At 44.4% G+C, this 135134-nt stretch overlaps 6 protein-coding genes and 3 long non-coding RNA genes across 32 annotated transcripts in view; 4 read left to right on the forward strand and 5 right to left on the reverse strand.

The window, feature by feature from the left end:
* Positions 1-1230, forward strand: part of ufm1 (ubiquitin-fold modifier 1) — an 8127-nt gene extending 6897 nt beyond the window's left edge. The window contains exons 6-7 of one of the 3 annotated variants that reach the window (XR_003410028.3): positions 190-379; positions 773-1230. Coding sequence is in view for 1 of the 3 variants with exons in the window: in XM_027000917.3 (XP_026856718.1) it covers positions 190-275 (86 nt within the window). In the remaining 2 variants the exon portion in view is untranslated. Of the gene's footprint in view, positions 1-189 lie in introns of all 3 variants that reach the window. The other 2 variants (XR_014118703.1, XM_027000917.3) reach the window with 2 other exon arrangements.
* Positions 1231-8453: 7223 nt separating this feature from the next.
* Positions 8454-60896, forward strand: frem2a (FRAS1 related extracellular matrix 2a). Of its 3 annotated transcripts, XM_081702874.1 has the most exons (25): positions 8454-10040; positions 14583-14650; positions 17455-17544; positions 25385-25531; positions 30676-30906; positions 38258-38383; positions 40186-40437; positions 45996-46145; positions 46866-47075; positions 47413-47610; positions 47899-48063; positions 48243-48425; positions 48641-48771; positions 49645-49803; positions 50719-51022; positions 51770-51901; positions 52527-52858; positions 54451-54643; positions 54813-54917; positions 55237-55364; positions 56042-56176; positions 56408-56534; positions 57134-57321; positions 58111-58257; positions 58551-60896. In XM_081702874.1, exons 1-25 carry the CDS (start codon positions 9670-9672, stop codon positions 59064-59066), a joined length of 4788 nt encoding a protein of 1595 aa, XP_081559000.1. In that variant the 5' UTR covers positions 8454-9669; the 3' UTR covers positions 59067-60896. The 3 variants fall into 3 exon arrangements, 2 of the variants coding, with proteins under 2 accessions (XP_081559000.1, XP_081558999.1); XM_081702873.1 differs by having other exon boundaries at positions 8454-14650; XR_014118756.1 differs by lacking the exons at positions 52527-52858; positions 54451-54643; positions 54813-54917; ... (4 more) ...; positions 58111-58257; positions 58551-60896 and having other exon boundaries at positions 8454-14650; positions 50719-51247; positions 51770-51884.
* LOC118242823 (uncharacterized) lies at positions 17681-20310 on the reverse strand. 3 transcript variants are annotated; one of them, XR_014118698.1, is made up of 4 exons: positions 19847-20310; positions 18700-18973; positions 18507-18620; positions 17681-17914 (listed from the first exon to the last, which is right to left on the reverse strand). It is a non-coding gene; the product is annotated as an uncharacterized LOC118242823 (long non-coding RNA). The 3 variants fall into 3 exon arrangements; XR_004777068.2 differs by lacking the exon at positions 18700-18973; XR_014118697.1 differs by having other exon boundaries at positions 18507-18973.
* Positions 58141-62741, reverse strand: LOC145652434 (uncharacterized). 2 transcript variants are annotated; one of them, XR_014118758.1, is made up of 3 exons: positions 62660-62741; positions 62420-62500; positions 58141-58280 (listed from the first exon to the last, which is right to left on the reverse strand). It is a non-coding gene; the product is annotated as an uncharacterized LOC145652434 (long non-coding RNA). The 2 variants fall into 2 exon arrangements; XR_014118757.1 differs by lacking the exon at positions 58141-58280 and adding an exon at positions 60998-62227.
* Positions 62338-67332, forward strand: trim47 (tripartite motif containing 47). The gene is made up of 8 exons (XM_027000923.3): positions 62338-62929; positions 63572-63789; positions 63942-63987; positions 64223-64318; positions 64433-64657; positions 64808-64830; positions 64944-65059; positions 65249-67332. Exons 1-8 carry the CDS (start codon positions 62744-62746, stop codon positions 65776-65778), a joined length of 1440 nt encoding a protein of 479 aa, XP_026856724.1. The 5' UTR covers positions 62338-62743; the 3' UTR covers positions 65779-67332.
* Positions 67333-68059: 727 nt separating this feature from the next.
* On the reverse strand, positions 68060-93323 carry trim3b (tripartite motif containing 3b). 8 transcript variants are annotated; one of them, XM_035535434.2, is made up of 14 exons: positions 92879-93323; positions 92150-92225; positions 79476-79657; positions 78074-78314; positions 77361-77512; positions 76837-77017; positions 73924-74656; positions 73545-73648; positions 73203-73370; positions 72756-72924; positions 71327-71386; positions 70374-70444; positions 70116-70256; positions 68060-69715 (listed from the first exon to the last, which is right to left on the reverse strand). In XM_035535434.2, the coding sequence occupies exons 3-14, from the start codon at positions 79619-79621 to the stop codon at positions 69563-69565; spliced, it is 2319 nt and encodes a 772-aa protein (XP_035391327.1). In that variant the 5' UTR covers positions 79622-79657; positions 92150-92225; positions 92879-93323; the 3' UTR covers positions 68060-69562. The 8 variants fall into 8 exon arrangements, with proteins under 8 accessions (XP_035391327.1, XP_081559001.1, XP_035391325.1 ...); XM_081702875.1 differs by lacking the exons at positions 92150-92225; positions 92879-93323 and adding exons at positions 80065-80145; positions 82644-82853; XM_035535432.2 differs by lacking the exons at positions 92150-92225; positions 92879-93323 and adding an exon at positions 89127-89355.
* An 824-nt stretch (positions 93324-94147) lies between these two features.
* On the reverse strand, positions 94148-102400 carry fhdc3 (FH2 domain containing 3). 2 transcript variants are annotated; one of them, XM_035535763.2, is made up of 12 exons: positions 102315-102400; positions 100999-101497; positions 99841-99902; positions 98597-98696; positions 98317-98402; positions 97976-98076; positions 97604-97674; positions 97306-97413; positions 97106-97176; positions 96885-97002; positions 96641-96805; positions 94148-95809 (listed from the first exon to the last, which is right to left on the reverse strand). In XM_035535763.2, exons 2-12 carry the CDS (start codon positions 101422-101424, stop codon positions 94466-94468), a joined length of 2652 nt encoding a protein of 883 aa, XP_035391656.2. In that variant the 5' UTR covers positions 101425-101497; positions 102315-102400; the 3' UTR covers positions 94148-94465. The 2 variants fall into 2 exon arrangements, with proteins under 2 accessions (XP_035391656.2, XP_081557889.1); XM_081701763.1 differs by lacking the exons at positions 100999-101497; positions 102315-102400 and adding an exon at positions 100126-100674.
* Positions 102401-104517: 2117 nt separating this feature from the next.
* Positions 104518-119094, reverse strand: arfip2b (ADP-ribosylation factor interacting protein 2b). 9 transcript variants are annotated; one of them, XM_035535467.2, is made up of 13 exons: positions 118878-119094; positions 118033-118194; positions 117399-117716; positions 116818-116928; positions 114969-115022; positions 113841-113949; positions 112846-112908; positions 111894-111989; positions 110922-111031; positions 108623-108844; positions 108256-108413; positions 107916-108090; positions 104518-107698 (listed from the first exon to the last, which is right to left on the reverse strand). In XM_035535467.2, exons 3-13 carry the CDS (start codon positions 117423-117425, stop codon positions 107543-107545), a joined length of 1281 nt encoding a protein of 426 aa, XP_035391360.1. In that variant the 5' UTR covers positions 117426-117716; positions 118033-118194; positions 118878-119094; the 3' UTR covers positions 104518-107542. The 9 variants fall into 9 exon arrangements, with proteins under 9 accessions (XP_035391360.1, XP_035391361.1, XP_035391362.1 ...); XM_035535468.2 differs by lacking the exons at positions 117399-117716; positions 118033-118194 and having other exon boundaries at positions 118878-119093; XM_035535469.2 differs by lacking the exon at positions 114969-115022 and having other exon boundaries at positions 117399-118194; positions 118878-119093.
* LOC145652393 (uncharacterized) lies at positions 118529-119118 on the forward strand. The gene is made up of 2 exons (XR_014118641.1): positions 118529-118769; positions 119081-119118. It is a non-coding gene; the product is annotated as an uncharacterized LOC145652393 (long non-coding RNA).
* Positions 119119-135134: the final 16016 nt, after the last annotated feature.

Raw genomic sequence — 135134 nt, forward strand, 5'->3', positions numbered from 1 at the left:
GAGTCCTAAAGGTTTGGTCTGATCAAGACCTTCACTTCTCATCTGTAGCTGGGGTATTAAGATGGCGCTAGCACTGCGTGAATTTCTGGCGCCATTTCCGTCTTGTATGAGTAAGTGTTTTTAAAATGGGTTGCAAATGTTGGTGGTTCTTTTTTTCTGTTCCCCCCCTCTGTCTCTCCAACTTTGCAGGAAATGTGTTTCTAAAACACGGCTCCGAGCTCCGCATCATACCACGGGACCGTGTGGGTACAGGACGTCCCCCCGTGGCCCTCTGACTGCCCTGGCCTTACCCTTCACCTTGGCTACACAACCGGCCTGTGTATTTATTGTCCTGCCCCAAGACACCAAGCCTTGCCTCCCGTACCAGCCACAGTGGCAGGTACTAATATCCATCTCCAGGACCTGGGGCCATGACCCATAACCTCCTGCGTTGATTCATGGTTTCTGGGCACTTGGCTTTCAATAAATTTCAGTTCACCCACTAATTCCAACGACCACCAGTCATTGATGTAGTGGTTTTAACTCTGGCTATGTCACATTGTTTCTTCAGTTGTGAAATGCTATATATACAGCATGCTGTGTAATTTTTATACTATATTCTTTATGTGAAATGTACTGTGTCAGCATTTTTTAACTGGTTATGAGTTACCTCATGTCTAGAGTTTGTGCCATTAGCCAGTTTAAAGGAAAATTTGAAACTTGCTTTGCAGTTCTTGAACAAGTGATCCTCTTATCACTTTAGAACTGAATGAATATGGCCTCTGTCTTGCAGGAATAACATATCTTTGAAATAAAAGCCTTTCAGGAAAAGAGGAAACAAAAATACATAGGACTTACACTGTACTTCACAGAGATTTGGCTTCACGAAAATCGCCCAAAGTTTCCAGTGTCTTGAAGCTTCATCCCCTATTTCTTTGAAGCTCAACCACATATTGCTTAGAAGAAATAAAATATATTGGCCTAAAATGAAGGTGGGAGGTTTCTCAGAGCCGTGACGCATCAGCTCCCGCTGTTTTTAGGATGGATCTGCTCGGATGGCTGGTTACTGTAGATCGGAGGTCTAGCCGATGCGAATGCCACTGTGATGGACTGAATGCGTCTACTGCAACAATGTTTCCGGTGGTACCACTTATGGACGTTTGAGCTGTATGACCAGTATAGTATGGAGAGCAAATAAAATTCTATTTCACTAATTCATTCCCTTACTATTAAATCCAAAGCACATACACACTTCTGGTCTCTGTCTCCTTTCTAGTACAGTATTATTTATCTCCACTTTCTCTCCTTAATCCAGTCCCTTTCGCTCCTCGGATATTTTCCGGTGTCGCCGCTCAGAGCAGAGAGGGAGACCGTGGGCTGCTGAGTCACAGTCTCCCACCGTTTCTCTCCATCCTCCATTAGGGCCGGGCGCCGTGGGAGGGTCCGGGTATTCAATCGCCCATCATAATGGAGCTTTCATTTGTTTTAATCAGACAGCACGCAGGGCCCATTGCCTGCCAGTCATTATAGAGGAAGGGGGAGGGGGCGAGGCCATTATAGATTCAGCGGTGCGGTTATTATTCTAATGTAGAGGGCCTACTTTCTGTTGCGTTTAAGAAGCTGTCACTTTTCTCCAGGTTCGTTTGCTGAAGCTCGCACCCTTTTATTAGCCGTGAAGCAGACGCTGCATTTGTGAAGGCGTTCGAACGCTGCACTCAGTTCAAGGAGTTTTTCATTTATTTGGTTGTTTGTTTATTTTAGTCTTTGATGTATTCTGGTGCATTAATGTGAATAATGCATATACCGGTGATGTCAGCTGCTTACTCTATGCAGTTCTTTGTTGTGTACTTTATTTGTGCAAACGCTGGTCCTGTTTCTCACTTGTTTTGTTTCAAGTGTGTGAGTAAGCATGTGGCCATACCCGGGCGTACTGTTGGCCTCCTAAAGCTAAAGGATACACAAAATTACACAAATGTCTTGCATGATGAGAGGAGGCATACAGCCATATTATGATTTACATAAATTCAGGTCTACACTAAGAGTGCAATCATGCAAATTAATAGCATGAAACTGTTGAATATTTATGAAAGATGGTACATTGATTTAGTACTGTGCAGTATGATAGTGGTGTGTGTGTGAGAGAGAGAGAAAGAGCGAGTGTATTCTGTTTATATTCTGTTATGTGAGGTTTATACACTTCATTGTCTGAAAACTGGATACTGTAACCAAGACTGAGCTCTCAAAGCACAGCTTTCCACACATTTATTCTTATCAAGACACATTTAGTTAAAGACATTTAACAATGTCAGTGCCATGACTTTGCAATGCATTCGAAAGAAAAGTAACACAAGAAAAGTAACACAGGTATCTAGCAGTTCAACACATTCCTTCATATTGCAAGGAAAAATCAAACGCTCGTGTCATAAGACGTTTTAAAGATGAAAATGCCCCTTTCTGTGTCTTTTGACCTAGCAGCATGCACTTGTTTTTATATATATAATGTATAAAAACCCTCTTGCGGGGGCTTGGTGGAGTGAATGCACTAAAGATAAGCTGTCACCCTCTGCCAGCTCTGTGCCTCTTACCGTACAGCTGAGAGAAGGGGAAATGAAGACAGTTGCGTGATTATGACTTGTCTTTCTGCTTTGTGCTCCACCGGCATAATTGTTTTTCTCCTTTCAAACTGGTAATTAATTTGCTGCTTTTGGAAGCGGCCCAAACAAATGCCGCCTGAGCGGGTACGCAGAAGCGGACTGTCTCGCTCTTAAAGGAGACGAGCTCATGAACGGCTGTCTTCTCCCATCATGAGTGGACATCTACAGGAGCCTAAGTAGATATGAAATATGCAATACAATTGGAGTATCAAGCAACTCAGAGGTCACGTAAACTGATGCTCAAGCTTAAAGAGAAAGATTGTTTTAGAACATTTTTTTTGCCTAGCTACCTGTTCTTGCCTTTAAAAAATGACTCATCTTTTATGAGTCCTTTTTAAAAAAAACAAAAAACAAAAAAAAAACTAGATTGTCGGTCTTTCTGATTGCCACGTTACCTGTCTGGGGCCTTAATGTGAGTCAGTCATCTGAGCAGATCAAAGTGCAAAACTTTTACTTTTCTATTTATGGATTCCTGAGATGCTCTGACCTGCTTTACATTCTGTTAGATGGAAGTGTCACGGTGGCAAGACCAGGTGCCAGTCCTGCAGCTTCCGATTAATTCCGCACTTGATCCCGCAGAAGCGAGGCAGCTGAATCTTGGCCACGGTGGGTGGAAACTTCTGGGAGCCGGAATGTTGGTGCAGGATCTCCATAATAGAAACTGTTCTTAGACCAGCTGTGGGCTTTCGCATCGTAATGCTTAAGGCTGGAGAAAGAGGCAGAGAAGCCGGTCGCCCGTCAGCAGTGAAGCAGGGCGAGATCTTCGTCTATGTGTGCCCGCCGGGACTGAAGGACCTGTGAGAGTGTGGGTGATAATAAGACACTTGGGTGAAGGGACTGGTGCATGGTGTGTGTGTGTGTGTGTGTGAGAGAGAGAGAGAGAGAGTGAGACAGTAACACCTGCTCTGCAGAGCAATGTGAAAATAAAACAAAAGGCAGAAAGATTCCTCAGCAGGATGTCAGTGGCGCTCTGGCAGCTGGTCGGGTGAGGTGACACTGGGAATGTAAATTTAGAGGCGACGTCACCTTGTCGCGGCTGAGTTGACTGAGGAAACGGAGCCCTTTCGTAGCATGGCACAGCTGTGAACGATTGATGAAAGGTGCTCAAACACGTTGCTACCGGACGTCTTCATTTGACGGCGTAAAAACCCTCCACCAAGCACGCATCGTTAGAAACCCCGATCTGCGCTCTGAACGGAATCAGGTTGCACGGCACCAACAGAAATACGACTGCTCGAAACTTGGCCCAAAATCGTGAGCTCCGCGAATAGATTGTGATGTCGTTATGTACTACGATTCTGGGTTTTGCGAGGTAGCCAGCAGGCGCTAGTGTCTACAGCACATCAGGCCCAGCACCAGTGTGTGTAAATCTCCTCGGGAGACTGCTTACTGTTATTGTTACTGTTATTGTTGTCGGGACGTGTTCTACATCCCGAATGGCCTGTAGTCACAAAGGTGCAGATGAACAAGCATTTTCCTCCGTCGAGGTCTCAAGGTTTTATGCAGATCCACAGAAGCATATGTAAGATCAACTGTATTTGCGAAAAGCCAGAAGACAGATTGCAGCGCTAGACGGTGAGAGTTGGATTCTGTCTTTCTGTGCAACCAGTAATTACGCCCTCTCACAATCTCTCTCTCCCTCACTCCTCTATCTCATCCTCACCCCCCCCCCCCTTTCTCTCACTCTCTCGCTCATATCTCACATGAAAAAACCACGATGCAGTCATTCATAATGGCTTATTATACTCGAGTCTGCTGTAAGAGGCTTGAGACGGCGGTTGCCTTTTCAAAGCCGTGCGTCTGCTCTCTGGGGAGCGAGGTCAGCATGTAGAAAGGGATGTTCCTGAGACCCGACACCTCCATCCCCTTTAATGACGACCATACCATCCAGACAGCGACGGTGCTAGTTAAGGTATCAAAATACAGGCAATGGGACGGCCGTGCAATCACCAGAGCATAGTGTATTAGAAAAGTCTTGTTTCAGTTCACAGAATTGTTCTGGGCGCAAGCATGTTTATTTGCAGACCAGCAGACTACCGAATAGCCCTTGAGTTGACTTCACGCCTATGCGTACTTATTAAAAAAAAAATAAAATTAAAAAAAAAATAAAAAAAAGACCTTTTTCCCAACTGCCAGTCCTACTTGATCTTGCATAGGCGCAAATGTTCCGCCGGTCTGATCGGCGCCAGCTTCCCGTCTAATCTGTCGCGGTTCGGACAGCGCTCCGGGCGCGTCTCCGTCACGGGCTCTATGGGTGAACGAGGCCAGATCGCTTTGCCTCCCACCGCTTGCATTATCGGAGAGCTCGCGGGTACAACTGCACCGTGGCCCGTGAGACGTGCTATCTGCCCACCCTCCGTGGAGGCCCCGTTAGATTTCATTTTAGATAGCCACTTCTAACAGAAATCCAGGATTTCTCACTTCGCCGGACTGCGATTGTGACAACCAGGAAGAGCTATTATTTAATTTCGTCTTTGTGTGTGTGTGTGTGTGTGTGTGTGTGTGTGTGTGTGTGTGTGTGTGTGTGTGTGTGTGTGTGTGTGTGCTGGGGAGGGGGGTTGGGCTCTGTAATCTTACCTGTGGAGGTCATTTCTGAAGTTGTTATAAAAGGCAGCATGATTACGTCGTTACGTTTTCTATTTCCAAGTAATTAAGGTTACACAATAGTGCAATATCGCCATCTTCTGGATATCTTGGTTTATTGTCATATAGGCTGTGTATTTATAGTAATGCAGCCTTTGAGGCAGCTTGCTTAATGACATCTTGCCTTTTTGATCAAGAGAAAAGGAGCTGGCACGGGACTAAGAGCTGCTATAGTTGCCCCAGCACTAGCTCAGAATGTATGAACCAAAAGCCTGGAAAACATACACACTGCACATTTCTGTGTTCCTTTTGTCTAACGCCATCATTTAAATGCCTTTGTTGCAACAGCTCTAAATCCCAGCCTGCTAGTTGGTTGAATTCCTGGATGGTGCTTTAACACACCAAGGACTTTTGTTTTGTTAAATATCCACCTTTTTCTCGTGAGTTCCATTAGAATCATTTATACTGCTGTGATTTAATAATGCTAAGCAACACTGGATTCTTTGTGCAAAACCTACTTGCACAGCCTACCTGAAATACCACTGTGCTGCTTTTAATGAGTAGCTTTAGCTCTGTCTAGGAGTGTGTGCTTGTCTGAATTGAAGCATTTGTAATGTCCGGCTGTATATAAATGGTATGCGAAGTAGAGGGGCACCTCTGGACAGTATTAATTTGTAGCTGTTGGCTGCTACAGAGACACACATAGGTAATAGTATAGGAGACACTTTCCCAGTAGAGGGCTAATGAGCACCAGTGGGATAGCTTCAGCCTCTCTGTGGGTGCTGAGGAAGAAGTTAATGCAAAGGTTGACATTTGGACTCAGTTGAATACACATTTGAACATCTCAGTTCAGATTAATTGATCAGATTTGTGCCGCTGGAGAGATACAGACCTAAAATAATCATTTTATTTTATAAAAGCAGAGTGGAATTATTTTAGTCCATATACTTATATATTATTAATACCAATTTGAACTTCCTCTAACAGTATTATGTAAGTTCTTATGTGGCTCGGTAGTTATACTCTTTAATAGTGTTGTGTTTGTTTGTTCTTTACCTTTGTTCTATCATGGCGTGTTCTCAGACGCCATCTGTAAATTCTTCAAAGGCTTTGTCATCCGGAGTTAGTCCTGTGGGGAGAAAGAAAAGAACGCCAAGTGCCATGCCCCCGTCCTGTCTTTAATAACGTAGGGAGGAGAAGGAAGAGAAGATGGTTGAACTTCGCAGCTCAGGGTATGCCTTAGCCTGCATGGAGCAGGTACAGCTCACTGTTTGCCATTTCTCTGGCAACTATCATGATTACAAACTACAGTGCTCATGGTCAGTAATGGGTTCTCACACTCTACTTATGTACAGCTCTTTTAATAGAAAGGACTATTTTGTTCAAAGAAAAATGGTACTTTTCCACATTATTTCTCTCTTTCTTCCTGCATGTCTTTCCTTTCCCTCTTAGGGGAAGAATATTAGTGATGTCCATTGGGTAGAAAGTGTGATTACAGATAAGACAGTGTATGGTTGTGAGACACACTTCAGAACTTTTATGATGTGATACTATCTGAACACGTTTTTAACATCGCGAATACTCATTAGAATATATGTGTATATATCTGTGCATTTTACATATATATAGGGAGAACTCCACTGTACTATCACAACAGATGCTGAGAGAGTAAAAACGTATACACAATAGTACACACAATTTGCAAAAAATAAGATGTTTCTGACAGAGGTCCTTCATGAGCTTCACATTTGTGTTATACTGGTAAGTGTTTCATTTGTACTGACATTCAGTGGGAGGTAAAAAGGTACGGTAATGACTTGGGTTTAGACACAGCTACACGATTCATACTATCAAATTCCATTTTATGTTTTTGTTTCCACCACTAAATAAGAGCTATTAATCAATGCTAGCTTCATTTGATTTATTCTATTAAAAAAAAAAACAGCTTCTTGACAACTCTTCCTACTGCAGGTATATTTACAAATGCCATATATGCACCAATGACCAAGGCTGATCTTGCCCGCTCTTGTAGTGCCTTATAAACAAAACGGCTAGAGCGTTGATAGTGCCATTACCCATCTTCCATGCAGCACTATTAATCTTATAGATAGCTCTATTAGGTTGCCATAAGTAGGCCTTCTGCACTGCTGGAAGACTTTCGTTTTTTTAGGCTTGGTGCCCTTGGGAACTGTCTAGCCTGGCTAAAAAAAAAAAAAAAAACACAAACACATCCTAAAAATAGGTATATGAGTAAGCAAAATGAAGGACAAGTAAAATGAAAGTGCTCTGGTGATGAATAGACATTGTGTGGTGTGTTATCTTTCCACTTCAGTAAAATGTGATTCACACAACCTTGTGAAGTTCAGAATCAAAAGCTCTCTTCAGTTTAAACAAATCTGCATATGCAAATTAGCTCTCAATGCCTGATTCCCCTGTTCAACAAAGGACTAATGACATGGCCACTTGCAATACATCTTCACCTGCAAGGTCATTAACTTTGTTTTAGGAGGGGGGAATCGCCCACATACAGATCATGCCTTTGCCCCAATAATTACAGAGAGTTCCAGAAAGAGCCAAATTTAAGAGCAAAGTGCATGTCACAACATGGAGAAAGACACCCAACTGTAGACAGCTTTTACGTGCTGCGTTCTCGTGCGTTTCAGCTTTTACATGCTACTAAGAAAGTCTGTATCATTCTACCCATGCGGGTCAGTCACTCTGTGGTGTACTGAAAGGCAATAAAGCCATCAAAGCACCTGCTGATCAAGGGGAAAACGGAATCCTGCTGTTCTTTTGCTATAATTCACAGTCTAGCGATTGTTTCAAGCCATAGATCTCAATGTCGATTCCGCACTACTGTCAACTTCTTTGCGTTTTAACTTTGATTTGCCCTCTAAACCCAATTACTCCTCGCCGACCTATTCAGGAAGCGCCTGGATGAACCTATGTGTGTCCTGAGCGGGCTGCCGTTTGATCTCTAGATCTGTTATTGCCAATCTGACTCGCCCCCTCCAAGAACGGCCGGCTGTGGCTGCTTATCCCAAAATGTTATTTAAAGCTCTGGCGGTTTCTTTTCCAAATCCACCAGAACAGCCAAGCCTTGCTTCATGTCTGCAAGCTGATATACTTTGTCTAAACACATGTCAATTTTCTGGGTAGCCAGTAATATTTATCTGCTGTGTGTCCTTAAAACATAAGATTTAAACAGATGGCACATTCCACTGAAGAGAATCGGTTTTATTTGCCAGGTTTATTATGCATATGAAGAATTTGTCTTAGTGAGTGTACATGTAACATTCCAAACAGACTAATTGGACACACTGGATTTGTTACAAATGTACAGAGAAATGCAAAAATATATTTTTAAAGGGTATGTAAATAACACATATGCAAAAAAGAAAACAGGTATGAGAGTGATATAAAAGGGTAATGCTGAATAAGTACACATAAGCAAAGTCGGAGAAGAACTTATAGTATAATATACAGACTGTGCAGGGTTCCCAGACTGTTCTCTTCCCTTGACTCTCCAAATGGCTTTTTAGTGCAGAGATTTGAAGTTCTATGGAAAAGTCCTAGAAGATACAGGAAACAAGGCACTGGTAATGGCCTCACATTCACTAATGAGCTAGTTCACGGGGAAAAGGCAAAGAGAATGGCCTTTTGAAAAATCCGACAGCTGGAGTAGAAGCCTTGAAATAACAAAGCAGAGATCAGACGAATCTTCTGAACCTGACGCACACGTAGAGGGGACGGGTATGCGGTCATATGTTGTAATTTCAAGCACTTCGTCTGGAACATTGCTGCAGACCGTTTACCACGGAGGAAATGTTTATTATGTCACGTTTTTACAGACTTCTTGCTGAGAGGTTGTTTTAAATAACTCAATTTTGTATCAGCAGGTGGCGCTAAAAGACTCGTAGCAATGATGTTGACTATCGCCGCTTTAATACCCAGATTTTTTTTTTTCACAGATTCATTTTTCACAATGTATTTATATATGGCGGTTTACAGAATCTTTTATATATTTGTCTTATATGTATTTAAAAAACATCACACTGAATATTTGGTTCAGTGGAATTCTCTTCTGACTGTTCTAAAAGAGAACTCAGTACGCATATATTTTAAACGGACCGTTTCGTCCAATAGGAAAGGCGGGTGGGCGAGCGCGTCCCTCTCCTCCAATAGGAAAGGCGGGTGGGCGAGCGCGTCCCTCTCCTCCAATAGGAAAGGCGGGTGGGCGAGCGCGTCCCTCTCCTGCTGCTTACACATACAGAAGTTAAATCCGAGTGCGCGCGCCGCTGGTGCGAGAATGCCGCCTGAGCATCCTTGTTCGCGCGTGGGGTGTTGCAACTTTCTGCGCCCATTTCTTTCCGGATTTTACGATAAGAGTCGCTTGTCTCTGTCTGAGCATTTTCGTTTGAATGGACACTAGGTCCTGTTAGCAGGATAAGAGATGATGGAATTCTGCACGCGTTTTATTCTCCTGCTCTCAGTGACAGGTAGTTCTGCACAAGGAGTTCGCAGTTTTGGACTGTCGTACGCATACAGACCAGAACTGTCGGAGGACGCAATACTTGTAGCAAACAACGGGATACGCGTGCCTTTTGGGAGATCGGTTTTCATTGATCCGATCAACGATTTGGTTATTGAAGTTCGGCCGGGTGATAGGTGCATCTTATCAGTGCTTGATAACGACCCGTTGTCTCAAAGACCAGGGCATCTTTCTCCCAAAAAGTTCCCGTGTGAATTCGGTCCCAACGATGTGAAATATTCGCATTTCGGCTCCAGGAGCCCCGCTGAGGACAGAGTGAGACTGCAACTCAGGTACGACACTCAAACTGAGACTATAATCATCCCCTTCATGCTGGAGGTTCAAGTCCTTTTCACGCAGCTGGAGATTGTTACAAAAAATATGCCTCTGACTGTTGATAAACTACACGGCACAAGTAATCCAATTAGCAGAAAAATACTTGAATTTGCATATGACCGAAAATCTGAGCAGTGTGAAGTCGCATCGTTGGCTGCCCGCAGCGAACTACCTAGATACGGTAAAGTTACTGATGAGAGAAAATTAGAGAACACGATGGATTGCGAGGCGTTCCTCGTAGCAGATATTCGCTACAAGCACACTTCTCTTCACAAGTCCCCAAACAGGGACTACATTCCAATGACAGTGGAGCTACGAAACCAAGAGAATATTGTACTGAAGCAAGAATTCTTTCATGTTATGATCCGCATAAAAGAAGGGCTAGCAAACACTCCTCCCAAACCAAGCCTTGTGGCAATGATGATGTTGGAAGGGGATCAGTTTGTTATGACAGCTTTGACTCCAGACATGTTAGCTGCCGAGGACACTGAATCTCATCCCGATGATCTAATTTTCAATATCACTTCCCCCCTTTCATATGAGGAAGGTTATATTGTGAGTACAGATGATAGAAATTTACCAATAACGACTTTTTATCAGCGAGACCTAAAGGACCTGAAGATAGCTTACAAACCTCCATCCCTGGACTCAGATACAGAAAGGATATTTCAAATTGAGATTGAAGTACTGGATACAGATGGTGGCATCTCAGATCCTTTTGCCTTTATGATTGTTGTAAAGCCAAGGAACACACTTGCTCCAGTGGTAACTAAAAACACAGGACAGCTCCTGTATGAGGGTCAGTCCAGGCCTCTGTTCACTCAGAACAATTTGGAAATCAGTGATGAAGACAACCTGGATGCCGTGAGGATAACTGCTGTAAATGGTCTCCGTCACGGAATGCTCACTGTTCTTGGATCCAGCGAGAAGCATTTCACTCCAGCCGAACTGCAGACTGGCACCGTTGTCTACCAGCATGATGGTAGTGATACATACAGTGACAACATCATTTTCAGAATGTCAGATGGCAAGAATGAAGTGGAGTTTTTGTTCCCTATTACAGTCGTACCCACTGATGATGAGCCCCCCATTATAAATGCTAACATAGGATTGGTGTTGTTTAAAAACCAAACATTACCTGTTTCTCCCCTAATGCTCAGTGCAGCTGATATTGACTCAGAGGATTCTATTATTAAGTTCAGCATTGAACCTCCATTCTCTACTATTGGTGAAGTGCTGCTGAGGCAGTCGGAGGCTCCAGAAGATCCGTCCTCGTGGAAATTCAATATTGAAGATGGTGTGTATGAGAAGGCTGTGATCGAATGGCTACAGAAGGACATCGCTGATGGAAAGCTTTTCTACAGACATACAGGGCCCCATATCACTGAGGCAGTATCTGATCAGTTTATCTTTAAAGCCCAGGATGATGCTGACCCTCCAAACCAATCAGATGAGAACATATTCTTTATTAGGGTTCTTCCTATTGATGATATTCCACCTGTACTTTTTCCCGGCACGGCGTTGCAGATGACAGTCTATGAGTATAAGTTGACTCAATTTAAAAAAGATTTCCTTCGTTATACTGATCTGAATTCTGAGGACAGAGACCTGAAGTATATCATAACTCAGCCACCAACTGACACAGATGAAAAGCATCCAGTTGAATTTGGATCAATAGTTTTAACAGAACACCCTAACACTGAGGTAAGAGAATTCACTCAAGCACAAGTGGACCATCATAAGATTTCCTACAGCCCACCAGACACTGATCTGGGCATCACAGCACATATTGTGCAGTTCCATTTCACAGTTGAAGACACTGCAGGAAATAGTGTAGAAGGAATCTTTACCATATTTCTGCAGCCTGTCAATAACAAACCCCCAAAGATAACTAACACTGGTTTTACAGTCTTTGAACGGGGCACACATATAATCACAAAAGCTGAGCTTGATACTACTGACTTTGACACAGATAGTAAACAGTTTTTTTTTTCTTTGAGCCAGACTCCACAGCATGGTCAAATCCAGCTTAGCTTTATTGATTTGGTCAAAGGAAATGCTTTCACCTTAGCAGATATCTCCGATGAAAGAATTTCTTATGTTCAGAATGGAGACGAGACAATGAGTGACTTCTTTAAACTGGATGTCAGTGATGGGGTTCATGTGGTTACAATTACAATAAGAATAGTAGTGAAACCCACTGATGATGAGATTCCAAATCTGAGTTTCCCACCTGGTACCATTGGTTCACACCTGGATGTGCTTGAAAATGGAGCAACTGAGATTACCACCAGTGTAATCCAGGGCAAAGATAAAGACACAGATGACCTCAGGTTGACCTTCATTGTTGAAGACGCCCCTGCATTTGGAGAGATCCTGGTGAATGGAATGCTTTCCAACAGGTTCACCCAAGCTGATATAATCAGCGGTTTGGTGGTGTATGCCCACACCAGTGGTGAGATTGGTCTTTTCTCCAAGCAGGACAATTTCAACCTGACCCTCACTGACATGTCTGATGACTGGGCATTAGGAGGAGGTAAAGTAAGTGGAGTCTGTGTTCTTGTCACCATTCTCCCAGTAGATAGCCAGGTGCCAGTGCTAACTGTTGTTCCAACATTTACTGTTCTTGAGGGTGACAAAAATACAATTGGAGGTCATCAAATAAGGGTTGAAGATGCAGACACAGTAACCGAAGACATTTTGTGTACTATCATTGTGCAGCCAACATCAGGTTATGTGGAAAACATCTCCCCAGCACCAGGTTCTGAGAAGTCCAGATCTGGCATAGCTGTCAGTGCTTTCACTATTAGAGAAGTAAATGATGGCCATATCCTTTATGTCCAAAGCATCCATAAAGGAGTTGAACCAGTAGAGGACCGGTTCTCATTTAGGTGCTCAGATGGTGTAAATTTCTCAGAGAGGCAGTTCTTTCCCATTGTAATTATCCCCACGAATGATGAGAAGCCAGAGGTTTTTATAAGACAATTTGTGGTGATGGAGGGCATGAATTTCATCATCAAAACCGCTATCCTGAATGGTGCTGATGCTGATATTCCTGCGGAAGAACTGACTTTCATCATTTCAGAACCACCCAAACATGGCTTCATCTTCAACCAGCTGACCACTGGCTCCATACCAGTCACCAACTTTACTCTGGAGCAAATCAAGGAAGCTTCTAGTATTATTTATGAGCATGATGATTCTGAGACCACAGAGGACAAACTGAGTGTTATTCTGACGGATGGAAAACATAATGTGGAAGGCACTGTCATGATCGTGATTACTGCAGTGGATGATGAGACTCCAAGATTGGCCGTTAACGATGGTTTGGACATTGAAGCTGGTGAGACAAAAGAGATAAACAGTAAGATTCTGAAGGCTACTGATTTGGACTCAGATGATGACACACTTGCATTTATAATTCGTTATGGTCCAAGCCACGGTGTTCTGCAACGCAAAACAGAACTTGGTTCTTTTGAGAACATCACAGTTGGCATGAACTTCACACAGAGTGAAGTAGATCAGGGTCATATACTCTACATTCACAATGGGCAGGAAGGCATCCGTGACCTATTAAAGTTTGATGTAACAGATGGCACAAATCCACTAATTGACAAATATTTTTACATCACTGTGAGTGGTATTGACATGGTGTTCCCTGAAGTTGTTAGCAAAGGGGTGTCTTTGAAAGAAGGTGGAAAGGTGACACTTACTACTGACCTGCTCAGTACCAGTGACCTCAACAGCCCAGATGAAAATCTAGATTTTACCATCACCAGAGCCCCTGTGCGAGGACATTTGGAGAACAACGACACACCAGGAATGCCCATTATGTCCTTCACTCAGCTTCAGCTGGCTGGAAGTAAGATCTACTACATCCACACATCAGATGATGAAATCAAGATGGACAGCTTTGAGTTTGAGGTCACAGACGGCTACAACCGTGTGTTCCGCACCTTCCGTGTGTCAATAGTTGACGTTGACAACAAGAAGCCTGTCCTTACAGTACATGAGCTCCTGGTGACAGAAGGTCAGAGCAAACTTATCACACCTTTTGAGTTGACTGTAGAAGATCAGGACACAGCTGAGCACCTTTTGAAGTTCACTGTCATCCAACCGCCTATCCATGGCCAGCTGTTCTTCAATGACAGCCATCCAGTTACCACTTTCACAAAGCAGGACCTGAATGAAAACCTCATCAGTTATAAGCATGATGGCACAGAGTTGAATCAAGACAGGTTCTCTTTTACTGTTACTGATGGAACACACGCACATTTCTACGTCTTCCCTGACACAGTGTTTGAGACTCGTAGACCACAAACCATGCAAATCTCTATTGTACCTGTAGACAATGGTGTCCCACAAATTGTGGTAAACAAAGGTGTTACCACTTTGAAAACCTTGCCTTCTGGTCACCTGGGTTACCTTATCACCAATATGGTACTAAAGGCAGAAGACAGGGACAGCAGCCCAGAGACCCTGTTTTTTTACATTACCAGGCAACCAGAGCATGGCTACCTAATCAACGTTGGGAAGGGAAATGATTCCATCAGTACCTTTACTCAAGGTAAAGTGACATTTCCAATATATCATTATCCTACCTATAGTTATATACCTCTGAGTTTTATGCTATGAAATGATATGGATGATGTGGAAATAATGTGTTGACAGGGATGCTCAAGTATTTGACAATAATAGAAAAAATAGTAGAATATCATAGAATATGTTGAATATTGTTTATCATTTTTCAGCTTCAGTTTTACTAATGTTTATAATGTTAGGCTGTTATCTCAGCAAAAACTGCAAAATGAACCTGAAAACATGACAACATGAGCCGTTCTTTTCACATGAATACACACACACACACACACACACACACACACACACACACGCACACACACATAAAATGTTTGATGCATTTAACATAAACTATGCATAAAACTAGTTTATATACTATGTATAGAAGAGGTGCTAAAATATAGAAACTGTATACATAAATAAAACAAAGAAATGCGCATATAAAGATAAACAGTCTTATATAGCCTACATCTGACTTACTTCATTGAGATCAAAACACGAATAAACACACCTTATTTTTCTCTGAATTGCATGTATAAGTTAAAAGATGTAGAGATCTGTGTGCTCAGTAGTGCATATAATGCAGTGCCTGTGACCACTGGCATCTGCTACACCTTTCATTCTCTTAGAAATACTCTATATGTATAATTTTGACTCTGGTCAGTAAATGGTTATTTAGGACAAATGCCAATGGATACTGACATGGGAACCCACATAGAAGAGTAAGTTAAATACAGCACTGTGTCATATTGGGTGCTCATTATATAACTTATTCAGTTTTTACATTTCCACAATATATATAAATATATATATATATATATATATATATATATATATATATACACACACATATATATACATATATATTTCATGGAAGTACCTATGTATGGAAGTACCTGTTATGATCTTTGACAATTTCTGTACTTATGGTTTAAATCTTTTGTTCATTTAATGAACAAAAATTAACTTTCACCTTTACTGAAATCCCACACTAATAGATGTGTCAGATATATCTGGTGAAGTCCCACACTAAAAGATGTGTTTAGCCTGGAGCCTTATACTCGGTCAGGAAACTAAAGCCTTCACATATGCGCCTTGTTATGATTCATGATTCATTAAGCACACTTTGCCTTAGAACACCGCTCTGCAAGACGATTTTTTACGTTAATTTGTTCTTTTATCCCAGTTAGCTCATCAGATAAATTAACCGTGAACAAGAGGGAAGTGTTTAATGCTGCCTTAATCGACTAGAAAAATGGTTAAAAGTCCGTTACCCTCAATGAGCTATTTTGGCACTTATCATTTATTACTTTAGTTTGTTATTGCTTAATTTTACTTTAAGGAGCAGTCAGTAAACCACTAACGAAGATGCTCACGTCGTGATGTCAATGTAAAAACACAAAAGTCTGCGTGGCAGTGACGGTGGGCCTTCATTTCCCAGTTAGAATAAGAAAACGTAATTACAAAAGAAAAAGATAAATCAAACATAGAATTATAGATCAATACACATGGAGTGTGCGTCTTCACTCCGTTCACTTAAAAGGAAAAAAGTTACCATACGTTTAATGTTAATTTCCTGCCAGAAAAACCATTTAGAAATTCACATAAAGGTTAAACTTGATGTTGAAAACTATGTTGTGTTTGCCTCCACGCTTATATCCCGGGCTTTTACCTTCTTGAATGAAGGGTAAGCACACCCGCTGTCGTGGAACGTCCCCCCCCCCCCCAAGTGCAGGGGTTTATTTGTTTGTAGCCACACCCCCGTGATGGCGCACACTTGTACGGGGTTTATCGTTAAGTGTTTGTCAGTCTATTTAAACCCCCGTCAGGACGTGCTTCACTGTTGGTCATTGTTTGTTAGCGTCTGAGTGCAATGTTAATATTCATATGTGTCTAGCCTGTGTTAAGTGTGCTGGTGTTGTGTGTGTGTGTGAGTGCCACCATTGTCTTTTACGTTCAATGTTATTAAATGTTTCACAAAGTCGGGGGAGTCTGTGCGTCGTGTTCCGCGCCGTGCGGCACTCGGGTGGGCTCTTGCTCAGCCGCTGGGACGCAGAAGTGGGGGAGGCCCAGTTAACAAGCTCGTCAGACAAACGGTGCAGCTTTTTTATTTACCAAGTCCTCGTCCCGATGGGCCCCTGTCACGTCCTCGGTGGCTTCCGATAAATATTTGACGACGAGTGGCCATGCTGGTGCAATGAGAATGGACGTGTTTCTCAATATAAAGAGAAGCTGTCTGTGTGCATAGGGAAGCGTAGATTTACAATTTCCTGAAGCTTCCTGCCCGTATCAATAATGTAGCGCCTGTGCTGGGGATGGGCAGCAGCTGTGAGGGTGATGGCATCTCCAGTTTTTCTTTCACATGCCGTTCACTTTTATAATTTCAGAATGAGATGTCAATGAGATTGGTGCTGGGAAACAGTCTTTAAAGACCTCTGCCTTGTCTGTCATTAGAAGAACCATGTCTGTTCTGATGGTTCTGAGACAGCTTTTTTGGCGAAGCATCAGCCTACACTTGTGTGAAAATTACTTGCTTGTTTCACTGTGAGGAGCAAATAATTGGAAGAAATCCCCAATGCAATGGCTACATGAGTCATGCATCATGATAGCCAAGACTCCACTGAAGCGATAAGACAGTGTAGCGAACTGAGCTCATCACAGATGCTCAATTCATTGAGCCTTTCTGAGACTGTTGGCATACTTACTATGTAGACTAGGTTCATGGATCTTCAGCAAAGACCAACATGAAATTTTAAGGCTTGCTTATTTACTTATTTATCTATTCATTTTCAGCTGACATTGATGACCTGAAGATCTGCTATGTCCTTAAAGATAAGGACATTGCTACCAGTGACATCTTCCAGTTCTCAGTGGAAGACCTTGGTAAGACACCTGTCACGTTCTCCTAAAACTGGTGATCTGAAGTGTGAACAATATTCACATGTATGTTTTCTTGTTGTTTTTGAAATCTCAGATCAAGTGTATTTTAAAAAATCTATTTCACATTGTGTGATGGAGATACTCATTTCATTCACTTGTGGCATAAATACAGGAAATGTTTTCAATGAGAAACCATGGAATTTGTTATGCAAGTACTTGCATAAACTGTTTAAAATACATAATATTTAATGTTAATATTGAAATAATAGTTGATATTGGGATAACTGGGGTTATATTGGGTTTAAGATTAAGGCAATCAGTTCCTCTTTGGCACACATAATCGGGGTGTGTGTTTGAATTTTCTTCTTCCTTTCTAAGAGGGAACAAACAGAACAGAAGTCCCAGTTAGGCCTTATAGTGGGGGGGTCTTTCGCTCACCAGCCCCGACCCCCTACTATTGGAATTAGATACTCTCCATCAGAGCCACAGAAAGTCAAACTGAGGAGCTGATGCTTAGTAAGACCTTCAGTACAAAAGAGTGTTTGATATTTAAGACCCGAGGCAAGATGGTAAATAATTGCAGCTTGGGGGTGGGCAAATAGACTGCACTCCTGTCCAGACTAACAATTACCCAGAGTATTAGAGGACTCTTATTAGTGGCTTGTCAGCATGGGGGGATGGGCAAACATAAGCTTTCACCCTACAAAAAAAGAAGGTTCAAACACTCTGGGTTTTTCTGTAAAAGGATGCCATAGCTGTCCTTTTCTCTCATGCTTGCGCTTAGCCCCTTTTCACATGGCTCTGATGGGAGAATTTGCCGTGTTTACCAGTTTGACAAAATTACTAAATTCCCTCCAGCACATTTAGGTCCAGAGTAATCTAGCCTCATGCAGGATTTTATCACCATATGCGAGGTAATTTATTCGCATGTGGCTTCACTGTTTCACTCCCACACTTCCGTTTACCCTGTGCCATCGCTGTAGTCCCGGGGGGGTTCTTCCTCTGTCTGCTTGTCACTCATCCCAGCCTGAGGGAAATATATCCATCCTGTTGTCCTCTTCTCCATCCAGACAGGCATACTGGAATAGAAATAAAGGGGCTTTAACTTTCGGAATGTGGTGGCAGAGGTTGGCACACCAGCCTGGTCTGATCTCAGACCTGTGGAGTTTACTTCTTCGAATTCTTGGCGGTCGCTTCGGTCCACCAGGGCCCGTGGCGATTCTTTTTCGTGAGAAAGACTCCGGCTGAGGAGGAATTTCTCATCTTTTCCTTCCTTTTTATGGCAGTGGACCAAGACAGAAGGGTGCTGCTGACTTGGCCTGGCTCGTTCTGCTGCTGTCTAAAGAATCCTCTTCCGTTCCAGACTTTGTGCTGTAATCTGCAGGTCCCACTGGCTGCTGCTCAGAGATTACGAACACTCCGCCATCTTTCGCTGTGTGCGAGAACAGGGCTAATTAGACAGTTTTGCAGAGATTCTGCTGCTTTTGGAGAAACTGGGCTCAGTGGTGCTTGAAAATTCTTTGATGACTCGGAATTCAATTTTACAGCCAGTCAAGCGCAGAAAGTGGCAGTGAGTTGCATTTTGTAGTATTGAAGCAGAATGCTGCCTTTTGCATCTCTTCTATGTGCATGTGAGCATGTGCAGGCTCTGTGCAGTCACAAATAGCCACCCATGGCTGGAAATGGACTTGTGTCGTTTCCATATCTGTCTGCAGCCAATATCTTGTCAGCCACCGTTTAGCCTAGACACCCCTTGCTTTCTTCCTGTCAGGACCTTATCTCCTTTTGCTTCAGGCTATGCCCTCTACACTCCGTCACACACCTATGCCCCTCTAACTGTTTTTGCAGGTACAGACAGATGCTTTGAGCAGAACCCCCCGGTTGTCTCTTAAAGGTCAAAACAAATACTGCTTTTCCTGGCTTGCAGGGTAAAGAAGTTGTTGTCATTCAAAAGCTACTTTCTCTATAAAGAGGGGTTTATTTATATCCTTTTATAACAAAGGGAACCATACATGCATGGTTTCTTGGTTGTGCACAGCCAATGTGTTTTTTAAACTGGTAAAGATTACGGCATGGAAATAATAACATAAAAACATAAATATGCATATTTACCTTTGTTGAGTGAGCACACAAAATGTTGTTTTTTTTCCTGACAATGTAATGAACTAGAACCAAAGCTTTTGAAAAGCAATATAATACACTTATAGGAAACATTAAAGCCCTGGCATCATGCAGAGTGCCGATGAGACAGCGGGAGAGCAAAGAGGCCCGTATGACTCAGCAGCACGGGGTGAGTTTTTTTTACCTCGCACTGCAGGACCGAGAGGTTCTGTTTCGTTTTTCGTCAACTCCCACTTCTGCCATTGTAGATTTGTCACCGCCTCCCCAGCGACAGCCAGAACGTCTCCCTCTGTACTTGGAGGATGATGGCATGCGCCTGAAAAGAACCCCCAACCTTTTAGCCCGAGGTTGAACCCTGGCGCCCTCAGGACACAAAAAGCCCCCAGGGCAGTGCTGCATGAAAAGCGAAGTCAATCCGAGAGGCGTTTCGCGGGAGCACAGCAGTCGGGTCGCATCAAATATTCACAAGTTGCTTTCATACGCCAGACGTGGGACCTGGAAAACCTCGGGTCACCGCCCCCCTTTCTTTAGTTGACGACCTGCCTCTTGTAGACGAGGATTCCGAACAGCATTTTTGGGGCACCGAATCTTTCCTGGACTGTATAGAACTGTATAGAGACTTGTGGTCTGGTGCTCAGGACTATAGAGGAGAGGGTGGAGCTGTGTCCTGCTGACCATGGGTGGAGCTGTGGAGCCATATGCCTGACCCAGTTCCTGGGCTGCATGCTGTAGCACCCTTGCTTAGCTGTGTGAGTCACCGGCTGACAGGAATGGTAACACCAGCTCAGTCTCCAGTCAAGTGTTTCCTTTAGCCTCCTGAAGCATTGGAGACATTTTATGCCACTTCCACATGTCTGTTGCTCTGCCCTGTTCAATCACTGAACCTACTAGGAAATGAAATTGCACGTTTAACTGGTTGGCATTGGAACAGCTTGCATTTTATTGATGCTAACTGAGGCATTTAGACTCTAAGATTATTGTAATGTACATACTCCCAGTTCTTTTGTCTTTCATATTTTACTGAATACTTTATGTTAACTGGGTTGGGTGGAGGAACTGATCTTAGCCTGCGATATTTGACACACATAAGCCCATACCCACAAAAGTCAGGAGAAATCTCATATATTTAGGAGAATTAAACATTCATAGATGCCATTTATTTTTATGGTGCCTCAATTTAGTTGTCAGTGAGAAACTATTTAACAGAATATTGGTGTAGCCTTTGAAATTGCACCTAGGTGTGATATCCAGGTACCTGTCAATCCTAAATGCCAAGTCAGCTAGTTTTAAAGTTAAACACAAATAGAAAATAAAGATTCAGACTTCAGAATTAGTAGAAGAGAATTACTGGTCCTGTCCTTTATTGCAAGTTAATATTAACAAACATGATTGTTAGACATTCTCCGGAGGGTACCTCAAGCAAAGAACCCACATTTCTAGACATTTGTCAGACGTGATTATGTATTCACCCCACCCCACCACGAATGCAAAGACTAATATGTAAAAGATTACATATTAGTCTTTGCATTCGCCACCATTACATCCAAACCACACATTAGGCAATATATGCAAACCGATATTCAATACCCACACCAGTTGGAACCTGTTGCCACTACAGTCCAAAAGAAGGCTTCTCTTGAGCTTATCCTAAAGAAGATTGTTTTTCTATACAGTCCTGATGCTGGTGGAGAGGTAATATATCTTACACTGAGGTCCAAAGAAGCCTACCCAGGATCCTTTTCAGAAGCCTGCAGAGGCCTCTTCACTATACGCAGATCATTCTGAAAGGACACAGAATCTCTATACCCCCTTATGCTATATGTCATTAATATGTCTAATGCAATGTTAAACCTCTTTTCCCTGTAAACACTCTTTTTATTACCTCATACTGCATCCTCATTGTTTTTTTGTTTTGTTTTGGGTTTTTTTTGTCTTTGCATGTGGTCCATGCAGGCATCATGCATGCACCATACATCTTATTTATGTACAATTCCTTATTTTTCCCAAGAGCCACATTCCTATTCAACTGGTCTCTTGGTTTAAAGCTTTCACTTTTATTTTGTTGCTATTAAAGATTCAGATCTGGGACTGAAATTGCCAGGGATGACAGTTGGTGCTTTTTGTCAGTGGTAATGGTATGTTTGTTGGGCCTCTAAAATTGTAAGCAATAATTAGTTTATCAGCTTGATAGCTTCATTGTCAGAAACCTCAGTGATTTTCTCCCACCCAGTAGCAGCCAGTCTTAAAAACCGGGCCTCAGTCCAGAAGACCTGAGATTTAAATCTCAGGACAGATTGGTTATGGAATTGAGCTGGCAAATGGGCAGGTTCTTGGTGGTGTTTTATGGGTGGTGGTGGACGACTGTCCAGGGATGGTGTCTTGGAGGCAACCTGGCTCTCTCCCAACCTGTGTCTCTCAGTCCATATTAGTTTGGGGAGAGGATAGACAGTGAGAGAATTTCTTTTTGGATTGCACAAATGAGGCCACATGCTGTTCTAAGCAGAAGTGGAGATTCCTTCCATTTTGGCAGAACAGCCAGTCTCTGACATGCTTGTAAATCAGCATGGAGATGTTTAAGGTCCCCCTGAGGTTCCGTCATCTGACAGTCTGTTGGAGGTTATCTGCTCACGCTGGCATTGAGGCTGCTCCTCTGCAGAACAGAGGAATCACATTAGATAAATAATTTCTTGGATGTTTTTCTTTTCCCTCTGCATGGCGAAGTTCTGTCAGTGGGCGGTGTGGGTGTGTGAACGGTGGGAAGTTGTGTACGTGTTTTCAAAACTCTTAATGAAGAAAACACTTTATTAAATTGTTGTTTCCCATCATTTATAATTCTGCATAGCCTCACTGCTGGAGTTTGTACTTTTTGAAATTTGAGCCATGCATGATTGTAACTAATTGTAAACAGTAAATTAAACAAGGTATGAGGCTGAAAAATACTGAATGTATTAACTCTGTTGTAGTCATACAAGGGCTTGGGAAAAAACATGTTGGTACATTTGTTGGGTGGTGTCTACATTAGCCTACATTATATAGTCTTAATTGCTGTTAATCAAAGTTAGTAGCCAAGTGGCTGCATAAAGTCTGTTTTGTTTTGTTTTTCTCTTTGTTGTGTTGGAACAAATTTTTCCTAGAGTCAGAGAAACAGTGTTTCTGCTTTATTTTTTCCAAGGAGAGGGAGTTCAGGTAGCACTTATTCTGCTCCTTCCCGCTCACTCACTGTGACAACCTGATGGCCTCTCATTGGCTGCTGAAGCCCTCGGAACTCTCCGCGTCCAGAGGACCGAAATGTACCCAGCTTCTGGCTCCATGTCCATCCATTTCTAATGGCTCTGCTGCCTTACTTCACACTCACACATCACATCTGAAGCTATAAATACAAAATCTTGACACTTCTCCCAGCATAGAGATGGCTGTAGGAATAATAACATATAGTATAGTAAACTTTATTTATATAATACTTTATTATAGAAAAGTTCCTAAAATGCTTTGTAATGCTTTACATTTCAAAGACAAAATGAATTAAAATAAAATGAATAATTAAAACTTAAGTATTGCAAAAGAATGATCATTTTTAAACAGAATCATTATTGAAAAACAACTTTAAAGAAGTCATTAAAAAAAATGTGTTAACATAATTTTCACAAGTGCTAAGTGTGACAGTAGCTCTCAGACTGTCAAGGAAAGAATTTCAGATTTTGTTGTTGTATCTGAGAGCGATTTCGCAAGCCTGAGTAGAGGCACAAGGACAGCAGGGGTGGTGTTAGTCTGCATCATGGAGCTTCTCTGCTGCTGAGTCAGGCTTCCCTGGCAGTCCTGGGCCAAATTAGGCTGCTTATCAAATTATTTCAAGTTTAGTCAGAATCTTTGAGCATGTCAGTCGATTTTGCGTTGATGCATAATGCATACCCAACACTTACGATGTGAGTGGGAGGATGTGGTAAGGTGGATTGGGATTGGTTCTCCTGTAGCGCTCACTCTCGGGAGGGAGGAGACTTCAAGCCCCCATGAGTCACACTGAGATCTGAGATAATTAAATAGCTAGAGGCAGCTGGGCACCGCACACATTTTTTTTTGATGCCTGGGAAAATCACATTTGTTGATTCCAGCCAGCCAGTTAAATCTCTAGAGAGATCCGCTGACCGGTTCCATGAATCCTGGATTTGACTAGTGGATTCAAGCTGGAGAAATTTCCCCAACGCTTAGGCAATTTTCAGATAGAAAAGCGTTTATTAGTGAAGAGAGAACCACCCCTTCTCCCTGTCAATTTGAGATGACACAGTGGCCTTGTGCTTCTCCTGCATATTTTGCTAAACAAAGCCAGCCGTGTGTGAGCCGCAGTGCAGCTCACATCTTTAATTCAGACGTCATGTTTGGAAGGCTGAGCTGTACGGCACACTAAGTAGTTGTGTGTGGTCGGCCACTTAGTGACCTCTGTGACACACTTGGCTGGCTTCTTGGCCAGCTCTGATGCACTTGCCAAAGCTCTCTGCTGCCTGATCTGGCCACTAATTTTGCAATTCCCCTTTTTCATGGTCATGAAATGCCCAAAATCTGCAGTATCTTTAGACATATTGTCTTAATGGATGGCAGCAAAAATTGGGAAAGAGTGGTGAGAGGTGATAGAGGTTAATTATTTTATGACAGTACAATATGTCTCCAGTTCTATTGCATTACATAGCAAATGCATAATAAAAAATGTACAGATGTAATACAAATGTAATACATAAATGATTTATCAACAAAGCAATGTCCTTGTTGGTAATAAATGTGTCATCGTTTTGGCTTACCCTTATTTCTAGTTGTGCCTATTTTCGTTCAGACCTTCAGTAAGCGCTGACACATTTCTTGCAGTCAGCATACCCTTGTACTGAGCCGCATCTAGAGGGCTGGAAGTACCATGGTGTTGGAGATGTTCTTGGAGATGTGGGGATGTTTGATGTCAGCCGGGAACCCTGAAGCAATGCGCTAGCCGAGGCTTGAGAGTATACAAGGCGAGGCTGCAGCTAGGCCCAGCAAGCTGGCAAAGAGAGCATGGTGGCTGATGATTATGCACTAAATTTAATGCTTACTTGAATCACTGTGACCGAAATCCCAGTCGGCTCTGCAATAGCGCGGAGCTTGGCATGCATGAGGAGTAGACAGAGCTAGAACTTTTATGTTTATGCACATATGGATTTTTGAGCCATGACGTGAGTGTGTGTGTGTTTCTGTGTGCGTGTGTATGTTTTATCTGTCTAGTCTTAGGGTAGAACGCATATGTGAGATGAGCTGAGACTCTGAGGGTCTTTAATTGAAACCGCCATTGCTGAACTTTGTATTTGCTTTGAAAAGGTCCTGCTTGTCTTTCCTTTTCTGACCTTTGTATTCTGGGAAATCTGTGCTTGGTGTTCCTGGTATTCCTCTGAATCCATGGTGACCTGCAATGGGATCTGCCTCTGAATGTAACCAGATGCCTACTGTCAAAACCTCACACACAATGCTTCATAATGTGCAGGTTTGTTCACAGAGCAAATGACCAACTTGCCAATTTGACAGAAAGAACACGTCCCTGTTTATCAGCCGTTTTGTCATACATGTATCATACATTCCTGATTTTGCGCCAAGACAACTTAGGCCTAATGATTCATTTTCTGACATCACATTTAGAAATGCCATGGGAATGGAGAAGGGAGCTGACGCAGTGTGTATAAAGTGTTTGTGGGCTACTGTGGTTCTCCAGGAGGGAACAAGCTGAAGGGACAGAGCTTGCGTGTGGACTGGGCTTGGATCTCCCTGCAGAGGCCCAGCTACGTAGTGGACGAGCAGGCCGGGATGCTGCAGGTGGAGCTCCGGCGGCGAGGCTACCTCGGCGAGACCTCCTTCGTAGGTGAGTGCATGATGGACGAGTCCTAGTTCCACGCTCTTCCTTGTCTCTCCTGTCCATTCCCTCGCAATGCCTGGCCAGCGGGCAGCGCCATAGCAGGAGACGCCCGTTATATTTGTTGTGGATGATTTTTGTGTGTGTTCGTGATTTTTGCTGAATGTTTCAGACTGTGCGGATTCAGAGAGTTGACATGAACCCAAATGAAAAACAGTGCTAGTTTCAATCACCAGACTACGCAGGATATAACAGAATTTCAACTGCAAATCCTCATCACTCAGTTGAGTCTGTGCTCTCAGCATGAGCTGTTATTGCATTGGCTTTCTTGTGGTGGTTTTTAATCCACTGTTTGAGATGTTTTTGTAAGTCTCAGGGACTGAGATGAAAGCTTGCATTCTCTAGTAGTTGTAGAATAGGCAGAACGACTGCACACGTGTGTGCACCTCCTTATCGCTCCTTGCCATGAAGCACGGACTCTGCAAGGTCCACATTCACATCACTGAGGGGCTTGATTCATACACTGTGGGTGTGAGTCTTCAAACACACAAGACTGTTTAATCAGAAAATAGAAGGCAGTAGAATTCAAAAACTGCAGCAGGCTCCCAGTACTGCACATTGTCTTACTGTACAATGACAAAACTCATGAACAGTTTGACAAATTTAGGCCCATCAGTCAGCTTGTTAGATACCCCGATGTTTTCATCCAATTCAATAACCTGTGTACTTGGCCTGATGGCATTAAAGCTGTTTTTAGATCTACTACAGGCAACTGAAGACTTGCTGTAAATATCTTTAACTCATCACGCAACTTGGGCCATATCCCAGTGCATTTTAAGCTTATTGTCATTAAGCCACAATTAACAAACGATGTTTTTGTCAAAGATTTTAGAGAAGGTCTATGCTTAACAGCTTGGCTTCTATTTAAGTAGCAGTTATAAATGTGATGTCTTCCAGGCAGGGCTCAGGAAACACCACGGTACAGAACTAGCACCAACCAAAATGGTTTATTGCTGGCTTCAGATCATGTTTCTGTTGAATGTAACTGCAGCACAAAATCAATCAAAAGACAAAAAAAAAAAAAAGTTAGATGGCCAAGTTCTAATTTGGTTTAGATCCCATTTGCCAGGCTGTTATCAGTTTGTTGGTGTACATGCAGAACTTTCAGAGTCTAAAAAAAGTGCATCATGATGTTCCACAAGGTTCTGTTTTAGGCCCCCCGCTGTTCTCACTACCCCCCCGGGATATGTAATTCATAAACAATGTTTGTCTTCACGTCTGTGTCAACAATACAGATTTAATTTTCCAGTAAACCCCAGAGTCTGCAGCTTTATTTGGATGAGCATAAACTTTCCTTCTTCCAAACTGTCACAAGTGAAGTAATATTGATGGGTAGTAAATCTGCATGTGATTAAACTTTGATTTCACATCCGATTCTGAAAGATTCCTCAGCGAAACCAGAAATGACAGTTAAGGATTGTAGATGCAGTGTTAGCATTTGATTCGCACAAAAATCTCAAACATTTTTACCTGAAAAACATCCAAAATGATGCACATGCTGTCCCTTCATGTTGCTGAGAAGCTCGCACACGATTTTATAACATCTAAGCAAGATTATTATAATTGATTGTTAGGCTGGTTGTCCCACTGTTTCACTGCAAAGGCTTCAGATGGTCCAGAATGCTGTTATCCGTATCCTTACCAGGAAGGGAAAGTGATCATATTATCTCTGTCATATCCTTCGCATTGCTTGTCCAGTCTCACAGGGACTACGAGGTTTTGCTAATAACAAAGTTTATAATCATACCGACCTCCTTGAGCAGTATAGACAGTCTTGAGCACTTCGGTCATCTTAGGCGGGTTAGCAGTTAGTCCCGAGGCTCAGTCGCTGGCAGATAATTTTCTCACATTGCCCCTAAACTCTGTCCCAGAGGAGATCAGGAATGCTAGCTTTATAAACGGTTTTAAATTGAAACATTCATTCAGTTTTTCGTATTCATAGTCCATCGGTTCTATGTAATTGAAAAAGTCATCTGTGGATTGTTTCACAAATTGTTTTTATTATCGTAATACTATTTCAAAGTTGTATTAATAACTGTCTTATTTTATCATCTCTTTGGAGATTTTATGTATGTGACTTGTTCTCTTGTGCTAATTATATAATTAGGATTACCAAGTTATAACAGTAAGATTAAATAATCTTATATTGTTGACCTTTGACACTGTGCCGGCCCGAATGCCGCGGGGCAAGGATTAGGACGCACAAATATCTCTGAATGACGAGAAACATTTATTAACACAAGGCGAGAGATACGGAGAAACAGTAAACAGTGTGGCACTCACATAAAGCAGACGCTGTAGCGTGATACAGACGATGAGCCATAAACAGCTCACCAGACAGAATCGATACGCGCACACAAGCATATAAACGAACAACGACCGACAAACAGGACGCCAACCACAAGGGTTTAAGTACACACATCAATGCCCTGATTAACAAGGTGCAGGTGTAAGAAGAGGGGGCGTGGCCACAGAACTCACAACAAACATCTCCCACGGCGAGTGGCGGGCCGTACCACGTGATGTGTGGGATGGGGGCGCGTACCATCACAGATGCGTGATTCATGCTAATTTATTTTATTTTATTTATCTCTCTGATTTTATGACCGCTAACTTTTATTACTGTAATTATGTAAACCACTGACCTTTTGGACTCAAGATGAAAAGTGCTATATATAAATAAAGATGATGATGATGATGATGATGATGATGATGATGATGATTATTCAATGTAGAAAAAAGGGATTTTATGATAACCACTCATGAAAACCAAAGCACAAAAATATGATGAAAGGAAACAGAGATTAAAAGAAAACAGAGAGAATGAGACAGGTAAGGAGCTCGTGGTCAGACTAACAGGGATGTGGAAAAAGAAAAGAAGATTTTCTCTATCTAGGGAGCAGAAGACTCTCTTACCCATTTTCATGATGGCTTTAATCAATCAAATCATTATGCAAACGATCTATTCAGTCATACAGCACTCACACTCTCTACCAGTCAAAGAGAGGTGTTCATCAGGGAATCATTTCAAAGCTTATAAAACAGGAAGTGCAAGATGTTGTTGCAGGTAACCCTCTACTCACCGCAGTTCAATTAAAAATAAAGACTGACTTTAAGACATCAAAAAGACAAGCGGGTTCACGCTTGCAATTCCTTGCGGCCAGTCTGCCCACACCAACGCACGCATCTCCACTCCAGATCTCATGTAGAGAGGAGGCCGCATCACTCGGACAGGAGCTGCCTGGCGGGTCCTCTCTCTGGGCCCACGCCTCCATCTTTCCACCCTCCATCCATCCTCCTGCCCTCCAGACTGCCCCCTTCACCCGTCCACCTCTCCTGTCCTGTGCACCACGGTTTTGTTATGGCAGTGGACTCTGCTGTTGCAGAGATGGCACCGAAAGCGAAGCTGTTCCTTCACTGCACTTTTCTTCGTTGCCTTTGCTCACCACATCTCAAGGCTTTTTATCTTTGATGATTCTTTCCCTGCACGTTTCATATATTTTTCACGTCGTTAAGAGCAGGCTAAAGCCGTATCGTATATATCAAATGTGAAATTGTTATTTTTCTTCCATGCACTCCCCACAGACTGTAATCAAATGAAGGCAGAACTCTGATCAATAGGCAGAAACGTGTTTATTAAGCTTAGGGTGAGAATGCTGAAATTGGAACGGCTTTTGCCATTTGGGTCTTTACTGTAACCATATGGCTGGTGCAGGCTGATCCTAGAACTGCAGTCATATTAGTCATTACTGCAGTCATACCCACAATACTGGCAGATTGAGGTCTTTTCCTCTTAGTGTCTGTTTAACTTCGAAACATTAAGAAACTTCAGAGAAAAACATTAATATTTTTCTCACATTCTTAAATGTTATTTCCACTGGGCTGATTTCATGTTAATTAGCGCACTTTATAGTGCCTCAATAGGATGTCTGTGCTTCCTTGTCAGTGTGTAGTTGTCAGATAATAGCTGTCTAATTTTGATGGAGCACAGTGTGACTTGTACAGGCAAGATTACTGGGCTACAGGCCTGCACTAATCCTGAAGCCTGAAGCGATTTAATTACACCCAGCTGTTTGGGTGCTGGGGCAGAAGGGACCCTGCCAGTCCCTGTGCTGTGATGTGACTGATCAAACGCCTTCAGGTTGGTTCTCTGCAGGCCTCCACTGTGAGAGGACCCACCATGGCCAGTGAAGCGCTAAGCAACCGCAGGTGATCCCCTGACACGGGAGAGCCATTCTAGATCCTACATAGCTAATCTCAGATTTACCATTCTTCAGTAATTACTCTTAAGTGTACCGATAAAAAGCAATTTTATTAATTCTGTGTTGTTAGTTTGCCATCTAGTGTCAACCAGAGGAGGATGGGTTCTCCTCTCAAGGTTTCTTCTTGTAATGTTGTCACAAGTGGCTTGCTCATTAGGGGACCCAGAATTTCTGTAAAGTTGTTTTGTTGTAGCACCTTTCAGAATAGCAGGTTTTAACTGAATTGAAATACTGTACAGGTCCCAGTCAGGATATACAACCAGTGCATACACTCAAACACAGCCAGAATGTTCTAGAATGGCATCCATTCATCCATTCAGTGGAGTAGTAACATCCCCACAGATGTTACACTGGTCTTCCCCATATCCCCATACACTCCTAGAACAACTGTATATACAAGCGCCCAATCTTCTGAGAAATTGCTGGAGAAATCTTACACAGTAAAAGAGCAATGTGATTGGCATCGTGTATGCTGAGTGTTGTGCCATTATACCTCCTCCAGACATCCTTGAGTTGTAGGTGTGCCCCTCTCGATGCACTGTTTCTGTTCTGAAGCCTTGTGTAGGCGTCTGTAATGCTTAGATATTTCGGAGCAACAGTTATTTTCTCTTATAAATAACCATTTTACCAAAGGGAAATATAGCTCTAATTCTTTATCCTAAAATGAGTAATATGCCTGCTTCTGCAGTCCACTGATGTTCAGATTCCCTTGGCTTGGTAACTGCTAAGCAAGAAAAATCAATGTTATCTTTCCCAGTATACCGTCTAAGCTGAAGTATGTTTTATCTTTGAAAGCTAATTCACTTCCTCCATATCCATGTTCTTTTGAAGGAATCAGCACTCTGGACGGCACCGCGGAAAAGGAGAAGGACTTCCGGGGCAAGTTCCAGAAGCAGGTACAGTTTAATCCGGGCCAAACCACCGCCAAGTGGCAGGTCAAGATCCTGTCCGATGAGAAGTACGAGCATTCCAAGACCTTCCACATCGTCCTGTCCGAGCCAGTCATGGGGGCTTTGGAGACACCAGCAGTCTCCACAGTTGAAATCGTGGACCCAGAGGATGGTGAGAATACTTACTGAAGCCTGTCTGTACACTTTTCTCTGGGGCTGTATTTTTTGTGGAGATTTTTACTTCCCTACTTCATTAAAAACTTGAAACAACCAATGTAATAGGTACTTTTTACACATCTAACAGAAATCTTCTTGTTAATTTGGCAGGAGATAAAATTGGACAATCTAAAACAAGCTCATTCTGACAGGCAAAGTAAGGCAAAGTCCAAACCCAGAAATTGCAGCCTGTCTGACAAAACTCACTCAGCCGTAATTGGCCTCAGACTATTGTGGTGTGCTTAAAAGAAATTTATTTTCCTTTTCAGCTTTCTCTGGCCACAAATTTTCGAATCATCTGTGTAAGATGTCGGTTACATAAAGAACAGCGGGCTTAGCATGTTACTCCATTTTGATCAAAATGTCAGATCAGGCTATATTCGTCAGTTCACAATGTGTTACTGTGCAAAATATCAAGGGGCAAGCTGGATTCCTTCTGAGAGTCACAGCGTGGGGTCTGTTCCTCTCCCTGCTGCTCTTAAAAGCACAAAGACTAATATTAAGCTTCATATTGAAGATGTGTTTTGCTCTTTCTCTGGCTAGACCCCAGTTACATTAGCACTTCATCACTCCGGGCATTTATGGATATCCATTCCCTCCCCCACACCTCTCTTTTGTTCTTCTGTCCACCATACAACGTTTAGGACTTACAAGACGTCTTGTCAATAGCAATTTTCACTACCTGGAAGATGGGTTTACAATGAACGGCAATGCAGTGTGTGAAGACAAAGTTGTCTCTAAAACAAACCAGTTTCTTCTCAAACAGTGCCAATTCAAAAACTGTAGAGGGGATCTTCTAGAAAGATCACACTGCTTTAAAGTCAGGCACAAAACTGTAGAACTCGATATAGACAGAGCACTGATTTCTAATTAGGTCACATATAACATTGATACATTTAACGTTCATAAAATAAAAAGGAAACTACATTTAAAAGAAGTTAAGAGATGTGAAGTGGGATGTAATAGTCTTACAGTATCTTATAAAGGAACTGGCTGATAGTTATCAATTAGTTTAAAGTTCTGTCTTCTTTTTTCAAGTCTAGTAATGTATATAGAGGGGCTGGGATGGGATGTGAAATCACAGTCATTTTGGAGGCAGTGTACATCCCTTTCACTAACTGCTCCCTCTCATATGCTGTTATCATGGCACACAGATATGGAAAAGGTCAACACTTTGTACACAACAGCTTTATAAATGTGCACCATACAAAGTATTCCCAGCAAATTTATTATTAAGTATTATTATGAAGAAATGCCTCTATGGGCTCTTTCCCCAATAAGACAACAGTATCATCTTCCTACTTAAGAGACGTGCTCACGGTCATCCCCATGAACTGAAGTGTTGATTATCTCCACACCCTGGTCCTCAGTGGGGAGAGGTGGCATGTCGATCGTTCTTCTCCCAAAGTCAGTCACCAGCTCTTTTACGTTTTTTAATATTGAGGTTTCGAATATTTACCCTGCTCCTCTCCACTAAGGTGCCCACCACTGCTCCGCATGCTGGTTCATAGTCATAAGAGACCAGACCCCCTGCATATTTTGAGCACATTATTCATTTTAACTTCCTTCCTATTTGAAAAAGATTCAAGGATCTCATGGCACAAAACCAAACCTCTGAAGCTTGTCCAAATGTCTTGAGGGTAAACCTGTGTTAAATGTAAATCACTAATTGGTGACCCAGGCTCCTGGTGCACAGGTTGCTGGTGCATGCAAGAGCGACACTGCATCCTTAGGTCTATCCCACAGCTGAATACATGATGACAAATCCGTCCAAAATATTAAATAACAATGTAACATTGAGTGGTAAGGAGGCGGATGCACGTGCGGTGAAGAGCGAGATTTATTATGGGCAAATCCAGAGTTGTGGTCGATGTAACAGGGTCATAGAGTGAACACGCAGAGTCTGGGAATACATGATTAACAAAAGCACTCAATGACAAAGGCTAGATTTAATACACGGAGGCTAGGATTAGCAATAACCAGCAGACACACAGGCAACAAGGCAGGGTTTAAATACATGAACTAGTAAGAGTTAACTAGACACAAGTAGACGTTAAAACAGTCACACTAGATTTCTTTGGGACAGGGACAATGATGGCAGATTTAGAAAATGCTGGAAGTCTTTGTGATTTGAGAGAATTATTCAAATTTAAGTGAAAATAGAGGAGAGTGAATCAGCAATGAACTTGTCTAGAGAGACTGCGTGAGGTCCAACACTCTTCTCAGTTCTGTTTCAGGAACAGATATTTGACCTCCAGTTCCTTACTAAAGAAGCAGGAACTGACACTGATTTTACATTCATTGTACTTGGTGCTTGTAAATCAAATCTATAGTAGAAGTTATTAAAATGGTCATGGGGTCTGAGATTAATATGCTGGACACTGTTTTTGATCTTGAAGTCAGTAATATACTGAAGATATTTCCATATGCCCTTACCATCCTTCATATGCAGTTTATTTTCTAATCTTTTTAATTTTATTCTAGTCCTCTTCACAGCCATATGAAATTCATATTTCTATGAATATATAGCCGTTTATTGGCACATTTCACGTCAGGTTTTATATAAGATTTTAATCTCTTTGGTGAATCAAGCTAAATTCATGTTAAAAACAGTTCTAATTCAGGCGAGCACATACGTGAAAGCTCAACTTTGTCAGTGCACTACCTTTGATACATGAAAAGACAATCTGCCACCACTTTGTTTCAACGAGGCGTCTGACCGATCACCTCAATGAAGCCCTGCTGGTGACGTGAAGAACTAAGAATATGCTTGTCCAGCCAGGTCTCCATGGATGTCTCGCTTTGAATTGATGAGAGCAACTCAAGTCGCCTTTCGTCTTTGCCAGGGACAGCACATTGGAAAGGATGGCAGTGGACAGTGCTGAGCCGGGCTTGCATGTTCTCAGTTTAACTAAATCCCTGTCTTTCCATGGCTCCTAAGCTTGGTTCACAGAGCATTCTGACCGTGGGACCGTTTTGAGCCAGTCCTTCAAAACTCTGAGGAGGCTGTGGAGAGAAAACTGGGGCTGCCATATACTGAGAAATACTGTCCCAAATACGCAAGTTTAAATCGCTCGAATGGAAACAAATAGTTAACAAGAAAAACATTCTCACTCGAGAAGACCAAACACACCGACATGAAAAAGAGTAGCACTTTATCACCATAACCAGCACCGTGTAAGAAGCCATGTATTCCAGTAGCGAAGGTTTCTCAAAGTATTGAGGGAATTAGAGAATAAGCCGTTAATCAAAAATTTTCATCTTTACAAGATAAGCCAGCAACACATCTTACATTTGGCTGGCTCTTTTAAATTGCTTTTCTCTGTCATATTTTAGCCGTGAGTTGTGGACTTTAGTTTCATTGTTTGCTTAGCCACCAGGGGAATGTTGCGTTCTCATTTTTATAAGCAAACATTGACTTGTAGGGTATGAATTAACAGAGACTTATTTTTTATGTTCGCCGCAGCTGCGTTCTTTTACTGGCTTTTGCCAAGATCCCTTGGCGCTTATCATCGCGCCGTTTCGTGCCCAGCTACGATGCTAGTGTTATCTCACAGAAAACGTATCCCTCTATGTAAAACCTCCTCTGCTTCCCCTGTGAGCTAATTACCAGCCTTATGGCAGGGGTTTGTTTTGCTGAGACCACGTCCCCAAGGGACGCTTGCTGTGTCAGAGAGCTATAGCTCTGTGAGTGGTGCCCGTGCTCCAGACCTACTGCTCTGCCCCTCCCTCCCTGCCTGGGATTAATTACCGTTTTAGCCCTTATATTTGTGTAGCATCTCCTCCCAGTAGGTATTTGGTCTGTGTGCATTTATAGCTTAATGAAAGCCAAGGCTCTTTTTTTTTTATTTTGCATGGCAGATCCTGGGAGACCTGTCTGACCTACTAGTCATGACATTCACCCACCATGCCTGCAGACATTCCGCCGGCATCGGAGAGGCCGTTGCTCAGGCTCAGAGGTTTTCAGCGAAACAAGCACGCAACATTAGCGGCAGTTTCATTAGCTTAGGCGCAGGTCCCAGAACTGTTGTACGAAGAGGGAGAGGTCATGCCGTAAGGGCTGGAGGTTAACGTCTTGGGCTTCCGGACCTTTCTGGTGGACTTAATGTCGCTATGTAATTTCAAGGTGAACTGAACTTGTAGACCATGTTTAGGGTCCTTGAAAAGAGGTGTGATTACATGCACTGGTTGGTCTGGGCAGGACTGCAAGTGGATTACAACTGTGTGGGCCACAGATGTGAATAAGAAGGGAGCTGAAAACGGTTATCCTCGTTATGGTCTTTTCTTTCTTTTTTCCTGATCATGATGCTAGCGGTCATAATTGCAGGACTGATACAAGATAACTAACAACAAATGTGTCGTCCTCTGAGGTAGCTGCTACGGCTGAGACATCCTGAATTAGTTCTCAAGGATCAGAATACACGCAACCTATTTACATTTACAACAATTAGCAGACACCCTCGACCCTCGAACATACATCAGTACTTAATAGTTGTTTACAGAATAAATATTTATTCTATTACATTAGGTATACCAACAGTTGAAACTTATGATTTGTACTGTTGGTGAATTATTGTGCTACCTTGTGCTGTCCCCGTGGTCAGTTCTAAAATAAAATCTTATTTCGCAGTGAAAATGCAGCCATATGTGAATTGGCTGTCTATGTAAGATGTGCTCCCTAAGCTGACCTTCCTGTGGGGACACAATAAAGATCGCCTCATGACCTTCTGACCACAGTGGAGCTTTAAAAGAGCTGACATTTCAAAAACAGCTGACACCGGGATCTTTTGAAGAGTCCCATGGATGCAATTCCTGTCAGTGCCGCCATATTCCGCAGGGTCTGCAGTAGTCTCTGGCTCCCTCATCTCTGGAGCCTGGCTGGGAATGCACCGTCTGATGGCTTGGATGGAGGAGACCGTGGTGAGCGGGGCAGGGGCAATGAGAAGACGGCGAAAAAGTGCCTGCCTGCACGTTCGCACACACACACCCCCTACATGTCACTGGCTTTGGATGCAACCAGCTGGAGATCCAAAGCTCCACCTCTCACTTTTCTCCTGACCTTTCCTCTTCTGGGATACTGGTTTCTCTCTCGTGAGTCAAGAGAGGTGTTGCGACTATATCCAAGTATACAGTGAAATGAAATAGCGTTACTCCGGGACCATAGTGCAACACAAAAGACCACAAGTGCAAACAACAATAAATACGAAATGGTCACAATAGCATAGAGTGCAACAGCAGCCAATAAACAGCACTGAGTAAGAGGATGTGCAAAAAGATGTTAAGTCGAATTTGATCTTTATTAAATACAGTATTGCAATATTATAGCAGCAGACATTAAGAAATGTGAAAAAGTGCAAAAGAGTGTGAGATTCAGTATTATGATAAATATAGTATTCTGACAACCTTAGTTAGGAGATGTACTGAAAAAGGAAGTGAGTAAGATGGTGTCAAATCTGTGTGTGTGTGTGTGTGTGTGTGTGTGTGTGTGTGTGTGTGTGTGTGTGTGTGAGGGTAAGATAGTGTCAGGTAAATGTGCGTGGGGGGTGGGGGGGGTATGTGTGTGTGTGTGTGTGTGTGTGTGTGTGTGTGTGTGTGTGTGTATGTGTGTGTGTGTGTGTGTGTGTGTGTGTGTGTGTGTGTATGTGAGGGTAAGATAGTGTCAGTTAAATGTGCATGGGGGAGTGTATGGGTGTGTGTGTGTGTGTGTGTGTGTGTGTGTGTGTGTGTGTGTGTGAGGGTAAGATAGTGTCAGTTAAGTGTGCGTGGGGGGTGGGGGGGGGTATGTGTGTGTGTATGTGTGAGGGAGCATCAAGTCAGTCTCTGGGAATCGAGGAGTCTGATGGCTTGCGGAAAGCCTGGGGAAAGAAACTGTTGTTGTCTGGTGGTGAGGGCCTGAATGCTTCCGTACTTTTCCCCGGATGACAGGTGAAAGAAGAGTTCATGTCTGGGCTGTGCGGGAACATCCACAGTGCTGGTGGCTTTGCGGATGCAGTGTGTGGTGTAAATGTCCGAGGTGGAGGGCAGAGAGATCCCGATGATCTTCTCAGCTGTCCGCACTATTAGCTGCAGGGTCTTGAGATCCGACACTGAGCAGTTCCCAAACCAGGCAGTGATGCAGCTGAGGGTGTTCTCTATAGTGCCTCTGTAGGACATGCTGAGGACAGGGGTGAGCTTTCCTCAGTCTCCTTAGGAAGTAGAGGAGGTGGAGGAGGTGCCCATATATGAGGATTGTATGAAAAAAGTCAGGCTGAGGAAAGAGCTAACTCGCACCTGTGTGTTTGGAGAAGCCCCTGCGTGCTAGTGGTCGCTTTCTTTTGTCCCCTGTAGTCCACTTCGTTGAGTAAGAATAGGTTGTAGATCCTTCAAATTGCTGCAGATGCAGCAATTTTCTTTCTCGTAATCTCTCGCTCTTGCTTTCTTTCTCTCTTACTTTCTTTCTCTTTCTCTTGCTCTCTCACTCTCTCACTCTTTCATGCTCTTAGCTCTCTCTGTCTTTCGCTCTCGCGCTGTCTTTCTCTCTCTCTCTCTCTCTCTCTCTTTCTCTGTGTGTGTGTGCCTTACCTTTAGAGGAGGGTGGGCCAGCTCTGGCATGAGGAGCAGAACTGAACCGTGAGGGATGGAATATGAGCACACACATGGGGGATCTGGGACGAGAGTCGAAACAGAGTCTGAGTTGGTTTGTTTTTCTTTTTCTTTTTGCCTTTTTTCATTTTCTTATTGGTCCCACCGTGACTGTTGGAAATGGCCCCCGCATCCCCTGTCGATTTCCCAACGTCGGCAGATTCATGCCACTTCTGCCTTTTTGATCGATGGTTCCGTCACCGGCCCTGGCTGCCTCCCTCAGTCACTTCATTGCACTACAAAAATCTGTTTAGATCTTGACTTCACTCCTTCATTTGAAAACAGAAGCGCAGGCGTGTTCCCGCCCAGCCAGGACATTTCATCTGCCGCGGTCAATAGACGCGTCTGCTTGCCGAATGCCGAGCAACTTCCCAGAGGGACAGAGGGTTGCCATAAAGGGCAGTAAAAAATTGAATACAAAAAAATCTGGGGCAGGCAGACTTTTACATCAGGAAGCTTTATTTTCTTTCGTTGTTTGTTTGTGCTGAAAACAATGCTTCATTTTTGGCGAGGCGCAGAAGATCCCCCCGCCCACGCAAGATAAGGATGATTTGAAGAGTAGCCCCACCCTCAGCAGCCAACCCCCCCCACCCCCCCCCACCCCCCACCCCGTGAACGTACTGCCTCAGGGTCCTGCACGGCCAGGCGAGATGAGGCAGTGGCCGTCTTGTCTTCTGCCCCGACAGAGACCACCGTCTTCCTTCCCCAGACGTGCCTGGCCGTGGAGGAGGACGCCGGGGAGGTGCTGGTGCCCGTGCGAAGGAGCGGAGACATAAGTGAGGAGCTGCTAGTCCTCTGCTACACACTGTCAGGTACGCGCTCGGCCAGCGGCCCCAGGAGACGTGTTCACTCCTCCACAGTTCCAGTACAAACTCCTTCCTTCTGTCTACACTCTCTGGCCTCTCTATTAGGGGCAGCTGTCTTTCAGGTGGATGGTGGGTGTATACAGCCACACTTACAGATGCGTGCAGGTCTGCTACCTTCCCCGCTGTCCATCACTTATCAGTTTCTGACCACAGGGCCACCACCCTGATATATCATTAAGTGGTGGATCGTTCCCAAACCAGCAGTGACATTGGCAGGGTACTGGTATGGTACTGACATGGTAGTGGGTGGTGGGTTGTTTCTGAGGTACTGCAGTAGGGCTGGCCTGTTTATATAGGATGAGCCCCAGCAGGGTTGAGAGTGATGTGCCAGCCCACAGTGGCCCTGTGAAACTGTCCACTAGTGAAGGACTGGGGGATGTCTGTCACAGCCTGTGGATGACTAACACAGCCTATAGATGGCTAACACAGGCTGAGGATGACTAACACAGCCTATAGATGGCTAACACAGGCTGAGGATGACTAACACAGCCTGTAGATGGCGAACACAGGCTGAGGATGGCTAACACAGGCTGAGGATGACTACCACAGCCTGTAGAGGGCTAACACAGGCTGAGGATGGCTAACACAGGCTTAGGATGACTACCAAAGCCTGTAGATGGCTAACACAGGCTGAGGATGCCTAACACAGCCTGTAGATGGCTAACACAGGCTGAGGATGGCTAACACAGCCTGTAGATGGCTAACACAGGCTGAGGATGGCTAACACAGCCTGTGGATGGCTACCACAGCCTGTAGATGGCTAACACAGGCTGAGGATGCCTAACACAGCCTGTAGATGGCTAACACAGGCTGAGGATGGCTACCACAGCCTGTAGATGGCTAACACAGGCTGAGGATGGCTACCACAGCCTGTAGATGGCTAACACAGGCTGAGGATGGCTAACACAGCCTGTAGACGGCTGAGGATGGCTAACACAGCCTGTAGACGGCTGAGGATGGCTAACACAGCCTGTAGATGGCCACCGCTAGCCAGTTTAGTGGCAGGACTGTTAAATCTGGTTTTTATTTTATTTTGCAGCAGTTTATGTATTTGACAAGATATGATGTATAGTGGCACCTTTAGAATCCAGACATGGTTGCTTACAATAGCCTATTCATGCATTTTGTTTAGTGTGTATTAAAGGGGGAAGCTCACAGGAGTATCTCCCTTCCTAGTCACTGCATACAGCATACAGCTGTGGAGGAAGCATATAGCACACAGTGTTTTTATTCCCCTTAGCATACAATAGATTCTTTTAAGCAATCATAAAAAAATTAATGTATTTTTGGCAATTCCTGAAAAATGTAAATTTTGAGTTTTGACCAATATAGTTGTTTGTATGAATAATCGTCCTAGATTTTAGCTTCTATCATTATGCAAATAGTTTGATACATAGTCACAGTGAGACAGATTAATTGGTGTTTGGATGTGGTCCTTGGCAACTTTGACTGAAGAAATGCCTTGGATCTCTGAACATTCTGTTCAGTGTAGCTTAATTCCTTCTCTCTGTTCTTTCCTCTTCTCTCTTCCTGTGTGTCTCTCTCTCCCTCTCTCTCCTGCTCTCTAACTCCTTCTCTCTCCACCCTTTCTCTTTCCTCATCTTTCTCTCTCTCTCTCTTCTCTGTCTGTCTCTTCTCCCCTCTCTCATTGTCTCTTTCTCACCCTCTCCCTCACCCTCTCTCTCTCTCTCTCTCTCTCTCTCTCTCTCTCTCTCTGACCTCCACATCCCACCCTGCCCCCCCCCCAGGCTCTGCTACTGGTACGGCCCCCGGCGCAGTGCTCTCGTACTCTGACTACATCTCGCGGCCGGAGGAGCAGGCCAGTCTGCTGCGCTTCGACAAAGGCGAGGTGGAGAAACTGTGCCGGGTCACCATCATCGACGATTCACTGTACGAGGACGAGGAGAGCTTCAGTGTCTCCCTTCGCGTGGTCCTGGGCGGCCGCCTGGGACTGGAGCGTGCCACTGCTCACGTCAGCATCCTGCCTGACCTGGACGACGGTAAGATGGCTGTCTCTCAGACGGAGGGAGCACGCATACTGAAAGTGTAAGTTACATGTGTTACCAGACAAATAAGATCTATACACAAAAGTAGAATAATGACCATTTCATATTAACATGCTTAGATATTCACACTCAGTTATTAGTTCAGCTTAGTACATTTATGGCATTTAGCTGATCCTTTTGTCCAAAGCAACTTACAATTACAACTGAATACAATTTGAGCAAATGAAGGTTAAGGGCCTTGCTTAAGTGGTGGGACTTGAAGTGATAACCTTTTGATTACTAGTCAGGTACTTTAACCACTGAGCTACCACTGCCCTATTTAGTATCTTATTTCAAATGTTTTTTAGCAAAATAAGAAAGTTTAGTAATCTTTTAAGACATTGTCAGTACTGAGAACATTTGATTTTATGTTGTACATCAGAAGTGAAAGAACCATTTCCACCAGATGAAAGGCCATGATTAGACTGAGTAGTCTAGTTTCCTTTATCATATTTTAGAGTAAACAATATACAGTATATAAACTCGGTCATTATGTTCCAGGTGTAAGTCTGGGAGTCTGGGAGCTTTTGTTTCTATTTCTGGCTTGCCGTGCTCCTCCGAGAGTCACGGGTAGAATGCGAGCACACGGCTTAACCAGGGTTGGCTTCACGGTAGGGAGGCAATCTCAGGAGACTTTGGCTGCGAGAGTGTCCAGTGCAGTCAATGAAGTTCTCAGAATAATGTGTGTTTGTTCAGCATGCCTAGGGATAGCACTGTGTGTGTGTGTGTGTGTGTGTGTGTGAGTGAGTGCGTGCATGTGTGTGTGTTTGTGTGTGTGCGTGCACTTTTATAGACTGGACGTGGATTAAGAAGAAATCCAGCATGGTTTAGACTCGTGTGGGTGGATTAAGGTATAAAAGTTTGATTGATTTTTTTATTTTCCTTCCCACGTGACACAGCCTGAGGTGGGGCAGAGCCCTGCACGGGGGGGCAGAGCCCTGCACAGGGGGAGCACAGATCAGCTGTAGGAGGAGGGCACTACCTGATGAGAGATTTGCTCAGGGTGGCTTGTTTTGACATGCTTCAGAATGTAAGCCACATCCTTGTGGATGCGCTCATACTCACATATGCACACGCACACACACACTCACTTCGGGCTCTTAGGTATTAGAGGTTTTCCGAAAGATATTCTCTTATGTCGGTGCTTCTCCATCCTGATGGCCTTAGATCTTATCTCTCCCGTATCTGAATCTGTCTTTGAATCTGAAGGAAAATCCCTGAAACCTCAGGCAGGTGTATTTGAAAAGGGTTATGGGAGATCTGATATTTGGTGAGTATCTATAGCAGAAGATGCCAACGAAGCTCATTTTACTTTAATATTTTTTAAATAGGTTATATATTGGAATTTTCTTTCTTTATTGATCATACACTTATTCAATTTCAGCTTATTGTACAAAAATTTACTTTATAACAGAGGTTTAGAGTTTATGCAGTTAGAAAGGTATGCCGAGATTAGATCAAGTAGCTTGAAAAAAAAAAAACAGCTTTCTGAACACAGCACTTATTTTAGACAGTACAATTATTTTAGACAGTACACTTATTTTAGAGAGTACACTTTATTTTAGAGTGTACACTTTATTTTAGAGTGTACACTTATTTTTATAGTGTAGCCAATGGATATGACATTAGTTGTAGAATGAGCCTGATTCTCCTTCCTCTCACACACATGCCTGTCTTGCCCTTATGTTTCTCACATGGTGTGTAAGTAGGGCATGTATTAGTCTTTCTTGAGAGAGTTTTTACTTCTCTGTGCTCTCTGGTGAAAGAGGTACACATAGGGGGTGAGTGAGGTGCTGAAGTTTAGTTTTGGCCACATATTTAAGTGACTACTTAAGTGACTACTTTAGAAATTAGTTACTTTGATTGGGGGGGACAAATAGCTTTATCTTACATTTCTGGCAAATAAGAAACTTAGTTTGACCAGCCCTGCTAGTCTTTTTGATTTTAGAAGTGAAGAGTGTGACTGAAGAGATGGATGGTGTAGCGGATGGAGAGATAGCCATCAGCAGGGGAGAATTAAGAGTGGTGCTTCCACTCAAAAAACAGCCTTTGTGTGTGTGTGTGTGTGTGTGTGTGTAGCAGTAGAGGTGGGAGGAGTTAGACAGGGGTGGTATTTGCCCATAGGTCTGCAGGTAAACAGAGCAGACTGAGGATGGCCATGCCGTAGACAGCTCTGGGAGGAGTGTTTGTGAGGTGTGGGTGGGTGGCTGGGTGCTTGTGTGTTTCTTTGTTTGTCTGTAGGTGTGTGTATATTACTAGACCAACAAAAAAAGCGGAGCACACTGATGTGAAGGTCAGGAGTTCAATTCAATGTGAACTGAACCTGCTCTTCTCCCCAAAACTCAATTTCCCTTCTCATCTTTTGTGTGGGTTTATGACATTCCTGTAAGTGTGTGTGTTTATCTGTGCATGTCTGTGTGCATTCATGTGTGTATGTGTGTGGTTTCAGGTTTTATTTTGTTGATAAAAAAGCAAATAAAACAGTAAGAACAACACACCTGGGGTCTGTCTGAAAGCGTGTCTAAGGGAATCAAAGATTTAACACAGCTGCTTCTCTTTTTTCTACTCATCTCTCTTTCTCTCTCTCTCTCTCTCTCTCTCTCTCTGTGTGTGTCTCTCTCTGTCACTCCTTCTCTCTCTGTGAGGGCTAATGGACTGTGTCAAAACAAGTCTGGCATACCGTTGTTAGCTGCAGGCCACTACTGAGATTAAAAGCTAAGTGAACTGGTGGCCAGTTTCTGCACAGATGACACTCTCACTGCAGGCACGCAGACACAGAGCTTCACAGGTTCCTCACTGGTTCTTCATATGTTCTTCTCTGCCGTGTGCCGAGTTTGTGGTCATCCACAAGACCACGTGCAAATTCACCCGCAAAGCGTGTCTCAGACGGTGGGAAGCTCAGTGGATATCAACAGAGAACATGGCATTCACCTGCAGATGCACACAAAACATACATTCACCACACACACACAAGAACCACACACATGCACACACAATAACACACACAATAACACACAGAATAACGCGCACGCGCACACACGCACACACACACACACACACACACACACACACACACATACACACAAGATGTTTCCTTTACTGAGATCAGATGAAATCATCATCACCATGGAACCATAAACACAGCTGCTTGAAAAAGAGACTGTGCTCCCTTCCCTGCACCATACAGAAACACCTTTTATGTGAACGTATATCAGTCGATAATAAGTCTGCCAAGCACTGTTTCATCTTCCGTGTCTAATTGCTACCTCGGGGTGGACTAAAATGCTATTACTGCAATGCAAAAGTAAATTATTGGTTTTGGTAAATGTGTTGACACAAGTATTCTGTAAGAATCAAAGAACAAGATCCAAACTGAAGTACACAAAGAAGCTTGAAAAGAAGTGTGACATGGTACATTTTGAAAAGACAATTTGGAAATATGGTTTTGATTTTTAATTTTGGCCTATTTTACAAAGGCCGTTAGGTGACGTCTGGTGTCCTTGTCAGCTGCCTTTCTTCTGAGTCAATAACTGCTTTTTCATCACTGTGTTTTGCACTGAGTAAAAATAGCGAACATTGACAAATCACTGAAAATAACAGAACTTGGAACGTTTCTTCTATTTTGTCTAGTGGGTTTATTCCTTCCTTGTAAAGACACTCTGTCAAAATAACATCAACCTCCCTCCGTTATCTGCCACAGACAAACACTTCAACAAGCTCTATCAAAAGACCCCCCCCACCCACCCACCTCAGCATCGGAGACACAGACTTTTATCTCCAGCCCCAGACGTGAAGGAGCGCGACTAGCTCCTGTCTGGGAGAAGGTTCTGTTAAACCAGGCCTGAGTTCTTCTCCTCTCCTCTGGCACTTTTCTGACTATGATGTGTTGTTATGGGGGGTCTGTCGCCCCAGCCGCTGCTCCCAATGCCTCAATCAAATACAGGCTGGGTTGTGTGGGGGAGACTGTGGATAATTGTTCCTTCTGACCGCCAGAGCCAGTGAGTGATTGGAATGCGAATTTACTGATAGAATGTGTTTCTAGAATGTGCCGGAGAGAAAGGGAGCAACAAGCAGGTCGAGGCTGAAGCGGGCTGCAGGTGAAGGGGCTGACCGTGGCCGCCTGGGCGTCCACCTGTTACAATTGCACACACACACACACACACACACACACACACTCACACGAGGGAACGGATCCTATTGCAAGAAGTTTTATTTTTGAAATGAAACAGATTGGAGAGCTCAGGCAGGTATTCGTAGTCAGGTTGGTCTGAAGTGGGGCAGAGTCCGGGGTGGGAGACGAGGTCTGAAACACAGGCAGGCGTCGAAAGTCAGGAAGACAAACACAAATCTGGAGAGCTCAGTATACAACAGGGTTGGCAATACTTCATGACATGAATGTGAGAATGGGGAGTTTAAGTAGGGGAATAGTAATGGGGAGACTGGTGATCGGGTGCGTGCTAGTCTTCTGGCGAACCAGATTGGAGGCGCGTGCGAGAAGAGGTAGGCGTGGCAGTGCAGGTCTGAGCGTAGCTCCTGGTGTTCGTATCACCACCCCATACCCTGGTTGTTCCTCCACCAAACCTGGCTCTTCCTCCTCCGGCCCCGGCTCTTCCTCCGCTGTAGCTGAGGGCATTGAAGCCTTGTTAGGCACTCTCCCAGACAGGAGGAAGACTCCCAGTGCGTCCCCCCATGGGAACTCTCTTTCACAAGAGGCTGTGGAAAAGCCTTCAGCAAGGCTGCTTCATAAATCAGCTCCACTTCGTTTCTCCTCTCATCTCCCAGGCCGTCAGGTACGACATCCCCGAGGGCTGGCCGGGATCTCTGCTCTCTCCTGTCATGAGAGATGCTTTGAGTCAAGAACTGCTGGTCTGCAGGAAGGCACAGTTTTGCGCAGAAAGGCATCGTTCTGCCATGGCCTACCTCCGCTTATCAATCACACTCACCACTTCTTGCCGACAGTCAGGGAGCTGTTTCTGTACTCTTAAGTGAGTACAGTTTGGGTGAAACTGGTTGGGTGAAGATGGTAATAGGTGACAATCTGTTGATGATACTGGGTTGTTTTTTTTTTTGGTGCGTGTGAAAATGTGTGTGGGTGTAAGTGAGAGAGAGAGACAGCTCTGTCTTTACGTGGCTGTTCAGTCCCCTCAATTCACCCTTAGTGTCAAAACCCCACCACCCTCCAACACGCGCACACACACACGTCAAGGTGTTGTCATGGAAACCCATGGCCAGGGTTCAGTCCGGAAACTCAGAGTTGGCTGATGTGGGATTACTGGCACTTTTAGTTAGGGGATGACTTTAGCGGGGGACAGGTTTTGGCATGAAGTGATTTCCTTTCCTGCTTAAAGAAGATGTCAGCAAATTAGAGGGATAAGAGGAAAAAAAAAAACAGTAACTCTCCTTATACTTGTTAATGTTGTACTGATAAAGTTAATAGCTGAAATGAACATTTCCAGCTCTGGTCCCACTGCGCCACTCACTCTGCTACATGCATGTTTGCTCTGCTGTCTCAGCCCCGTTGTTCTACTTTGGCGATCGGCAGTACCATGTGGACGAGAGCGACGGCCATGTCGACGTGCACGTGTGGCGGATGGGAACGGACCTCTCCAGAGCTGCCGCAGTCACCATCGGGTCACGTGGGACAGAGCCACCGTCCGCTGAAGGTAGGGGCTCGTGCATGCGTGACCTTCTGCAGACGCGACACGGGCTCAGGTGTGTGTGCTGCTGGTGAGTCTCTGGTCAATGAAGACATTGCTCCACCATTTCTCCTGATGCTGCCATTCTGTTCACCTGTTTTGAGTTCCAGCATGGTCTCGCCCTGTGAACTTTGGCAGCAATGTAACACATCACTATTTATTTGTTTATTATTTACCTAGCGTTTATTTCTCCGGGCTAGCACATGCTACAGTGATCGTTAACTGTAATGTTCAAATTGGCAAATTGAATTAGTGTCAGTGGATGAGGTGGGAACATGAAGTAATTTGCTGAAATTACTGTGTCAGGAGCATTTCATCCTCCAGTTTTTCCTTTTTGGTATTTAGACTTCATCGTTGGTAGAGTCTCTTGAGGAAGGAGGCTGTGAGTCAGGGAGGGGAGGGTGGGGTGGGGTATGGATTTTAAAGCACTATAAGTGTTGTCGCTGAGAAGCAAAAAAACAAAACTTTACCAGCTGAACAAAATGTCCTGTAGTCTTCCCACACATCTTAGCCACTGGCATACTGGGGAGAGCTGAGAGCTTTACAAAGCGCCCTTAATAAAGCAGCTCCAGCACTTTTCTAAAAGAGATCCTACTATGAGAAAATGATTCTGGGCTTTTAAATGTTATATAGCCTGTACTCTCTCCCTCGTTCACGTCGCTCCGGGGCCTTGCGCTTGCTTCCTAGTTGGAGTGGACTACGTAGGGATCAGCAAGAGCTTGGATTTCGCCCCAGGTATGACCATGCAGACTGTCCGGGTCACCATCCTGGACGATCTGGGCCGGCCGCTGCTGGAGGGCACGGAGAGGTTTGAGCTCGTCCTCCGCATGCCTTCCAGTGGCATTCTGGGAGAGCCAGGAAGAGCCACCGTGTTCATCAGCGACTCTGTATCCGACCGTTAGTATGCTATTGCATTACTGGAATTCGTGGTCATTTGCAGGCAGAACACAGAGTTCCTGTCAGTAGCCATTTTTATATCAATGGCTTTTTTATAAAAATGTCCCAGTGTCCTATTTTTTCTATGCTTAGACTTCAAAACACATCTGCTTTTCAAACAGGTTAGAAAACATCAGAAATTCTAAGGTTTTAAAAAGGATGTGCTCAGACTTAAAAAAAAAAAAAAAAAAGGGCATGGAATTTGCAATCATGTCCCTGTGCACCATAATTGGGGTAATTCCATAGCAGTTCCCAGTTTTCCCATTTGCATTTTTTCTGGTTTTCCTTTGATCTGCAGTACCACAGGTGCAGTTCAAACAGGCTGTTGTGGTAGGAGAGGAGAGCGAAGGCCACATCAATGCCTTGGTCCAGCGCAGTGGTGACCTCAGCCACGGGTCTACTGTGCGCTGCTACACCCGCCAGGGATCCGCCCAAGTGGACAGAGACTTCCATGAGAGGCCCAACACCGATGCCTCCATCATCACCTTCTTACCGGGTAAAGTTTGTGGTCAGAGCACAGGAGTGGCGCTCAAACCGCACTGCCATTAGCGAGGCAAAGCTTCTACCCAACGCCCCAGTAGCAGTCTCCCAGGGCTGCCAGCAGGGGGCACTACCTAGCCTACACTACACACACGAATGCACACATAACACAGTGCCTCGATGTTTTATACAAAACATATTCAGCAGACCAAGCCAATAAATGAATGAATAAATATAAGGTTTGTAATAAATATAAGGTCTGTCAACCGTGAACACGTGAAGGAGGTCCACCCTCTCTCTCCAGGGGAGGTGGAGAAGCCATGCGTATTGACTCTCGTGAACGACTTGCTGTTTGAAGAGGAGGAAGAGATGAGGCTTGTTCTCGGAAGCGCCAGAAGCGACTCCACGTATGGAGCATCCGTAGGCAGGCGGAACGAAAGCCTCATCAAGATTACAGACACTGCAGACAGTAAGAGTGGACAAGCGGCAAACGCTTTTCTGTCACTGCCGTTATTTCCATTTTGTTCTTCTAACTTACGGACCTGCAGCGGACGTTATACTGACACGGGCTTCCAGGAATCTAAGGAAAACCAAATGCATACATCACGAGTAAGGAATTTTCTACTCTTACTCTGCCCTTCTTTTCAGAGCCGGTTATCCAGTTTTCCGAGACAAAGTTCAGCGTGACCAAGCCGAGGGAGCCGAGTCGGGTGACCGTGGTGAGAGTTCCTGTGCGGCGGGCAGGGGACTCGTCCGCGACGTCTGTGGTGAGGGTCCACACCAAGGACGGCTCAGCTGTGTCGGGACACGACTACCACCCCGTCTCTCAGGGTGAGGAGACACAAGGAGCGGCCAACGGAAGCCCACGCTCCCACCGTTGTTTTGGGAATGCTCCAGAGAAGAACAGGCCCCACAGCTGCACGCCTTTCCGGATCCTGTGGATCCCAGAATAACTTCTGTATGTGTGATCTAGGTTGGGCGTTTCTGGCTCAGGCACTGAGGAAGGTGCAATCTGTGTCTGTGTGTTGTTGTGTATGTGCAAACAGATGTTGAATTTAAAGAGGGTGAAACAGAGCACGTCGTGGAGGTGGAGGTGCTGTTCGATGGGCTCAGAGAGACGAGAGAAGCCTTTACTGTCCACCTCAAGCCCGATGAGAACATGGTGGCAGAGACCCAGGTGATGTGGACTGCCCTTTCACAGGAGTGACGCCTTAACATGGTCATGGATGAACCCTTAACATGGTTATGTGTAACATGGTCTTAGTACAGCATGGTCATGTGTAACATGGTCTTAGTATACAGCATGGTCATGTGTAACATGGTCTTAGTACAGCATGGTCATGTGTAACATGGTCTTAGTATACAGCATGGTCATGTGTAACATGGTCTTAGTACAGCATGGTCATGTGTAACATGGTCTTAGTATAGCATGGTCATGTGTAACATGGTCTTAGTATACAGCATGGTCATGTGTAACATGGTCTTAGTACAGCATGGTCATGTGTAACATGGTCTTAGTATAGCATGGTCATGTGTAACATGGTCTTAGTATACAGCATGGTCATGTGTAACATGGTCTTAGTACAGCATGGTCATGTGTAACATGGTCTTAGTATAGCATGGTCATGTGTAACATGGTCTTAGTATACAGCATGGTCATGTGTAACATGGTCTTAGTATAGCATGGTCATGTGTAACATGGTCTTAGTATACAGCATGGTCATGTGTAACATGGTCTTAGTACAGCATGGTCATGTGTAACATGGTCTTAGTACAGCATGGTCATGTGTAACATGGTCTTAGTATACAGCATGGTCATGTGTAACATGGTCTTAGTACAGCATGGTCATGTGTAACATGGTCTTAGTATACAGCATGGTCATGTGTAACGTGGTCTTTCATCAATTCCACAGTAAATGTCGTACATTTCTATTGTAATATGTAATGTTATGAAATGCAGGGGTAATTCATCAAATCCGCACGGCCATACAGTCACCTCTATATAAAACGAATTTTCAACAATCTTATGGGTCCTTCCATTTATTTTCAGGCAACCAAGGCCATAGTGTACATTGAGGAGACCAACAGTATGGCTGACGTCACTTTCCCCTCGCTGCCACGCGTTGTGTCTCTGCTGCACTATGATGATGTCATTAGGAGCGATCTCAGTGCCCACCCACCTGCTGGCTACCCAGTAGTCTGTGTCACGGTACGTTTGTCACCACCAGCTCCCGCTTACCACAATTAATGTGTTGCAGTGTACCTAATTGCTACTTTTGCTTTTTGCACAGTCTAAGTAAATGAATTACTTCATAAACTTTTTGTTATTCAAACTTTTTAATATTTAACATGGTAATTATGCATTATTCATTAAAAGTCCTGTTTAGTCCAAGGCCGGCTTTAACACTTAGAAAACCTGTCCAAATATTACCAACTGGACATCGTAATAGTGAGTAAAGGTACATTGTGATTGCATTCAAAATTCAGTGACCTGCCAAAGCTTTTAGTAAAGCAGCATCCATAAGTGTAATGAAATGCAAAGACAAATTTTGGACCAATTGGCAACCATAAAATGCTTCAGAATAAAAGCCCTTGTGTAAAAGTCTCCGAGTTCTTATAGAGACCGTGCATTCTTTTGGGAGCAAAATGAAATCAAGCTGTTCATTATTTGGGGCACTTTGCAGGCTGTACTAATATTTAGAGTAGCTTCTTTTGTGCGGCGATAAGGATGTTCATTATTAGTCAGGTTTTATAGGGCTTCAGCGTGGACAAAAATCAGGAGCTGAAAGGTTGGTACTTAAGTGCTCTGTCTCAGTCCAGTGGGTGCAAGAAGACTAATGGCTGCATGTCGGGGACAGGGGAATTGATTTCCACCTGCAAACCCACAAGGCCCCACAGGGGAAATGCAATAAACCAAATCACTTTGTGCAAGTGCATTATTGGGAATCAGTATTTATAACTCTCCCGGTAACCTTCATGTGTGTGATGTGTTCTTATGTGTTTGCGTGGGTGTGTGGGTGTGTGTGGGTGTGTGTGTGTGTGGTGTTTTTTCCTCGTAGCTCAAGCATTGTTCCTTAGCTCTGTCTTGAAAAATGATCTCTGGCTTCTTCTTGCTCTGCCCCAGGCTTGCAACCCCAAGTACCCAGAGTATGGCAAGATGGCCTCCATCTGCGCCAGCGAGCACATCAACGACACTTTGACGCGCTACCGCTGGCTCATCGGCGCCCCCGGTGGGCCAGACGCTGTCGCTGGCCCCATGAGAGAGGTGGATTTCGACACCTTCTTCACCTCCACCAAGATGATCACCCTGGACTCCATCTATTTCCAGGCCGGCTCGCGGGTGCAGTGCTCCGCCCGCGCCGTCGGCAAGGATGGCACCGAGGGCCTGGAACTCAGCAGTCCCGTCGTGTCAGTCAGCGTGGACGAGGGTGAGGCCTCTGAAAGTGACATTTGCCCTAGCACGTACCAGGGCTGGTGGTCGAGTCCGAGCTTTGGTACCAAGCACAGAATAACATGACTTGCCAAGCTCGTCTCACCATTGATCAAAGTAACTGACATTGTAAAAATTTTGCTGCATGCAGCGATTTTGATGTCCTGGGATATAATGACACTGCTCAACAGTTACAGTGAAATGAGTAAAGCTATGGGCAAAGGTCAGTATTGGGTTGAAGGTTTCTTGCATCTGCTGGGTCTGATAAATGTTGTGATGCATCAGTACACTGATCTTTCCATCAAAACACCCACCACTGCAGTTTGGTAACCCTCATTTACATACAGTGGCCTTATGTAATCTAGCATGACAGAGACCAGTACTGCTGTAATTCCTAACAAAACACCTAGTGTGCAAATGTTGCTTCCATTATTTATTTCAGAATTTAGTCAGTCCATGGAAAAACGTTGTCCCACAGCTTTTTGTGTGACCATCATCCTCTACCACACCACTCCCCAAAGATTACAAAGCATAACTCATCTAAACTTTTCTAATGCAACTATGGCGATTCACTGTAGAGAGTGAACCCCGAGTTGTTTGTTGGGGTGTTGGAAGCATCATGCTGTCCTCCAGCTGTAGCTCTCACCGTTCCCTCACCGAGAGCGACACACTGTGCCTTCAGGATGGCTCAGTGTACCACAGCTGAAGTAGCTGGCTAATGACTTCTTTGACAATTCCTTGGCAGGAATGTGCCAGCCTCGGACGGCGGGCGCAGCGGGCGCCGAGCCTTTCTCTGCCAAGCTCCACTACACAGGCGCCGAGGAGCCGGGACATACCAACCTCATCAAGCTAAGTGTCACCATGCCCCACCTCGACGGTGAGAAACCAGCACAGTCCTCTTCTCCAGGCTGGCCTCTGCTAACATGGTCGGTGCATATCCCGCAGGCTGAGGCAGGTGTTAGCGTCGGATTCATGTTGTGACGGCTGTCAAAGCAAATATAAGCTTTCGTCGTCATTTTAAAGATAATTTGAGAGATAGCTGAGACGTTTGGGGGGGGGGGGGGGGGGGGGTTGGAGTCACCTTGTCATGGCTGGGAAGCATCAGTGCAGTATCTTGTTACTTTTCCACGCACTTCAGATCTTAAATGTAGGCCACAAAGACAACCGGACCTAAGAATAGCTCCGATAATTCCACTTTGCTCCACCTCTCTACTTTACTTTACAGCTGTTCATTACCTTGTAACTCCATGGCAACCAGCAACACCTCTAACTTGCATGCAAGCTATAGGCATTCAAATGACAGTGTCAGTGTGCCTGGGGAGAGAGCTTTTAAGGCACCGGTGAAGCATTGTTCTCTACAAAGCCCAGTGCCTATACATCAGCCGCCTTCTCACATCTCTAAGCTGTATGGATCGTGCAGGGGAAAATGCATTAGCTTCAAGTGTGATGTGTTGGAACTTCATAATGAAATATTATTTTCGCTCTGGTTGTGTGTGTGTCAGGTTTGCTCCCTGTGGTCTCCACACGTGCCCTCTCCAACTTCAAGCTGACCCTCAGCCGGGACGGTGGCCGTGCCAGCCACCACCGCTGCTCCAACCTGCTGGACGCGGCCGAGGTACCCACGCGCCACGGCTTCCTGACCGGGGCCACGGGCCACTCGGCCGGCGTCGGCGAGAGCGCGCCCTACCAGCACAGCGCCCCCCTGAGGGGCCAGGCTACACTGCGCTTCTACCGGAACCTAGACCTGGAGGCGTGTCTGTGGGAGTTCGTCACCTACTATGACATGTCCGAGCTGCTGACGGACTGCGGTGGGAGGATAGGAACGGAAGGGCAGGTGGGCCGCAGACGCATGCACTTCCAAGTGTGCGCGCGCATAAAAACCCAGTGCATTTAAATAACACTGATTTTATGCAAATTGCAGGGTCTACACATCGTATGCCTGGAGATTTACAGGCAAATTATTCATTTGAAGATCAGTAAACTTGCCGCTGCCATTATTCAAATAGATCCCGATGCTTCTGGCTTTAATGCTAAAAACTGTCATAGAAAGTTGAACTTGAAAGACGCTTTGATGTGTTGAAATAGTCCAGCTGCAGCGGTAAAGAGCAGAAGCAGGCCGGAGCGAAATTTGTGCTTTTTCCGCCAGCTTGCTTAATCCAGGACTCCAGGAGAGATCATTGTTCTCTGGTTTCTGGTCTCCTTTTCTTCCTCGCGACGATCGATGCCGAGGACGTTCATTATCGCGCGTTCGAGGCTCAGTTAGTCCGGTTCTTTGTGCTCGTCATCGCAGCAGCTTGACTCTGATACCACTTTACGGGCTTCCGGCCTCATCAAAAGCTCCTCCACATGGCAGGAGCACAAAGGGAGGCTTCGGCAGTTAGTCACCCGCTGGCCGGTAGCGGACGACTACGCGGGCAGAATGCGGGAACGCGTGGCGCACTCGTTTCCGCGCCGGCCCGGTAGACCTCTTGAAATCCACCGCGACCGTCTTCTCCACGTGCGCTCGCTCGCTCGCTCCGCGTCCACGCGAACTCCGCTCCTTCACGGTATCGGCGTCGATTCCAGCGTTTTATTTGACGCTCTCGTAACCAAGCAACTGCGTCGCCTCTGAGTGGGACCTCCCCCCTGCAGTCCCGCCAGCCTTTTGTTTTGGGGTTTATGTTTCAAGTGCTTGAACATCCTTCCTGAGTTAGATCCTTAGCTGTGGGAACCTCTCCTTGAGAAGTCTAGCTTCAGGTTATTAGCAGATTGGGGACGGGAAGGAGAGGGTGGTCTGTTCCCGTGTTTCTGATCGGTGCTAGTGTTCCCCGTCACCCCTCACTCAGCTACGGGTCATGTGCCGTGTCCCTTGTATACGACAAGCGCTAGACCACGTTCTCTTGGGACAGGAGGTGCAGGACTTATTTCATGGGGATTTTCTTTCCTCCCTTGAGTAATTCCAGGCTAGCAGGTGTCTGGGCAATCCTCATTAGTAGTAGGCCGATTTTCACTGCATGGTGCTTTGATTATAATTGACTATGTAAATGAGAAAATGTTTCTTTCAATCAACCCTAGATTATACGCTGAGACACATAATCCTTTTCTGTGACAAAGTGGATGCTCTTTAATTCATACGTTTTTGCTTTGGCAAGAAGGCAAAACTAATAGGCGTCTTTTGGTAGCAAAATGCTGAATACTAGAGCCCCCTAGTGGAGGAATAGAATAATTGCGAGGACTTTTTAGTTTAGGATACAAACCCTCTTATTCCAGTCTGCATTAGAAAAAAGTTTTCACCAGCACAGGAATCGTAATTACCCCATTTATTTATATTACATATTTTATGCTGCCATGTAATTTTCTGATTCTGTTAATTATGCTTAACAACACACGCCCCCTTTGGCCTGCTTTCCGGCTGCAGCGTGTTGATGGCTGTGGGTTCGTGCATAGGTGCTGAACCTGGTGCAGTCGTACATCACCCTGCGTATCCCACTGCACGTCTCCTATGTGTTCCACTCCCCCGTGGGTGCTGGCGGCTGGCAGCACTTCGACCTGCAGTCCGAGCTGCGACTCACCTTCGTGTACGACACCGCCATTCTGTGGAGAGACGGGATCAGCAGCCCGCCGCAAGCCGAGCTGCAAGGTGAGACATGTAGAATGTAGATGTGTGTGTGCGTATCTGTGTGTGGTGTCTGTTACTTTATTATGTTTTGTGTGTGTCTGTCTGTGTGTGTGTGCGCGGTGTCAGTGTTACTTTAATATGTTGTCCATGTTGTGTGTGTGTGTGTGTGTGTGTGTGTGTGTGTGTGTAGGAGCTCTGTACCCAACCAGTATGAGGATTAATGACCAGGGCCGTCTGGTGGTGAGCTTCCGCACTGAGGCTCGTTTCAGGGGGCTGTTTGTAACCTCACATCCTGGTGAGAATCACACTGCCTTTATATTTCCATGTTCAGCATTTGGCAGATGCTCTTATCCAGAGCATTTATCAGTATTGCTCTAATTGCTCTACCAGATGAGCTACAGTAGCACCCCTGTAGAGGTTCAGGCGTTTTGGAAAGCCTCTAGCCCAGTTAGAAGCATGTCTATGAAAGTAATATTTTAAAATATTTTGATATTTTGAGTATATTGTTCCACTGTGACCTTTTACATAAAAAGATAATCTGTTTCCAAATGGCACCTCCAAACCTTCTTTTCCCTGTCCAAGATGGTGACTGTATCTGTCTTCCTTTCACCCAGCATCTTCTCTGACCTCGATGGTCATGAGTAAAGATCACCCTGGGTTGACCTTCAACCTCTCCTTGGTCAGAAACGAGGCTGTGTCTAACCCTCTCCGACAGCAGTGGACGTTCAGCTCCGACTTCGCTGTGAGTGTGCCGGAGTGGCCGGGCTTCCTGCTCTCGTGTGTCAGCAGTACTGAGAGCGCCCGTCGTCTGTATAATCCAATATTCCTCCATTCCGCCCCTGGGCCTTCTTATAGCGGCATTATTTGTTTATTTTCATGTCGCTTTGAGTAATAGTTTTCACTGTATGACTACAGATTTGTCATGAATAGACCACTTTCATGGCCGGCATCATGAAACCTCATATATTCAGTTTGATTTGATTCAATATTCCGAAGAACTATGACCCTGATGTCTAACGTTAGCTGTGATGAGTGTGCTTCTCCGCTCCTCTGCATAGAGCTGTGTCCCTCTGCCTTACACTGATCTGTCGGCCAGTCGGACCCCAGGGTGTTGTGTGGCGTGTGGTTTATTAAATGCCGCTAACATTCTAATACTGATACAGCTGAACTGATATTTACTTGCATTTCTCCCCCACTGCATATTATATGTCTTTTAGGAAAGATTTTTTCTGTGAGTTTAAAAATGTCCTTGTGCGTATGCTGTTGGAATTGTACTGAATATGGGTGACACATGTTCATCGCTACACAGCTATCTCTACATGGCTCTGTGCATACGTGTGTGTGTGTGTGTGTGTGTGTGTGTGTGTGTGTGTGTGTGTGTGTGTGTGTGTGCGCGCAATGGCTGTGTGTGCTGCGTAGGTACGTGATTACTCAGGCACATACAGGGTAAAGCTGATACCCTGCATTATAGCACTGAACATCCGGTCCTCACTCACAGCTGTGTGCAGCCCCACAGAACCCATCGCATTTGATCTGGACATTCGATTCCAGCAGGTAGAATTAAACTCCACAGTCCAACTTTCCTAGTCATCAATGTACGGTTGTGGGAATAGTGAATTCAACAGTATCATCTTATTTCCAGGATCTGGTTTAGCGATTTTATCACTAGTGCACAGGACGCATTTATAAAACTAATTATCTTAAATTGGAATAAAATAATATTAACAGTAATACAATTAAGAATTCTACTTCTTACCTTCTGTTTCTTCCTTCTGCTCTCTGTAGGTGAGTGATCCTGTTGCCATGGAGTTTAGTCTGAACACACAGATGTTCCTTCTGTCTAAGCGATCTGTGTGGCTCTCTGACGGAGCCGTGGACTTTGTGCAGGACGACGGCGCAGCTTTCTCTAAGGGTACGTCCGCAAAAACCCACTCACTCTTTGAACTGAACAGCTCCAGCCTGCTCTCGTCTCAATTTATTCTTCTTTTTCTCATTAATTGGAATTGTCACTTGTGGCGGTAGATACACTAAAGACAACTAAGAACAAAGACAAAGTTAATCCTTTAATCCTGTATTAGGACCGTCATCTTGGAAAAAAAAACACAACAAAACTGACAGCTGGCGGCTGGCGGCTGAATGCTATGAGTAATCTGTGCTGCAAAAATAAACAGCAAGAATTTGCATGATTCAGACTTTAAATTATGTTCTGATTATGTGGTTTATTGCCACAGCAGGGGTATTTGGGCTTCTGGCAACAACAGACAGTTTTGGTGGTTTATCATTCCTGTTAAATCCCAGCAGCCAAACCTCCTGCAGCTCAGTTTCCAGGACATTTCTAGGCTTTTGCACATTGCTGCTGATCACAGTGAGATGAGTTTTCAAGTCTGTAAAGTAGTGAGTGACCTTGTGGAAAACTTGCGTGTAGTTAAGTTTCTCAGTCTGAACATAAGTGTGGTCCTAACTCATTTAGATGGTGTTTGCTGACTCACTGGTCATTTTCTTCTCCTCCAGGAGATGTAATCTATGTGCGGGTGATGGTGGACCCCGTACAGAATCTGGGAGATTCCTTTTCCTGCAACGTAGAGCAGGTGTACTTGTGCGCTGGGGCTGATGGATATGTTCCCAAATACAACCCTCCTGAGTTCCAGTTTGGCTGCCTGGCTGACTCCCCTGCCTTACTCTACAGATTCAAAATTATTGTAAATATCTCACTCTGCACTCTAACATTTTGGGCTATTTATTATGATTGATTTATATGCTGTTATTTGTTTTGAACCTCCCAGTGTTATTTGGGTATTCTAGATGATGCATGCTTTCATGACAAAATGTTTTCTAAACCTGATTCATGCATGAATGTATCCTAATGTGATCCAATTTTCATCTAAATCACAATAAAAAATAAAGTCTTATTTAACAAATAGCACACAAAAATGATATAGTTCTTAACTGAACAAATGGTTTAAATAATCAGATTTATTTATTAGGATTATCTTTTTATGCAGTGCTGGTTCCTTTGAAATACTTTTGATTGGACCATATAGCATCATATTTCACATATTGCAACAGAATTGCTGTGAATGGCAGGTAACCAAAATTGTGTGCGTTTTATGTGTCAGCTGAGGTCAAACTAACACCTGACCTCAATAATCCTCCTTCCAAGAAGTCATTATCCTACAGGCTCTCACACTCATGAGCGTGATTGTGTAATCTTATTTGTTCAGTTATTACTGTCAAACATTGTATGATGTATGTTTATTTACTATAATGAATTAAATGAAGAGATATCACATTTTAGGAACCATACATGAAGAAATTCACATCATTCCAGAGGCTTCACAAACTTTTTTTTTGCACACCATAAATGCAATTAATAATGTAATACAGTTTGTCAAAACAGTTACCAAAATGATCTAATAAGCACTGTTGAAGTGTCTTATAATGTGTTACAATGCAGCATTTTTTTCTCAACACTCATCTTTGTGTTGCAGGACAAGGCCAAGCCGGAGACTCAGGCCCAGGCCTTCGGCAACGTGGGCTTCAATGCTGTGCTGGCCATGGATGACCCAGAAGCCCTTGCTCTGGTGAAGCAGCCAGGCTCAGATGGATTCAGACTGGACTCAGCTCCTCTGTTCCAGGTTGGCATCTCTGTGACCCCTAACTGTGCAGGATGTTCAGAACAAGCCCAACAACAAAAACAGAATATGAAAATCGCTAATTGTCACACAGACGATTGTATTTGTTTAGAACAGGGTATAGAACCTTGCTGCTCAAGTGCAGTCCTAGAGAACCCTACAGAGTTTAGTTCCAGTCTAACACATCTAATCCACTTAATAAAGTCTTCCAATAGCATCTTAATATTATTGCCAGTGTTGAATTAGATTTAGAACTGGACAGTGATGGCAGTATGATATTTGTGTCAACTCTTTAGGTGGCAGTAGGCAGAGAGTGGTACATCCATACAATCTACACGGTGCGCTCCAGAGACAACGCCAACCGCCGCGTTGGCAAGAGAAGCGTGGAGTACCACTCCTTCACAGCAGCGAACAGCACCAGGCGTGCAAGGCGTTCGGCCCGAGGTGTACCCACTGCTGCGGCGGACATCGGCACAGAGAGCAGCCGGGGCAACAACATCGTGCACATCTCTCTGGACCGGAGCCAGCAGCGGGCCGGCTCGGTGGGGGAGCTGTTCGCCGACACCCTGCCTCCGCGCGAGGCGGGCGCTCATACTGGCCAGGGCCGAGCGCTGACGCTGGCCGGGTCCTCCGTGGGGCTGCTGCTCGCCCTGCTGCTTGTGGCCATGCTGGTGACAGCAAGGCGCTCGTGGCAGGCGGAGGCGAAGAAGGCCTCTTCTTCCTCTTCCTCCTCCCCCAGCACCGCCGCCAAAGCCGCACGGCCCGTCCTGGTGAGGAGCGGCTTCGGTTGCCCCAATGGCGCCGAGGTCTAAGGGCCGGAGGTTCGGCCCACCCCCTCCTGCTCCACTGTCAACCCCCGCCGCTCATGTCGTGGTTCAACAAGTGCCTCGGACAGATCCAGCCCTGTGGCGAGCTTATGGACCAAATCACGCCCAGCCCAAAGGAATATACATCCACATTCCGACTGAATCAAGCCCTAAGTGGAATGGGTTTAACTTGATACCCAATGCTTTACTGTTCCAAAGTGAGCCAAGACTTGTGTTCTACTGCTGAAACTTTAGAAGGTACTTCAGGGTAGGCTACAACTATTTGCTCTCTAGGAAAATAGTATATTTTCAATAAATGGATTATTAAAATGTTACTGTGACTGTAGTTCAAAAGTATATGCTGATTTTAATGGTCCCATGATTATGGTGTTTTCTGCTTTTATATCATGAGTGTTAAATATTTGCATATTTTACTGAAGTTTGGGTAATGGGATTACATATTTAATGTAAAAAAAAAAAATATTCTATTAAATACTTTGAAGAATACAGATGCTTTTAAAAATGAAAATAATTCAAGATTACATTGTCTTGAGAAAATAATCCTGCCTCTGCTGTATGGAATAAAAAATAAAATGGATAGGAAAAATAATTACAGGATTGATAATAAAGCTGAAATATTTAAAAAGCATTCATGTTGAAAATCAAAATGTTAAAGGCAAGGAATACCAGAATATAAATATCAGAATACCAAAATATGTCTGCGCATTACATTTCTCATTGTCGTGTTAATCAGATGATCAGTAAGCAGTAAGAAAATGCATTTTAAGATCAAGTTACATAATGTCCACATCAGTGATGTCCACAATGTTACGTTAATGTTTGTGTTCTGTCGTTGTTCTGACTGGCCATTGTGCACAGATGACAAACTCTGGGTAGAGAAACACTGGAGCTGTATTATTTACCTTGCTTGTTGTCACAAGCCATACACGTGTGTCATCACAAGTTTTCACTCTTTAAAAACTACCACATTCCATGTCTGCTGTTCATTTTTTCAACTACTGTGTTCAATGTCTTCACTTCTTGTCATGCATTGTTGCACATGCTCTTCTTGAACTGCTCTGCATGTGTGAGGGTATCCGAGAGTCAGACTGAAGGCCACAGAAAAAGGATGTGACTCAGGTACTCAGACTATTGAAGAAACTCCTCTGTATGCTTCAGATTGCTTGGACCTTGAATATAGCCACTATAATGTTTAATTGTTCAATGTAAACATGCACATACATGCACTGCTACTCCTTGCACCCTTTCTGCAGAACTGTGGAATCTGGTCTCTCTTTTCTCCTTTATCTGTCTGATCACAATCTGCAGTGTTTTTCTGGAACTGTACTATCCAGTTATTTATTCTTTTTTGCCACTGCAGGCTGTACCTGATTATTAAAAAACAAATGCCCATGGTGATGTCTGTGTATGCCATAAATGTTTTAATGTTTAGACTTTTGTTTAGCATGTGCCAAAAATAGAATACAACTGACAAGTGATGCTTGTCTTCTTGGCATATGACAGTTTCCTCCTTGAAAATGCATTCCTTGTATTACAAATATATGTTCTATGCAATGCAGTTAGAAGACAAAATGTTTATCCACTTTTTTGTAATTTCATATTTGTTTAATACTTTATTTCTGTGATGCAAGAGGGCACAGCAAATTTGCATAACAAAAATGACCACAAATTTAAGAATATTTGAAACATGCCCTTTTTATCTATGAAATGTGTTCATGGTACAATGTTGTGTTTAGAAATGTTCACTGTGAGCCTAGATGTTTGTTTTAATATTTTTTTCAGAAAAAGGAAAATAAATTATTGCATTGTCCAGTCCACATTTTTTGGCATGTTTTAGAGGACATCTTTACTTGTTGGCGTAAGCAAGTTATCAATTATGTAAACGATACGCTTACAATATTAAATATATTCTCGGACTGTTTATCAAAGAGGTTTAGCATGAAGAATGTTGAATTTGTACTCAGTGAATTTGTGTTTTTCACATAATCAAAGACACTTGCAGTCAGTGCTCACTGCACTAGGTACACCTCTAATATGTACATCTTAAAGAAACACAATCATATAAACTTTAACCCTTCTGTTGCCATGTAGAGGTTAATACACCCCCTCCAGTCCATTCAGCATTGGTCATTGACTAACCAATAGGATATTATTTGGGGGGTTTCTTTAGCATTGATACAGGCATGTTGCCACCCAACAAGGTTCCAGTAATGGCCGCTGACCATTGAACATAGTCCCTATGTGTAATCCTAAAAGCCGTTTTTAGTAAATGCATTGAGTGAGTGTGGAGGCTACATAGACCTATGTATTAATTATATTGTTAAACATTAGTGTACACACATTTTGTTAACTAAGGCTTATCCCCTTTTGCCACTGATCTTGTGGTCAACGTGTTTGTGAGACCAGGGCTCATCGTGACCTTGTCCCTGATATGACCCAAAGGAGTTTTAAAGGAGAGACCTGCCAGTATACATAGATGATTTAGCCTGCTTCATTTCCGATGTTATGCTTGGTTGTCTTGTGGGTTTTTTTTTTTTGTTTTTTTAAAAAATGCCTGTGGTGCCTAAAATATTTGGATTTTTTCAGCCTCCAGTTTGAAAATCCACTACTGGTCATATTTTTTGTTTATTTCTATAGTGGGTAGCATGCGCCGTCATTCAAGTGTGCTATTAAAACATCTTACACAAACAGTAGAGAAAACATGTCACTCCATTAAAGTAAACAAAGGTTTAACAAAGGCTTATTTTTTAGACAATATTGACAAAGGCAAATATGCATTCCCCCTACACTGTTCTTCAAACAAGACCATCCTCAAGAAAATGACAAAAAAATAAAAATAGCAAAACTCTCTACAGTCTTTACATTTTACCAGACCTGAGCATTGCTAGCCATACAACCCTCCTTCATTGACTCTAGAATACATGCCGTCTCGGTTTACAAGGGATTACCGATCTAAAGAATACCGTCCTTTTAACTTCATATTTATGAGTTTAGACAAGTTCTCCAATGGTCTCCACATTTTCATAAATGTCCTGTCATTACCATTCGTAATCGTCATTATCATTCACAATTTGGAAATCTTCCTGGACAGGTCAGAGAAACAATATAAATAGAGAAACAATTGCAGCAGTTGCTGTGCTATGAATCTGCAAGGGTAAAAAAGGAAAATCAAGTTTATTCAAAGACTCAGCCTGAGGACGTCTCCGTTACACGCACAAGCCACTGTAAGCTACAGGCGCTTGGTGTGTGTGTAAGGGAGGGGGCGACCTCTCTCCCCTTTCTCAGCCCACCTTTATACCGTTCATCAAAAGAAGCGAGAAACAGGAACAGCTCCCTACCAGGAGTTGTTCTGCCATGCTGCTACCATCTTCCCAGCACCAGCGTGAAGAACCTGGGGTGGGTCAGGTAGTGGTCAAGGTCTGGGTCAGAAAGACGAGACGAAGCGCCTGTAACAACTTACTGCACAAACGGTTCAGGACATTGATTAACTACAAATTTTCCATCACACATAATCGTTCAGAAACGTCTCCGTGATGTATATACATATATAAAATGGAAATATCAGAAAGGACATAGACCCTTGCTGCGGTGGTCCAGCTTCGAGCTGCGTGGTGCGTCCGGTGTCATTTCCGTTTTTCTCCCGCACTGAGCACTTGGTGATCATGGCCACCGCCGGGGATACGAGGGGAGAGCTGCAGAAGGAACTGGTTTGTGCGATTTGCCTGGATTACTTCGACGATCCCGTGATTTTGAAATGCGGTCACAATTTTTGCCGTATGTGCATTTTAATGCACTGGGAAGAAAACGGAGGCGACGACATCGGTTACCAATGTCCGGAGTGTCGGATGGTATGTTGTTTTGTTTTCATCGTTTGCTAGCTGGTGATGGCTAGGCTAGCTAGCGTTTGCTATCGCTAACAAGATGGACAAGTTAACGTCAGCTGGCTGGACCAGCTGCAATAGTCCCACATTATAACTTTTTTTTTTATTTTTTACCTTATTTCCTTTGCCATTAGTTAAGGTATACAGATATGGCTAGCTGGAAATAACTGTCTTGTTTTTCGTTAGTGAGCATTTGTGAGACGTTCATACATGCTAGCTTGATGCACTTAATGCGGTTAGTCATATAACGAGTTAGCTAACCAGCTGAATCTAGACGAAGTAGCGTTATATCACTACGTTTAATACCTAACCAGCCAAGATATGAGTCTAGACAAGCAGTAAGTAGCTATTATATCACTAAGTGTCACTAGCTAAGCGATGAGCGGCAGAGCTTTTAACAGCAGTAGGTTATACTAGCTGGTTAACTTCTCAATGCGGCGTATTTTAAATATGTATCTAACTGTATTTACTATCTCTTTGTATACATTATATCTTTGGAATCGATTTCTTAAGAAATTGTTTACTTGCTCTGTGCACCAGTCAGGTCTATGAGTTCTGTTTCTAGCAAAATTGGGTTTCATAAATCATGTTGACTATATCATTTTGCAGGTGTTTGGCAAAATGAGTTTCACGAAGAACTACTTGGTGAAGAATTTGGTGGACAAACTGAGTGAGTTTGACTGTTTAAAGACGTGTAGGCCACATGCGCCTGTGAAACCAGTTAAAATGGATGGGAAGTGTGAAAGACACCACGAGGAGTTGAAACTGTACTGCCATACAGACAGAAAACCCATCTGCGTTGTGTGCAGAGAATCCAGAGCTCATCGGTACGTTTCATTGTGAGCGATTTTATGCTTGCTGCCGTTCGTTACTTAGTCCTGTTTTCTGGACAAGCCAAATTGAGCAGTTTACTTAATTTAGTTTCTCAATGAATTTATTTTACCTGTTTGTGTCATGGACATTGTGCATGTGTTTTCAGACACCATGATGTTGCACCAGTACCGGAGGTTGTTGAGGATATGAAGGTGAGGTGCAGTGATTCATGCTACCAGATTTTGCACTAAATTAGCAACCGATGTGCACGTTTTTAGTGCTTCACTAATAGTGCAATTTTTCTTAGTTCACAGAGGTCTGTGGCAGTACCTATTTAGTGTAAGGCACCATTAAGGTGACGCTGATTGCTAATCGCTGCTTCTTAAGGCTCATGTAGGTAACTAGGGTGCCACCTGGTTGGGCCGGTCCTGCTTTGTTTGTCTCCAGGGAGAGCTGAAGTTGAGGCTCATCAAACTGAATTGGCAAAAGTCCATGTGTGCCAGAGTCAAAGCCATAGATGAGCAAGCCAAATCTGACGTCAAAGTAGGTAGCGGTTCGAGTCCTCTCAACTGTAACAAAAATCAGGCTTTAGATCAGTTAGTCTGCCACCTTGCCCAAACCCTGTTGACAACAGTTCTCCATTCGACCTCCTCACAGCTGAAGAAGCAAGCTTTGAAAGAAAAGATTGAAGATGATGTCGGCGCTTTGGTCCAGTTCTTGCTGGACGAGAAGGATGGGCTCCTGGAGAGGCTGGAGGAGGAGGAGGTGGCAACGACCGCACTAATAGACGAAAACCTCAAACTGGTGGAAAGTGAGGCAGCTAAAGTGGACAAGGCCATCACTGACATCCAGAACCAGCTCAGCGAGGGGGCTAATTTTGAGGTAATTTTGAGGCTGTCATTTCTCTAGCCCCACCCCCCCCACCCCGACACACACACACGCGCACACACACAATTAAAGAAAAAAAAGCACATTTTTAATTTGTCTTTAGAAATGTATTGTAACCTTTTACATTATGGCTGTTATTCACAGAGTATCAGTAAAGCATACTCAAGGTAAGTCATTTCATTTTACAGTTATATAAAATGCGTTTTTTGTTTGGTTTTTTTCCTTTCTGATTTTGTTGTTTGCACAAATGGTTATATTGTTGGTGTGTTCTGTCCTTCAGCCCGAGTCACGTGAACCTCACTGTCCAGGCGGTGAACTGCCCTCCCGATTTCACAGAGTTCACCGGCCCCTTTCAGCTCATCCTGTGGAAAAAGATGATGCATGTCTTGCATACAAGTGCGTAAGAGTGTCCCCCTCGCGTGTCCCCCTCGCGTGTCCCCCTCGCGTGTCCCCCTCGCGTGTCCCCCTCGCGTGTCCCCCTCGCGTGTCCCCCTCGCGTGTCCCCCTCGCGTGTCCCCCTCGCGTGTCCCCCTCGCGTGTCCCCCTCGCGCCCCATAACCTAACCCTTGTGTTTTGTTCCACCAGTGCCCCAGAACCTCACGCTGGACCTAGACACCGCGCACCCCTCGCTGGCCATCAGTGACTTTGACACGAAGGTGGAGGAGGGTCGTGTACGCTCGCAGGAGCCCGACCTCCCGCAGCGCTTCACGCGCTTCTTCGGCGTGCTGGCCACGGCGCGCTACGCCAGTGGCCAGCACTACTGGGAGGTGGACGTGCGCGACAAGGGCGTGTGGTACCTGGGCGTCACCACCGAGTGCAGCAACCGCAAGGGCTTCGTCAACCTCTCGCCCTCCGCCGGCTACTGGAGCCTGTGTCTGCAGGACCGGCTGTATGCCAACGAGGAGGACTCGCGCGTGCCCGTAGCCGACTACTGGAACTCGCCGCGCGTCGGCGTCTTCCTCGACTACGACCGCGGCCACGTCACGTTCTTCGACGCCGTCACCATGAAGCGCATCTACAACTTCATCGCCTACTTTGACGAGCCCGTCTCACCCTTCTTCAGCCCGGGCAAGAACGACCCGGGCAGCAGGCTACAGATCTGCCATTTTTACTGAAGGGAGCAGGCAGGCTGATGGGGAAAACAGAACAAAACCTTAGCATTTCCGCGATCACAAGTTTCCGTTCCTGGGCATTGTGCTCCCGGGAGGCGGGAGCGCTGTCACAGGTGCCTCAGACTGTTGAGGTCCTTTTGAGTTGGGATTGAAATTTGGGAGCACGGTGCTCTGCTCCAGCCATTCTGTAAGAACCGGTGTCGGTTATCCTCATTACTGATGGATTACGATGTAGCCCTACTGAACTTCAGGTAGAGACGACTTGCAGGTTTTAAGCAAATATCAAGTCATGCTGCTCATTACGTCTCCTTTCACCTCAGTGTTGTCTTGTGTCTGTCATGTTTCAGGTAAAAGTAACAAGACTTTTAAAGTCATTTAAAAAAAATCTGATTCTGCTCAATAGCAATGGAATTTAGGTCACTATGTTTAGAAAACTAATAAGGTTTTCATTTTGTCAAATAGTCCTAGAGGTGTTTTAACTTTTGAAACCTCTAATTTAAATGCTATGTATTCCAGCATATGGTAAGCTTTACATCAACATATCCAATGCATTTTTTTTTCCCTTTGATAATGTTTTCACATTTGGACTGTACTTTTTGCGTTGAATATATTTGTACTTTAATGTAACTGAGTAACTAGTATATAACACCTTATACTTTAAAAAGCACACTTCATAGTACTCACAAATTCTGAATTTTTGCACTGGCTGCAGACAGGCAGGCTGCTATGCAACAGTAAAATGTTTGCACAGTTTCATCATAGTGATGTGTAAAGTAGGACACATTAGGACTTTCTTGTTATTACCTTTCTTGGAGCTCTGAGCAGGGCCTCGCTGAGCCGGTTCCCTGCCTGCCTAGGCCTAGCTCAGAGCTTCGTACGTGTGCACACTGCTGCACTGAGCTGGGGGCGGTCCTGCAGTGGCCCGCTCTGAAAACCGTTGTTATGGCTACACCAGAAACTGGCCTGCCACATACAGACATTCACAACTTTTTTTTTTTTTTTTTCTTTTCATATAAATAACTTTGTTCCAAGCTAAAAGCCTCTAGTTTTGTGTTTTGTTTTTTAATGATTGTGTGCCATCTCTTGGAAAAACCTCTTTTTTGTGCCTCATGAAAGACCTTGTGTTGTCTTTGTATTTTAATAATGAAAGCTTTTATTTCAGGTAATTTGGTATTTGTTGTCTTTTTGACTGAGGCAAAGCAGTCTTATAAACTGAAAGGTTGGAATGAAGAATGTTGACTTTATTTAACGAGAGTAGGTTTTCTGTGTCTGCCTCACTGACTTTAACTCGAACCCTTTGGTTCACACCTATTGACGCTATTACGATGAGCTGGAGAGTGGGTTTTGACTGGGGTTAAGATCAGACTCATTTACTGGCAAACTTTGTCCTCATCATTTGTTTTTTTTCCCCCTGCCCTTTGGCTTTGAGATTGTGAACTGGTTAACATGTGTGGTCTATTTCTGTAATAACTACTGCAGAATGTCAAGATTTTTATTTTCTGCAGTAATGCATACATTTGGAAAATAAAGTTTGACTCATGTTCTTTTCGTCTGGTACAGCTGGACTTCTAACGGTTTCCTTTTTACCGGGTTACTTTTAAATGATGCCAAATGTCACTTTTTAAACAAATTTGGGACACATGGTTTCAAGATTTTCAGAATTCACAGCTTTTGGGATATTGGGTGAAAAACATTTTAAATCTATTAAATTATAAACTTCATATTTTTAAACCACTTATGGTTGATAAGTAAAATCAATACACTAATGAGGTCATGCATCTTCTTAGAGTTCCTCATTGCCAAATGATTTTAATTTCAGGCCAAGCGTCAAGTCCTCCGTTATTCCAAGCACTAGTTCACACCCTGGTAAAAGTGTGACGCTAACCATTGTGCAGGGCTGTGTGTATGAACCATCTATGAGAGGAGTACTGACAAAGCAGTGTCAAAGTAGAAACATTTTTTATACAATTGTTCCCAGTTCTAAGACCATTTTTAAAATAGTTTTCCTTAAACGTGATCCGTCAGCTAATTGGGATGACCGTCCTAATTCCCTTCGCATCTTGATGTGCTAGGTACCACAACTAGTCCATATGCATCTGCATAGCTATGCTCTTTGTTTTGTTTCGGCTCCATGGGTGACGTGGGTAACCAAAGATGGCCTGGTTGTGTTTGGAATTAGAAAAGCACAAGCCTGCAGACAGCAGGTAAACATGTGCAGGATAAACAGGATCGTGATGGGACTAGTAATAAACACCCATTTCCACTTACGAGGCTCCACCAATCGGAGAGTTAGAAACGGCTTTAATCACTGGCCGAAGATGACAGCATTACAAGTATTTCAGTGCTGCAGGAAATATGCCAGGACTGCTGGTAAATCCTCGTCAACATGCAGAACTATTCTCGGACGGATGTGATGTATTCCCAAACTTTTCAGCTATGACCCACCATTCATGAACCGCTTGCAGTGTAACAAAATAGGTCAACAGGCATCAGATATAATGACGACTGTGCCACAATGGGGCTTGCAAAAGGAAATGGACAGTTCTCAAAAATCAAAGTTGAAACTGGCCAGCGGGGATCGCAGGGGGCACTTCAGTAAACAAATCAGAGAATAAAGACTGTACAAAACATAAATAAATTAAAACGAGGAATACTGCTAAAAAGCACCACCTCTGCCATACTGATGTCACAACAATGCACTGGTAGTACAAATGAAAATGATTATATACAGGAAAAGATATAATACTTTATATAGGAATCAGTAAAAGGGCTATATGTTAAAAGCCATTGTGATACTTTAGCGAAGTGAGCACAATATACATATCCAAGTCATTGTTTTTCTCTCTCTAGTTCTATTTTTAAGAGTTCCACACAGAAAATATCCTGACAAATTATAAAAACATTTTAAAAATTTGGAAAAACAACGGAAAAATAAAATCAAGTCCTTTTGGCTCTTCGTTTTGTTCTTTTTAAAAGGGCACAGCTGGGCAGAATTCCGTCGAAGCTTGCCCAAAAAATACAGAAACACGTTTGAGGTGCCCAGACTGTGGTAAGCTACTCTATACACTAGCTGAGGACAGCGGAAGCCTTATGCCAGACCAGCAATAAACGGACATTAAACATATGCGAAAAAAGAAAAGCCAAAGTGCTAATTTTACAGGATTATATAATATATATACACACATATGCATATTTACAAGTGCGCATATACACACACACACACACACACACACACACACACACACACATGCATACATACATACACAGATATAACAATATCCACATTGTGTTGCAGTCAAATGATAGACAGTATGACTTTGTTCTGCAAAATAGTGAAAGAATAGAAGCTGGTATTAAGATTTAGCCCATACTTGCTTAAGAAACTGGTGACTCCTTGATAAGGTTAAGACACTGGTTTTAAAAGAAAGAAGCCAGCAAACAAAAGTGTTGCTCCGTGAAACACAAATTGTATGCAGTTTTCTTTTACCAACTGAGTGAGAGATAAATGATTACTGGAGAGCATCTGTGCTTATTGATAGGACTATCCCCAACCCCCTTTACAAAATCATATGGTCTGGATCAATTGTTTCAATTAAAAAGAGTTCACCATCTTTTTTCCTTTTCTTTTTTGGGGCACATGAAAGGAAAGCGCTCTCACACTTTCCGTTCGTCCAATATGGTTCGGTTGCGGCTCAGAGCTGAACCGCGTGTGCAAATGCGACATCCGGAGTGTGGGAAAGCAGGAAAGCAGGCAGCCAGCCGGGGCGGCTCTAGGGCGCCACCACTGCTACTGCAGGTAGCGGTACACTTTGAAGCAGTGGTTCCCAGAGTCAGCCACCACCACATGGCCGTCAGAGGTGAGGGCCAGGCCCTGGGGCCCATACAGTGGGTCTGCAGAAGTGTTGATGTAGGACAGGAAGGATCCTGAGCTGTCGAACACCTTGATGAACGAAAGAAATCCAGGCATTGATGTGGAGTACTGAAAATAATGTGCTTTACACGATTATGAGCAGTAAAAACGTTTTTTTTTGCTGTTGGAACAGATAGAAGGCTTTGACGCCACTATGTGTGGGCTGTAACCTGGGCACATATCAGTGAAAGCAACTATTTAATTAATCAAATAAAGGATTTTCAATTGTTTGAAAAGTAGAGTGGCTTTGAGCACCTGCAGTTTGTATAACGATGTGCAATGACAGTGCATTTCTGCTTTTCTAACATACTTTTAACCCTGCATTTTTTCCACAACACATCATGGCCTTTGCCATGACGATCATTTTACAATTGTTCTGGAGTCCTACTTCTTTCTATTGCTTTGAGGCTGTATGCGAGGTGCGCGTCACCTGTATCCTGCTGTTGCCCCAGTCTGCGACAATAACATTGCCGTTAGCATCCACAGCCACGCCCGTGGGGGCATTGAACTGTCCGTTGCCTTCGCCATGGGAACCAAATTTGAAAAGGAACTCCCCATCTGCGCTGAACACCTGAGTGAAGAACAGAGGTTTCACCATCACACTCTGCATCAGAGCACGGGGACCGACACATCTGGCTCAGCCAACATGTTCTGCACATTTGACTGTCTAAAACAGATGCAGGCTTACTTTAACAGAGTGGTTATGGAAGTCTGTCACTATGATTTCATTCTTGTTGTTGACAGCCACAAAGTGTGGACCTGTAGAGACATATGGCGGATACAAATCAGGAATCAGCACGTATGTCATTTGACTGGAGCAGGATCCTTTGAGTAATCAATAATCTCAAAATATATAGCAAATCAGTAAAAAAAATAAAATAAAATAATTGTCCTAAAATTTTCAGTGCAGGCATTCGACACTTCCTGACAAATCAGAAGTTTCAATAATCACTGTAAATCTTAGGAACAAAATCAATCATTCTATGTTAAATTCATGTGAAGCCCCCCCCTTCAAAAAAAAAAAAAAAAAAGTTTGATTCTGCAATGAAAATGCATGACAGAGAATCACTTTATTAGGTACACCTACCCTACATCTGCACATAACAGGCTGCTAAACGTATTAGTCATTAGTAAGCTGTAACCTACCACTCCGGGCAGTATTATACTCTGAAGTCAGTTGACTGGCTGTACTGGAGTCCACTACTCTAAATATGCTCTCTCAATCTTTAGTAGTCTCTTTGGTGAATGACCCGATGTTGACCAAAGGATGTGTGTGAACTGGGGGTGTTTAATAAAGGTGTTTTAAGTTCAAATGCACTTTTAAATATTCATTTATCAAATACAATTGAATACAGCATAAAGATGTTTGCATTTATATATACACATACTCAAGATAACCAAGCATAAGGCACAATTGTGCAGAGAGCAAGACCAGTTACCTCAGTCAATAACTTCTAAGCACCTAGAACTGAATGAAAAAAAGACTAGCAGCCAATAGATATGGCTATAGGGTAGGTGTACCTGCTAATTTGGCAACTCATTATAACATTTGCAACCAGTTTCCAATCAACAGTTAATTAAATGTCACGGTCATCTTACAGTAGCTGGGGACGAACGTTACACAGCACGCTGCATACTTACTGAACCCAGGGCCAGATTTACTAAGCTTTTGCTCCAGTGCAAAGTTTGCACCACTTTTTTCTAAAAGGGACAGGGGACAAAAACAGAAAAAAGGGGTAAGGTCAGAAATGAGGTGGAAATGAAGCAACGCAGGGGGTCTCCTTCTGCAGTATCCCAGACAGCAGCGCAAAGAGGCGGAGAATGCGTGGAGAGCAGCATTTGGCGTCTGCAGTGGGCGTGGGAGGGCAGCAGGCCCCAGCCATAGAGCTCAGCTAGGGGCAGGAAACGGGAAGATTAAATGGCAACATAAGCAGGAAATGACAGCAAGCAAAAGGGGTTAATAAGATAACCAAGCGTCGGGAAATCCTTAAGACATAAGTTATCCACGTGCTTCCTCTCCATGCTCACAAATAGAGATTGAGGATGCGACAATAAAATCTAGGAATTCTTTCTTTCTTTCTTCACCCTTAAAGCTGACTTAGAGTGCACAGTAATGGCACCAAAGCCAGAAGTTGAGTCTAAAAGAGTCACAGACAGACTCATAAATAAGATTTTCAGCGAGCAGCTATGTGGTTGAGGAACACAGAGGAGCACAGGACAGAGGTCTTACTACATTCTTTACACACTGAAACCGAAGCCTGGGTAAATCTGGCCATTAACATGTACTCAGCTTTAGCCTTCAGTATCTTCGCAGATGTGGTCCGGTCAAAGCCTGTACTCCATAAAATAGAGAGTTGGATTTTTGGTCAGAGATTAAGGTTAATCCTAGGCCACATTGAACTTGAACTCGGGATTCTCTGTTAAACAATTTTTAGACCATGACTTTGTTTAACCCATGTCCATAAAATACAAATAAACATTTCTAAAATGTTTTTGTTTTCTATACAACACAACTTGTTATTAGGTATTACAGTATGCAGCTTTAAATAGTCAGTGGAGTTATTTGTCTATATAGCATTCCCTAGTGGCTCGAAAGGATTCTCTGCATTCTGCTTCACAGAGTTTTGAATTTCAACAGTGTGTCTGTGTGTGTGTTATGTGAAGCTAGCACTCAAGACCACAGCAGATCAAACACTGCGAAAGGTGTCCGTGAATTAGGCAGGTTATGAAACAACAAGCCATCACAGCGCAACAGGGGGCGATAGGCTCAGATGAGCTTCAACCATTAGTACAAGCGATGCAAAACCACACTCCCACCCAACACACACACACACACACACACACACACACACACACACACACACACACACTTCCATCCAACAAAAGCCCACCCAACATATGCCCACCAAACACATACACTCACATACACACTCCCACCCAACACACGCAAAACAGCACCACCATCTCGATTTAAATATGGACCCACAACAACAAACAATAGACCCACTAAAGCTCTACATAATATTGGGCGTTGCATCTTAACCAGCTTTTGGCTGCTTCGCCCCACTACCTGCAAACTGTCTGTCCGAGGTGCCCCTGGCGCCAAACTTTGTGACCAGTTTGCCGTTGGACTGGAAGATGAAGACGCAGCATGCCTTGTTGTCCACTGCAATGATGTGGCCATTGCGGTCCATAGCCACGCCCTTCGGTCCCATCAACCTGCCTGCCCCGATCTTATTCTGAGCACAGAGAGAGCAGAGGACAGAGGGTGTGGAGCTCCCACTAGACGCAGGCAAGTACGCGAACGGATGTTCTCAAAATCAAGCTTTCTGCACATTAGATAGCATCATCAACATATACAAAAGCTCAGAGATAAAGGGACAAGACAAGCATTCTTTGACAGGGTGCTCGGAGGATCTAACTCTAGCGTAAATCTCCTCTACGTTAACTTTGCATTTAACTTTTTGATTAATCTGGGCCCTAGTGATCTTGTCGGCGGTGCGCTAGCACTCCTCACCTTAAACTTCCCATCCGGAGAGAAGATGCTTATCCAGCGGTTGTCATAGTCCGCTACGATGATGTCCCCGTTCGTGTCCACGGTCACCCCCGTAGGCCTCTGCATCTGGCCTGGTGAGCGTCCTCGGACGCCAAACCTCAGTTTGAACTGCCCATCATTAGTAAATACCTACACAGGCAGAGACGTACAACCACATTAGGACCTGGTCAAATTACACTCATGTTTTGTAGAATGTGTACGTTTCACTAACGTTTCCCTCTCACGGTTCCCTACAGTCCTTTACATTCCCTACATGGTGGTGCTGTTTGAATGCAGTGAAATTGGCAAATAAGCCAGAGCCACCTGTATGCACTGGTTGTTGCTGTCTGCCACCACCACTCTCCCGTTGCTGGAGGTGGAGATGCCTTGGAGATTAGTGAACTCGCCTTTCTCCCGCCCTCTCGTGCCTGGGACAGAGTGACCCAATGTGAAAACACCACCTACCACTGCCTGCACAGGCATTTTAACCTAATCCCAAAACCTGAAATCCTCAACTTTCTTCAAAGCTAACTACAAACGCCAGATGTTGCTTTTGGTTGTGCAATACAAAAAAAAAAAAGAACAAAAAAAAAGACCTGCACTGCCAAGTGTCTATTGTCTAATGCCCTGCAAAAAAGAGCTATAAGTACACTAGTGGAATAGCCTGAAATCTGTTTTCTGCACTGAATGGTTTTAGTCTTACCTACTCTGTAGATGAGCTCGTCCTCAATGGGGTTCTCCTTCTTCTTGGTAGTGCTGTACATGCTGGAAGGCCTGCGTACAGCCTTCTGTCTGATGTGCCCTCCGGTCCCGCTGGGCGACTTCACCCTCCTCTTCACATCGTCAGGCGACTGGGGCACGTCGGAGGGCTTGATGGCGCGCAGGCGAAAGGGGCTTCCCCTCACGGGCTGCCCGTACAGCAGCAGGGCGAAGGAGTACTCGCCCTCAGAGCGGAGCGTGTAGCCCACCTCATACGTGCCATTTTTGTTGTCAGCCACCTCCACGTCAGCCGCCCGCCCGCCGTCGGCCGGTGTGATCTCCGCGCGCAGCGCCGCATTACCCGTGCGCACCAGCTCGCCGTCCCGGTCCTTGGTGGTGACGGTGACAGCGACAGGCTGGCCCACCACGGCGTGCCGGAGGCCCTCGCCCGTGGCCACGCTGGTGTGGCTCACGGCGCTGGTGGTGAGCAGCGCGCCCAGGTTCTGGATGGAGCGTCGCAGACCCTCAGTCTCCACCTGGCACTGTAAGTGGGCGTTCTCGTGCGGCCGCTCGGGGAAGTCGTGGCGGGCGAGGGCGCCCACGCGCTCGCCCATCTGCTTCTGCACCAGCAGCACCTCGGCGGCGCTGCCGTGGCTCAGCGCCTGCTCCGTGAAGCTGCAGCTGGTCTGGATGTTCTCCCGGCCCTGCTGCAGCGCAGCCAGCTGGGCCTGCAGCACCTGCATGCGTATACGACAGGCGCAGGCACACACCGGCTCAGAGTGGTTCGGGATCACTATCGTTTTACCAAAACTCTTTCATCTTACACAGCAAGCTGCAGGCTCTACACACAAACACACCCACACCTTAGATCACCTTACACATTTTGAAGGTGGCTTTTTTTAAGATACCTGTGTTCACCTGCAACAGTACTGATAGGATCATTAACTGCCATTTTACTGACAATTCAGCGGCAAGTTTCATAGATCTCGTTACTCCTCGTCCTCCTCTCACCAGCAGCCTAGTGGAACATTTTACTTGGGATTTAACTTAATGAATGCAGCAACACTGTAGCTCCGCTCAAAACCAACATGTTTCTGCACATTTTAAAGACCCCTGGAAAAACTCTACCATTAAAAATCAAAAGACACTGCAGGAAAGTGGAATGAAAATGGACACACAAAGCGTACAGTCCACTATGACATTGATTAAATTTAAACTGAAACTGGAGCTATCAAGATGAAATGGCTTTTACCACAACTGGTTAACCACAAACTCATTGAAAAGGTAGCATACAATATTATCTAAATTCTAGCTGCTTAAAGGCAGTATTGCAGTCTGGGTTTCAGGTTCTTCATATCAAAGAATCTGCATTTCTTAATGTTCTTAGTGAACCAAGACACAGGTAACTTGTGTTTTTTTTTTTTTAGATCTCAGTCGAAAACAAGGGGTTATTTTATTGTTTACACAACTGGGTTGGTGTCTGTTTTAAATTGGTTTCAGTGCTACCTGAGGAACTATGAATATTGTGCTGTACATAGAAATTGTACCCGTCAAGGTTCAATCCAGGGACCAGTACTATTTTAATCTATACATGCTACCGATAAATTAATAAATACAAAATTTCCTTCCATCAGTATACAGACTAGCTTCTGACCCTGAAAGGATGTTTGATTCCCTAGAGCAGTGGCATTCAAATCAGCCCCTCAAAACCAAATCTGGTCGGGATTTTGTAATTCCTTGTAGTTGATTAAATGATTTATGTAACTGGTCACTGTGTTGTCACAGCTGACTCTTAGTTAAAGGAAGAAAGGAAAATCTGTAGGACTTACAGGTTGAGGACGGTGATTTGAATACCCCTGCTCTACAGGATATCATATCCTGAATGTGTCAATCTTCTGCAGCTAAACAAAGACAAAACTGAATTTCTTATTACTGGGAATGGGAAACTGGGAAACCTTGCACTGGTACACCTACAGACTCTATCTGTGAAGCCTAAACTCGATCTCAAACAGCTGCGTGTGATTTTCAACAACTTGTCTGGACTGCTGTAAAGCTCTAGCTTCTGGCCAAGTACTCCACCACTAACCTTCAAGTAGTCCAAAATTCTGCGCTAAGAATTTTGACAGGCATGAGAACGAGGGAGTAGTGAGGATAACGGAGGACATGCAGGTGATTGGTGTGAAAGAGGAAGATGCAGAAGACAGAAAGAAATGGAATCAGATGATCCGCCAGAGAGACCTCAACTGGGAATAGCTGAATGAAGATAAGAATGAGCGAGTATGTTGCTCTTGCCCTTAGACCGTTGCATTGGCTGTGCCTGTTCAGATTAGCTGTTAATTAACCTTTGACTCCTGTACTTTATTTTCTGTTTTAGATTTTAGCTTTTACTTTGATTTAACTTTTTTTGCTTTTGTATTTTTATATTTTATATCTTGTGTTATATTTTGCTATATATTTAATATATTATTATCCTAATTAATTCCACTGAATTACCAGTGTATCTATCTTTCTCTAATGATCTTTGTAAACTTTGTTTTTAAAAGTGCAATATAAACAGAGCTTATTACTAATTTTATTATTACACCTACCATCACGCAATGCTGTTCATGTTTCACTTCAAAGCCAGTTGTAAGTTTATTTCAACTGTTCACTACTTGCTCATCTTAAGTACAATGCATATCTCAAACAATCCAGAAGAGGGCACTCATACACTTTTACACGGTCTGTCTACGGAAACACTATCCTGGTATCTAACTACAGAGGTTTATTGGAATGTATAAGCTAGCCCTACAGTGACTCTATCACCAGTCACATCCTGTGTATAGCCTAGGCCCACCAATCACACAGTCTGACAGCTAGGCATGGGGTGTGTTGATCTGCAGTGACACTACAGTGCGAGAGCAGAGCTGCGACAGACCTTCTGCTTAGAGCTGCAAATATTGTCCAGGTCGGCAATGAGGGCAGCCTTCCGCTGATGCAGCGCCCGCTCCAGCTCCTCAAACGCTCCGCTGATCTCGTTCACTGCTTCGTTCTTCCGCTCCATGAGCTGTCTGGAGATCTCGCTCACCAGCTCGATGGCCGCCGCCAACTGCGGCAGTCTGCCAAAGAAACGCACACGGGTCTTAGGGAGTGCTGATCCATGTGCTATGAAATAGAGCCACTACCCGCTAAGAAATAAAACCTCAAAGGATCGTTTTCACCTGCTAGTCATTTACAATAACTTTAGAATAGCATAGTACACAGGTCAGTGTTTGGTAGGATGACAGGATTCTGGCAGATTAAACATTTATTCGTGAAACAGAATTATTTCATTGTACTAAAGTGAGTGGTACTAAACACCGAGTCGGCTTACACAGATACACAATCTCTTTTCCTCTGGAGGAATTTCCTTCCCTACAAAGAGGGGTTTCAAAAGAGTTTGCCTGTAAGGAAGCGTGCTACCTGTTGCGGATGGCATCCAGCTGGCTTTTCAGGGCTGCTTTGTGCTGCTCCAGAACATCCCTCAGCGGCACAGTGACATGCTCTCTGTGCTCCCCCTCCGTGCAGTCCAAACACATAGCCGTTTCACATGATTCGCAGTAAAACTCCATCACCTGCAGAGGGCACAAGAGAGCATCCCTACTATTCACCATCATGTGATGGTGACAAAATGATCCCAAGTCAAAGGAACATTAAATTACGTGCACAAGCAAGATTGCCCCCCAGCAGTAACAGTAACAGCTTTTTATAGAGCGTGAAGAGAAGTCTCATCCTAGGTAGCTGAGCGAGCATAGAATCAATTTATATAGATTTGCAGTTTGGAGACAAATGTAGGATTTTTATATCCATAAACCAGACCCTGCTGGTTGCGAAAACAGAGAATTATAAAGATGTCCTCCTGTACTGTGTGATGTGTGTATCTAATCTTGGATCTCTCTGTTGCTGCATTTTAGCCTTTGAGATGACTGAAACCAAAGATCCCAGATGATTTAGGAACAGTCCTGGAAGACGCATCCATGACAGTCAGGGTTGTTATTGGTCATTTCATGGTTTAGAGGCAAATAATTCAAACAAAAGCACTTTTTTTGCTGGTTTTCTTCCCTGGTCCTTCCAGTTTTCCAAATCAGCTTTCTGACTCCGTGCTTCACTAGGTTCTTTGCTGGTAAGGATCTTACCGTGCCCTGGTGATTGGGGCATGACAGGGGTTTCCCAGCAGCAGCAGCGCTGACCGACTCCAGCATGCTGCAGGCCTCAGGACGGGAACATTCGGGATCTCTCTGCAGTACCTCCATCAGGTTGGTGATGAAGAAGTTATTCTGCAGCGCCGCCACGCCCTTCTCGGGTAGAATGGAGGTCTGTCGGCACACCGGGCAGGACAGCGTCAGCGACTGTGGAGGGATGTAGTTCTGTAAGCACCTGCAAGACAAGGGAGGGGACCACACAAAGGACATTTATAAGGGTCGGAAAGGAAGGTCGGAAAGGATACGGCATTCAGAGACAGAGACGGAGAGAGGGGTAGAGGGGATTGTAGAGAAGTGAAAGAGCATCAAAGCGTGAAATGAACGCAGTGTGTTGACTCAGGCTCAGAGGGAGGCCAACCAGCCTGCTCTCAAAGTGCGGTATCAGAGCAGGAGAAATGGCTCTTGGCATACAACAGCTATTCATGCTAGTTCCTCTCACTATGCCACAGTTCCTGCTCTTCTGGACATCGAGACTACTGGAGCCTGTGTACTGATCCATAACTATGGAACTGGCCAGAAGGACTTGTACAACTAAGGGAAGGAAACAAGTTTTTTTGGGGTTTTTTTAGTACAAGTCTACTGTAGCGTCTACAGGATCAGAACACTCCCCAGGCAGGACTCAACATAAAACATTTGGACAAGGGAATGAAGCACTTAGATAATTACATGTGAACTGACTGAAAACCAAACACATTCAAGACTGCTGTAATCCAGCGTTAAACTGCACTGCATCATTAGCCATATTAACATTATCATAATTAATCCAATAAGGAAGGAAATAAATAAACAAGCAAAGAAATAACTAACCATGTATTTTAAATAAATCATGGCGCAGAGTCACTGGCTGTAGAGGTGATGTACTTTCAGATCCACTGCACAGTGTGGCTCTACGTTAAATTTCAGAAATGTCCTTTGCTGAACTCACAAGCAGGGCAGACAAGGAATGAACCACAGTGGTAATGGGCTACAGCATGCTCCAGTCTCACGCCCCTACAGGCCAAACCCCCCCTGTGGCCTTAGCTCATGGCTTGGAATTGATGCTTTTCGAAAAATGGGGTTTTTTTTGGTGTTTTTTTTTTTTATTTTTTAAGTGTAATTTTGTGGACATTCACACAATATTCTGTAACATTTGCAGTCAAAAATTCCAGTAGTGTGTTTCTAGTGAAACAACGCACACTTTGCCATTGTCTGCACTTATGGAATCACATGACGTTGCTGTGGTTTGATCTGAATACGCCCCTGGTGGTGCGCTCTTAATACTGACAGCGGGTACCGTTCCTGGGGAGATCTACTCCGGAAGTTTGGCTTAAGTGTGTAGGAAGGAGGCAGGCAGTACCGTTCACAGAAGGTGTGCAGGCAGGGCAGCACTTTGGGGTTGTGGTAGTGATCCAGGCAGATGCTACACACCAGGAACTGCTTGTCTATCTGCTGCACCACTGGACTCGTGCTGTCGGTCTCACGCTTCGCCATAGCAAAAGACATCCACTGAGGGGGACTGAGTCTGGAACACACCTTGTACTATAAAGACACCCAGACACAAAGACACATACGCACACAGAGTTAGGACAAAGTCCACCCGTAAAACAAATACTACTACAGAAAGTTGTTTCTGACCAGGTAGAAACTTGGATGAAGATGTTGGATGGGCGTTACTACAGCTTGTTCAAATGAGGTCATTAATGGCTCCAGAGCTCAGCTGTTCACCATCATTTGTTTGCCTCGTATGCCTGATCAGCGAGACCAGAGCCATTACAAGCTATTAAATCTTTGTTAATGGAGAACACTGAGGTCTCCTATATGACATGTTCCTCATTCCCTCATCCACACTGGAATTCCCATTCTATGATATTACCAGTGCTGCATTAGCTATTAGTCTCTTGTTCCGCTCCTGACGCCTCACAGCAACTGGCTCTGGTTGCATTCACCTTTCCGTGCTGTCATGCACCGGTCTCCACTCAGGGTTCGGTTTAGATTTCAGTAAACATAAAGCAGCTCCATGAACTAAGCTGGCGAGAGAATGAGAACAGGCTTGAATAACAGCACAGGCAAAGAAGGGAGAATAACACTTAAGAGTCCTTTCAAGTTTACAGTCACCCACTGAGGTCAAACAGAACCAGCTGAAGAATTACGCAAGGAGGAATATCACATGCAGATCAAGGGGGAAACAGCTTTAAGGAGATTTAGTCAAAATGTACTCAACACTGCTCATCATTCTACTCTGTCCTCTGTTAAGACCTCTCAGTAAAACACGTTAACTCCTAGTGGACATACAGAGCCTACGGAAACCTCTGTTTATAGTGATGAGTCAGCGCTTCAGGTAACTGTAGGGGTTTTCAACAGACCTCTTTGTTTTCCTGCAGCTTAGATTTGATCCAATTTAGCCAGACCCCCTTCCACAATATGAACATGGCCAAAGTACCAGTGGCTGAGACACTTCTGCTGTGACCTACAGGAGATGCCCTGCTTCTTTGCCATGGCATGCACACGCGTACACACACGCACATGGACGCACACACACATGCACATACACACACTTCCCTGACATTCACATGGATGACAGGTCACTGGTCCAAATGACCTGCTGTTGATGGAGTGTATCTGGTTCACATGTCCTGCTGCAGAAGCAATGTTTCTGGTTCACGTGACCTGCTGCAGAAGCAATGTTTCTGGTTCACGTGCCCTGCTGCAGAAGCAGTATATCTGGCTTGGCTTGGAGCCTGGCTCTGTAGAAGCAACCCTGGCGTTGTGTTGCCCTGCTGCTGTCTGTGCACTACAAACTTGTGGGTCACAGGCTGATTTGTTATTTCTACCTCCACCCTATTTCACCCCCACCCACACGCATCAGCCTCTGGCAGCACATCTGTCTTGTCACACAAATAAAGCCTTAAACCCTTGAGAGTGACCGGCAGGCTGGTCAGTCTCTTCATGTGTTTTGCCTTCACCACACCCCCTGCCCAGCTACCCGTTCTCTCCAAGGTCCTCCACCCGACGTTTTTATGACGGGCAGTGTTTAGGACAGCTCTGTCCCCAACATCCGCATCTCCCTGCAGTGCTCTCGGACGCTTATACCCGTGCATGATCTGGGCACTGGCTTTCAAACGAGATGGACGCACGAGTGCCGCATAAGGTCCGTGCGATATCTAAACACCACCCCCCACCACCACCACCACACTTTTGATGTGATGATGCATGGAGACTAAAATAAGACAGGGCTCTCACAGCTTGGGGGTGAGAAGGGGTCAGATGCCTCCGTAGTTGGCTGGGAATTGTGGGATGCCATGCTGAGAAAAGGGACATGGATACTGCGATGAGCAATTTTCTGGATTAGGCATGGAGTGGACACAGTACACACACACACACACACACACACACATATACACACACACATACACACACACTCACACTCACACACTCTCACACACTCTCACACACTCTCACACACAGACACACACACACTCACACACTCACACACACACACACACACAGGGTAGTGTGCCACTGACTAGCTTTGCATGTGCACTAATCAATTGTCCCAATCAGGAATTTCTGAGATAGTAGTCACTAAGAAATGCACATATTCATGTTTTACGAGGTCTTGAACCAGTACTGCAGTTACTGGTTACCGTTATGCCACCAAAACCCCAGTCGTCAGTCCCTTTCGCAGTGGGGCTCTGAGGTGTCCTTTCAATCTGAGTTCGTTCCGATATATGAACCAAACCCAAAGACAAACTCGCACTGTTCGGGGTGCAAAGCAACATGGCGTTTATATGCAGCTGCTGAGGAATCCTACTGGTCAGGCCAGCTGCTGGCGGCCATGACCCAGAAGCAGCCTGGCCCCGTCAACACGGAAAGGCTGCGTGATTTATAAAAGGGAATTTATAAAAGGGAATGCATTTTGCCACTAACCCTGGCCTACATCCTTCCTTATTGTGTACAAACAGCACCTGTATGTAATCTCATATCAACAAAGCTGATTTAATTCCAAGGAGATCCGGATGACGCGCTCAAGCGTACACATGCGTGCATTGCTCTGCTCGAAGCTCAGATTATACCGCAGAAGCTCAGTCCCTCCCCTCCTTCGGACTGATCAGTTAGCCCCCATGAATTTGGTTTTGAACTTCATTTGAACCTGGTCTGGTTCTGAACACAGCACACACAAGTAAGACAACGGTTTAAGTAATTCAGAGTGTGTGTGTGTGTGTGTGTGTTGGCATGTCTCTTTGGAGTGGACTGCCCGTGTCATGGTCTTTCTGTATGTTCCAACGAAGCTCAAACGTCACATGAAGGAAACGGTATTAATAAGGCTTGCCAGCACCCTGTAAAGGAGCTGTCCCCGAGAATGGAAGACCTGTAACAACAGCATTCTTCAGAACCCTAGTCATAGCCCTGCAGTCTACCGAGAAGCAGAGAAGCAAAGCCCCCCCCCCCCCACACACACACACACACACACACACACACACACACAGCAGGCATTAGCACAGACACAGGAAAAGCGAAAACTCACATGCACAAGCAGTTTGGAGAGATCTCAGGCGGGCTTCATTGCTGCTTCCCGTGCTGGGATTGTCAGACGGGCCCAATGCCTGAACACCACCACAGATCCTCTGTCTAGCTCGCGTTTGCTCCCTACGCACCCAGAGCTCGGCTCCGTGCGTCTCTCCCTTCCCTCTGCCTGCCTGCCTGTCTCTGTCAGTCTGTGTCTGTGTCTCTCTCTCTCTCTCTCTCTCTCTCTTTCTCTCAAACACAGCTGTGATGTCACAGAAGGGCCAGAGGCTAGGTCTGAAGCCACACCCTCCCCAGCCTGCTATACGCCGGCACCGAATCCACGCCCACTGCTCTTCCCTTAAGCTCTTCTCCCATTGGCTAGGTAGCAGGATCCTGCTGAAAGCATGGATTGCCTCAGAGGCTAACAATTCCTACATGACAAACTGGGTGGGGTGAAAGTCTGAGAGGGAAAATGGAGAGAGACAGTTTGGCAAAAAAATTATAAATGCCTTGGTCAGTCAAGTGTTACTGTTCATTACTACATGAGCTCAGCTAAAACAAAAGGAACATGTTTACATTTACAGCATTTATCTGAGGTTTTTATCCAAAGCGACTTACAATTACAAGTGAATACCATTTGAGGGTTAAGAGCCTTGCACAGGGGCCCAACAGTGGCAATTTGGCAGCGGTGGGGCTTGAATTAGTAATCTTCAGATTATTAGACAAGTACCTTAACCACTGAGCTACCACTGCCCCTATATTGGTGTCTGACAGATGAACATTTGTGACGTGAAAAAATTAAGAACCTCTACTGGTTGACAGGTCCCAGTGCCAGGAAAATTAACTTCCCCATGACAACAGAGTGCTGCATTGGGTGCAGCCCAGCCAGGGTATACGTGGACCAGAGCACCAGACCTCCTGCTTTAGAAGAGGGCAAAGCTTCTCCCAGTAGCACAAAAAGCCACACATTCCCACTGTAGTGGTGAAAGTCTAATCAGTGTAATTCTAAACAAGAAGAACAGATTACCACCTTACACATATTTATTTCATGTGCGGTAATCTGACATCAGAGCTAGACTATATTAAATTCACCATGGTAATGTTCATCACCCTTCCGTACAGCTGTAAAGATTAAATGCATATGAAAAAGTTTACCATTAATCTCACTTATGACTTTTTAAATCTTCGCTAACCTCATTAAACAGAACTGACATGAGCACGCAGTTCATTTAAAAACCATTTCAGGCAATAAACGCTGCTTAACACGATGTGAGGAGCGGGGCAACATCAGATTAGATTAGACTCCGCAGTGGTCCTACTGTATACAACCTGTGCTCTAGTATTTATATATACAGACATGTACTGTATAAATAAGACTCATTCCACCTTTCTTTACAAGCTAATATTAATGCAGTAAATGGTAGAGCTGCAAAACTGTAATCAGTCTAATTCTAACAAGAACAGATCATCATGACCATATTATATATATATATATATATATATATATATATATATATATATATATATATATATATATATATATATATATATATATATATATAAAAATGTGTGAATCTGACATAGCAAGGGGTAGGCAAGGAACAGCAATCAATCACTGTTTAAAGTGTGGGATTGAGCTCTAGGGCTTAACGTGTGGGATTGACTCTACCGCTCTATGCAGTGGTGTCCTGTTCCCACAATCACACCCACTAACAGAAATATCCAGTTTTGCCCAGTTTTACCATGGTGTGTGTGTGGTAGATGGCCTGCACAATCTTGCATAAGCCTTCGTAAAACGAACCTTTATATAATGGTCCGAGGAAAAGGGTGAGGAGAGGTTTATCGTCATTGCAAATATTTGATGCAGCAACACGTGCACTAATCCCTTTCGCCTTGATAAACCCGTTTCTGCAGGAAATGTATGCATGGAGCACAAAGCTTTATGTCCATCTATGACATTGGCCCCAGGATATTCGCAGAGTGATGCTATATTGTGGAAGACGAATATTCCCTCACTCAAGGAGGCCTAGACGTCACTCTGCACTGCAGTTCAGGAAATCGCCTACTGAAGCAGAATTCCGGCTCGCGACCAATCCGCTCGGCTCAGAGGAGAAACGCAAGTCCGGCTCGCGATCAGCCCACTCTGATCAGATGGAGTACCCAAGCTTCTCCACTTACATAACCTTGTGTCACAAAGATCACAATGGGGAAAGTGACTCAACCGCATGTAGGATGTGTCAAGATATAAGGACACAGGGTAAGGAGGTTGGGGAGTGGGAGGAGCAGAGAGGTGGAGCACATCCTTGGTGGCATACTCAAGAACATATTCTAGTACATATTCTTGAGCATCTTAGTAGTTTCTTTCCATGGTCTTCGTGGTTATATTTTATAAGTCATTACAGGGATTTTGGTATTTTATGAGTGATCAACCACTGATCAAGGAAAGCTGATTGATTCACATTCTTTGTTCACATTCAACGGAATAGTTTATGTATGGTATATAGTATACTTGAACACATTCTTAGATGTATACTTCTTCAGAAATAGAAGTGAGTATCCACAGCACCTTGAAATAGGTAAAAGCAGATGCAAGTCGCATTGTGACTTCCTGACATTTCTTGGCACCAGTTAAACACTAAGCACGCACAGCATGTCAGTAAGGTGGTAGGGCCAAAGAGGCAGGCAAGACCTATGAAGGCTGTGATGGCTGGCATCTGCACGACCCCTGCGTTCATGGTCTGACTCTGACGCTTGTGCACAAGCCCTGTGCACAAGGCCTAACTGACGCATGTGCACGAGGCCCACACCTGAACAAGATTCCAGGTCCTGAGAGCAGTACAGGCACTTCATGGCCTATCCATATGTCTCTGTCTCTCTGTCTGGCCTTCCATCCCAGGGTAAATATTCCTGAAGGAAAAACGCATGTTGCAGAGTAAACATGATGGTCCAGAAATAAACCCGTCCTTTAAACAGCTGTGTGTGTGACCAAGGGGAGGGCTCCCCACCCCCAAACACAAACAAACTGCAAATCCTTCGTCGCAGAGCTCCCGCGACTTGTTCTGCCACGGCTCCCAACTGCAGCGCGGACCCGACCTGCACTTCCTCGAGAAGGTTCAGGTTCCTCGCTCTGAGGTTCAGGACCAAGGCAGGTGGAACACTTTTCTTCCCTCTGATGGTTGTGGGGATTAGCTAAGAGCCACATCTACAAGACCTGCATGATTGTTGTTTAAACCCAGAGAAGAGCTGGGGATGGAAACACGAGACGAAAAACATCAGACGCAATTTTTTGTTGTTTTCTCGAGTTGCTCGCAAAAGGCTGCAGAGGTGGCTTGCGCTGTGCAACTGCACAAAACAAACAGAGACGGCCGTGCCATGCACAACCCCGGCAGGATTTTACAGCATGCTAATGATGAAGTCGATTAGCCATGGAAAATGATTTGGGTGTTGGCCATTACTTCGCTTTACCCCCAAGCAACCCCTGCTCCAGCCTGCAACCGCCTGCAGTGCAGGAAGTAGCCCAACCCTTTCATTAATCCCTCTCCCTCTGCTGACATCCACTTCAGATCAATGAGGGCGCATCGACAGCCTGCAGAGACTCTAGAAAGAGCACCATTTGCATGGCAGCCTTTTGCAACAGTCTGATCCGGAACAGCGTAAATGCACAAGGCTAAAGGCCAGAAGCATGAGGCAAGGAATCCACAAAGCCTTGGACACCTGGGAATGCACATCAGAGCCCGAGCTCACAAAAGAGGAGACTGGTGGAGAACACCCCCCCACCCACCCCACATGCCTTCCTGAGGAGCGGCGTGCTGGACCAAAACGCCCAGACACTCATACTCAAATCTGCACACAGATGCATGCAATACACACCGGACCAAATACACAGTTACTCGTTCAAGCACCCATGGTCAGACCCAACGGACGGGACCGCACGCACACGCACGCGCACACACACACACACACACACACACTCACTCATGTGAGAAGACCCAACTCAACTGCAGTTGTGCAGTCTTACTAGATATGCTTGCCTACTTTAAATTGATCTCCTGTAAATTGAAAGACAGGGAAGTATAAAAGCTATTTACAAGCCAGCTATGCAAGTCATGCCTCAAACCAGTTCTAAAGGCATTCTGAAGCAATCAAAGGATTAGCCTTTTCAAATTAGTTTTAGAAGTTTCTTCAAACAGTCAGGAAACATTCCTTTCCTGTATTTTCTTGTATATCTTCAGCAAATCTGTGAATGTGAGATTGAAAGCAAATTCATTTGAAGTTACTTTTGAAAAAGGCACAAACCTACAGTAACCTCAAAGAACCCGCACAGCTACAAGACCGTATACGTGCGTGGAAATCCTTACAGCACGCAACACTGCAAGATATTGGATCATGCCATGTTTTGACATGGTATGTACAGACTGAAAATATTAGGATTAACTTTAACCTCGGTGTATGGAATTATGCTACCCTTCACAATAATCCTCACTATTGATCCTCCAGGCCCTCGAGGACACAGTATTGTATCCTAAATCTGACACAAGAACTATGGACGTGACAGAAATGAACCACACCTAGCCACCATGGTTCTGTTAATTTCCCAGAAGTATTCACATGTGAAAATGCCTCTCAAACACACTCTTCCCTGCAGGGCTGACCAACAGCCTCTACACCTAGCAGTCTCAGGCATACACCTGTCAATCAAACGGCATGGTCTGAGATGGGCCAGTCATTAACAGTCATTAACATCTCCATGCCAAGAAATAAACAAACTAACGGCAAGGGTATCGACACCCACCCTTCCAGAGAGTTGACATTAAGGATTTGGGAACACTGAGCAACAGGGCAAAATATGATTCATGAATATGATTTTTGAATGAATGAGAAATGGCATCAGAGACCCACAAACCTTCACACAGAGGTCAAACCATGAAGACTCAGAGATTTATCACATGCCCTTACACGGTCAAGCTTCCCACATTAACAGCAGACTAAACCAAGTACACAAAACAATATGACCATGAGAAGGCCATTGGAGCTCCACTGATGAGATTCTTATGGGTTCTCCGTCAGTCTCATTTAGATACCATTCCCTGTCACCAGCCCCCTCAAATGATGACCTCACACTGACATCATGAGAAGGAGTCACATGTCTCAGTCTTTAAAGCCACCTTGCGGCAATGCAGGGACACACAATTCGCATACATTAAAGAGAAGATTCATCCATCACCCAGTCCAGTGAGTGTGTGTAGAGGACTTATTTTGCAGTAGCTGAGGGGGGGTGATATGGTCAGTAGCTGACCCCTAACCCCCCCACTTCCTGCTTATGCTTTGTGTTGGTCCCACATTCCTCTCTAGACACACGCACACACACCCACATAGTACACACAGACCCCCCCCACACACACACAGACACACAAACACACACACAGGCTACACGCACAGTCTCACCACCCTTCTGAGATCCCTCCTAGCAGCCCAGCCCAGATGCACCAGTGTTCAACCCTTCAGGGCTGACTAATGTACCTCACAGAGTATTTACAGCTGCCAAGATGTCTAGCTGCTGGGAAAACGCTGGGACAGATGGGCGTCATGTTCCTTATGAGTACTTTGGCATTTTCCATTTGATAACAAGAAATGGGAAGTGTGCAGTTTCTGATGCAACATGTTTTGCCATCACCAGAAGCCTCCAGCGCCACACTTGCATTATCAGTGGACAAACCACAAAATCAGATCAAAGGCACAGCATGAGCATCTGTCCAAAGGTCAAAGGCAAAAGTACACATGTGAAACTGTGTATTTGACAAGAGCCAAGCAATTCCCCGTGTCTCTACACAGAGACATCACTGAATCTCACATGCACACACGCGCAATCACACGCATGCATAACTTCCCTTATGCAGACAGAGAACATACACAAATACAGCTATATAGCAATATACATAGCTCTGTAAACACATATATGTACTGCACATGCACTTCAAACACACCCACACACAAATTTGAGTTTCCACACATGATTAGATTTTGTGTCTGACTTAACATATTAGGTCCGTCACCTCTTTGATAACAGATTATACTGTAATATTGTAATGTATTTGTGAACTATTTGACAGTAATTACAGAGTATGGTCAATGGACAAAGGTTGTCTGTTAAAGGAATTTCAGGCTCTGAGAGAACACAGCCACAGTTGATAGTGATGTTAACATCACACAGTTTTCCTCTGCACCTCTGCCTCGACTCCCTCTGTTTTGCATAAGCAGGCAGAGGCAGCACAGGGTGGTCAGGGGGTGCAGTGCCTGTGGCAGGTATCTGCACTGTTGGCACCGTGTGTCAACCAATACACACCACCCAGGGATAAATAGGGAAAAAACGTAAAGTGGGGGAGACGCAGGCTGGAACAAATGGAAAAAGAAAGGATGGGGTAGCAGAGATCACTAATTGCATGGTGACATAATCCAGGCGGACAGGAGAGAACGTGGGGAAGCTCCCCAGTGCAGTACTCACGTGAGCTTTCGCAGAGAGAGAGCGCGTGAGCGGAAGAAGAAAAAAGCAAGACAGGGTTCAGGGCAGCGTCAGCGCGAACTTCCCAACACGCGGCCGGCCATCCTGACAGCTCTGCATCCCAGGAAGTTTTCGGAAAGCCGAGCGGGGAAACGCAGATCGCAGGAAGCGGAGACAGACAAAGCAGAAAAGGAGAGGAGCCGAGAGGCAAGCAAGCGGCAGGTCGTGAGCGAGGGAGAGCGTGCGCGCACGCATGTGTGTGTGTGTGTATGCGAGAGAGAGGGGGGGGAGGAAGTAGTGGGAGCATATTGGTTCTCAAAAGAGGAGGGGGTGTGGACAGCCAATGCTGTACGCGAGGTGCAAAGTAGACGTAAAATGGCAGGGGGTAGAGAGAGAGAGAGAGAGAGAGAGAGAGAATGTTTCCTTTATGGGGGAGAAATTCCTGCCACAGGGGGATAATCTATTTCTCCCTCTCCAGAATTTGGACTGAAACACAAGCACTCCACATCCAACCAAACAGCAGATAGAAGGGAGGGAAGGGGGGCATGTCCTGAGCAGCCAGGGCGATTCCTCCGTGGCTCCAGCGTAGGATGGCACAGCTGAGAGATGGGCGCCTGCTCCCGGGACCCTGGGACCGGTCAATGGCTGCCCTTGTACGACGAGGGCGGATGGCATCTCTGCTGCCATCATGTGAGCCCCATTGTGAAAGGGCCTTTTGTTATCAGCAAGGCTGGGTGCGGGGGTCTAGCTCACCGGCATGCAAACTCAGACTCGGAAGAATAGATGCGAAGGGGGAGGAATGTTTGAGGGGCAGCAACACAGGGAGACGAGGGGTTTGATTGGCTGAGCGGGTGTTAGGCAACAGTGAACTGTGACTGGCCAGACAGGAGGAGCCTAAACACAGCAGGGACTAGGACGCAGACAGCATCGAAGCGGCCGCTCAGGGAGGCCAGGGGCAGGCGAGCCCAAAGTATGCCACACTTTCAAGACGAGCTAAAAATAGCCCCGTTGTCTAGCGGGGCCGACAGAGCGGAAGAGCGCATCTGTGCTGTGTACTGAGCGTCCGCGCCCACCCCGTCCTCCTCCGTAAAGTTGTGGAGAAACACAAACTGTGGCCAGCGTGAGGAGCGGAGGGTGGAGAGGGTGAGGCGTGAGCCATAAAGGAAAAGCATGCGTGGAGACTGTAGAGGGCGGGCCAGGCTCAGGCTCATGCCTGGATTTGATTGCACGAGGGAGCCATGTTGCCATGGAGACTGCATCCAGTGCAGCAGAGCGGATCCCAGATGGCTGCTGCCTCTTATCCTGCCCTCCCTGTCCGCCTGTCCATCTGTCTGTCTGTCTGTCTCCTAGTAGGCTAGCAGTTACCTACTAAAACATAGACCTGGTAGCCTCATATACATCTGCTTCACAAAGCCATCCCGAGAGAGAGAGAGAGAGAGAGAGAGAGATTCAAGACCACTCGAAAAATCCCCCGACTAGTACTTCATTTCCACGAGGAGTGTGCCAGTGTGACACTGCGTTTTTCCAGGGTTTCTCCTGCACACAGCTCACTACACACACTCTACGGTAGTCATAACACACCACAAACGCTTGCAGAGAACACTACACAAAAACTACATGTTTTAGGCTACTTTTACCACCATCATTGTGTGTGCATTCTACTTGCTGCTGCAGAATTATGGGCATGGATTGAGTTACCTTGATGTCTATTGATTTATATTGGGATTGAACACTGTGAAACTGGGGCTTCCCTTAAGAAATAACCAACAGACATATCTTGATGTCTTGGGTAGTTTTGCTGAATAGTGTATGAACTAGCCACATATGTGCTCATTTGTGAGGTAGCGGTTAAGCTCTCTGACTCATCACCTGGCACCAGCCCTAATGCTACATAACAAGCACACATGAGCTGTGTTGCATGACATTTAATGCACTCGCATCAAGATGCCTTTTTTTTCCAACCACTTCCTGATATGCGAGAGCTCTGTGGTCACATGATGGGAGAAAGCTGAGGCTGGAATGGGCCTGTTGTAATTCTGAAGGAGTTCCAAAGTTCAATGCTCATTGTACTATCCATCTGTGGGTCAAAGTTCACTCCAGATAGACATAAGGAGAGTCAGACTTAGCACACAATGCATTTTCTCCTTCTGATTAAAGAGCATTTCTTAGCACACACTCTGGCTATAGTGCTCTACTAAAAACATACTCTTCTCTGGCCAAAGTGAACTTAAGCTAAAACAGTACATCACATTTTTCTGGTCAGTGTATTCTGCAGTAAATGGTGTTATATCAATTCCCAGAAAAGACATGCAAACATGCCGTGCACTAAAAAGGTTGTCGCGGAATACATCGTGTTTCCATCACATCCTCTCACAAGAAACAGTCCAGCAGTCTAAATGAGTTGCACAAGTGTTAACCAGGAATCAGATCATCATCATCATCATCATCAGAGCTGCTATTCGATACTATTCAAACTCATCTTAGCCAAGTTAAAGTCAGACATGGATTCTCAGTGGGTCTTATTTCACAAGTCCCCAGGGTTGGGGGCGTGGGGGTGGTGGAATGTAGGTTATGCCTTAACTGAGTCATTTCCACATGTTCCCCATCAAACAATACTCTGGACACAAACACTAATGCCCCATCTGTTCTTTGCTGCATCTAGGTTTACCTTCACTTCGTCTCTTCGAGCTGAACATTGAGTTTGGGTAAATAGGGCAGCTCATGACTATTCTGGAGAGAGATTATGATTAGGGAAAAAGAAAAAAACTAAGAGGGATTATGAAGAGGAAATACGACTAGAAAAATCATTTGTAACAATCATTTTTATAGAGTTTCTATTTGCGTTTGGTAATTGAGTTTCTCCAGCAAAATTGTAATTCGCATAAATCATTTAAGCAGTTACAAGCACACCACTTAAGGCATGTTACTGACCACGCAGTAAGTCCATTAAATGCCTCATCAGGGATTTAACATTTTACACACAAACCCCACTATAGCAAGTTTGAAAGTTTCAGACCCCAACTTACCCAATCATTTTGTCGATTGCGTCAAGCGTCAACAACGAGGTTCAAGTTCCCAACGGCAAGAACGTTTTTGAGTGATCTGTATACAAAAGAGATGCAAAAAGAGGGAAAGAAATAGCGACAGGAAACGTTATCAAGTGATCAAAACTTCGATCAGAGTTTAGTGTCTCACACATTCCCATGCACACTGCAATTGTTTTGCCAATTGCTTTTCTTTGATGACATCTAGTGGAAGATTTGATGAACTAGAAATACACCAAGTTGGTAACCAGTCTGATCGGGGTATCTTAGTTTACACTTTATTATGAACTAAGGCATCTCTGAAGAAAGCAGATTTTTTTTCTGTGAATTGTTCAGAATGGTATCTGAATCTCTGTAACAGTCTAGAAGCATTCAAAACATATGATGTATTTGCTGCCTGGGTTTCTTGGTAAACTGGGTCATAAAATCTATCACATTGGCAGTGGGGAAAAAGCATTCTTCATCTGTACTCTGAAGAGAGTCATATTTGCTGTTTTTTGTGAAGCTCAGGTTTAAGTGATTTATCAACAAAGTCAGTTACATCTTGGTTTTGGGATAACTCAAAACATAATTCAAACAATTCACAAGTAAAATGTTTTCCTTAGGAGGTTCTATTAAACACCACCCCCTTCAGGATAACACTGAATAATAGATTATTAATTTAAAAGACCTAGTTAAAAACAGAAAAGCATCATCTTAATGTTTACATACCTTTTATTACAACAGATATCCAGTTTTTATTGAAGTCTGCAGTACATAAGCTCTTAAAAGGAGTTCCCTCAAAGTTCTTCAGGTCTTCAAGAGATCTGGTGGTTCCAGGCTTGTTTCACTCTGATCCAGGTCAAGTCTCTCTCGTGCTCATGTTTGCCTCCCCTTCATGACAAGCATATGAAGTCGTGTACACACACCCCGTTCGAAAGCCAGATGCTTGACAGCTCAGCTTTGTGGTCAGGCAAATTTAGGTACAACCCCTGTGACCACATGCAGCCATTAAATACAGGCTGCTATGTACCTGGAGGCAACACACATTAAATTCAGACACTATGTGGATGTTCCAGATCTCATGTAATATAAATTTAAAAAGCACTTTAACCTTAAAAAGGTTCTTAAAAGATGGCAACATCTAAAGCCATAAATGTTGCACAGCTAGATTTTAGGATGTTAAAATAGGGACCACGCTGGAGGGAGCAGAAGCAACTGGGGGCGGATTTGTGCGGGAGCTGGGCAGATATGGGTCCTTCCTGAAAGAGGAGTCTGTGCGCAGCGACTTTTTCCAAGAGGGTATTATTTCACTGCACCACTGGCCAAGTGACAGCATGCTGTAAATAACACCATCTCCTAGGCAACAGGGCAAAGAGTCTCAGTTTCTACCCAACCACTGCGAGAGAGAGAGAGAGAGAGAGAGAGAGAGAGAGAGAGAGAGAGAGAGAGAGAGAGAGAGAGAGAGAGAGAGAGAGAGAGAGAGAGAGAGAGAGAGAGAGAGAGAGAGAGAGAGAGAGAGAGAGAGAGAGAGAGAGAGAGAGAGAGAAAAAAAACACACATTCAGAACAGACCTGAAGCACATACAGAATAGGGAACACTGGAAATAAATCAGTCTATTCAGTACAATCAGGCCTTGAGGTTACATTAGCGCCATTCTGTGTGGTAAAGCAGAAGAATCCGGAGTCATCACACCCTGGGCGTGACCCTAATGCACCATGGGAGGACTAATCCCTGCATCCATCCCAAGATCTCAATTCCACTGCAGCAAAACAGGAGCTGGAGTTAAAAAGCAAAACAGTATTGAGCAGGTCATAGTCTGTTTTTTTTTTTTTTTAAAAGTACAAAAACATGAGGGTTTACAAATAATGAGGGGGGAAAAAATATATTTGTCTTTCCAGAATGCATCATATTAGATTTGAAAACTTTCCTAGCATGAAACATTTCAAAAAGGAAAATACAAGACCAATGTGAGCTGAAGATCTTGATGTGGATCGCCACACTTTATTACATAAAAAGGTACAGCATGCTTTAGGACACATCAGAGCAAACACAACAGTGTTTATCAGTTGTGTACAGTGTTCAGCAACTTTAAATGTATAAAAGTCAGTCGTCTAAAAATACCACTGACAGTTTAAAGTTAAGATTGTAACAGAATAAATTTGCACTGTTGTATACAGGATTCACAAACCATGGAACAATCCTGACCCAAGACAAGTTCACATTTACCTTGGATCACATTATACCGTGTGCAAATCACAAATACTAAAATGATTTAATAAAACCCTAAAACCAGCTGTGATTGGCCTTTCTGAGTCTCTACGTTTTGGTGTTGTGAGCCTCCCCTACTGAAGCGGGCCTGCCCTTCTCCCCAAAGCGCCTGAAGAAGGTGACCAGCGCAGAAGGTTCCGGTCTTTTTGCCACAGTGGGCTCTCGTCCATGTCGTCTCGGGAAGAGCACCCCGAAATGGGATCTGGGGTGATCGGGCCCATCGCCCACGGAGACAGACCTCAGCAGAGGGCCTTGCGTCGGAGTTCGGCCCGAGGAGCGGGCTGACAGAGGAGATGGCTTCCCGCCAGTGTCGTATAGTACCGAGGCGGACAGGCTGTGTTCGTAGGAGCGGCACGTGAACGGCAGGAGGGGCGGCCGGCCACGCACAGGGGTGTCGGGCAGAGCCCACACGCCGTCGTCGGGCTCGTCATCGAAGGTCGTGGAGGAGAAGGAGTGGCGGCGTCGCTGGGCTGGACTCTGTGGCAGTATGTGGGGGCTGAGGACAGTCCAGGGCGAGCCCGGGCCATTGTAGCCACTCTGCAGGCCCACGTCCATGTCCCGCATCTCCCGGGGAAGGGGGGACGAGACGGCATCCCACACTCTCTGGCACTTGAGGTCTCTATTTGGACTGGTGGTGGTGATGGCCTGACAGGGCGACACCTGAGATGCTAGGTTATCCAGACTCTCGCCGACAGCCTGGCAGGGCGACACCTGAGCTCCCAGGCCACTCAGACCCTTGCTGACGGCCTGACAGGGCGACACCCTTGATGCCACTTCTCGTTTCTCTTCTTGGTCTCCTCTCTTTTCACAAGGCTCCTCCTCTGAAACAACCGAGGCATTCCTCACTACCACCCTCCTGCAGTGGCGTGCCTTGTATGTGCTGCTCTTGGGGGTTGCCTCATCTTCTACGCTCCATCCTCCTTGGTGCACCGCCGGGCTATGTAGAGTCGCCGTGCTCCTGGTTTCCTCCTCTACAGTCCGGCTCCCCTTCCCCACCTCCTGGGGCTGTTCGCCGTTCAAAACCCCGGTCTCGCCCGCCTTTGCCTCGAACAAGTGGCTCTGCTCCAGCGGCCGGCTGTCCGAGACCCTAGTCTCGGCTTCCTCTGCCTTGGCAGGGCTGTATGCGGCAAGCCCAGGGCACTCAGGCCGAGCCTCACCCTGGCTCAGCACCTCAGCAGAGTTCTCTCTGTTAGCCGAGGGCTGGCGTCTGCGCGGGGCGTGCTCGGTGAGGAAACTGGTAAGGATGGTCTCCAGCGCTGTGCTCTCAGGGGCCGAGCCCGTGTCCCGGGCCGAGCAGATGGTGATGGAGCGTCGCTTGGCGACCCGCTCGAGCGCCTCCTTCTCCCGCTGCTGTCTCCGCCTCTTCTCCAGCGTCTCGCGCTCACTGTTCTCCTGCTCAACAGACAGGAGCAGAGCTCAGTGCACACAGCCACTCGAGGTGGTAAAGTCCCGAGCACTTAGACGGGTCATTTAATGACCTTCCTCCAGACTGAACCTCGAACAGGACATGCAAAGGAAGTACATCAACACTGAGTACATAGAGCAGGACCATGACAGGACTAGGACTATTTGCCAGTTTTAGAGTATCGTAATACACGGGACAAAGTCAATGTCGTGTCCTTGTGTTGCACCAATATTGCAGATTTTGGCCCCAGTAGTCAGGGAACAGCTCTGTAAACAGCAGGACTACCCAAGTACCTACAACATATCTTACATCACACATGCAAAAGTAACATAATGCCACATTTGTTTCTGAATATTGTGATCTACCCACAAGAACTTGGGAAACAAAAACCCAGAAATATTACTTCATCTTCACATCTAACCTGTGGACTCTCTTTCTCTCCCTCTCCCCCCCAAGATGTTCTGACCACAAACACAACGGAATACACATCCATCAGTCAAGCCTCTGTGTATGTCTTGACTCCAAATAAAAGTCCTTGATAAACACTCATGCAATGTGCAGACATATGAAAACATTGTAAACAGATTACCCCGCTTATGATCATAGACTGCCCCCACAGAGACAGGAAGAACAACGGGAGACTCTCACCAGGCTCTCCTGACTAACACATGCCTTGTGTTTCATTTTATGAAGGTAACCGTAACCTTGGCAACAAGTAGAGTCATGACAATTTTATAACCGTGAAAGGGATCACTGACTGTGCTGTATGGCGCAACAAAGAAGAAAAAGGGAAGAAAAGAACAGTCAGCGAGGCAGACCTGTATGGCTCTCTCGAACTTCTCGCAGAAGGAGTGGAAGATGAAGCAGCATTCCTCCAGCCTAAACGTGGCCGGATCTTCACAGAAGTACTCGGCCACAGCACCACTGAGGGAGTCTAGCTCCCGCAGAGAGGCCTCCATATCAGCGAGTCTACTCTCAGCCACCTACGGACATGGACACACTTAACAAGTGTGTTTTCTTCGGAATTCTGAGGAGTGGAAGTGATGAACAGGACAGTCTCACCTGCAGAAATTCCTCCAGCTGAGGCTGCAGCTCACACTGTCTGCTGGCATGAGTCTTGGCTTCTTTGATTTTCTCCATTTCTCTTTGAAAGTCCATCTCCACTTCCTGTTTATGGATCCTGGAGGCAGCGTTATACGTGCAGACTGAACATGCATCATTGTAGCATGCTCGGTCTGTTCAGATATCATCAAGCGCTCGCACTGTGGTCAGGTGGCCATTACCTTGAAGCCTCTCCGATGTGTTGGAGCTGTTCTGGAAAGTTCCGAAGGTTGGGGTCAATCTGCAGTGCTTGCTGTGGTTCCGAGAGCGACAACACAAACAAAAAAATAATTTAATAAATAAATAAAAACATTTACAAACACACTGAGGTATTAGAATTGATAAATGAATATGCAAATGTATTTGAGTGAGGGTACATTACCATGGCAACATAGTGCATGAGGTTCATGCCAGGTTTGTTGGCTTTGGTGTCTACTAGTCTGAGCAGAGACGTCATTCTGAATCCCAGAGCTCGACCAGCGTAGCCGCCCTGAGCAAATCCACACAGAGAAAAGACTGAGCTTAAGAGAGGACATGCTAAGCCCAAAAACACCACAATAGAATGGCTACAGCAGTGCTAGGGCCAGTCCTGGATCTCTACGCGACCAGACACGGACCAGACGCACGGAGGCGGCAGGTGCTGGAAGCAGCAGACTGGGCCACATGTGGCTCTCACTCACAGCGTTCATGTAGTTACCAGCTTTCAGCACCAGATGGATGATGGAGTGAAGATCATCACATGCCAGCAGCTCTGCAGAAACAAGGAACAAAAGGTGTTGTGCTGTAAAAGAGAGATGTTCTGAAACATTGTTTCTCTGGAAACCTCAACTCACACACTATTATGCAAGTACCAATTTTCATACTTTGGAACAGAAAAAGTACATATTGTCAGTAAAAGTAACCTTTACTTAATAACTGAACAACTACTGTGTGCAAACAATAACTCGGTTTGCCAAAACAGTAAAGGGCGGTCGGAAACTAGCAGACACTAATTAGACACCAATTCAAGATTACAGGCGTATATGGCGATGGTGAGTGGAGAGAAGCAATACCATTAGCTGCTGCAGTCATGACGGCGATGGAGTTTCTCGCCTCCTCTATGAAGGGGAAGAACTCCTCCCTGAGGAGCAGCCTCTTCAGTCTTTCTTCATACCTGCAAACAGCACAGCCCATGACTGTCTACCAGAGCCCCCCCACCCCCTCCTCCGGGGCTTTTTACACCACAACGAGGGCAAAAGGTGCAAGGTGAAGTCGGGACTACACCTGGAAATCTTATTCTGAAGCTGTATGAATTTTAGGCAGTCAGATCAGAGCGGGCATAGCGGTCCGCAAGCCTCCAGAACGGGGCTGCGACTACAGCACCCGATGGCGATTTCGGAACCGTGCGACTCACCTGGGAACTTTAACCAGCATGAGCAGGAAGCGGTCGGCTTCAGCTAACTCCGACACGTCGCCGCCAAACGCCAGGAGCTTCTTCAGCTGGAACATACACACGGTAATGTTGTTTAAACCTCACACGCCAGCTTACGAGCACCTTCCTGGACATGGATCGAGCCTAGACTTGGACCAAACTACTAAACTGACTAAATTGGGATGAGTGGATAATTTTACAAGCACTTAGTTCTGCTCAGGAAGCACTGAGCTCCACAGCTGCTACTGCCGTCAAATTTTACCTCCAAATCATCAGGCAAGAGCTTGCTCAGCTCCCTCAGTCTGCCGGGGACGAAGCTTGCATTTCCCTGTCTCACATCCTCAACAATGTCCTGCATTGGCCTGCAGGGGGAGCCAAGCATACAAAGACACAAGTACATAACTATGAGCTGAGAGATTTAAATGGTATTCAAAAGCTTTGTATAGACTGCCCTGCTATTAAAGGATGCAACGAAGGCATAACTATTCAATCCGATTTTCCCCGTTGACGGCACCTTAAACAAAAGGTAAATGAACTGCTGAAATTAGGTGGAATTGCAATGGTCTGGGTTAGGATTGAAGGAATACCCGCAGACATGACTTCAGTAGACCATGAAGAGATTCCTGACACTTTACACATTAAAATAGTACTACCATACGCGAGATTCATGACATTCTGAGCACATCAAAATAGAATTCAAGTTTTGTCCTGTTTTACAACTTTCATATTTGAAGACTCACCACTATGATGAGAACACAATTAAATTCAGATACTGAAAGGTTTATTTACAGTTTAATACCACAAAGGTTCAGTTGGCAAAGTTTTATCTCTATAATTGCTTTGTTCTTGGGACCATCTGAAAACAGCACTGACTAAGGTGGGTGTAAACATGAAAGAACACAATGTAGTTTTGAGAAAGCCAGCCATCCAGCCATAACGTGGGGAAGGACATCAGTGCTTGGTATTGCCCTTGGAAGTGCTGGTCTGCCCTTTACGCAACTCAGCAGATAAGCAAGTCAATGCTCTTCCCCTGCCAACAATAACTGTTATTTTGTTATGTATCCATGCACTACAATGATCCACACCTTGTGAAATATCACCCCTCTCTCTCTCTACTTAGTCCACACTCTCTACTAAGAACATATCCGAGTGCTCAACATGATACTCTGAATTCATTTTCTGATAAATTATCATGATAAATTCTGGTAAATCAATAAAATACTTGCACCCCACCTCCCAATAAAAAAAAAAGGATGAGTAAAAAAACAAAACAGTAATCTTGTAACTAGCAACAAATCACTATCTCCACAAGAACACAACCCTGGTCTTCTAATCAGTCACCAAATGAGCATTAGATCTCATCAGGGAAACAGCAGGGAAGAAGTAGGCTCCACAACTGAGGTCAGGTATGGAACTAGGCACTACATAACCTGGCATGGAGATCAGGACATTGTGGTGGAAACAGCCCGAGAGGAAATGTTTCATTACTTCAGTTCAAAAACGCACCTTTTAAACTGCTTCAAGAAAATCCCAACATTCATACTTTTCTTCGAGTTGATGATCGACACCTAGAAGAGGAAAAAGGAAAAACCAACAAGAGGGAAAAAAAAAAAAAAAAAAAAAAAAACCAGCTATTTACTTTGACTTTGATGAAGTGATATGAAATGACAACGTCAGTACCCAGCTGGGTAAAGGTTGCATCATTCTTTTACTTTAGCACACACACCCCCGCCCAAACTCTCCGCAAGCACAAAAATATTTCTGTGAATATCAGCAAAAACAAATACGCACCTGACAATCATTCACTCATTTTGAACAGAAACTGACAATAAAATAAGGGGAATTACACAAAAAAAAACAAAACAAAAAAAAACACCTTCTACAGGTTTAAACAAAGATGTTGCCACAAGAAGAACATGATCTCTGTGGTTTCTATTGTTATGAACACCAATAAGCACCCATCAGCCAGAGTCACTTCTGCCTTACACGCACCATGTTCCTTGTGCACCGGCTCCAACGCAACACAAACACACAGACAATGAAATGACCTCTATAAAAATGGCCTAAATTTCTCAACTCTGACAGGTCAAAATGAAGCAGGCAATGGCTTAAATGCTCCCATGAAGGAACACTGTCCTGTAATGAAACAATCACCAAGACCTCAAACAGCCAAAACTGCCAAGCCGGTGTGAGGATACTTAACTGAATGATTAATGATGTATGACAGAACTTCTTACTGTATGCGTCTGGTTAACAGAATGCTTAATTCTGTCCTATACCACACTGAATGACACGTACACCATTCGTTAAGGACGGTGGTTCCACATGTCACTGTTAATAATGAACAGTGTTCATATCATGGCAAACATGGAAAAACCTGCAGCTGCTTGATGTTACTCTGTGTCATTAGCGTGAGGGCTATGAGCAGTAAAAGGAGTCCAGTGACTCAGCAACAGCCTTCATCACAACCGAACACTGCTGGAGATTAAGCATAACCACAGATAACAGCAGTCTTCCAGTCGAGCAGGATCTCAACACTGCAAGATTATTCTTGTTTAGGAGCCCATCCACTTAAACGTACCGAACTGCTACATCTACGACAGCAGCCTAGCAACCAGCGCAGTGGCTGTTTTGCTTGGGAAGGGGGCGGCATACTGCACTCACGGGCTCGGCGGCGGCACAGCTCACTGGAAGCCCCCACACGCTCTTCTTGACCGTGCGATTGCCCCGGCGGGTAAGGAGCTGCTGCTCGCTGTGGCTGAAGAGCTCCTCGATGCGCTCGGTGTCCAGCGGGAAGTCCTCCAGCGACCGCCGCGCCGTCCACACATTCCGCTTGCCCACCACACTGTGCTGGGGGATGGTGTCCCAGTTGAAGTTGCGCATCCGGGAACGCCGATGGGTGCCTCCCCGAGATAGCGGATCACCCCGAGAGCCAGGGGGTGGAGGCGGGGGAGGTGGGGGTGGAGCTGGGGCTGGGGGTGGGGGTGGGGGTGGGGGTGTAGGTCTGACTGGCGCAGCGTCATTCGGAAAGCCAGGAGATGAAGGCTGTACCAGGAGCTGTGGTGGCCCTCTGACTGCCACGCCATCCATTGGCAATTACACAGTAGATATCTAAAGTACCTCAGATCCAAATGACTGCAAGAAGAAGCAGGATCCAGAGTAGCTGATTCAACAACAAGAGAAGGAAAACAAGCGTGATGATACATGAAACATCTAACACGCAAGGGTGTTTATGTTCACTGGATTTCACTGAACATAAACACATAAGGAGCTGAAACACTTACAAAACGCATAATGAAGTGAGTTTAACATACAAATAATGAGTCATAATATAAACTAACAAATTACGTCTTCACACCTATGGTCCATAGTTCACAGCAAACAAACACTTCTGCTGATAAGAGGCAAGTATGTGAAAGTGATAGTGATGGGAACTGACCACAAAGTCAGATAATTTTATGCAAGACTACCATACTCATGCAAGGACATCTATTTAACAGCTGGGTGTCAAAAAGCCCATTTGAAAAGTACAGTGATCGCTTTGTCTAACCAGTATCTCTTCAGATACAGTAGACAAATGACTCCATCAAACGCGTTTTAGGGCTTTGCCAATAACCCCACAGCTTACTGCAGTTAGAGCTGAGATCAAAAATATGCGACATTATCCAACAAGAGACGACAGACCTTCAAATACTCTTGACCAGAAAATCATTGGATTTAATTACTACTAGGTTACGGGGTTGCACACAAGTGGGTTTTTGCTTTTTGTTTGTTTTAAGATTTAAAGAGCTTCAGCTAAGTGTAAAATTAACCTTCAGGGTCGAACTGAAAGTCGAAAGGCAAAGTGTCGGCAGATCAACTTCATAAGCTAACGGTCAAACAACTGTCTCCTGTTATTATACGGAGACTCACAGCACGGAGAACTAACATTCTACGCGACAGACGTAGCGCAGAAAACACAATTTACCAAAACCACATACCACAGTAGGCTGAGGACGAAACACTCAGGTTTTAAGTACCATTCCTCTCCGCGGTAGACAGTCTAACGCCATCTCCCGTACCAAAGGCCCTTTATCGATGCCGTTAAGGTAGCCACGCCCCGCGCGCTCAGCGAGCCGCTCACCTGCTCAAGGCCCGCGCGCACTCTCCTCCTGCCGAGTTCTGGAAAAACGGTGTGCAGTCACAAGACATGTGACCACACTAACGTGAACTGGTAGATGCTCAGCACCACTGCTGGAAAGATAAAGATTCATTGTGCAAAACGGAATTACAATTCAATTCAAGTTAAAAAAAAAACAATAATAAAAAAATATATATATATATATATATATATATATATATATATATATATATATATATATATATATATATATATATATATATATATATGCGTAAGACCACTGTAGATGTCTGTTTTAAGAAGATTTCCAAATTCAATCATTCCACTGTATGGAAGATCATCTACTAATGGAAGTTTGAAAATGACTGCCAACTTGTCCAGGCCAGGATGCCCCATTAAATTTAACCTGAGAATAGACCATAAAACGTGGAAAGAACCCCAGAATTTCACTGTGGATGCGAAAGATTTTACACAGGAGACACATCAGTTGTAGTCTTTGGTGACGAGAAGCAACAGCAGAGCAAGACTACAGTGTGCTGCTGAGTGTGCATGAGTGTGCAGACAAGGACCTGGCGTTCTGGAGCCCCGGGCAAAGGGCAGACAAATCACAGATAAACTTGATTTGCCACAGTACCAGAATCCATATTTGGAGAAAACCAAAGATTTGATCAGAATCAGACCTGATAGAAATGTTATGGTTTGCTGCCTCGGTGCCTCACTAACTTGCACTAATAGAGTAAAATATAACAACCTTTATGCCAAAAATGGGCCATTCATGCAAGACACCCCTCAAATGGCTCAGATAAAAGAGCTTCATGCAGGAGTGGGCTATGTGTTCTCCGAGAAGACTTGTAGACATCTATAGGAACACATAAAGGAGTTTCCGCTAAGGGGGAATCGCACCTGTTAAGGGGTGGGATATATTAGACAGCAAGTCTGGAACTGCTGGAGCAGAGTATCTCCAAAATGGCAGGCATTGTGGGGTGTTCCCGGTATCCGATGTACATGTAGAGCGAAGGTGGGCACTCCTGATAGAAATGTGTCAGAACACACACCGCATGTCACAGCTCGCTGCATATGGGGCTCCGTAGTCACAGACTGCTCAGAGCGCCCATGTTGGACCATGAAACAACAGAAGAGAGTGGCCTGGTCTGCTGACCTTCTTTTACATCCTATGAATGACTGAGGGTTTGTGTGTCACTTACCGGGGGAAGACATGGTACCTGGATGCACTATGGGAAGGCGGCACAGCAGCAAGATGCTCTGGGTATTGTTCTGCAGGGAAACTGTTTTTGACATTTATGTGGATGCTACTTTTACACATACCACCCAAAGACTTTGCTGCAGATCAAGCCCACCCCCATCAGGGCAATGGAACTCCCTAATGGCACAATGGTGGCACCAGGTGGTTTGAATATGCCTGACTGGCGTATATTTACAGTGCATTTTGTGGTTTTTACCTTTTGTGGTTGTGGTTATTACCTCATTTAAAGGTGTATTTGAAGCAAAGGACTGCATTTCTCTTCTTGTGGGAATTTACATATTAAAGATTCTGCCATGGCAGTAGTTGAGAGTGCTCAATCAGAAGGGGACTTTATACCTACTAATATGAAACATTTTGAGTTTTTCAAGGAAATTGTGAACTGTCATGTCTGATTTGGCACACCAGATATACTCCTGTAACATCAGGGACATTTCACCTACTAAAATGTATAAAACACACACTTAACATGCCCTCAGTAAGTCAAAGGTGTGGACTGTGCTTGTGTCGTATAGCACTTGGCACACCTCTACTAGTAAGCATGAGTACTGCAAATGTGGCAATCTTCTACTAATGGGTCTGGGAAAGGTCATTTTAAAGCCATAACCAGAATTCATTGCGGTTGTCAGACAGATTGGTTTCAGGTACTCAGGATTTGGGCCACTAATTTGAGTGTCATCCTTTAAATGATACACTGCACATGTACAGTGTCTCTGGTTACTCATAGGTAGTCCCCAACTTTGCACGATTTTCAACCTTCAGCATTTAAAGAAATCTGAATAAATGGAAAATATACAAAGAGTCACTTTTTTGAAAACACTTCAAATTTTATCTTGCGGGCTTTAATACATCATTGCCATATTCCAGGGGTTTTGGTCAGAGTTAAAAATAAAGGCAGACATCATGGGAAACCTGTTTAAACTGTATGTAGTCATTCAAACACTACAGTATCACAAAGCAGCCAAAAATATTGATTGTATGCAAGTAATGTACTTTTCATGATGCCCTCAGTCTACTACAGTATAAAAGGTGACATTAAGGAATGACTTTCACTTTTCTCATTTCTGTGTTAAAGACTTCCAATAGCATTAAGGAAGAATGCTAAGAAAGACATGAATTATTTTTAGCAAAATGAGATTTGGGATTTTTCTCTGGTTGTCCCATCCTTTTAGTTAACATTACAGCAAAGAAAAACCAAACAAACCCCCAAACACCAGTCCTTCATTTCAGGACTACCTGAAAGTCTTTAAAAGAGGAAGACCACCATGCTCTTCTCCCTTTACACCATCATTTCCACTTCGATCTCAAGTAAGCAACTCTAAGTAGCAAATCAGGGAGCAGGTACAGGATCGCTCTCTGCTACACACACATACACACACACACACACACTCACACACACTCACACACACACCCACACACACACCCACACACACCCACCCACACACACACACCCACGCACCCACACACACACCCACACACACACACACACACACATACACACCCACCCACACACACACACCCACGCACCCACACACACACCCACACACACACACACACACACATACACACACATACACACGCACGCACCCACACACACTTGAGGGGAGAGACAAAGTAGACAGGTGCCCAATCCTTTGACATTCAAGCTACACACCTGTTTCAGATGAAAGTGTTCCTCTTTAATCGCCAACAGTGTGCATTACTTTTCACACGAGTGAACGACAATGCAACAGAGTAAATGGTGGAGGTCTGTGGACCGCTTTAAACCGGAAAAAGCCACAGAAAACCCATTGGCAGACATAGCCAGTACAGCCAATATTAAAATCCAGTGTTCCTGCGAACACCTTCAGTATTGCTTCTGTGTGGGTTCAGACCTATTGTGTAGTGTTCAAAAGGTCACCTGTGTGTTGTACTTCAGTTAGATTGTATGTAGCTCATTTCTGAATGAAGGCTAACACACTCCATTAGCCATAGCCACTTGTGATCTACTGTGCGAATATGCTTTGTATTGTCTTTAACCAGTTCTCATACTTTTTTTTTTTTTTTTACACATGAATGAAAATGGAGAAAAGTACAACAGTTTAACTGCTCAGAATGTATATCCCTTTATGTTAGCATACAATAATTTTATAATTTAGGAAGCAAGAAGGTCTTACTTACAGAAAAAGGAAATAAACAGTTCTGACTGTGAGGGGCCTTTGTAATAAATAGCTGCAGTATTATAAACTATATTATAAATTAGAATTATAATTCCATTATAATTATGAAATGAAATCAAAAGCAAGTTTAAAAAAAAGAGGGGAGTGATCACTTCTTCCGCATGAATTGTTGGAAGCACACACACGCTGGTGTAGGTTAGTGAGTACAGGTGAACAGTGGAGCTCAACTTCTGCTCACAACTAATGAAGCACATGAAAAAAAAAAATCATACTGACAAATGCACATCTCATTTCTTGGATTAACCTCTGATTTGGTAACTTAAAACAACAGATACACAAGCAAAAGTGACAGAAATTGGTACATAGCACAATAATTCAGCACAATCCTCGGATGGGCAGCTGTTTTGGCAATACAGCTCGTAATGTTCACTCATCTTTCAAACATTGCAAATATTGCATTCGAACCCCTGGAGCTGAACACACAGCTATACTCCCTCTCTTTGTATCTTTTCCTTAAAAACAAAATAAACAAAAAACAAAAAACCCCACAAAACAAAACAAAAAAAACCCCACAATAAAACAAACAAAAAAACAAACAGGCATTGAATTCATTGGACACAATTGGAAATGGCATTAGAACAACCTTAATCCCAAGGCAAACAGTACAGTATACAATACTGTTGATGCCAAACTTCAAATCGACAATATTTCATCTGAATTGCTGCAGAGCAAATCTCAAATGCAGGGATTACACCAGCTGGCATAAAATGGACCTTTTCGTCCTCGAGGTTCTTCACCATTCTGAGGCTCCGTGAGCTGCGACGGGACAGGAACAGGAGGAGCACAGGTTCACTCCACGAGACGACGAACCAGCACACGGGTGCGCGGCTCCACCCGCAAACGTTTACGTAAAGCATTGTGGCAGAAGTTCACAAATGAAAATGTTTCCGGAGACTGACTGTGTATACTTTACGGAATCCCGCAACGAAGAAGCACATAGTTGTAGTGTTTTTGTACCAATGTGACCAAATAAAATGACGGTTAAGAACAATCTCCTCTGTATCGTGATAACTCGGATGTTCGTAACAAGGAAAATTTATGAATTTTTTATATTTCTTCTGGACACTTAGCAAAATAAATCATATCAGATCTATTGTCATTTAGGACGCACCTATAAATGTATTCTTTGAAAGTTCTGGAACAGGGGTGTTCAGTTGCTGGGTTGTCGCTCATTATCTACAAGTCCAGGTCTGCAAGCTGAACATCGCACACGGATAAAAGGGGAAACGTGGCAAGCTTTCTCATTAGTGGCAGAGAGACGAAGGTCCGGTGCTCAGGAGTTCTGATTGACGCCCACGGGTAATTTCCCCAGGGCACCAGGCCGGCGTGCGCCGACCTGCGGGTTGGCGAGTGTTTGAACCAAAAAACGCAACAACCGTTGGAATGAGTTAGACACGAGTGACGCAACATCTCATGACCAAACAGTTTTAGTGCAGAGAGAGGGAGAGAGATGGAGACACGGTGGGAGGGAGCGAGGAGGAAGAGGAACGGAGCACAGGTCGGAAAAGGCAGAGGCGGCGGCCCGTATCCGAACGCACGGGAACGCGGCCGGCTGCGTGCTCTGTCTGGATGACGGATCGGGGGGAGGGGGCTCGATTTTCCGCACTTTCACTGCTCCTCCAGCCAGGACGGCTTGTCGGCTCCGGGCGGCTTGAGCTTTATGTTGAACTGCTTCAGGGTCTGTTCCAGTTGCTGCTGGTTCCCGGCGAAGTAGGCGGAGATGGCATTGTGGAAAAGGAGAAGCTGCTTGTGCATCACCTTCACCTGAAGAAAGCGGAAAGGCTCGTGTAAAACACACCATGGGAAAAAGCAGGAGACTCTCAGAGAACCTCCACATTCTCATGCGTGCCATGAGAAAATGCATAAATGCATAAATTACAGAACACGCGCACGTGGCCGAAGCAATGACGATGTCTTTTGAAATGTAGCATACTAAAATCACAGCAGTTTGCACGTTAAACGGAGACGATGGCCCAAAGACCTTGTTCTCCTCCAAGAACTTGAGCTTGATGATGACGTCACTGCGCAGTCGCTCGTATTTGTCCTTGTGGATCTGGTACTGCTGTTGGGCCGTCTCGATGCGAGCCATGGTGACGGCGTCCCGCGGGCCAAGGTTCAGCTCCTCCAGGTCAGCTCTGTAGGCGTCAAACTCCAGCCTGCATGGGAGGGGAGGGGAGGTGAGGAGAAAGGAGGAAAGGGAGAGCAGATAAGAGCCTTTGAAAAATCACATGCTCGACAACGTTAAATGATGTGCACTCAACTCCCCTCCCAAACACTTTACACTCCCTGAAACATGGCGGTTTCCTGCCAGCAGTTCTTACCTTGCGTTCTCGTACATCTTGATGGTCATGAGCGTGTCTTCCATAGTCTTGTTAACAAGCGTGTTGATGCTGGACACGAAGAAGTTGATGGCACCCAGCAGCGTCTCCCCATTCTTACACAGCAGCTTCTGGGTTTCTGCGTTGTAGCCAAATTCGTCCTGTGTTGGGTGAGCAGAAATCGGTCAAACCAAAAGCCCCTTCACGTCACTCTCCCACGAGACCAGGCACTACGGTTGACCTCCTATGTCACACTGCCAGATTTACGCAGTCACTTTCCTTGCAGGCTCTCCTCATCTGATCAAAACACCGTTCGGTTCTAAGCTAGCCCGAGAGCGGGGTGTGCCTGTCGGAAGCATCGTGCGCTCACCCGCAGTTCGGGAGACTTCTGGCTGAGGTCGGCGAAGGTGTCGCCGAGCGCGTGCTGCGTCTGCACCATGCTGTAAAAGTGGTTAGTGAGCGCGCGGGCCAGCCGCAGCACGGTCTCATACTTGCGCTTGGTGTCACGCAGCACCTCGATCTGGGCCTCCAGCTCCAGATCCACGGTGCGCGAGCCGCGGCCGAACCGCTCTGAGATCAGCTGCTTCGTGCACTGCAGAGACAGAGATGGAAGAGGGTCACAGGTGTGAATGGCAGGGTTGAAGCCAGTTTGTTTGTGTAGTAAATGGATAAATGAGGGAACATTCCAGAAACCAATAGGTCTCCAATTAACCAAAATTCAAACGGAGTTTCTTATACATCCTGAGGTCACTGTCCTCTAGATCTTACCAGCCAAGGTTCTGGTTGAGCTCAGCACTGAAAGTCTCTGCACTCTGCAGTCTCTAATAAAACGGGCTGGAGCTTTCTCTATTGGTTGTCAAATGATGAAAATTTAATTCTGGCAGTAATGGCTGAGAAAGGTGTCTGTCAACAACAAAAGGCCTTTGTCTATAAGAATGGAGGGAAGCGTCTTGAACACTCTGAAGCTTTATAAAGCCCAGAGCTGCCTTTCATCTTATAAATGCACAATCTGCACCGTCAGATTCTGTACAGCAGTTGAGTGCACTGCACTGCAGCTCCCAAAGCCTCATAAAAGCAGCCTTTCCTCATTTTTGCTGACGGAGGTCCAGCCAGCCTGTGGGCGACAGACGCGGCACTTTGCTTCTTCGCTCGGTACGTTAACCTTTCCCTCACACCTGTGTTACAGTTTCAGGAGCTGTGGTGCGAGACCTTAACCCTGGCTCCTTATACCTGCACACCTGCAGCCTGTTCACACCCACCACTGCTCATGGGAACAGTTTCAAGATGAATCAAGACAATTCACACATGTTCCAAAGATAATTAAAAAAGAAAAAAGGACAGACATTGCATTGGACAAGTACTTCCAGGGCAACCAGTGCTAGTGACATAGCACTCTTATAACAATCCTTTATCATAAGGGCAAACATGGAAGGACTTAATAAACAGGGCCTGTGGACACAATGGTATGACAACTGAAGCTGTTACAAAAGTCATGAACACTTCTATATTTGTAACAGTGTGAAAACATCAAGGCATTGCTTTGGCACGCTCTCCAGTGGCCCTGAGAGTCAAATCACAACGGCGTTTACAAAACAAATAAAAGTCAAGCCCTCAGCTGAATTAAGCAACAACACAAGGACATTAAGCGAGAACATTATGAAAAACAAAGTATTTAAAGAAAATGCTACATTTCTGGAATCAACCCAGCTCTCACAGCACTGAAAGATTAAGTCACGTCACATTAGCATGAAGCCACAACACAATAGCATTAGCCAAAAAGAAAACCACTTCCAGAAAGGCTGCATTTGAGAGCCCCCAGGAAAGTGCTCCTGGCCACTAGTGGGCAACATTTCCCCATGAAAGTCTGAAAATTCATGAAATCACAAGCAAAGCGTTTCCTGGTCATCTCTTTACCATCTTGCTAGAAGTCATGGCTTAAATAGTCATAATATAAGGTCTGGGTTGTATAGTGATGTTCTGGCCAGCAAGCCATCAAAGTATTTATAATTCCTAGAATATTTACAGTGACATCAGACATCAGAAAGTGTGTGTCACCAAAACAGTGTTTCATTTTGGCTGATGCGGTGTTTGATACTAATGTGAGGTCACTTTTTAGTCCAGGGAGCGCTGGATTGTTTCTACTAATGCAGTGTTTTTAATGTTTCATTTTTCTAATGAGGTTTTCTATTAACATATTTTCTTTCTGCCTTCTTTTATATGTGGTCTTAACGCAGTTGTGTTCTTGTCCTTTTGATTTCTTCACAGATGATGTGATTTGGCTCTGGACCACCGTAAAAATGAGATGCAAGAGTAGGTTTCAATCCGAGGCCTTGGAGATCCTCGCGTAGTTCGGCTCAGTGTTTCCCTTCTGTAAAATGTCAGGATTATACAGAATTGCCAACCCAAACAAGGTGTATTATAGCAGGAACGACACAGGCAACTGTAGACTTGAGCTGAGGACTCTTATAATAAGACGCAAGGTAGCAAAGCTTTTCTTTCCTGGAAAAATAAGGACTGAGCAAGCTATTGGTTAAATTCAGACTACATTCACCTAGCTGTTTTTCCCAGGCCTCACAGAAACAGTTCTTGTAGCACCGTGCCACAACACTAAAATGAGCTCTCCATGGCTGTAAACAGTCGAGGCGGGAAAGGACTAACGGGGCTCCTACCTTATAGGTGTTCAGGCTCCATTTCTTCATCATGTCAAACTTCTCCACGGCAACGCCTCTCGTGGCCTCCTCTGCCACAGTGGGAGAGCTCCCGCTGTGCAGGCTGGGACCTGGAACAGGCGCAGACAGGCCAACACTCAGAGCCCACATCTAACCTCCCACACTCCACAAACCCAACCAAACGCTTGACTACCTGAGAATTTACTGCCTGTTAGCAGGGTCAACATGTTATATAGCCCTTATTCAGCATTTTCACAATTCTGGGCTTTTCAATACTGATATAATGGAAGCAAACAAGCCTTTTAACAAATCAGCAAGTTGCTTTTGTTATTATTGTGTGCTGCGAGCCTTCTGATCAATCACAGATATCCCAGAGATTTCTGAAGTTGTTTTAATGAATATTTTAACTATGTCACCTCAGGAGTTCACCAGGGTGTTTTTATACATTCCAAAAAGGTACAGAATATAAACCATTAACCAATCTAGAAACCACAGTAATTGTAATTATTCACTGTGTTTCGATACAAGACTTGGTCTGCGTCTAAATTACTGTGGGCCCACAAAGCAGCGGGTGGAATCGAGTTCTTTTTTGGGATGTTTTTACCTTCATCTGACACCTGCTTTAAAGTTTTGAGATGTGTTTATATCTCTTTAGTTTTTCAGTTTTCTGCACAGCTCTATTATCACAATGTCACATTTTTGTCCACATCATGCAGCTCTTTCAGTTGAATTGTGCGCAAATTGTTTTATTCTGTTTTTAACGCAAATGCTGTAATATTCATTGGCAACGCCTAAATTTAAAGATGAATGTGACTTCTCTCCTATAACATTCACTCTGACTCGTCCCAGCCATCATGACAGCAAAGCGTGAGCACAGGACAGCGTGCTAAAGCATGGAGGCGGGTGAGCCAGGAGATGGCAGTGAGAAAGCGTGGCATGGGAGCACGAGTCCGTGGCCTGGGGGCATGGTACCTGGGATACCGGGGAAGTCGTCTGATTGGTTGGCTATCCGGCTGGCCGCAGACTGGCTCGGGGCAACGTTAATGCCCCTGCACTTCGTTCGTAGGTCTGGAGGGGGGGGTGGGGGTTGGCCACGGGTAATGAGGCACGTGGAGGGTATTTAGGACATTGGGTGTGGGGGTATTATTTGGGATTTAGAGAGAGGGAGTGAGGATGTTTGGGGAATGGATGGGAAAGAGGTTGGAGTTAAGTTTCCATGTAGGGATGAGGAAGGAAAGGAGAAACGGAAAAGGATGGAGGAAAGAAAAAAATGGAAAAAGAAAGTTAATGAAGATGAGAAAAAAAGGATATGAGAATATGAAAGTTAAGACATAATACTGCTGTCTGATGATAAACAGGCCAAAATGTGAAGTTCACTGACCAGCATCAGACCCGTAACACTGACGAGCATCAGACCAGTGTTACATCTATGAATACAGAGCCATCTCACTCAGACTGGATCTATTATGTTGTCACAAATGTCTATGATTTCTGTTTGATCATTTTGACCCAAATACTTTCTGAACCACTTGGTGAATTTGGTAAAAGGCAGTTCCAATCATTTCACCCTATTGAATTCCAGCAGAAAATCGCACATGGGGAAAGGGGAATTAATGCTTGAGGCCAGAGAGGTTAACACCAGCACCTTCTTCCCTTGCAAAAGAAAAGAGGTGTAGAGAGAGGGGAAAAAAAAACCCATCCAGAAGCCCAGAGGCGAGGATTAAAAGGAACGAGTCCACGTGCTCATCAGAATCCCAAACCATAGCAGAAGAGGACTGACGAATAACAAACACTGAGACAGCATGCGCCACACTGAGCTGGCACACACGACAGAACCCATGAACTACAGAGAGGGGGAGTGAGAGAGAGAGAGAGAGAGGGAGAAGGTGTGAGAGGGACGAAGCAAGAGAGGAGAGTGAGTGACCTTGTCCATCGACTGGGATTCGTCTGTTGCCCAGAAAGTGAGTGTTGAGGTGAATAGCGGGCCCTGAGACAGGAGACAAACAGAACGCTCTCTCTAAGTCAGCCAGCAGAGGGAGTCAGGAACCTCTTCCACCCAGTTGAAAGGCCAAGTGCTGATGAACATCTGATAAGGCGTTAACTTCCATCCCCAGATTCCAACCCCACCTATTTTTACCCAAACAACGCTGATCTTATATTACCAGCCAAGTCCAGCATCCACAAACATTCTCATGTCCTGTACGAACACACTGGGCTGCTTAAGCACACAACAACTACACAGAGGGCACTGCCGGCACTCTTCAATTTACTTTAATGACTGTGACTTTATTTGACTTATTTTACACATTGTAATAATTTAGCATTTCCCGTCGGTACTGGGTTGAATATGAATTTATGTGCTATACAAATTTTCCTTGAAAACCTGCCTTGCGGTCTAATGCATTCCAGCTGTCTATCGGATCCTTATGACAGTATGATGATTTCTGTAGCAAAAGGTGTTTTACCCTCTCACACACACACACACACACACACACACACACACACACACACACACACACATTCTGAGGCCAGTAACTGTGCAAAAGAGCTTTTCAATACAAATAATACAGTGCACAAAGCGCACATTCCTAGCATTGTTAAGACTGTTAGGTAGAGGTAGAGAGAGTGAGCGAGAGAGAGAGACAGACAGACAAGGACCAAGACAGAGCGAATGTGTGGGAATTGGAGAGAGACCTCATTTGAGACACAGAGTCTCACAGCCTCGCCTTCATCTACCCCAAACCGTACAGTTTCACAGTGGACTCGAGGAAAACGTCTGATAGGTGGAGCACACTTTGGAGAAACGGAGGTACGACTCACAGGTGGGAGCCTTGCCCTCGCTGTATGATTCAACACACACACGCGCTTGCATGCGTCAGAGCGGGGCATGGCGCACTAGCGTCAGCGTGACGGTCATACCTTTGATGGAGCTGGTAGGGATGATACCTTCTGCTGTGCCACCATAACCTCCCGATACGATGCTGGTCTCGTTAAGGTTGGGCCCAGATACCATTACCTGCTGCAAGTCCTACACACACACACACACACACAAAAGTCCTAAACACGTCCTGTGTTGTTATAGCATCTGTTTGCTATATTTACAAAAGCTTTAACCATACATACATATCCAATGACGATAGATCTATTAGGTTTGTGTTAGGAAAACACAAAAGAAATGAACCCAAAAAGCACGAAAGTATCCCCCAAAAGTATTAATGTGAATTTTAATTAGCTCTTTGAAAAAAGAACTTCTGCAGCATTCTAGAAGTTCTGCATTTGGGATTCTGTTAGGAACTGGCCTCATGTCATTCATACGCAGTGCTACAAGTGTCTGAATACAAGTGTTTCGTCACGCCAGACAGGATGTGCGTGTTTCTCCATGCAGCAGGAAGGCACCCTGATTAAGCTAGCGTCCCTGCGCTGCTGGGCCAAACGGATCCTCCGACCGGCTCGACACAGCTAAGGTGTGTACACACAGCTGCTGGGCCAGGCGACGCCCACGTTGCGCGCCCGGGCCGCATCGCTTCCACTGCTGGGCGTGGCCTGTGCCCCTGGCCACCGCCAGCGTGGTGCCTGGCACAGGGTCCCAGTGCACGAGCACTGCAGAACGTCACAAGTGCTGCCAGTGGATTAGTACTGCGCTGTATACTGGCATAAGCTCTGTACGGACACGGAGCAGACGAGGTGGAAAACCAGGAACAAAAGTCCGCTGGAACCATTAGGACACGGTTAGCCGTGGTGATTCCAGATGGATTTTTATGTTAACAGAAATGATATTAACGTTCATTTTTAGTTGTTAGTTAAAAATACTGCAGGAATGCAGCAGGATGCTTTTTAAAACCTCTCTTTTTCTCTCTCCCTCTCTTTTCCATTATTGTCATAGAACTGTTATGGGAAAAAAAAACAGATGAATCCAAATGGACTGAACCTTCTGTTATTAAATTTTAAAAAGATATCCTGCAACATCTGTCAGAATCAGGGGGCTCTCAACAATGTAGTCCCACACACGCACGCACACACACGACCCTCCACCAGAGTTCATCTCACCCTGTGGCCGGGGTGGCCCACCCTCCCGTGTAAACTCCACTGTGCGTTTGGAGCCTGCACAGACATGAGTGGGACACGACGACAGACACACAGAAAAAGAAAAAAAAACAAAACAATGCATAAACAAAACATGTCATTGTCATAGAACTAAAAAAAGATGGAAATCAAAGCCCAGCGTTTCATGCAATAAAATCATCTCATTGTGAGTCCTCAACCTCTCGTCGGCAGGTAAAAAAGTGACACCTCTGATCATCAGGCCAGATCGATGCTGAGTAACAAATGTGAGCAAAGAGTACAGCACTGAATTACAAATCCACAGAACACAGAGAGAGACAGAGAAGGTCTGGGTGGAACTATAAGAACGAACACACCAAAGCCACATTGCTTGGATGACAACAGAAGACTGCTTGAGCACGTTAAGGTTCTGAAATACGTTAAGGTCCCCCCATATTTCCACTGGCTACTCACAAGGCAACAAAGTTAAGGCCAATTAAAACTGCTGGACAGAATGATCCTTTACAGTGAGAACAATGCATTTTGTTTAGTACTTCTTTTTCAGTTGGTCATCATATATAATATTAGCAAATATGAGCTGTATCATGTGATTCTTTTTCATAATATCATAGGATGCTGAATAATACAATAGTGAACTGAATAAACCCATTTTACTTGACACCCATCCAGTTTTCATGGTGAAGTATTAGCTTTCTGTAACAGTAAATAAACAGATGTGTTAAAAGTTATTGTATATGACAGCCTAACAAATCAATGAATAGTGACAATATGTAAATGCATATTGACATACTGATGCTATACTTCAAAGGACATGCTGTTCAAACTGTAGGCTAAACGATTTCTTCTAACTTTAGAACGCCGAGGCAGATGGTAAGTCACGCTTGCCTTCGTGACAAAATAACCACAGAAAGACAAAAAGCCTGAAGTCTGAGAAGCCTGTGATTTGCACATTCGTTCAATGTGTCTGTTCTATCAAAAGAAACTGAAGGACACCAAAGTGCCATCTGTCTCTGCCTGAACCAGCCAGGCCTATTTAACATGGAACAGTCACCAATCAGACAACAGCATTTCTCTTATAAAAACAAACAAAAACAACTCTGCATCTGCACCCTCTCAAAGACTACAAAATAAAGCGTACATAGCCGCCATCCCTTTTTTTAAGGAAAAGTATTTTATGATCACAAACAAAACTGGCAAATGTTGTACATGAATGAGTAACAAATAAAATTAAATGCTCTAATCAACATGGGTGGTGAGCAGATGAAGCCGTTCTCAAACGCTGAAACCTTTAGGCTAATTGTCGTGTCAAGAAAACATATAACTACTGCCAGCCCAAGTAAATTACCTCCTTGGTTAGCAAACAGAACACTGTTTGCCTGCCATTCCTTTCCCGGATCTGAGACCCTGCAGTGCTTCCAATGAGGTGTGTCTGGAACAATGACCCCACCCGAGCTTTTGTGTACCCAAGACTCTGTAGTGCGAGAACTTTTCGTCCTTCCTCTTAGCTGTTCCCTAATCCAAGCGAGGGAACGGCACAATCTAGCATCTCCCATTTTCAGCTCACTGTAAAGACACGTTACCGTTGAAAGTCTTCACTGCAAAGTAGAAATTCTACACACAGAACCTGAAATCCTACAACCAGCACTCCAACGCGCCTCACGTGGGAACCCTCAAGATAAAAGGAATGTCCGAACCACCTGCTTGCTGGGCGTTTTTTCTCACTGGCCGTTTGCACATGAACACTTTCGCACATAAGGGCTGTTCCTAGCTACCTCACCCACCGCAGCAGACGTGGAACCACGGGAGTTGGGGCGAAAAGGGGCGCCAACCTCACCTGCTCGAGGCCGTCGTCCTCACCAAGAACCCTCGTGTCTCCGTTACTGTTGATGGGGATCTCCATCGTGGCTGCTTTGCTCATGATACTGTCCGTCATGGTGAACCCTTCCTGCGGCAGATGGAGGGGTGGGGTGGGGTGGAGTGGAGTGAAAATGAGTGAGCAACAGAGAGGAGTGAGAGGAAAAGAGAGAGAGGAGGTTTAGAGACAATTGACTGACGTAATCCAAAATATCTCACTTAATTGGGTCAATGACTCTTCATTTTTTGTTTGGGTTCTGTTTTCAGAAAGTGTAACAAAGCAATTTAATATCTGTGGATTAACTAGCAAGTCTAAAAACCCAGTGGAGTGGCCTTGAACCTTGACTGCTCCAGTTATGCTACAAGAGAGTACCAGCAATGCCGAACAGTTACTAGGCCCGTCACACCGGTGATCATGAAATGGTCATGTTACATGGCTTGAGAATGTAGAAGGAAAACAGCTGCCATGTCAGCAAGAAATCCAATCCAGAAACTTTATCAGCGGAACTGGTCACACGCGCAAAAGAAAATCACAGATTCTTCAGCCAGAAGCCCACTCACCAAGTCTACAGCCTGCCCAGACGCCATTTGTTGTGTTTCACATTTCAAACTTTGTAGGTTCCTTTGCAGTACTGTCCTTTAATACAGAGCAAACAAGGTGCACACTGAACCAGACAACGCGCCCGCCTAAGCAGTCCTGCCTGCCGGAGAAGCTTTAAGCACCAGCGCTGGGAAATTCGCTTTCAGCAGACAGGTCCAAGACAGCGTGTGACTCAGCTCTCATGGCAAATACACGCACACAGAGCTCTCCATGTCACGCCTCCACTTGACTCAGAGTGACGTGTGAGCAGCTGCGCGCCAGGCTGGGTACCGGGGGAGCTTAAGAGAGAAAGGGCAGAGCTCATTACCCAAAATGCATTTGTGCTTACTCAACAGGTGATGAGTGGCAGACTGATAAGTTAACAAATAAAAAGAAAGGCTCTTCACTGGACCAATAGTGAGAAAGACTACAGTAGGCCGGCAGGACGCAAGGCGCTAGCCACTTCTCATAAATGGCTTTTATGGATACGTACTCGTTTACTCAGCTTCACTGAGCTGTGATAAAAACTCTTTGCCAGGGGGTAAATGGTGGTAATGGAATTCTTACAAGCAAGTTTAAGTTTGTGATTTCAATGCAAACAATGGACACGCCTACAGGTGCTTAACAAACCGCAGCCTCTTTTGTGGGGCCTCTTGGACATTATCTCGATTTCGGTTCATGGGTCCAAAGTTTTTTGGACTGCCATTGTTGCGTTGTCTCAGGAATGCAGCTCTGGGCTGGCTAACGAATGGGGCTTCGGTGTGCTTCAAACGCCAGCTGAAAGGAGGCAAAGAGATAAGCCAAAGTCAAATGAAGAGGTCCGACTATCTGTGGCATGTCCTTTCACGCAACTACGGCGACCAGTTTAGCAGAAGGCTACACCTGACAGCTTTATGCAGTTCCCAAAGCCCAGAACTAATCATTTAATTCAAATATTCGTTTATACAAACGAATAAGGCACAATAAGGTTTTGTGAACGAAGCAGCAAATAAATGTTAGAACCTTAAGCACAGTCGAAGCAAGCTACACCAGGGGCACAGATCCCCCCCGACACCGACTAACCGGCTGTAGCGACGGTTGCCTTGGACACCGTAACACCGTACGTTTAGTCACACGAGACAGGCGGATTAAACCCGCACTTTTGCAGCGCATTGCACGGGGACGTTAAGATCCTGCCTTCGCTAATGCACCGAATCTACGCTATTCGGGCGATGACGCGCCCGAGGAGGTCAAAGAAGCGGCGTTTCGGTGCCAGACGCGCGTTACTGCGCACGGCATCCCGCCCCAGGGCCCTCCACGAACACGCGAGCGGCGAACACGCGAGCGGCGGACACGCCGCTGCTTTACAGCGGGTGGGTTTTCATTTCTAAAAGACACAAACTGAATATTCTTCGACTATTATTTTTTTTCTTAGAAAATACTGGAACAAGAGCAAAACAATAAATAACTAGTGATCTTACCTGTGCGTTTCCTATTCTAGGGTTAGCTATTTGGCAAGCTTAGTAGACTAGTTTAAACCAGATCATGCGCAAAGTAACCTTGACAGTCCAAAATGAGCGTGGAAATGATTTTTAAAAAATGAGGCATTCAGGAATATTAGTTAAGTATGGGCGATCTGATCATTAATGGGCTTTCGTCGTCTTCGGCCGTTTCTTCTCTCTAGCGGCTTGTTTGTATCATGACCAAACCAGCAGCCCAAAATGCCTTGCGAAACTGACGACGACAGGGCCGTTTTTCCTCTCACAACGTGGAACACGCACTTTGCGTAAAGAAGCAGCCATGTTGAGAAGGGCAGTCGAGGCTTTTAAATATTATTATTATTATTATTATTATTATTATTATTATTATTATTTTATTATTATTATTGATTAACTTTATTTAAAAGCACCTTTCATACATAAAATGCAGTGTTCCACAGTAAACGTTTGCTGTAAAACTCACACATATACTGCTATATAATGCTATATTGATCATTTATTCGATCATTTATTTCATTTATTTATTTAATGTAATTTCGAAGACATGAATTCAATAAATAAGATTTTCCCTTCTTTCTCACAGACAGTATGAGTCCAGCGTCCTTGTCAATCTAAGGCTGAAATGGCAAGGTTCTAAAGCGTGCACCACTTCGTCTTCAGTCTCCAGGCTTCGCACTGCTCGCAAATGCAGATCGAATGCAAATGCAGACAACGCATGTATACGTGCCCCCCTCCAGACACAGTAACGCTTATTCACGGGTCCAAAGTGTATAAATGAACCCAAACCATCACAGAGTGTTTCTAGCGTTCGAAATCATTAGATACAGCAATTTATCCCGTGTTGTATTTCCCCTAAAACCACCTAGAAATCATACTGGTTACATACAAAATCAGAAAATCTATTTATGAAATATAATTATTTTATACATAGTATACTATTTAGTTTTTTTTTATTTTTATTAACGGCCGTATTTGATCGGTCTGCCTACAGGTTGCTCGCTGACAATATTCCACAGTATGTCTTTGCCTTCGGCACCTGCAGTGTTACCCGGTCCGCTCGATAAAGCAGAAACGGGAGGCCAGTCTGACAGAACTGGTTGATAACTGACCAGTTTATGGTAAAACCGCATTAGGTCAGACGTTCCTGTCCCAACTTTATACGGTCTTATACCTTCAAAACTGTGAATAGAAATTTTTTATTATTATAATTTTTTTTTTTTTTTGCGCTTGGGGCTGTAACAGGTGTTCGTTCATGTTCGTTCTTTTATCAACTTTGCCAGCTTCTTGAAAATAACACACTGGCGACATGGAATAACTTCATAAGTCAGCATTTTTCCTCGTAGTTCTGAACCATTAGCATATCTGTTTTCCGATCAGCAGGTGGCAGTATACGTTCAGTAGTTAAAGTAAAACCGTTTCCAAGCCCTACGCACTCTTTAAAGTAACAGAAGACTGTGGTTTCCCAGTGTGTCCCACGGACTGTGTCCTGGCTTCCTTGTTATTTATAATCCACATGCTTCTCTACTTCCCCTCTCCTGTCATCCACCAACAAGTTTCCATTTGCACACTGACAACTCCCAAACTGATCTTAACACACTCTCCACTGCGCCCAGTGCACCCTTGGCTCTGATAAACTGTCTAGGGGTTGTTAAACACTGGATGACAAAACTATGACAAGATAGCAGTCATACAGGTAGGACCCATGGCCACTCTTGCTAAGGCTACCAATTGCTGTCGGGTAGATTGTATCTCCATCCACTACTGTTCAAAATGCTTTCGACTTCACACCCGTATTTCAGTAACACGTAATCTTTTTCCCCCCCACCTTTGCAATGGTTCCCCTGTTTGCTCTTTGCTTTATTTGCACGATGCAGAAACACTAGTTCCTACATTTAATACATCAGACCTTGCATAATGTAAATCAATGTTTTCAAGGCTCCCCCTCTGTCCCCATAAAACATGCTTCAATATGTGCAAAACCATCAGCTGCCCAGGTATTCATCCGCACTAGTAAATCTGTCTACATCTGTGTCTTCCTATAGCATCTTCACTGGCCTCCCGTTGCAGCTCGTAACCAGCTCAACTCTTCTCATCACTTAGAAAGCACTTCATGGGCTGGTCTTCTTTCAGACACCAGCGGTGGGACTGTAAGACTCTGAAAAACACTCTACACTTGGAGACAAACCATTCAGTGCTACTGACCTAAGTCTGTGGAAAGCATTACCTCAGCACCTCCATAACACCAGCCTTGTGTCATTAAAGTCAGAACTGAAAACACACATTCACTCAGTGCTTTCTCTCTCACATGCTACTCGAAAAACAATTTGCTTTCTGTTTTGGTCATGTCATTGTGACTGTGTGTGTGTCTGTCTGCCTGCATGTGTGTATTTGTGTATACATATAGTATGTGCGCATATGACCTGTGTTACTATGAAAGATGCCATATAAACAAAACGCATCGTCGTTATCATCATCATCTGCCTAACTAGGCAGTTCACTTGCTAGGACATTCTAGGATATTCACTCGCTCACACACACACACACACACACACACACACACACACACACGACATAATTAAGCTAAACACAGCAGCTGCTCTCTACACTGCTGGGTAAGACCTTCAGCATGAATGAAACAACATCAGATTTCAAGCTTCTGTAAGTAAGATGCTTTTAGCCTAAACTCACAGTGGTCCTCACAAAGAGCTGAATGAGTAGCCATATCTGCCAAACCTGCACATTGCTGCACATCACTTATTACTGACATTTTTTTAAAATTAAATATATATATATATATATATATATATATATATATATATATATATATATATATATATATATATACACACACGAACTAATTATTTTTACGTAGGTCAGACAAAATTGTACCCCACATTTCCACAGATGAGCAGCTCTTAGCTCTTATCTCGCATTGCATTGTAATACAGAAAACATGAACACAATATGTGATGTTATACTTTCACTGTCCCCCACCTTTTTAATGTGTTATGCAGATGTACTGCAAACTCACACCATTGTGTGTGAATCAAAACCGAATCAGAGTCTTAACTTTGCACTCCTTATGAGCAATACACTCTAAATCAGAAAAGTGCTGTGGAAGTCAAACTCCTTCTTATTTGCTTCTTCAGGATTGAGTCATATGATAGACAAAAACAACCTGAAACCATTGACTTTGTCTTGACTCACGGATAACAAACGTTTTCCTTAATGCCCAAGGATGCAGATGTTGAGGATTACTTTTCTGTCTCTCACTGACTCATGGATTTCCAGAAACTTCATCGACACAATTTTGCTGGATACGCAGACAAATAAGCAGAACAGAACAAAATTAACTACCTCTCATAAAACATGTGTTGTAGTTTTAATGGGTTATATTTTATATCAAGTGCAAGCAAAGTTAGAAAAGAGCACAACAGGGGCAATGAGAAGAGCATGATCAGAAATCAGAAAGGTCTCTTATTAAAGGTGTATTATTTACAGTATCTTTAATAGTTATAGTTTGTTAAGATGGCTAATAATTGCCCTGTTACTTTTGATGAGTGTGCACGTGCTCAGTATTTTTACGTGAGTAATAATGCCTTTGCTAGTGCTTTCAAAGTCTTAATTTTCCTACACTTTCTGCATCTGTGTACGTGTGTGTGTGTGTGCAAAGCATATGGGATTCATGTGAACACTTCTCCATTAATGTGCTATTTGAAACAAACCACCTTGCATGGTGAAGCCTGTGCACAATTATTATTCAGGTGGACTACTGTCATTATTTCTCAGTTAATAGATGTGTTTTGAATATCAAAGGAATAGAAAAAAACACCCCAAAAACTTAAAATGCAGGAGATTATAATGAGAATACGAGAGGTCAGATTCTGTCAGTCTTGCTGCAATAATATTCCATAATGGTTATTTACTTTGGATTTTATCAGTATGTCTATTTATTTTTTAAATTCTTGATGATTCACATTTAGGGGCATAATGCATTCTTGTGTGCAAAAATATTGTATTTGTATCTACAGTACACAACAAAAAAAAAGGGCTTTTACATAGCTGCTTGGTGCTCGTTGTTGGACAATATCTTTTTAATTATTCAATGGGAGATGGCAGGATGAATGATGGGATTCTGTCCTATTCCATCCAGGGCATAGGGATGGATACTGTGCTTCCTCCAACACACACCCTACTCTTAGTGCCACTCCATATTAATTGCGGTATTTGTCAGTATTTGTGAGATGATGTGTGATCAAAGGCGCATACTGATAAGCAATAAGTGCAGTCCTTCAGGTGGCCCCACACCCCACACAGTGCAGAAGTCCACACGTCCAGTGTGGCACACTCCCAGGGTGTAGTGCTTTTGCCAAGTACATGTGTTGTTCCAGTGTATCTGAAGACCCAGTGACTTAGAGCTGCTATAGTCCACTCTGAAGTTCATGCTGACTTCTGCAGAACTCAGCAACTCTGGTCCTCCCTCTCCTTTAATCTCATCCTAACCATCCAAACAGTTCTCCAAAGCCCCGCCCTCTAAAGCTTTGCACTCTTAGCACTTAGCCTACTCTTCTGCATAATGTGTGCAAATTCAAAATAATTATCAGGCAGGAAGCACTGCCTTTTTTAAGTGTTCCACAATTTTACATTCTTGAAAGTCCTTGTGATAAAGTGAACCACTATATCAACATGTGTGAATATTGGACTGTTCTTGAAATCACACACACCCACACCACCTTCTCAAGTGAACACCTAATACATCTAAACTGTGTAATGGTATACACACCATCACTGGGCCTACATCCTTTATTTTTACAACCCTGTGTAGGTCACAGAGCCGTAACAGCATTGAATGATTATTACCAAACAAATTAATAACACAGATAAAAGTGATAAGGTGAGAAAGATGTGTATTCATGACATAATATGTACAACTAGTAATGTTTAGTACCAAAGCAACAAACAAAAGCCACTCTAAATAAACAAGACATCTACACACACTGTAAAGCAAAACTACAAATCTACGCTTACTCCCTGACAATAAACATGAACACAACCCCAAAACAAGCAGGCGACCGCTTCCTACTTCCTACACAACCCGCGCACAAACAGATGCTATGTACATATACAATCAAAGAGTACTAACAGACATCAAACCGAACCAAGCGCAACGATGCAGGCTATCAGACGGAGTGATCACCAGGGTATTAAGACAAACACCATATAACTAAAAATGGCCACGAAACTGCAAATGTTGGATCATGCCAATCCATGAGAGTCTTCCAGTCCTAATACATAGCACATTTGATCATTAAACAAGCAAGGCACAAGTCCTTTACGAGGAGGAACCCAAACTGGTTCGGCAACCAAGGGCCGCTTTCTCCTTTACGGCACTCCACTTCAGAACTCCAGCGCGACCAGCTTAACGGAGCTGGAGTTTTGGAACGTCCCATTTAGTCTAACTCTCTTAACCTCTCAGCGGGAGGCCATGCTAATCAGTGTTAATCATTCTTAACACCACTGACTGGAACAAAGAGACAAGCGCCACAAGCGAGCTAAAACCCCACTAAAGCAAACAAACAAACAAACGAGATGTTAAATGGAACGCGACAAGGCGTTTCTTAATTTGGTGTCATTTTTCGACCACCTGCGGGTAGGGAAAAGCGGCAACCTTCTGAAGAGGTGTTTTTAAAAGGGCTTCTATTGCCAGGCTTTAGTTTTTACTGTTTTACGTGCTCCTGTTTTCAATTTTTCTTTTTTTCGTGACAAGATGAGTAATGTGGTGCTAGCACGCGTTGGTGTTTCAACCACAGCACATGCATCTAGGCTAGTAAAACGCTCACACGCACAAGCTGGCGTGACTGGAATAAAAACCCCACACACCCGTACGTACGTGTAGGCCTTTGAAGACAACCACAAGCAGACCTCTTCAAACCATATCTGTTTGGACAGAAAAAGAATAGCACAGCCTATGAAGAAAATGGCCCGCTCAATGACAGGGCGAGTAGAATTTGTAAAAAATGGTAATAAAAAATGAATGAACAAATGAAACAAAACACATCGTCTTAGCGCATAAACAATTACTAAATAATTATTGTGTTGCATACATTAGAAATATAATGATCAATAGTAGATAATTATCACACGGCATTTTTTTTTGGGGGGGGGACTATAATCATTAATAGAATAATTGGTAGCTTTTGTTAAATTTGAACGTTTTAGTTTTATTAACATCACCAACAATTGTGTAAAGGAGAGAAATGCTGTATTATACAGCAATCTTCCATATACCACTAGGCAGCGCTATAACCTCTTGTAACATAATCATAATCGTGTGACCTAACCTGTATGACAATACATGTACAAAGGTGAAAATGAGTTCGATAAAAAATCAAATGACGCAAGAAATTTATACTGCGTTTGGATATTTAGGACTATATGGTATGAAGGGACTGTTAGTTAAGTGTCGCGCTATAGATGGCTTCAAATCGTCTATTCTAATAGACTAACTTAGACCTTTGGATCAACGGTTGTTTCGGTATTACCAGAAATTTGGAAAATAAGTCCACCCGCTTTGTAATACTGTAGGGGTTAATAGACATTAAAAATAAATAAAATGGAAATTAATAAAGCTGCACCTTCATATGAAGAAATGAACCAAGTTCTATATTTCACTTGAATTGTTCCAAATGCATAAAACATGTTGTTGTTGTTTTTTTTCCCAAAATGGCAGTAGTAGCTCAGTGGTTAAGGTACCTGACTTGTAATCAGAAGGTTGCTGGTTTAAGTTGCCACTGTTGGGCCCCTGAGCAAGGCCCTTAATCCTCAATTGCTCAAGTTGTACTAAGTCATGATTGTAAGTTGCTTTGGATAAAAGCATCAGCTAAATAATGTAAATATAAGTCATTTTCTTCTATAGACTGTCATTTCTATTAACTCAACTGCAGATGATTTCCTGTATTGGTCTCAGTATAGCAGAAAGCGTCAGACTTACAAAACCTCCTCAGGATAACAGGAGACCATTGGCAAGCCAGTGCCGAATGATCTACCCGCCTCTGGTCATTACAGCAGATTAAAGTGGAGGGCAAAACTCAGTGGAGCAACCAGACACTTCATCTTCAGTGTGAGCCCTGTAACACTTGGGAGATATTCACAACGGTACGGTACATTAAAAAGAAGACAGCGTGCTGTTCGATGTCAACACACCATGTTTTAAAACTGGTCGGTGAAATAAGTAGAGAGGCCTCCTGTGAACAAACCCCACAGGTAACACTGGTAAGAGTTGGATGTTTCCTCTAAAAAACCTACGTTGTTATTTCTGAGAGGTGAGCCCGACTGACTCAGTCTGTAGTCACGGAGTAAATTTACCGTAATAGTACTCTACTCAATGACTTTTCCCTTAAATATATCAACATGCAGAATCATTTATTCATGCTCAGAAGAAGACTTCGGGTCCCCTGAGTACATGCAGTCAGATTTACTGAGTTCTATCTCATGGGAAAATGATAAACACATGTATTTAGCAAGTCCTGGAGCGTGAGGAAACTTTTACACAGCTGCCTCTGTCACTGGTCAAAGCAACCATTTGAACTCACAAATGACCTTCGTAAAACTAAGCCAGGGTGCATGGCTGGCGCTACTTGGACCAGCATCACAGCACAGACGAACTGGAATGCTACCATCACACATGGGGCATCCCCTGTCTCATCTATGAGATTAAAACCAAACAGCACTACTACCTCAAAAAACCCCAAATAAATCCCCAATACAAACAGAAAACCAACAAAAAACAGCCCAGTGTCCTACATGTTTTCATGAGGCAAATGTGCATGTGTCCACATGCATGTATGTGTGTGTATGATCATACACAACCAGAAGCAGCTGTAGGAGCCCTGGCTCCCCACACTTACCAGCCTTCAGGCAAAATCTCTCTCTAGAGAGCCCTGTGATGAAGCGTCAGGGGCTGCAGGCTGATTCAAGCCTGCCCCCCTGAGATCCTCACTGCCACTTTATCTTCATGTGTCACGGCAGGTCAGTGATTGCACTCTTGTAGTTTCTCTGACCCGGCGTGAGCCCGAAACCCTGGCCTGCATGAACTTTTCTGCTAATGTTTCGATTCTGCGCTTGACTAAGTATGATTATCACAACAAATTCCTATGAGCTAGATTAATGTCAGTAATGGACTTAGTAGACCACAACATCAGTTAAAGTTATCATTTATTCTGAGACTTTAGGTATATACAAAACATGCTCAAAAATATATCATTAATAACAACATTATGGCTTGGAGACAATATGTAAATAATATTAATTAAAAAAACCTGATGTAAGACTTGAAGGTTTTATTTCTCTCTCCTTATCTTGCTATAAACATTCCTATGGCTCTATAGTAAACAATCTGAACTATCACAGGGAGTGTAGCACGACTGTGTGAGTGTGTGTTTTCACAGGATCTCAAACCTGAGGGTGACAAATTGCTCACATGCAACATGGCGGCCAGCTGTGAAGAGACTGCTTGTTTTCTCCATACATCCTCTGAAACCAAGAAATCAAAATGTTCCCCCGATTCTCATTTTCCAGAGGCCCCTAACCCACACTGTTCAGCATGAGCAAGGCTCGCACTAGGAACCTTAAAATGGATTGATGGACTGAAGTGCAGCTTTCTGATTCTGCAGCTCTGAGAGAAAGAGAGAGTGTGTGTGCACGTCTAGCTGTGTGTGTGTGTGTGTGTGTGTGTGTGTGTGTGTGTGTGTGTGTGTGTGTGTGTGTTTGAGAGAGAGAGAGAAAGAGAGAAAAATTACAGCTGTAAATACAGGTGTATTCCTGAGAGACTCATGAATAAAAATCTTCCACAAAGCTTTTGCATGGAAAAGGAAAACAAAGCTCTGTGTGTGTTTGTTTCAGAACACATAACGCTGCCACTTAACCCTCATCAACCTGTCTTTGGATTTTTCCAAATATAAGAAACTTAGTTTGGAAGGTTTAAAGCCTTCATAGACCATTCTGAGCCATATGATTTCTATATTCAATTTTTAAAATTGGATGCAGGATTTTCATTAGCTCTTAGATACATTATCCTGTGACAGACATTCCAGGTGTGTTGCATCTCCATCCAGGGGTCTTACTCCCATCACCACATCCTCAGTTTATAGTCTATTAGTTGATTTATCTTTGACCTTTTTCTGTTTCCGTGATTTAAAAATATGAGTATGCAAATCATATGGTTCAAACCGCACTGTGTAGGCCTTAAAGGTCACTGTGCAAAGTGTTCTTTTGCAAAGAACAGTGCAAAGACAGTAGCAGAGGCACCAGAGACAGACAGGGATTGACATATTCCGTATTCAGTGCAGTGGATATCAAAAGAAATGACATTGCAATGAACTGACTTCATATCAATTGGCATCATTATCACTGACAGCAGAGACATTTTGGGAAAAAAGCATTGATCTACTATTGAGAATTGCTAAATGCCAAAGAAAGTCAGTAAACATTCCCCAAAGTCCTTCTCCACCTTTCAGTCTAAGCAAAGGAGAAAACTATTTTTTTCCCCCAGAAATTCTGTCTTATGATATCTGATCCAGAACTGCCTAGCAAAAGGTATACCAATAAATAAATGCAAAAGGTTGACTTCTGACTCCTGGAAAATCATGCAGGGATTTGGAGGGCAGGAGGGGTCAAGAGGCTTGACAACAGGAAGGAGGCACAGTGAGCATGAATGAAGCCTCCAAGAATTCAAATTCCTTTCAAATTATATACAGGAGCCCAGAATGGCAACATGTTGGCTTGTTTGGTGGTTTGCTTAGACTTACTCTTGTGCATGACATCTCGTGTACCCACCTGGTCTTGCTTTATGGAGAGCTGTACAAAACCTCCGGATTCGCCGAAAAGGCACAGCTGCCAGGAGCGTACACATGTAACGGGCCACCAGCGCAGAGAGCATTCAGACAACCTTGCTTCAGCACAAATTCTCCTCCTTTTTGATGTCTTCCCAATCCCTGTTTTATCCCTCTGGTCTTTGTACAAGTAAACAGAGAGACATTTGGTCCTATGGCGAACGCTCTACATGCTGTGGTTGACATTAGCAGCACAATAGGATGAGAATGTCTTGCCTGAGTAAATCTAGTGTTTTTCCGTCTTAGTCACCAAGACAGAGATTAATGTCTTGGCCTGCTGTTGTGTTTGGCCTCAGAACGAGCTGGACTGAGGTGGAAAACCAGGATCTTAGCCTGTATACCCGGGGAGAAAATACAATCCATATCACACTTGCGTTATTCCTCTAGACACCCTTGTGGAGAACTTAACTCCCTTATCATAGCAGCATGTCAATGATATGAACACATGTAGCATGAACTGAAATGGGTGGCACCTGGTCTCAAATGCAAACTACCCTTTTTACCATTCAGCTGTCATAAATCTTCAAGAAACACCCACTCATACATGGGGAGTTCATCCTTAAAAAACGCAACTCTGCTCGTATCTCCAGCAGATGTGTCAGTGGAGCCATAATCACTATTTGCACGCCCTTATAAGGACACAGAGTGAGCTTGGTTTATGCTTGTCTCCAGAAGCTCCGCATCCATGTTCCTGTTACATTCTTTCACTGTCTTTCTCCTCTCCTGCTGGCCTCCACGCTGAGAGGATACACATAACATCAAAACCGAGAGAGCGAGAGAGAGAGAGAGAGAGAGCGCCATTGTGCTCAGACCCCCATCTCTGCATACTGTAACATACTGTCCACTTACTAATATCTGAACAAACCTGTCAGATTAGAGGCAAATCTAACAAAGACTTAATAGCAACAACTTTGCTTTGAACTTCTTTGGACGATGCATCTTCTTTCCCAGAACGTCTTGTTAGAGTATTTTTAAAATAAAATGTAGTCATTTTATCAAACCCTAGCCATCTCTCCAAATTCGGGCGTAATGTTGCTGCCCCTGCTGTATGCCTGTGGTGCTCAGCAGTAACGAAACCTCTCATGTCACATCTGCATGCTTCCCATTTCTACTCTGAGAGGTTCAGGAAAGCATGTTTTCCCTGGCTTTTATGCTTTATTGTCCTGAGAGGTTTTTAGGGAATATTATCTCCGTGCACCTGATGCCAACAGGCAGATGCTTTAGTCATTTCAACAGAGGTTTGTGCTGTAAAGTTTTCCTTCTGACTTACAGTCTTGCATGTGTTGTTTTGGTGCTGAATTGAGCATAATGTTTCAGAAGGCATGCTTTAAAGTTTCATTACATAAGAAATATTTAACAAACATGACAACTAATTATACACTGTGTTCAGTATTTCTTGTAGTTGCACTGTGTTTACATGCATCGATGGCCAAATTGCTTCACCTGCTTTATCAGCAATTTATCAGCGATTCTGGAGTCCTCTCACAGCCGTCAGCTGAGTTCGTTTATATGTGGCTTTTTTGTTACTCTGTGCCAAACTAAGACCTCATGGCTTTTGGGAAGTCCCACACCCCTTCCAGTAATCCAGTTTAATAACAAAGGTCCCTGCCATACCATGGCATGAGAAAGTCAAATCAATGAGCACAGAGGTCCAGTGATTCACATCACCTCTGTGATGTCTAATTATGATACAGATGGACTTAATTTCCCTTTAACTCACTCAGCCTTTTTCTATTGATGACTACTTGATGATAGGATCAACGTAGTCTCTTTGTTTTTTTAACTGATCTAGGAAAACCTTTTATTGCCTCAAATCGATAAGCTGAGATGACACTTTGTACAAGGCACTTTTGTTGGTGCCTCGGACTACTTTCTTTGTTAGTTTCTAATTCACCTTTCTCAAGCACAGCTTGAGAACACCACACCATGAGATGTAGACATCCGTTGCTATGTTTACAACCAGTAAGCCCACCTGCGAACACATTTCTGTGGAACTGCCCAGAGACACTTTCATTACCTATTTTGGCTGCAGCCCCTGCTGCGCCGCCGTTTCGTTTCGCGAAACCTGTTTGCACACAAAAGCTCACTCTACAGCGACCCGTTCGATCTCTTATCTCGCTTCGACAGCGGGCGAGGTAGCATCGTCGCTCCCTCTATCTGCACCTTATCTGAATCATGAGGAGGGTGTGCTGGCACAGAGAGGCTCGTGAGGAATTACGTTCAAGGATTAGACCTCCGGTGACTAACGAGCCCAGTGCCTTGGCTAATCTCCTCGGCAACCCGATCCACTTGTGATAGTGTGGAGGAGGCCTTCCTGCAGCCACTCGATATGTCTCTGGCCTGTTCTCCTGGGGGAAATCAGTCGCACAAAAGGGGCCAAACAGACAAATAAATAAGTCAGTCTCTCAATAAATCAGCTATCCCTTCAGAGGAGGTACCCAGCAGAGCCATGGGGTGGCGAGAGGAGAAGGCGAACGCGTCACCTTGGAAAAGAAGGAGAGGTCTCAGGCTCATCCCTTATTCATGTTAAGGCGCCTTCATCTGAAGACTGAATCCCAGGGGCCTAATGAATAAGGTTTGCTGTGGGGCTGTTTAAAGTTGGGGGCCAGGATATGTTTTGGGGAGACTCATGTCAGCATCCTGCTATATCATCCCTGTCACAACGCGTTGGAGATCTTATCAGGAGATCAGGCCCAGTGTTTGCTAGTCACTGTTTAATTGCTTTTGCGACACATTGATTTTCATTCCCTGGGGATGTTTCTGTTGTCCTGCAAATCACTTCCCAAATAAGCTAATGCTTTCACAAAAAGGCAAACAAGTTTGTATTTAAACTTTGGTGTTAGCCTTAGGCTGGAAACAGACAGCAAACTGTTAAGTATGGTTACAGCTAAATCATTTGCCACAACTGTTTAGAACTTCAGCTTTTTTACATACAAGAGAAATAAAGCATTAGAAGTAATATGCTGGTGATGTTTGTATCTTTTTCCCTTCTCTCATATCTCAGCCAAGGGTAGAAAATTGTGTTTTGCCAGCAAACGCTTTTAAGAGTGGGAATGAGGAGAAATGGAAGTCAAGGACAACATATGAGTGCAGTGAACACCAAAAAACAACTCCAGCAGCCTGAGAAGAGTGAACGGAAATGACCAGCCATCTCTGAGTAAATGCATGACACATGGGCAAGTGCATAGAATAGCCTCATCCAATGACCCCGATTCATTCTTGGTCATCTGTTCACGAATGCTGAGTAGATTTTCAAGCCAATGCTTTAAAAAAAGAAATTATGGTATAGTGCAGATGTGAGGGTATTACATGGCACTATATCTTTCAATTTAACGTTTGAGTTTTGGGTCCTGCAGGAACATCAAATCAAAGAGAACATCCAAATCATCAAATCAGAGTTGTGGTAGATGGTCACTCACTGTCAGACAGGCACTCAGCAACTGTATCAGGATATAAATGAACGCAGATTGAAAGGGGGGACAGACCAGATATGATACCCAAAGACAAATCCCCAAAAAATCCACACGTAAGATCCACTGGCTTTGCGGAGGACAGTTTTATTCATACCAGCGGGAGATAGAGGAGCGTTTCACATCAGAGCGTACCTGCCAAAGCGCAGCCTGCGAGGCAGCGAAGGGGAGGAGAGAAATCCGTGAGCTAGAGGGGGCTGGAGAGCAGTAAAAGTCTTCAGGAGGAATCTTTATTTAGGTGTGGGATCAGACTCTAAAGTGAAAGCAGATGGGACCCTAGTCTGGAATAGTTTCCACTTGAAGTATTCGACTCTTGTTTGCACTACTCCGGGTCGTTTGGGTCGGTTCCAAAGCTCCGCGGCCCAGATTCTGGGGCTGAGATGGGTTTGGATGCTTGCATCTCGGACAGCACTGCGGCTGGCCAAGGTCAGTGGGTATGAAGAGGATGGGTTTCATGTGCAAGCCCTTCCACGCAAGTTAAAGACGACACACAAAGGCACAGTGAAAAGGGCGATTTCTATGAGAAATGTTGCTCCGAGGAGCTGAAATATAGGTCAGCTTCATAGCACCATATCACATGAACAAGGTCATAAGACAGGGTTCAGTAAAACTGTATGTCTAAAAAAAATCCTGCATTTTCTCAAAGAACAATTAGGCTTGCGTTTCTTAGAGGAGTCAGTTAGATGTGACAGACATTTATAGTCAAAACTGTGTCTATGTTGAGATACAATTTCTCACATGGTTCTCTTCTAGATTTTGCATTTTAGCTGTCTGATACATAAATAAATTACCATTTTGTTGTATGAGACACACACTTATGGCATTTTAAACACAAATAATTCATGGTTTTGTGCTCTTACACTCCGCTTAAAGCAATATCGACTGTACTAACATTTGCAGATTGAGCAGTCTATAAAGCTGATCTCGAGACAAAGTTGGCCAAGTGCCAAGACGTTTCTGTTGAATAAGTGTCCTGAAGTCTTTGTCTCATTAATCTCACTTCAGTGTGCTGTCTGCAGTCGTCGGACGCTTTAACCTTTGACAACTCCGTATTTTTGCTAAGCAGCATCACGAATGCAGCAGCGTGAGCAATATTTCATTCCGGTTCTTCTGCAGACCGTGTCCTTGACAGGTAAAAAAGTGGGTGGGGCAGACAGAGGAAATGGTGGTATTGGGGAATCATATGTTGCTGACTACATACATCTCAAGCCAAAAGCCCTGCTGGAAAGGAATGCTGGGTGGTGCTTACTGTGGGAGTAAGCTTTGACGCAGAGTGCTGAGGAAGGCAAGCCCTGCATCAGCCGAGGGCCTGACGTAGCTCGGTGGAGACATTCACTTTAGGTGTGCTTCTCCAGAGAGATTCACTTTCACCGAGCTCATTTTAGGTTACGCATGAAGGTGATTCAGCTTCTGTTCTGCTCACTGTGATACCTGAGTAGTATCTGTGAACAAAAGGGGAAAAATGATCTAGAATCTAATATGGGTTTCTGACAAGTATGATAATTGGGAAGAAATGTTTAGAGGATAGTTAGAGGGGAGTTCACGTAGACGTGGTAGAGAAGCCCCTTTGAAAAAGGGAACATTAAGACATTTGAAAGTGCCTGACCAATTCTTTTATGCTTTCATCTCACAACTTGAAAGTAATAGCTTATTTCAAATAATTCATTTTTATTACCCTGCATCAATGTAGCCAATAGAACATAAATGTAATCTAAAGAGCTTTAAATCCTCTTTAAGATGTGGAGCTGAAATCTGATTTACCTTTTATTGACTGACTTTTTTTTCTTTCTCCCACACCCAGCCATGTCATGTGCAGGTGTCAATGAACTGGACCATAATTCTTCTGAAAATGAATCTAGAATTATAATGTCAGTCCCCGGTGCTACCCATGAAGGATCCTTTACCACAAAAGAGTCTTAACCTTTTCAAACTGAAATCAGTTGAATTGAACTAAAATGAACTGAATTGAATGTGTTCCAACTTGATCCTTAATAAATTTGTTTTGACATTTCCATGCAGTGCTGATACTCAGTGCTGGTCCTTGAACCCAAACAGTCCAGAATAATTATAATCTAAAGCAGTTACACCAGCCACTGGCTCACCACACCTCTCCCAGGTATGGTATCATTGAAGAACGACCTGCAGGTACCAGCCCTTGAGGAATGAGGATTGAGCAGCTCTGTTATACAAAGTTCTTGATTTGGAATGCCCATATTTTACCCATGATCCTCTAGGATATTAATCTAACCCTCTTAATGGCCAGGATCAGTCAGCAACCGTCACCATGCGATCGTCCTGCAGGGACACTCCAAGCCTGCCAAGTCCCACTTTAGCACCAATTTAATTGAAAGCAACAAGTGCAAAGATCCAACCAAAGTAGGAGAAAACCCCAGCAGACTGTTTGGCCCCCACAGTAAACAAAGTCCGGACGAGCTGTGGGGTGAGGGGAGGCGGCTGTGGGAGCAGCCCGTTGGTGGAGTTATGGATGGTGCCCATTTCCTGCAGTCGACGTGGACCTTGGAAACAAAGAAGTGGGAGCGCGATGATTCTCACCGATACAGTAATGGAGCACACCAGAGTCAGCTCCACTCTTCTCGTCTGCCTGGCTCCCTTATTCCCGGCTGATGACTGACTTTGCCAAATGTCCGAGAGCTGGCGGTAACTCAACATGTAGAAGTGTGAGCGGGAACCTCAGGGGGAAGTGTTTACTGTAGAGGACAGCTGGACCATAGCAAGTTGCTTTTACATGCAGTCGGATGGGCTCTGTGGGCAAATCAAGTTTTTACATGTGAAATGTTGATGAAGCCTGTTAGTGTGGATGGGAATTTTCACTGACAGACAGCTATGTAATATGTCCTCACTGAATGGGATTGCCTGTA

The sequence above is a fragment of the Electrophorus electricus genome, chromosome 19 (genome assembly GCF_041902795.1).
Source record: "Electrophorus electricus isolate QZ-2024a chromosome 19, ASM4190279v1, whole genome shotgun sequence".
NCBI classification, from domain to species: domain Eukaryota; kingdom Metazoa; phylum Chordata; class Actinopteri; order Gymnotiformes; family Gymnotidae; genus Electrophorus; species Electrophorus electricus.

Coding starts and splice junctions, on each gene's coding strand:
- fhdc3 (XM_035535763.2), bottom strand. CDS start 101,424: ATGGATGGCGTGGCAGTCAGAGGGCCACCACAGCTCCTGGTACAGCCT. Junction 97,177..97,305: donor TCATGCACTATGTTGCCATG/GTAATGTACCCT, acceptor TCGGAACCACAG/CAAGCACTGCAGATTGACCC. Junction 96,806..96,884: donor AGCTGGAGGAATTTCTGCAG/GTGAGACTGTCC, acceptor CCATGTCCGTAG/GTGGCTGAGAGTAGACTCGC.
- trim47 (XM_027000923.3), top strand. CDS start 62,744: ATGGCCACCGCCGGGGATACGAGGGGAGAGCTGCAGAAGGAACTGGTT. Junction 63,790..63,941: donor AGAGAATCCAGAGCTCATCG/GTACGTTTCATT, acceptor ATGTGTTTTCAG/ACACCATGATGTTGCACCAG. Junction 64,831..64,943: donor ATCAGTAAAGCATACTCAAG/GTAAGTCATTTC, acceptor TCTGTCCTTCAG/CCCGAGTCACGTGAACCTCA.
- frem2a (XM_081702873.1), top strand. CDS start 9,670: ATGATGGAATTCTGCACGCGTTTTATTCTCCTGCTCTCAGTGACAGGT. Junction 25,532..30,675: donor CGGCGAGACCTCCTTCGTAG/GTGAGTGCATGA, acceptor GTTCTTTTGAAG/GAATCAGCACTCTGGACGGC. Junction 56,535..57,133: donor CGGCGCAGCTTTCTCTAAGG/GTACGTCCGCAA, acceptor CTTCTCCTCCAG/GAGATGTAATCTATGTGCGG.
- trim3b (XM_035535434.2), bottom strand. CDS start 79,621: ATGTCTTTTGCTATGGCGAAGCGTGAGACCGACAGCACGAGTCCAGTG. Junction 73,649..73,923: donor CGAGCTCATCTACAGAGTAG/GTAAGACTAAAA, acceptor ACTCTGTCCCAG/GCACGAGAGGGCGGGAGAAA. Junction 72,925..73,202: donor CTCCGGATGGGAAGTTTAAG/GTGAGGAGTGCT, acceptor CTCTGTGCTCAG/AATAAGATCGGGGCAGGCAG.
- arfip2b (XM_035535467.2), bottom strand. CDS start 117,425: ATGGCGTCTGGGCAGGCTGTAGACTTG. Junction 112,909..113,840: donor CCCTACCAGCTCCATCAAAG/GTATGACCGTCA, acceptor CTCCTGTCTCAG/GGCCCGCTATTCACCTCAAC. Junction 108,414..108,622: donor AGAAGTCTCCCGAACTGCGG/GTGAGCGCACGA, acceptor CACCCAACACAG/GACGAATTTGGCTACAACGC.